This window comes from Brienomyrus brachyistius, chromosome 6, assembly GCF_023856365.1.
Source record: "Brienomyrus brachyistius isolate T26 chromosome 6, BBRACH_0.4, whole genome shotgun sequence".
Taxonomy (NCBI): domain Eukaryota; kingdom Metazoa; phylum Chordata; class Actinopteri; order Osteoglossiformes; family Mormyridae; genus Brienomyrus; species Brienomyrus brachyistius.
Genome location: NC_064538.1, coordinates 29,832,564 through 29,976,742, shown reverse-complemented (window position 1 = coordinate 29,976,742; position 144,179 = coordinate 29,832,564). Strand labels below are relative to the sequence as shown.

Sequence of the window (144,179 nt, the reverse complement as noted above, 5' to 3'; positions counted from 1 at the left end):
ATAGTTTACAAAATAATCAAGCTAAAATAAATAACAGACATATTATACAGCAATTTGCTTGAACTGATTTGTTGTAAAAAATTCTGACAGCTAGTATTTGTCTAAGTAAAGGCAGCGTCATTCTTAGCTGAAAATCTTTTTCCTTATGCTCAGCTACTTCGCCAATAAAATTTATGTTAGTTATAAATACAATGACCTCTACTGAAATGTTTGTTTTATGTGGACCAAACACTGATCAAGGATACCACTCGATGGAGAAAGTGCCCTGTTTCACAAAATGCTGGCTGTTGGGGAGATCTCCATGGAAACTGTACTCACGAGTGCCTGAGCCAAACCGGAGGAACTTGTGGAGCCAACGGCAAGACATCCTGGTTTGACTCATGGACAGTTGCAAACCAGCAGCTGTGCATTACTGGAGTTATTCATCATTGGTTTCTCTGGGTTAATTAAAATAAGAAGTTACTGCTCCATAAAATGAGGGAGAGGATTCTGGGGTAGAAGCCATTTTTCAAAATGCCAAAGTAAGGGGTCCCAAGTTGTAAGCAATACGGTATTGGTTGTGTTGTAGTTAGGAAAAGAAATTTTGTTCCTTGTTTGGAATATAAAAATGCCACACATTCCGTTTTAGTTTTTATGTTCTGATACTCCAACCAGAGCTGCAGAGATCTGGACTACAAGAACAATTTGTTCTGCTCCCAACTACAAGCATGTGCGCACAGGAATGTGCACGCAGCACTGCACAGGCTAACATGGCCTGTGCACTGAAAGACTCATTTTACTATGAGTAGAATCACAGGATGTGACACCAGGCTTAAGAGTGTCCCCATTCCACCATTCCATGACCACTGGGTCTGGTGGCTGGAGCTGTCTGTGACATCTGCTCGATCGTCTTTGCCATCTCTGTCCCCGAGCAACTTGACAACGATGTTTTGGCAGGCCATTTAAGCCCAGTCAGACTTTAATCTCCTGACAGCTTGTGTTCCTCTGCAGATGATACTTTCATATGCAATAAATCATTGATCAAATTGCGAGTTTGTTGTATATACTGTAATGCACACATATAATACATATACAAAAACTGCTTAAGGAGACATTTACCAGGCAAAAATTAAGCCATTGTCAACTTATAAACACAAAACCAATATAGTGATCATTCTGTACAGTTGAATATGTTAATCATGATGTTAAGCAATATCTATAAATGTAGTAGGCATGTCTGTATTTTTGGATATTTAAGCCCAGGCTCAAATACAGTCCAGTCCAAAATTATTGGAATGGCAAGGCTAATTCATTTTTGCTTTGCACTGCAGACATTTGGATTTATAATCAAAAGATGAATATGAGATATGAATATCAGTATATTGGGTTGAAACCTGGTGATTGACTTAGCCAGCCTAAAATCTTCCACATTCCCCCAAATGAAGTCCTTTGTTGAGTTGATAGTGTGTTTTGGATCATTGCCTTGCTGCACGATGAAGTTCCTCCCAATTATTTTGGATGCATTTCTCTGCGAATTCACTTTGCTGCTACCATCATAAGTTGTGTTTTGGAACATAAGCAGATATTTTCTTCCTCCACACTTTGGCATTTGGTTAATCTTGGTTTCTTCAGTCTATACAACTTTGGTCCAGAACTTTTGTGGCTCTCTGTACTTTGTTTTGAAAATTCCAGCTGGCTTTCTGAATTTTACTGCTGAATAGTATTTCTCATCTTGTGGTTGTTGAGGTAGGGGGCTCCAATATTAGGGGGACTGGGAGGGATATGCATGCTTGGTATGTCTTGGACCCTTCCCTCAATGACCAGTTTCACCATGACCCCTCTGGGTTCCTGGATTGCCCACTTGGAGTCAGTCATCGGACAGGGGGTACCTGTCCAAGGAAATGCCATCGACATTACAGCAACCACGCCCCCCCGGGAGATCCCGCCTGTAAGATCTGCCTGCTTGGGGTAGCCCTGTACAGCAAGCTCCTTAATTATACTGGTGAATCTTATTTGGGATCATGCCTCTTCCCAGCTGTGTCCCATTTCCCCTATCTAGTTACCCTATTTCTGTGTGTCTGGCACGTAGGCCAGATGCGAGATCTGCTTATTTTTTTCAGAATTCGAGTGCTCACCCCCTGTGTATTCTTCTCCCCACCTGTGTACCTGTCTTTGCTTCATTTCACAGACTTTGAGCTTTGCTACGCCCACTGACTGCTGTCGTACATTGCCTAACCTCCGTCTGATTCACCGGCTATGAGTACTGCCTCAGCTCTCCGATCGCCGACATCGATTGCGCGACCCTTTGCCCATCCACTGATCTTTGCCCCAGCCTTGCGATTTGGATTACGATTGTTGCTCAGTATCTGATTTGGACTGTCGACTCCTTGCTTTGTGCTTTTCATTAAAACTTGATTACTCAGAGCTGATCTGCGCCAGTGTCCGTCTGGTATTCCTCAGTTTCTGTTACCAGCTGTGGTCATTTTCCATAGCTGACCCATTCTATGTCTGTTGCTTAGTACACTAGTGGTTTCTTTCTTTTTACAAATTCTGTCTATCCCCAATGTTTGTGCAATACCCTTTTCCCTTTTTTCTCAGCTTCAAAATGGCTCACCTTTCCGTCATAGACAGCTCTCTGCTCTACATGTTGGTTTATACTTTTTTTAGCAACAAATACGATCTTCACAGGTGAAACCCAAGGTTAAAACCAATAGTAGACATTCAGAGTAGACTGTTTAAATAATCAATCTAATAGAACACACCTTCTTAACAAGAAACATCTGGCCGTGAACACCTGTTCATTCATAAATGGCAAAATTCCAATATTTGTGCCTTAAAGATATTCTATATTGTTTAACACATTTGGACATAAATAGCTGAAATTCTGAAATCTTGCTCATGTTCATCTTTTGATCTCAAACTCAAATGTCTTCGGTGCACAGCGAAAAGAAACGATGTTTCCTCGCCATTCCAACAGTTTCGGAAGGGACTGTATTTTTGAATGTTTAAATATTGTTCTGATAGATACTCTCTCTTGGTAAAGCATGCATTTAACAGATGCTTTTAAAGCTATAACTTCAAAATAACTCAGAAGACTAATAGATATATATAGAGGCATAAATTACATACATGATTATGTTGGCTCTGGCTGTGTCTAAGCCGCAACTGAACTGCCACATTATTCAGTCTTTATTGATGTGTTTAAAAGTCACAGACTGGATAGAGTGCAGAGCTTTAACATTTCTTATGGAGTCTTGAGAGTTTATCCCCTGCTGTCTAACAAGCTACGTTACCGGCTGTCAGATAACAGTGCAGCCCTTTTCTGTCATGGTCTTGCCTCTAGCACCTTGGAGATATTGAGCATACCAGATAAATTCATGAATAAATAAGCTGTGCATGCATCTGCTACTCTGCTACATAGTCACAAATTACTCAAAATTAGTATACGTTACAAATGGAATGATGGCTCACACCTCCAGGGTTGTCGGTTTGATTGTTGTCCTGGCTGTGAGTGAGTGTGTGTGTTAGTGTGTGTATGTGAGGGGGGGGTGCTTTGTTCCTGCTGTGCTTCTGTGGGTTTCCTCTGGGTTTTTACAGTTTTTCTTTTTTGTGTGCAGAATATAGATGAATAATAATAATACAATATTCACTAACTTTAATGCATTTATATGAATTACATCTTACATTAATTATAGATGATAGTGGGTTATTTTGTTATTGCTGATTAATTATAGTAACATATTGATTTATGGAGAACTGAATCAATGAAATTTTCCCCTGTATCTATTCATATTTTGCTTTAGCATTAAGACATTTTCTTTTAGCGAATTAGTGAATTGAAAGAAATTGTTTTCCCAGATTTGGTTTGGCTGCTCAGAAAGTATAAATGGACTGAATCTCAAAAGTTTCAGGAAAAGATCTCTTACCTATATGACTGGAAACTGGGATGAAGCCAAAGTATGCATCTGTACCAATAAACAACAATTACACCTTCGACATTCCAAGCACCGAGCACCAGACTCAGCCATTTAAACGCATCCATTTTCATTAGCAAAGGCCATCTATCCACTCTTGTTGCCTGAGTTCTTCGTTCTTTGTCCCAGTTTCAGTCTCTTGGCAACTCTTAAATCAAGCTCAGGAGAGACATTTCAATAAAGAAAAATGGTGAGTGAAAATACCGGGCAGTAATTCCAGTTTAGCTCCCTGCCTGTGTCACGTGAGCCTTAATAAATGAGGCTACGACTGAGGCAAAGCACATGTCTACAATAAGTCTCCTCTGCTCAATGGGTGGCATTTCAATGAAGAGCATTCATTAGACTCCCTGGACTTCTCAGATTGGAAATTAGCACGCTCCCGCCAACGGACATTACTCTCCCCTCCGTCCTGTCCCCTAGGGTCACCCCTATTCCCTCTTCTGAGGAGCTCAGAGCTCACAGTGGTGAATGTCCTCTCTTGCATATGGCTATATCACAGAAATAATAACCACTGCAAAACTGCTGTCAGTTTTAGATTTTCTAATACATTGTCAAACAAATAGAATTTTAAAAAACACTCCAGAGGAATTATGGGGATATTAGCATTGAACAGTGCTGTTAAAAGTCTTGCTGCCCTTGCTTTGAATGGCTTCCTTATTCATGCCAGATGCGTAAACACTAGCTGAAGTCCCCAGAGGCTCTGAGATTCATCCTACTGTGATTATACAGGCTCAAAACACAATTTATGCTTAGCACTGTTGATTTTTTCTTAGAACCAAGTTTATCTTTCCTTGCATTTGTAAATGAAATTAAGGGCTTACACACACAGACATATATGTATATGTATATCAATCCATTCATTTTCCAAACTGCTTATCCTACTGGGTCGCGGGGGGTCCAGAGCCTATCCCGGAAGCAATGGGCACGAGGCAGGGAACAACCCAGGATGGGGGGCGAGCCCATTGCAGGACACACTCACACACCATTCACTCATGCATGCACACCTACGGGCAATTTAGCAACTCCAATTAGCCTCTAGTCTTTGGACTGTGGGGGGAAACCGGAGTACCTGGAGGAAACCCCACAATGACATGGGGAGAACATGCAGACTCCATACACATATGACCCAGGCGGAGACTCGAACCTGGGTCTCAGAGGTGTGAGGCAGCAGTGCTAACCACTGCACCACCATGCCGCCCCATATATATATGCGCGTGCACACACACACACACACACACACACACACACACACACACACACACACACACACACACACACACACACACACACACACACACACACACACACACACACACACACACACACACACACACACACACACACACACGTAGGGTATACCTATCCTTATGGGGCCCACTCATTGACTTCTATGGGAAAAATGCTAACGCTAACTATGACAACCTTAACCCCCACCTAACCATAAGTAACCAAGCAAAATACAAGAGTTTGTGCATTTTTAGTTTTTTCATATCAGTCACTGATTTTTATAAAATAGAGTTTTCCCTTATGGGGACCAGTTTCCTGGTCCCCACAAGGGAAAAAAACGGATATTTATCACGTTATGGGGACATTGTGTCCATAAGGATAGGTATACCCGCTCTCACACACACACACACACACACACACACACACACACACACACACACACACACACACACACACACACACACACACACACACACACACACACACACTGTCACGATCGTGGAAGAGAGGAACATCGACACCACACCTAACCACAGTAGATCCACAATGATGGACAACGTGAACAGGTAAGACCAGGACTTAAATAGGACGTGACTAATCAAAATAAGCAGACACAGATGGAGACGATCAGGGAAGTACACGTGGGTAATCAGGGGGCGTGGCACACACGAGGAGCGGACGAGCCGGGCATCACACATATATATATCTTTTTTTTTTCCTTTTTACCTTAAATGTTTGAGCTATGCAGATCACGTATTTGACTTGAGAAAATATCACACCTCCAGGGTCTTTGAGAATTTACATCCTTTCTGGTTTGTTTTCCAGCTTACAGTCTAATTTCTTTAAACTTCCATGCCATCATGCTTGGGTGAGCAGTCATTTAGACATTATATAGTTAATTGCTAGCAAATCATTTGGGTGAAGCACTGCAGTCACGCCGGAGTTGTGATAAATATCGGTTCCTGGCCCTGTGAATGACATTTGGATCCAGGAGTTCCTGTCCAGAGTACCAATGCATTACAGCTTACTGTGATAAAAGGTCATAAGAAATAGATGGACTTATTAACTAAAGACTCATTTTTGAGTAAATACTCACCAAAGTTAGCTATCTTTTTTTTCAGGCAGTATTGTGGGTGTGAACAAAGGTAGCTTAATTATTATTGGCTGGCATACATTCCTACAAAACATGTATGTTACTTTCTGCGAGAAACACAGTGATTTATCTAACACAAATCAAGCTAATCTCTGCATGTCTGTGTGCTCCATAGGGGTGACAGCACCTCCAAGCTGCTTATGCATTTAGATTTATTTATTTAGCAGTTGCTTTTACGCAAAGCAACATGCAATTCAAAAAAGCTGGATCAGTGAGCATCTGGTGCAGCTGGGGTCATGGACCCAATGGTGAAATTGCTCTTTCAGATGGGGGATTTTCACCGGCAACCTTCTGATCACAGACAGAGAGTCATACCTGCAGAGTCACAGGTGCCATGCTGCATACTGGCCATAACAAAACATTTCAACTCTCAGTTATCTGTCCATCCATCTTCTGTAACCACTTGTCCTATCCAGGGTTGAGGAGGGTCTGGAGCCTATGGGTACAAAACAGGGAACAACCCAGGATGAGCATAGTCACACCTATGAGCAATTTGGTAACTCTAGTTAACCTGAGCATGTTTTCTTACCGTGGGGGGAAACTAGGGAAACCCCACAATGCCAAAAATAAAACTCCACACACACGGCAGAGACTTAAACTCTGGCCACTGAGGTCTGAGGCAACAGTATGTGCCACCATACCACCATGGCACCGCCACTTGCGCTTATCTATAGATAATGCATTCACATTCTATTTACCTTTAAAAATTAATTCTCTTTGGAGAGGAGATGACCCTACATGTGCACTCTGCCAAACACCAGCAACATTGAGCCACATCATGACCGGTTGTAAGAGCAGCCTGTCCCAAGGCCGTTACACCTGGGGGCATAACCAGGTCCTGCGCCAGCTGGGTAACATCCTTGAAGAAAGGAGAAACACCACTAATGCCCTCTCACCTCTGATACATGGATTTTCAAACACCACCCGTTTTGTGAGAACAGACAAATGTCCACCAAAAACATTGACAAGAGTGAACACCTCCCTCCTTGACCCAGCCCGGGATTGGAAAATGCAGGTCGACCTTGACCACATGCTCATCTTCCCAACAGAGATAGTGGCAACTACCCTCAGGTCAGACATTATCATGTGCTCGACTTCGCAAAAACATTTGTATATCCTGGAACAAACGGTACCATGGGAAGCTGCTGTTGAAGAGGCATATGAGCGGAAAAGTTTGAAGTACGCTGAATTAGCTGCCCAGACAGAACAACGCAAATGGCGTACTAAAGTGTTCCCAGTAGAAGTTGGGTGCAGAGTGTCCGTTGCCAAAACCACAACCTGGCTCCTGAAGAGGATGGGGGTGAAAGGACTGGCCCTTCGGCAAGCAGTGAAGTCACTCTCAGAGGCTGCTGATCGAAGTAGCAACTGGCTGTGGTTCAAGAGAAAGGACTCAAATTGGGCGATGAGATGACAGCTGACGGGTAAAGACAGAGGGGAGCACACCTGGGAGCAGGGACGGATTATGGCTTGTGTGGGCCCCTGGGCAAAATGTTTGCGAGGGCCCACCACCATCACCACCACCACAATTCAAGGGCCCTTGGCAGCCAAACGCCCTCCCTATAGGGTCAGGGGCCCTTGTAGGCAGAGGATCAAAGAATGTAGGCCCTCTAAAATAGACAAATGAAAATACATTGTTGATAAACGTTGAAAATTGTTTTGGGCTAGGGGCCCCACGGGCCCCCTGCACCCCAAGGGCCCCTGGGCAGCGGCCCCGCTGGCCCGGTCCGTAATGCGTCCCTGCCTGGGAGCCTAGGTGTAGCTGCTGAGCCCTCTGGAGGTGTCGCGGGGCTAAATCAGCGAAACACTGAAGATGGAGGGTGCCCACCTGATGACCCCAATGATGTTGATTTCCCATCTCCCATTCAGGATATAAAGCAAGAAGCTGTGCTGATTATTCAAGAAATTGTTCAATCAAGTCCTAGAAGCTCTAGTAGGACATCTATAAATGTCCCAACACTGAGTGTAAAGGGTACACTAGCCTTGTTTTTAAAATTTCCCCAAGAAGATAAATATGAAATAAAATGATCACAGACATATTGCCTGTCATTCATGATGAATCTATCCCACAACAAAATATAAAAAGGTAAATAATAAATAAAATACATCTATTTTTCGTTAGTGTTCATCCATAGTATAATGCCCATTCGTTCTACAACTTAAATCCCTGTCCATCCATTCATATCCCAGTTCATCCATCCACCCATCCATCAACTGTGGTGGATGGATTACAAAATCTGGCCCATAGATTGATCTTCCACTTCCCCCCCCCCCAGGTGCTGATTAGCTGATTACTAACAATATATTATTTTTTATTGTATTTCACATGTCGTTTTGCTTTTGGCTTAAATAACTCAAGTGGTCTGCTTGGGAGAAAACGTCTTTGCTAGTCGATTCCTGGTTATTTCAGTTTGACACCCACACACATGCAGGTGGTTCATTAATTAAATCAATGTTAAGTTCTGGGAAGAATGGAAAAGAAGCAAAAAGAATTTTTACAGCAAAAAAACAATGCATGCTAGATTTTCTAGAAGGGAAGGCAACTTTACCATTAGAATATTAGTTTAATGACGGCATTGAATCATTTTCTAGAGTAATTGAGAGCTTTGATGACAGAAACAATTAGGCACCATGCTTCAGTTTTGGGGTGGCATGGTGGTGCAGTGGTTAGCACTGTTGCCTCACACTTCTGGAACCTGGGTTTGAGTCTCTGCCTGGGTCACGTGTGTGGAGTTTGCATGTTCTCCCCATGTTGGTTTCTTCTGGGTGCTCTGGTTTCCCCCCACAGTCCAAAGACATGCTGAGACTTATTGGACTTGCTAAATTGTTTGTAGGAGTAAATGGTGTGTGAGTGTGGCCTGTGATGGGCTGGCCCCCTGTCCTGGGTCATTCCCTACCTTGTGCCCGTAGCTTCTGGAATAGGTTACGGACTCCCTGTGACTTGGAAAATGGATAGGTGTGATATTATGAACCTCTCATATTGATGCTAAGGAAAATAGCACACATCTGTGATTGTATCTGTGTCATTATGATTTCATCTTCTGGACTTATTCAATAATTAGGAAGTTTCACACAATCCAATCCACAACTAATATTATATGCATCCACTACTGCTACCTAATTTATAATTTAGCATGATCAATAATATTTAATTATTATTTAAGTCTTTAAGTGTAACAGCAATGTTTTGTGAGGCTGGTTATGTCATATGTATACAAATTAATATGCTGTTATTACTTTGGTAGCCTGATCATCTGAGTAATTGAATGGTTTTCACTAAAATATAACCAGTACTTAAGTGCCTTCATTTTTGGAATAAAGTAGATATATGGTGTATGAATTAATGAAGCAATTTAGCTAGTGAGATAGTTCCTAGTGTAATTAATGCAAACTCATTTATATGCCCACTGCAGTAAAGTGATTTTTCAGTTTAATCTGGGGGGTAATTAATGCTTCACTGCATGTAACGTGATAGTTATGGGACGCTGTTATCTTTCTCAATATCATTATTAAGAATATTATTAATTGGAATTAAATCATTACAGAAAAGGACTAATGTGTAATGACTTCTTGATAAAATATTAACAGTAATTAACATTAACAAATCAAATTCAGTACAATATTAGCCAGATTTAGAGAACTTGTTTGTTAAAAACATCCATTATTAAATATGCCACATCTGGAATAATTTACATCTGTTTGCTAAAGAACAGCATAACATAGAAGAGCACTGGGGCCAGAGTCCACCGCCCTGCAGGTGAGGGATCACAGCTATTTCCACTCAGTTACACGTCTCCTGGGTTAGAACAAGACTGATTCTGTAAAATCTACACAAAATCAATAATGAATTATGGTGACTTTTTGGTATGCAGAGAAGTGTGATGTTCACAATCAGGGCCACATAACATACTGATGACCTCAGGATTTCTGGGCAGTGATATCTATAGCTAACCCTTTGCACAAAATTGCCTCTTATCTGAAAGGAATAAACTGAGAGAAAGGGCTCTACGCATTTTTTATTTCATGCCACAGTCCAATAAATCTCCAAAAAAGCACCTCTTTTAGGTTTTAACCAAATCAAAGGAGGTCCAAAATGGAATATACTTCTTCAACTGAAAGCAAATCAATCTTAATGCAGAGTAGCCCCCCGCAAAGCACAAGGTAGCTACCAGGAACCATACAGTGCTCCAGATGGTCTTATAGTCCATGTTAAAAGGTATGGCTCGTCACAAATCACCAGTTATACCGGCTGACAGAAGGGAGAGATAAATAATATTTGGGAAAGCAATAGAGGTTATTACAGAGGCAGCTTCTCAGTTCTCCGTCACGTGCTGTTATAGATCAGCATGTCAGGCAGGCGCAATGCTACATTTGGAACCAGGTCAGTTGCGCAGCATCACTGCCATGACAGCAGGGCTGTCCAACTCTGAAACAAAACGGCGGCTTTTAATGACTGGCTGAGAGTTTCCACCAACATCTAAAAAGTTTCAAATTCCTTAAAGTAATTGCTCACAAAAAAATGAAAATAAGGTGTCACATTTCACAGATGATATCTTTCAAGCTGGCGTGAAAATTAAGTGGCTGCTCCACAGGAAAAGCCTTCGCTTTTCATATGTCGTTCCCACCAGAAATACATTTGCACTCCAAAATTGTGCTACTGAAATATAGAAGCGAGCTCTCCGAGTGGCTCTCCTCCGTGACAGGCAAGGCTGTGAATGCTGCATCCTGAGCAATATGCATACAGTATACCAGCACTCCCAAAGAACATACTTACCCACTCAGCCACAATGACCTGCATCTTCAATATGGCATATTTGCTTTGCACATGTTTGCGTGTAAAATGTAACGGAGAAGTGCTGAGCAAAGATCACGGTGCAGTATAAAATTAAATCACTTTAAACTCTTTATGAACATCTGAAATAACCAGAGGGCGGCATGCTGGTGCACTGGTTAGCACTGTTGCCTCACACCTCTGGGACCTGGGTATGAGTCTCCGCCTGGGTCACATGTGTGTGGAGTTTGCATGTTCAAAAACATGCTGCGGCTAATTGGAGTTGCTAAATTGCCCGTAGGTGTGCATGTGTGAGTGAATGGTGTGTGTTTGTGCCCTGCGATGAGCTGGCCCCCCATCCTGGGTTGTTCCCTGCCTCGTGCCCATTGCTTCCGGGATAGGCTCCGGACCCCCCGCGACCCAGTAGGATAAGCGGTTTGGAAAATGGATGGATGGATGAAATAACCAGATGTGGCCCAGGACAGGGACTGAGGACACCACAGAGAGGCACTAGTGAGCCCACAGCGAGTGTTCATTGTGCCTTTAAGTTACAGTGTGCATGGGACTGTTCAGAGTGGCATGATTCTTGGAAGGACCAAAGCATAGGTAGGCAGGGTCAGGTCCACAGAGCCTGGACTCCCATGCACATGTGCATGAGTCAGTCTCCTCTCTCTCCCTGAGGGTTTTTCACACTGGTGATTGTTTTAATTGTCCGGCGACATAGTGCTGAACCTTCCCAGGGTGTTTGTTACTCCACAGCATCCCAGAGCTAATCATGGCCAAAAACAGGTCACAATGTACGTGGATGGGATCTGTAGGCAGTGTTGGGCATTTCAGGTTCGTAAGCTATAAATCCTGACTAAGATTCTGTTTATACCAACCAATTGAGCATAAAGAGTCACCTGGTTGGTAGAATCAAAATCTTGGTTTTGGTTTGCAGCTTCTGGACCAGAAATGCTGTATCCAGCAACACTCTCTGGAAGAGAAGATACATGATCGAAAACACAAATGTACGAAAAAGCGACGTCGTTTGAAAAGAAACTAATGCTAGTGTATCACGCTTCCTTGTGTTACAAAGGCGCTGTGTGCATGCAGCTGTAGTCCTGTCATCCATGTCCTCATTCAATTCTCAAAGCAGCATGTTACAAAACCACTAAGACTATAGAGAAAAGCATGAGTAATACAGCACAGCTAAAATTATCTGACATAAGTACCTTTATGTAAACAATGATCTATTTCTGTGTACCTGTAAAATGACTCATAAGTATGCATTTTGTAAGCAGCTATAATGAGGGAAAGCTCAGTCTTACCAGGACAGTCATGCTGCGTATTTTCGAAATTAATATTGTAAGTGAGGTCAATGACATTTACAACAAATTTCTCAGTGTGGTAGATGGTATAATTTCGGTAATTGTGTTCTCAGATTGGCATCCATTTGTTTTTAAATTGAGGGAAGCCACTTGTCCCCACAGCAAAGCAACCATGTGCTGGAGGAGTGCAACGCTTTCATTGCAAACAGGGAGACAATTACAAGAAGTGCGAGCTGCACCATCACTTGTGTTTGTCCCTTGCGCTGGTGACATCGGCATGTTTTATTACTGTGCCATTACTCAGCGACAGGGAATTAATGATTCCATAGCAAGCAGGCATCAATGCTGCCCACCTTTATGGTGTGACAAGCTTGAAGTCTCTCATCTTTTTTATTAAATAAAAATAAACAGTCATTCGGCATTGAAAACACATTGTGTAATAGCGACTGAGAGGACATGCTTATCAGGATCTAATTCATACCTGACATATGGAATCATACTACATTACAAAAAAAATTGCAAGTTTATTTGATACTTGATGGCTTTGGTGGAGGGGCATGTGTGAGTGAATGGTGTCTGAGTGTCCCCTGCGATGGGCTGGCCCCCCGTCCTGGTTTGTTCCCTGCCTCGTGCCCATTGCTTCCAGGATAGGCTCCGGACTCCCCATGACCCAGTAGGATAAGCGGTTTGGAAAATGGATGGATGAAAGGATGCCTTTGGTGGAATGGTGGCTCACTGGACAGCATTGTCGCCTCACATCTCCTCACAGTTGGACGTCTCCTTAGTGCCGCCAGCTTTCTGCGTGTGGAAGTCCTCCACAGTTTCTACAGGATTTCTCCAAGCACTGCTGCTCCTTCCTGCTGCCCAAAAACAAGCAGCTAATGTTCCCATGTTGCCCATAATTTGAAATGTCTCCTACCTGGTGCCTTATATGAGCATGTACTCCATTAAACAGTTATGGAAGACAGATGGGTATATGGATGGATGGATGGATGGATGGATGAATAGATGAAGTGGCGAGTTTAGGGCCCCTTAGCTACAAATGTGGTGCTGTGTCAAACTAGAGATATTACATCAGAAGAACAACAAACCAGCAAGCTTACACTTTCACGTTAACCCTCTGGGGTCTAGGGGCAGGGAAGACACTTTCACTGACTAGGGCATGGTCACACATTTCATACTCAGCCACCAGAAAGAGCACAGCAGAGACCTCATTGAATAAACGCATCACAATAGCAGTAAACTTAAAACATTACACTCTGATCCAGTGCGTGTCAACTGCGTCCACAATGTGTGCTAAAGACACATTTACCAAAGACATAGACCATGGATAACTTGACAGAGAAGAGCAAATTCCAAAAAAATATAACACAACTTCTTACTATTGGAATGTTCTCCTCCATGCTTTCGTGGCAGAAAACTCATTGATCAGGCTGATAAAATCCATTTCATGTAGGAAAAAGACTATGCAAACGCATAGCAGAAAATACACAACAGTATTAAAAAGAGTGCCAAAAAATAAGAACTGGTCTCTTCATTCAGTTCTAATCAATCATCAACTCAGAAACAAAGTAACGACCAATAAATGATCACTCAAGAAAAAATATTAATAAAAAATGAACTAGACGGCCAATTGGGGCCCCCTGATCAATCTGGGCCTCCAGACTGCAGCCTAGGAAAGTCTGCTCATTAATCTACCCCTGGATGGATGGAAAAGAAAGAAGAAATACAAGTTAAACTGGGTGTTGGTATGTTAACCAAGCATGACACCATTGCCTTCTAAGTGACAAGGCAATCTTGAAAGAGACATCAATGTGGTGTCATTTGGGTAATTGTGTTCAGTCATCAGTCTGTTATAGTTAGCGAGTCAACACTCTTCTTGTTGCTCCTCTCACTCTCCTGCAGGATCTTGGAGTGTGACAAATAGAGGTCAATTCTCAGAGTGTAAAATCAACAGTTCCCACCAGGTGTGAAAAGGGCAAAGGGATATATGTTGCATCAGCCAAGTCTGAGATAAAAAAAAATAAATAATGAAGTGGAGTTGCTATACATGAGGAAGAAAATACCTGGTCACAATCGATAACTTGCTACTAGTGGTATTAACAAATAAATTCAGTTGTTTTAGTTGTGCTTTCTACATATTGAGAATTATTTGCATGGCTTACAATGCAGCACATACAGCAACGTTTCTCGGAGACCCCCAGATGGTCCACGTTTTCGTTCACTTCCAGTTCCCTGCCAGTTCCCTGCCAGACAGGCCACATCCCGGTTGGGAGCTGAGAGGGCGCAAAAGCACGGACTGTCAAGGGGCCCCTGAGTACCGGGTTGAAAAACACTGATGTACAGTACATATACTGAACAAAAATATAAACGCAACACTCTTGTTTCTGCTCCCATTTTTCATGAGATGGACTTAAAGACCTACAATTCATTCCAGATACACAATATTACCATTTCTCTCAAACATTTCTCACAAATCAGTCTAAATGTGTGATAGTGAGCACTTCTGCTTTGCTGAGATAATCCATCCCACCTCACAGGTGTGCCACATCAAGATGCTGATCTGACATCATGGGTAGTGCACAGGTGTACCTTATACTGCCCACAATAAAAGGCCACCCTGGAATGTGCAGTTTTTTGCTTTATTGGGGGTCTGGGGACTCAGAACCGGTCAGTATCTGGTGTGACCACCATTTGCCTCATGCAATGCAACACATCTTCTTCGCATAGAGTTTATCAGATTGTCAATTGTGGCCAGTGGAATGTTGGTCCACTCCTCTTCAATGGCTGTGCGAAGTTGTTGGATATTAGTGGGAACTGGTACACGCTGTCGTATACGCCGGTCAAGCACATCCCAAACATGCTCAACGGGTGACATGTCCGGTGAGTATGCTGGCCATGCAAGAACTGGGACATTTTCAGCTTCCAAGAACTGTGTACAGATCCTTGCAGCATGGGGCCGTGCATTATCTGTCTGAGTGGCTGGTCTCAGACGATCTTGGAGGTGAACCTGCTGGATGTGGAGGTCCTGGGCTGGTGTGGTTACACGTGGTCTGCGGTTGTGAGGCCGGTTGGATGTACTGCCATATTCTCTGAAACGCCTTTGGAGACGGCTTATGGTTGAGAAATGAACATTCAATGCACGAGCAACAGATCTGGTTGACATTCCTGCTGTCAGCATGCCAATTGCACGCTCCCTCAATGCTTGTGGCATCTGTGGCATTTTGCTGTGAGACAAAACTGCACATTCCAGGGTGGCCTTTTATTGTGGGCAGTATAAGGTACACCTGTGCACTACCCATGATGTCAGATCAGCATCTTGATGTGGCACACCTGTGAGGTGGGATGGATTATCTCAGCAAAGCAGAAGTGCTCACTATCACACATTTAGACTGATTTGTGAGAAATGTTTGAGAGAAATGGTAATATTGTGTATCTGGAATGAATTGTAGATCTTTAAGTCCATCTCATGAAAAATGGGAGCAAAAACAAAAGTGTTGCGTTTATATTTTTGTTCAGTGTAGCTAGATATTAAATGAAGCTACCAAGGTTAGAAAATCCACAGCAAGACACAATAGGAGCTCCCTTAACCAGATTTGTATGCTGTGGATTTTCCTGCAGTCTTCAGACAGTTGTTTTCACAGTATGTCTTAAGCTGCTCCAGTACAGAGGTAGAAAGTTCATGTCCAAAAAGTACAAATCTAAACTAAGGTTTTGTTGAGTACTCTATGACTGTGACTCTTTAAACTTAACTGGTTCATTGAGTTGGACCTAAACTTTCGACCTCTAGTAGTTTACAGACTAAACACACCATGACAAAGCCAGTTATATTCGCTGTAGCAAGATTTCAGGTGACCATAAAGGATATGATGTCCACTGGTAGCAGCATCGAAAATGTGAGAATGTTTGAATGCACTGAAGCATAGAAGCTTAGGCACAGTCCGTAAATTGTGATCAAATGATTGATGGGAAGAATGCATGACTTGATATGTGATTAAACAACCTTTTTCTGACACACGCTGACGTTCTGTCAAAAATGCAGGCAAAATACATTAGTGGTTCAGCAGAGATGCAAATTGGCACATTATTTAATTTTGTTGCCAACGTGTTGTCTGAAGTCAACCTCGTCTTCAATTTATGGATGGTTCCTTTCTCTTCGAAAAACTGTAAAGAAGAACTTGTCATGGAAGGTAGACACAAATCACAGTTGACATATTAGCATTCATTTTATGGTACGGTAATTAATTAAATTGGAGCTGCATCAAATCTGTCATGTACTGTATCAGCAGTTCCCACAGAAGACTATAAACTGTCTGTTCTTCAGCACAAAAAGGACTGTGAAATATGGTGGACTATGAGCTATCTTCAAATGTGTGATGTTTTCCAGTTTCCTATTGGCTTTGGACAGAAGGATCGCAGCTCATTACGATGACCAGTTCAGTGTCTTCAGATTGGTAGACAGAAATGAATGAATAATAAAGATCGTGTAACCTGCTTGTAATGTGACTTTGATTTCTTTTGCTTTTCTGGATGTCTGCAGTTAAATCGGAGAGGCTGGTTCAGCTACAGCAGTCCTGAATATCCATAGTATCCCAGCAAACCTACTGGGTTGTTCAATAATTTGATGTGATTACCTGTGAAGGTTAATTATAAAAACCCAAAGTAACTAAAGTTATAGAGTTGAAATGTATTAAATTTAGACAACAGGGAGCTGTCTGTGACTCTCATAATTAGTTCTATATTACAATTTAGCTAAGATTTTTTTTCAATTTGCTGAAACAATTTATAGTAATGAATAACTGGGGTTATAGTATTTCTGCAGTGTTTTTACTCAGTACCGTAACATCTGAGATATTATACATTTAATGTATAATTTACGGTATAAAGGTTTTAAAAATATATGATTTGTTCAGTACATTGCATGCTGGCATTCTGTTATAAGGCATAGTAAGCATTTTTTTATTTTGCTATGAAAGACCAGTAATGCAATCTGTGTAATTCTCTCAAAATTATTGAAGTTTTTTAAAATACATTTTCTGTGGGTTTATAATTGATAGGGTTAACATTTACATCAAGTAAAAAGAGGATCTCAGTGTTTGCCCATTTGTAGTGCATCCAATGTTGGGTAATGTCAAAACCTTGATGAGATTGATTTTCTCTCTGAGTTTCAGAAACAGAAATAAAGAGAGAAAGAGAGGAAGGCTGTGGAGGGCGGGGGGCGGGGGGGGGGGGGTAAATGAGGGGGTGGGGTGGCATATCATTGTGATCTGCTAAAGGACTCCTTCTGAAGTGCTAAAAAATAATATATATTCCTGAGAAGGAACATCATATATTTCTCCTTTTTATGGCCAAAGATTCCACCTCAGTCTGGTGGATTTCTTGATGTTCCCAAATGTGTCTCCCCAGGGCCTCCGCCTAGTGGAACATTCTTGGCACGGCACCCTTGGGGGCCACCTAGATGACATCCTTATAACCTCCACAAAACATCTCAGTTGATTTTTCTTAGTGTGAAGCAGCCGTGTTACCTCCGGATCTCCGAAGGCCTCCCTATGGAGAATCCTAATTTCAGCCACTTACACTATACTTGCTACTGTATCTTGTTTCTTGGTCCTGCCAGTGCATGCTCCTAACGACTGCCTTCTGCATTGCCATTTCCAGCTTAGCCTAGCCTACTGCTTTCCAGCTAACGCTGCCCCCAGACCAAGCTCCAGGGGTGGGTCCCGGTACTTTTATTCTTCGAACTTTCTTGCGCCAGCTAACCTGTTTGCTAGTTAATTGTAAAATTAGTACAGTGTCTACACCTCTGCCTGGTTAGGTTCTGTGTTCCCTGTTTGCTAACTGCAACAGACTTGTTGCTTTGCCTTTCGCTGGCCTGCCTGAGTATTTCCAAATGGCTGGGTTGTGAGTGAATGTGTTGATTTTGTCTCGATTTTCTTGAGAAAATCTGATTTATTTGCACAATTTTAGCTGTGCTTTTGTCTAGTGCACAATGAAATAAATGGAAGTTTGACTTTTATCCATTTCCTTCAGAGAGTGGGCTTCTGCTATGCAACTGGGCTCAGTAGGAGAAAAGGTATTTCCAGGGTCCATGTGTCACTCCCTCTCCTGCTGCTGCACACAAAGTGAGCATCACCACAGCTTATCAGGCAGAAAAATCTGGCTGCGGAGGCGACTTCCACAATGTTTTCAATACGATGCTGATCCTTGTCAGCAGCCTTAGAAACGCCTATACCTGCATGTGCTGCGGCTAGCAAGGAGCTGCTTGACCGTCCGAGAGAAAGGCATGTCCCAGTGGGTTTCTTCTGCTGATCAGAAGCGGACCAAGTTGCCTCCGAAGGCTCTGTCTACCCAAGCCGGCAGTTCTCTGGGTCAGCCTTGGAATAATGGGATAGAGCCACACCGGGAGTGACTTGTAAACTGGCTGTTGGTCAGAAAGGTTTCGTACTGGAATACACTGCCTTTTAAACAAGATGACCCTGCCCTACCTCATAACCTCTGTCAGTCACTTGAAGTGAGAGTTACAGTAAATGATGTATTTTGCATGCTAAACGGGGAAGCATGAAAATGTAATATAGCCCACTGCTCCATAACTGAAAGTCTCATGGACAGCATTCAATTTCTGAAATGAGGATTATGTGTGTTTTAAGCATTGGTCCGAGGTTTCTCTTACTCCCAGAACCACAGGACTCATTCCACTCTTCAGACAAGGACATTAGTTGTGATATCCTTACCAGACTCTTTAATTAAGCAAGGACCTCTTTCACATGTGTGCCTTTTTCTGTCTCTGGATGCAGTGACTATTGTAATGCAAATTCCTTTTGATAGCAGCTTCAGGTTTCTTTTATATAGAGTAGGAAATCAGTTTCAATCAGTCTATTGCCTGAATTTTAATTTCATCTGTTTGTATCTATGTGTATAAAAGATGTCTCTAATAATTTGACTAACTTTTGAAATTACTTCTCAAATATTAGAAAAGGGGGGCGGTATGGTGGTGCAGTGGTTAGCACTGTTGCCTCACACCTCTGGGACTCGGGTTCGAGTCTCCGCCTGGGTCACATGTGTGTGGAGTTTGCATGTTCTCCCCATGTCATTGTGGGGTTTCCTCCAGGTACTCTGGTTTCCCCCCACAGTCCAAAAACATGCTGAGGCTAATTGGAGTTGCTAAATTGCCCGTAGGTGTGCATGTGTGAGTGAATGGTGTGTGAGTGTGCCCTGCGATGGGCTGGCTCCCCATCCTGGGTTGTTCCCTGCCTCATGCCCATTGCTTCCGGGATAGGCTCCAAACCCCCCACACCCCAGTAGGATAAGCGGTTTGGAAAATGGATGGATGGATATTAGCACAGTTGACATGCCACATTCATATTGCTGTAGATATGTTCAGAAATGATACAATATTGTTCTTGGGTACAAAGAAGTCATCTATAGATAGCAAAGCTGCATTTGGACATCCTTGATGGTGTGATTGGGCTGCTGGACTAACTGCTGTGTTTGCGCTGGCTGCCTTGCAAGGTGCTCTGCATAATAGCTTCTGCAAAATAAATAAATGTAAATGTAAAACCAATGGGACCTGGGGGTCATGCCATTGAATGCAGAGTAATCGCCCACTTTGGCTGGGGCCTCGTCTCGGCAGTGGAACCTGGAAGTGCAGAAGTGCCAAGACCTGACCCTTTAACCCCATTAAGAGAGATGCCTCGCTCTGTTTTTCAAACTGCATATATAAATATTTTAATCAGTCTTGTACTGCCAGCCAGCATGTGGATATGCGTACCTTTAAAAATGACTTTAAGGGCTGGGGGTGGGGCACTCATAGCTAATTATAGTTTTAATTGATTTGAAGAATGAATAAAATGAGTGTGGGGGCTGCAATTTGTTGTTGTGGTAGCTGCTGTGGGCGCATACACCCTGACTGCGGCTGCATATGTTGCGGGGCACGGAGGCCCAGAGGCAGGAACCTGATTGATGTGTTAATGGGAACCACTCTAGCTCCGACATGGAGTGGGACTCACTTTAAGCATAGGAAAGTTAACAGAGCAGTTCTCTTTCTTTCTCTTCTGAATTTGCTCTCTGCTAATTTTAGCTCCCACAGAATAATGTCAGCACAGCCCCACAGAGTCAGAGTCACTCTGCTCCCAGAGTGAACTGGTTAAACGGACAAAGAAATAGGTACGGCAAGAATTCAGGTCTACAGCTTATATTTCATCCATCCATCCATTTTCCAAACCGCTTATCCTACTGGGTCGCGGGGGGTCCGTAGCCTATCCCGGAAGCAATGGGCACGAGGCAGGGAACAACCCACGGTGGGGGGCCAGCCCATCGCAGGGCACACTCACACACCATGCACTCTCACATGCACACCTACGGGCAATTTAGTAACTCCAATTAGCCTCTGCATATTTTTGGATTGTGGGGGGAAACCGGAGTACTCAGAGGAAACCCCACGACGACATGCTGAGAACATGCAAACTCCACACACATGTAACCCAGGCGGAGACTCGAATGCGGGTCCCACAGGTGTGAGGCAACAGTGCTAACCACTGCACCACTATGCCGCCCGTTACAGCTTGTATTCTTAGTATAAATATTATATTAAATAATATATTATTAATATAAAATTTGCTGGTGATTGTGATTGGAAATACCAGAGGTTCCCGAACTTGGGGGGTGTATCTGGTACGGGGGTGTGAATTCACCTCAGGGGGCATGTCCCTACATGATGAAAATTTTCATTAATGAAATCAAAATAATGAATAAAATACAGTACAAATTCATATATGATGCCATAAAATATGGTATGATGAAATGTATTGAAACTTCTGTCAATGATCAAAAACGAGACAAAACAAACAATGAATTTAATACTGATCCAATCAGAGTAGCATCTTTACTTAGAGTTAATTGTGGTTGTGCATCATTGGATAACGTTGATCCAATTGACTTCAAGTGTGTAAACCATGTGTGTAAACCATGCACCCATCAGACAAGTAGAAACCAAGCAGATCTGTCTATAAAGTCTGTCTGTAAACTGCTTTGTGATTTCTGTCTGTTCTGCAGTCAGCTTTAGGTAGAAAAAGCATACTAATATATGGATACTTTTTACATTTGCTGTGAAAGAAAGCAATACACAGTACAAACCGTGTCGAGTGGAAACCACAGGTAAAAAACACCACTGACAGCAAAATGCTTTTCTAAAATTAACAGAAACAAATAGCTGTTTTTTTTAGTGATCGTTTATCATCTATTAATAAATAAAGTTAAATAGATAAATTTAAATAGTTAAATATAACCATTTTAAACATACTGCAGTGTTTCATATTACAGCCTTTGCAACTGTTAAATCTGTGACCTTAAAGACTCCATGTGCAAAATGAGTGAATTAGAGTTCCACAATAACATTTATGGATGTTTCCTTCAGGAATCTGTAGAGAGGACAGGGGGAGACCAATGCGTGTGTGTGTGTGTGTGTGTGTGTGTTGGGGGGAGTTGTATGCACAAAATGCAGGGCCTAGCAGGATAAGTTTTGGGAGCACAGGGATATACAATTACCAGCAAAGCTGTCCTGCTCAATTACATGGTATATTTCTATTAATTACCGTATTTTTCAGACCATAAGATGAAAAAGTCACAATATTTTATGGTCCGAATATTGCTCTGCTCACATGCCTTAACCCTCTGGAGTCGAGTGCATCGTCAGCAATGCAGCGTACTTTTCGCATTGCAAACCATTGTTGGAGTGTCTCTGTGGGACTCTGCCGATAGGATTGTAATATTGACAAGTTTGATTAAATAAATTAACAGATAGCGATAAACTGCATACTCAATGTGTGAACATTCACAATTTGAAAAAAACTGCAGCCAAAACTGACCAAGCCCTCTTTACCTCCAGGTCAGTCACACCCCCGGTCCGGTCAAAGCAGTGCACTGCCTAATACACATGCCTTCCCGTGATTGGCAGGGAGCAGGGTGATTGACAGCTGCTCTCCTTTCATGGCGTGCACTACAAAGTGAGAACGATGATGCTTTTTTTTTCTTAAATATATTATATACTTTCCTTGGAAGATTTTAAATCAGGTCAGCTTTATATTCGAGGCAGGTGCCCCTCTGTAGGCCTCAGTTACTAACACGCTGCCTGCTGCGGAGTCCTTAATTAATATACTGCAAGGCTATATAAGGGGGTGTTATATTGAAAAATTTCATAAAATCTGTTTTGTTGGATATATTTCTGGAATTAATAAATATGAATCAAATTAACAAGAGAAAGCACAACACAAGGAAGCCAGGGGATTAGTGATACCACGCTACAGCATGGACCCTCATGCTGATTCTGCTCCCATGACTACCTGATGAAGCGCTGCTGCCAAGCCCTGTGCACAGAAACTTCACTGACTTCTTCCTGCCTTTTTGATTTTATTTTTCGTCCATCTACACATCCAGCTTGCAGCCAGCGGTGTGGGGATGGCACATGCAGAATCAGTGGAGAACATGCGAACTCCACACACCCGCTCGCACACACACACGCAGCTAGAGGTGAAAGGTCACTGTGTTACCCACAAAACTGTCACCAGAACAGCAGGTGTGATCTTGTCATGTGCTGTCCATCCCCTCAAAGGGACGATTCACCAAATAAACATCTCATTTCCTTTCATGACCATCTGTCACTAAGTATCCTTGCCCCCTGCATGGTGACCGTGGTGTTGCTCCTCCCCTTCATCCAGACTCATTCCAGGGACAATGGATCAGTGTCTAAATTCACTGCGCGCTCAGCTCCACCCTGGTCCTTCACCTTGCTATTTCAGCTGTTACTCGCCCCAACTACTTATCAGTGCTACTTCCTGCCTCTGCTGGCTGTGTGCGACTGGGATGCATAGCAGAGAGGGCCTCACGCCGGCAGCTTTGCACGGCCACCTTCCTCACAGCTGTGGTGCACAGGAGAAAATCAGAACAAGGGAAGAAATGGCACTCAGCCGTTAGTCATGTGACGTTCCTCTTTGACAAGTGGTAATATGGGGACGTCTCGTTCCCTGAGTCTGAACCTAATCCGCATTCTCAGTGCTTCAGCCTGGAGTTCAGGCCATTGGCGGCAATTCACAGCACAACAGGCGATGGGGAGAAGTCACAGGAACAGCGGAACCAGAGCTGGTGCATTTGCAAGAGAGAAATATATTGGCTCAGAGTCCTTATTGTTTTCCAATCTGCAAAATGTGCTCATGATCCTGCTTCCATCATTTTTATAGCCGTATTTATTTCTCTGATTTTGCTCTGTGATACATAAAAGTATAAATAGGTAATATAATGCAGAGTTCTCATCTGATAGGTCTGTAGCCCCCCAGGGGGCATGAAAATGTGTCATTGGGGAATACATAAGATGAATTTCTAGGAATAAATGGTGTACTTGGGCTACATGTGACAACATATGACATATCTCACCATTAACAGTGAATCTCATGCTGGGCGTCTCACTCCAGTGTGTCCATTCACCATCCCCGAGAGGCTGCAAGTCAGATGTTTACGTGAACAGACAATTGTGCCCTAAAAGTGATTTTGACTGAGTGTAATTTACCAGATGGCATATCTTTTGAAAGAATGAGGGAATTCAGAGTGCCCCGAGGAAGCTCACACCATGCCATGCCCATGCCATGCCATGCTCATACTGTCTCATCATTACACCATCCTGTGCCTACACTGTCTCACGCCCACACTGTCCCATGCCCACACTGTCTCATGCTCACACCGTCTCATGCTCACACTGTTTCATTCTCATACCGCCCCATACCCACGGCATCTCATTCTCACACTGCCCCATGCCCACACTGTCCCATGCCCACACCGTCCCATGCTCACACTGTTTCATTCTCATACCGCCCCATGCCCACGCCTTCTCATTCTCAAACCGTCCCATGCCCACGCCGCCTCATTCCCACACCGTCCCATGCCCACGCCGCCTCATTCTCACACCGTCCCATGCCCACGCCGCCTCATTCTCACACCGCCCCATGCCCACGGCATCTCATTCTCACACCGCCCCATGCCCACGCCTTCTCATTCTCACACCGTCCTATGCCCACGGCATCTCATTCTCACACCGTCCCATGCCCACGCCTTCTCATTCTCACACGGTCCCATGCCCACGCCTTCTCATTCTCACACCGTCCCATGCCCACGCCTTCTCATTCTCACACGGTCCCATGCCCACGCCTTCTCATTCTCACACCGTCCCATACCCACGGCATCTCATTCTCACACTGTCCCATGCCCACGCCTTCTCATTCTCACACCGTCCCATGCCCACGCCGCCTCATTCTCACACCGTCCCATGCCCACGCCGCCTCATTCTCACACCGTCCCATGCCCACGCCGCCTCATTCTCACACTGTCCCATGCCCACACCATGCAATGCCATGCTGCTCCATTCCCAGATCATGCCATGCTCTCATTGTCTCATGCTTACACTGGATTTGAATGACAGAGCATGTGTGGTAACAATGCCTCCTTCTGAGTTACTGTGCTTCTCCTCTCTCCACAGGTAAAATACGTCAAGTACAATAATTGTCATAGTGAATGCACATAATGATAACATACTGCTTACATACAGCAAAGTGCTCAATATTTCAGCAACATCTGCTGAATTGAGGCCAGTTCTTTTGTTTTATGATGTAAGTAACTAACAGAGCTAACCTCATAAGCAGAAATGCTCCTCTGCTTTGATTACATTTAATTTACTTTATCCAAAGTGACATATAATTGCAAAAACAGGGTCAGCCAGTCCATAGAGGAATTGGAGTTAAGTGAACTGCACTACAGTAGGACCCAATGGTGAAATCACTCTGCTGTCCATGGAATTCAAACCCACGACCCACCGAGCACAGGTACATCATGGTAACCTCATGCCACCCCTGTAATGAGCAGTGAGGTGAAATCAGGGCTATTGGTGAAACCGCCCATGGTCTGGCCTACCTGTGCCCGATACAGCGATGCTGGAAAGGTATCTGTTAAAAATCTGTTAAAATGCCAAACTGTGACCTGGGCTTCCTGTCCGCCGTGCATCCAGCATGACCATGCTCGGTGACTCATATCTTGGCCCCATCAAGGCTCAACCCCACATTTTCAGTTCTTCCTGTACATTAATGGCGCCTCAGGCTTCTGACAAACTGTGAGGAGCTGCAAGTAACTGTGTGCTTCCTTCATGCCTTGCACACTTGAGACTAGTGGGATCTCTTATTGTAGACAGAAATACTATTCTGTTTACAATGCATTTCTGTATACAATTAGAATAGACTGTCTTGTGCCACGTGTTTCCTTGGATGGGCTGGTCACAGCAACCCCATTATGGATGGATGGATGGATGTTAGTTTATGAAAGCTTTTTTTCGGTCCAAGACACTATGGAGCCACACCACATCAAATGGGAGCCAGTGTATCCTTCCCTCCCCACAAATGCGCCATGGACCTGTCACCCTTGGGGATTAGTGGCTGATCATCCAGAGACTTCATAAGATGGTTCAAATAATCAATCTACCCCTCCCCCCCCCTGTGGTTCACTGAAAATCAGATTCCATCCCTGCTGACGTCTGGCATATTCCACCTCAGTGTGGAGCAGTCAACCAGTCTAGAATTGGACATAAAAATCAATAGATCATTTAAACAGGTCATCAATAGAGGGACTAAAATTAGACCTTTTCTATCACCACTGTAATAGTAATTGCTGATTACTTGGGCTCGAGGTTTTAATCGATCCTGCTTTTTTATGCCGATGGTTTTGAACCATAAGAAGACTAACGAAGGTCTCAGACTTGAAAGGTGACCCAGAATTCAATGCATGGCTCTCAGAAGGAACATCTGGGCATTATGCTGCCTGGGCCAGCAGGAAACAGACTGTGGCACAGTTCAGAGTAACAGGAAAGCAGGAGAGAGAGAGAGAAAGCATCCGGATGTCTGGTAAGGTTCAGATTCAGCTGGAAAGGGGCCGATACGGGAGAGGCCTTGCGAGGGAATTTAAAAGAATAATTCATGGAGTGAGCAGTTATGAAACGAAAGCGACACCTCGCAGAGGAGCCCGGCATGGTGTGAAGCTGCGTGGCGACAGCGGCTGCACGTCTCTGCAGGCCGTGTGATGTGAGGCCGCAGAACCGGCGTTAAACATTAATGCAACTGCAGCACCTAGCAAAAAACCCTGCATTTCTCCGAGAGGGAAAAAACAGCTGATCAACAGTAGAAAGGATATGCTGCAGGGTGTTAGGGAAAGGGAGTGCACCAGATTTTGCATACAGGAACGAACAAGTGAGAGCTTGGTATTAAGGGAGGACTTATGATATATAGGAGGGAACAGAAAGAGCCTTTTTGAAATGCACTGAGAATCAATATCATGGGTGGAATTTTTAAAAACAAAATTAATATTAATCAGATCCCTCACTAGTTAAGCAACACCATACTTATTGTATCTACTAAACTGCTTTGGGTCATCAGCATTCTGTCCAATAGAAAGCAAACCAACTTTTTCACTATGAGGAAATTGTTATGTATAAAAAACTTAATGCTAGGTTATTGTTGATTTGTCATCATTATTCAGATGCACAACAGCCCTTACTAGGAAAATATGTAATCAAAACTGAAGTCTGTGGCTTCCTCGATGTGTAATCGTCCTCCAAACTCTGGCTGTTCCAGGCATGTCATAAGGGCTCTGCTGGCCAATGGCAGTACTGATTTTCTTAAAACTGTACAGCAATTCTGTTTTTTAGAGAGTGGCAATGCAGATAATCTAAGTCTGCCGAGAGACAGAGGTGTGTGAAGCAGGTCCTGCTCAGGCAATTCTGTATAATGCTTTGTTTGTATAAGCAGAAACAGAATAGTGAATAAAACTAGATGTCTGCTGTCATGGTTGTTAATGGTCTCCCTGGGGAAAATATAGAGTAAAACCAAATATCTTTCAACAGAAGAGATTTAGACAGAGCAAACCAGAGGCACATACAATGTTTTAATATAAGGACGTTACTTCATTAAGCAATATCTGACTTATTGACAGATTTTGGAGTACAATTTACACCAGGGGTGGGTAACCTGTTCCATGCAGAGTCAGTGTGAATTATCTTTTTCTCTTCATTTTATAATGTAATTGTAGGCTTAGCCTAATCATAATTTAATAATAGTATTAATGCACATTGTCACGATCGGTGGCGGACAAACGGCGATTGTGCGGGCAGGCGTGGAATGAGCAGGCAGACAGGCAAATACGGGGCAAAACTAGGGGTTTAATCAAAGGACGGGGAGAAGGAAACATCGGACGCTACTAACATTAATGACAGACAAAGGACTCAGGTAAGACATGGACTGAAATACACAGGTCTGATTGAAAATAATCAGACACAGCTGGGTACAATCAGGGAAGCACACGTGGGTAGGCAGGGGGCGTGGCACACATGAGGAGCGGACGAGCCGGGCATGACAGAGCCCCCCCCTAAAGGCGCGCTTCACCGGGCGCGCCCAGGAGGAGGCGACAGACGGGACGAGGGAAACGGGACCTGGAACAGAAGAACAAAATAAATCAACGAGGGACAGGGAACAGGACCGAGGCACAAAACAGAGCGAGCGACAGGATGTAAGACAGGAGCTGACAAAGGCAGACAAACAGATCAGGAAAGGGGACACAGAGGGAACAGGCGGGACAAAAGGACTGGGAGTGAACAAAGGGAACCCAGGAGGAGGAGGAGTAGAAACAGGAGGAACGAAGGGACGAGGGACAAAGAAAGGAGGAGGAGCAAAGGAAGGAGGGAAAGAGGCAGGGGAGTAGGGAGAGAAGGCGGGGGAACAAAGGGGAGCCCGAGGGAGCCCCAGTGGGCGACGGGAAGCGGCCGGAGGGGCCGCAGGAGGAGGGAGCGAGGCAGGGGGACGAGGCTTCCGAGGGGGACACGCAGGCGACCGCCGACCCGGAGGGCCAGGACCCGTAGGCGCTGACCGAGCCCCAGTGCAGGCGAGGGAGGACGAGCCAGGGGGCAGGGTGGGAGGGACCCCAGTCCTACGTCTGTGCCCCCTCCCCTTGCGGGACACAGACATACCGACCCTTGGTCGGGGTCGATGTCGCCGGGGTGAGGGCGAAGGAGTCATAAACAAGGTCCCCGAGGGGTCCCACTCTAGCTCCTCTACCTCCGAAGAGGGAGGAGCTTCGATGGAGTCCTCTGGGACCACCTCGGGAACTGGGGCCGGAGGGATCGGAGAAGGGTCAGGAATGGGATTGGGGCCAGGGACAGGAGTAAGTCCAGAAACAAGGACCCCGGGGGACCCAGTCCTTGGAGGCGGGGGCGCCTCAGGCGCGGGCGCAGCAGCAGGCAGAGGTGGCCGCTGCACGGGATGCGCAGGCTGAGGCGGCGGCTGCATGGGATGCGCAGGCTGAGGCGGCGGCTGCACGGGATGCGCAGGCTGAGGCGGCGGCTGCACGGGATGCGCAGGCAATTGCTCAGATCCGGAGCTCTCCGGAGCTTGATCAGTTCCCGGAGACCCTCTGCTATCCTCTCCAAGTCCTCCGCCGGAGAGGTGGGAGAGAAAGCGGCGAAGTCTCACCGTAGCTGCGCGGCAAGCCGGTCTTCCTCTGGGGAGCCCCGACTGGCGGGTTCAGTTATCACCCTCCAATATAGTCCCTGGAGGGTGAAGAACTTAGAGGCGAGGGTAGCGGGCATAGCCGGGGCCGCCTGCTGGGATGCAGCGGCTGCGGCAGGTGGAGGCGTACGGCGTGCCTCGGGAAGTGGACCTGCTGGCAGCGGAAGCGACCCCTCGGGCTGCGCGGGGGTCCGGCGTGTTCTCAGGATGGGTGAAGCTGCCCGTGGAGGCAGCTTATCTGCACTGAAGATCTCGGGTACAGCCGGAGAATTCTCCTGTACTTCGGCGGAAACGAGTGCGCACCTCCCCAAAGTGATCGCCGGGACGATCGCATGCTTCTTCCTCTTTTTCCGACCGTTTGTCGGGACACACATACATGTTATGAAGATGAGCTATTAGCATTAAACACTGGACCATAAAGAAATAAATGCTATAAATAAAAATTGCATTTATTTTCCTTTCAAGTTTTGTAATAAAACAAAAACTGCTATGACATAATATGAATAGAATATGATATAGAATATGACATACAGTAAAACATATGCCTTTGATGTAATTCTGTTTAATCATTTTGTTATGGTTTTTATATATACACACACACATATGTATATTTTTTATTTGTCTGGTTATTTATTATTTGTTTTATTTGTTTGTCTGTTTGTTTATTTCCCCATTTTCATTTTGTTTTACAACACCTTTCTGGTGCTTGGATGCTGTCATTGTAAATAAGAAACTGTTATTAATGCTTCCCCTTGTAAAATAAAGGTTAATGAATGAATGAAAAAACAAAGAAGTTAAATGCTTCTGCAATTCCAACAAAATAAACTGGATAATTTGTAAGAATTAAGTCTCTTTAAACGGGGTACTTTAAATCCAAGTTATCCGGATAAGCAAGAGATCCGGCTTAGGGATACAGGACCCTGGAATTAATGATTCCGCTGGTTGAAATAAAATCCATTTTCTTTGTTTGTCATTTTGAGTGTTTACTCACTCCAGTCATCTAGTTCCAATTTTTGGATCAACACGATTATCTAAGTAGTGTTACTTTTGAAATGTAATAGGTTACAGATTACTAGTTAACCTGTCAAAAACGTAGTAACGTAACTATTTTGATTACTTTATCAAAGTAATGTACTGTAACATATTACATTTGATTACTTTTTATTACTTTTCTAACAAATGTTTCAAGCTGAAAGGTCCCACCACATTTGATGACTTGTGTTGTCTGGAACTGCAGCAAAAGAAGGCAAAGTGAAAGACAAGGCAAAAAAATGCAACGCAACAAAATTAATGTTATATTCTACAGTAGGCTGTCACAATATCACATTATCACTACACGATTATCGTGGCCAAAAGAATTGACAATAATGATTTTTTTGTCTATAAATTTTAACAAAATAATTATAATAATGCTACCAGTCAAATTCATTTTTTAATTTATTGTGTGATTTGTCACTTTTTTGGAAATTGAATTAAACTCAAAATACAAGTGTAGTGAGGAGGAGAGTCAGTAAGTGTAACTGTATAAAACAATACGAAAGGAGCAATTACACTTCTTAATGGATGGTGAAAAGATAACCAGTGTTAAAGCCCCCTTTTGCGCTTACTGTTGATTGACACTTCCTGCAAACTGGGGTGTCTAAGGCTATGCTCAGATTATCAGTCTCATTTTTACTCGGATTGGATTTGCCTATCTTAAAGGTTCACAGTCATAATTACAAATGACCTGTACCTGACTGTAATATGAATGCAACTGTCTTCCCAAAGGGTTCACATCTGCACATGAAAGATACATTTTTGACAGAGTCATCTGCATCACCAGCCAAAAAAAACATGCTGACGGACGATGAAAGCGCATGCATATAAGCAAAAAAAAAAAACACATGAATTCCGCTCTGATCATTCACATTCATGTGAGTGTAAACCTCATCTTCATCCCATTAATTGACACTCCTGACTGAGTGTCCTGACTCCTGAACGACCTCTTTAGATGATAATCCACATACTTTTCTAGGTGTTTTCTTCATGTTTTTCTTTTATTGCTTTGTGCACGTTCAAATTTAGCCTCTTTTTTGGACCTGCTAAGGAACTGCATACTGATCTCAAAACTGCAAACGGCGTCTTTCAGTAGCTTCACGTTTCTGTAGGTGGTGTAGGACCTTCCATCTCCTTTAGACATGAACGGGCCCTCTGCAGGGATGGGGGAATGTGACACTGTACACTGCATGTCTTTTAAAGAAATGGGCACTTGGAGTTGGAGTACCATGTGAGGCTAATGAGATTAGAGCGTCACTTGACTTGCTCATCTCGGCTGGACTCTCGGTTTCACTGTGGCTGGCTGTCCACCACTGTCTCTCACTGGAACAGCAACCCCAGTGACCCCAGAGCTTAATTGCTCTCTCTGCATCAGCACAGTGGCATGTTTTGGGCTGCAGAACACCTCGTAAGCAGTTTCGGAAGGCAGATAACAGACAGCATGAAAAGGAGATTCAGTGGTTGCTATGGGTTGCAATAGAGGACCATTTCTTGCCTTGGGGTATAACTCTGCAATTATGATTTTGAGCAGGAAATGTCCTCTGTTAACAAAGCTAGCAGTAAGTCTCTGTGATGATGCTTATTTGTTTAGCAAATTTTTTATCCACCACAGAAAATTTTTTACATATTATTGAGTCATGATTACTTTTCCAATGTGCTTGCGGCCGGTGTCATTTTCCTCTGTGCATTGGCATTCCTTGTCTTGTACTTTCATCATTTCGTTTTTCTGCGCTATATAATATATGCCTGGTTTCTTCAGCTTCAGCTGATTTCCGAAATGGAAATCCGAAGCCGGTGGGATCGGAATGCCCCAGAAGCAATGGCTCCCCATCCATCTAAACTGGTTTCCTTTGCCTTTCATGGTGCTCTATGTTTCCTGCACTGCCAGCATCCCTGGCAACTTCCCAGATGCCACACAAGTCATGCCAAGATTCACCGGCTATCTTTGTTGTTTGCAGCCCAGTTTCTACCATGGAACCCTAACTGACATTGGCAGCTCAGCCCCAGTCCCCCCCTCCCATTTACTTGCTTCTGTATTCCCCATCCTTCAGGCTGGTGCCCGCCTGCAGAAAGTCCTCAAGCACTCACACCAGGAGGCTGGAATGTTGGTGGCTGGAGGCAACAGAATACTCTCATGCTGTCCCCCGATACTGCAAACGTTCTGCACCACCATGCATGGCTACCTGCTGAAGTATATATGTGTGTATGTGTGTGTGTGTGTGTGTGTGTGTGTGTGTGTGTGTGTGTGTGTGTATATATTTTTTTTTTCTCGAGGATTTGCTAGGCGGGTCTATTATTAGCATTGGCCAGTGTTTTGGGGTCCGTACAGCAAGCCTGTGGTTTTGCCATATCTTGTTTGCCTTTCATAAAGGCCGAATTTAGCCACTGACTCACGCGCCATTGTTTGCACCAACTGCTGTCAAGAAGCAGTCGATGCTTGTGGTGCTCCGTGTCCCTGCCCCATGGAGGAGCCAGAGACAATGGCTTGGTGGAGCGTCGAGGAGAAGACAGAGTGCAAAAGCACATGAAGAAAGTGTCAGAGAGCTGGGAACGAGCTGAAAAAGCAATAGAGAAAGGATGAGGATTGATGGTAATAGAAAGCCCCTTTCACCGTGAAAAGCTGTGGAGGATAAAGATTAAAGTAGCTTCTCAATAGATGAGACATTGCACTGTATAAATGAAAAATGGTTTAATGACAGTGTCTTCTTAATATAGCGATTCACATTATTTTATACCTGACTAGAGATAGTATCTTCCTATTTTTTATGCAGCCAAACTAAAAAGATTCTGTATAGCAGGACTGATTTTGAAATATATGTACAAGTTCATTCAGGAGATGAAAATAAATGAATAAAGGGCCCTTATTTTTAACACAAGAAGGACTGACTCTGTCTCATGTGCTGCCAGAATAAAAGATGTTGGATGGGGTAAAATAAACTTGCATACTTCCACACAATTTCATATAAATATTAAAGTGCAATATTAAAGGCGGGCCACCTTAATTGTAAACAGGACAGCCCAGAGCACTTAAAATCAGTAGAATGGCTTTTGCAAATGTGACACTTGCAAGGAAACTACTAAACTGGGCAACAGACTGAACTCTGACCTCTTACTAGGTAAGTGAAATGGGAAATAGGAAGCCACATGGATTGGTAACTGGAGTTTTAGTACGGGTTATGGTATATTGTTACGATTATCACCAGGAAGTAGGCGAGGGGAGCCGTAGATACGGACAAAGGACTTTATTGTGCGCTGGACACAGAACAACGACATTTAACGTTAATGACAGGACTAGGGAAACGTACTTGAACGTGGACTGAAATACACAGGATTAATGACAACAATGAGAAACAGCTGGTGAACATGGGGAATCCACACGAGGTAGATGAGGGGGCGTGGCACATGGGAAGATCGGATGAGCGGGGCACGACATATCTGTGCTTGTATTTGTTCAGGGAAAAATTGCGAGATGGGAAAAAGACTCACAACCATTCACTTTACTAAATAACACTGTAAGAGAACATTTGTAGCAAGCTTACAGCTAACAAGTGGCACTCGGGTCTCATGGGGATTTTCCTGGAACTATAGAGAATCAATATTGCAATTTTATGTTCACTCACCTGTACAAGATCCCTACCCACCTCTTGATGAAAGTTTGGATTGACTGGATGGATAGATGTATGTGTTTTTTTGTAGCATTGAAATGATATTGTGCTATTTAATACTCATTTTCCAAACCTTCAGCGCACAGCTTTGTTAACGGCAGCATTGACCTTCGGATGGGGCTGAAAGGCTTGGGTCGTATGGACTGCTGGAGGAGGTCTGGCCACGTTTCGAAGCTGAAGACCGTCTGCTAGGAGCCATGAGAAGTCTGGCCTTCAGTCGACCGTTTAAACGTGCGGCTGCACAGCCTGTTATGCCAGCTTTTCTTTCTTTGCTTCACATTCCCTGGTATGATTTTCAAATAACTGGTACGGGGGCTTATTGTGAAAGAAAAGGTATGGGCCACATCGGTGATGCTCTTCATATTGGGATTGATGTTTTAGAAATGAAGTCTCATTAAGGGGCCTATTTCATTTCAGTACAAGTGATTGAGTAAAAGTCAAATCGAACTTTATCTGAAGAAAAAAAAAAACGAACTCAGACAAAATAAAAACATAGCAGAGGAACAGAGGGGTGTAACCCTGTGGTGCATTGGGGTTGTTTTCTTTTTGTGTTTATGGAATGCTCCATCTGTTCAGTTAATATTTACCTTTGAAGAGCTTGTTTTGGCAACTCCAGAGATGTGGCAAGTTTTCACTGACCTGAGATAAACCCTGCACTGGACATGATAAGGAAAGATGATAAACAACAAAGAAAACCAGCCTTAAAACAAACTTAAGCCCCATTTATATATCTAAATACTTGCTAAATCAGCTCATGATTAGGAAGCCTCATTTAGCAGTACAAAATGTTCTCTTTATAAAATAAACTTTGTACCTGCATCCATTTTTATGGTCTATTTATTAAGTTCTGCTCACAATCAAGAAATAGTTTCTTTTAAATTGATTTCTAAAAAGGGCTAAAACCACAGTACAGTAGAACCTTAGAACTTGAACGCCTCTTAACTTGACCAACTTGGACGTAGAAGGGATCTGCTGAATTTTTTCGACTTGTAGCTTGACCGAAATCTTGGAACTCGACTGTTCCTGCTAAAACTTGTATGTGTCGAGACGCGTTCAACACTACCAATTCGGACTTCGAAAGTGTCGGTCGAGAAACATCTAGCCACAACTTGACTGAAAACTTGGAACAGGACCAAACCAAACAGACCTGCAAAAACTTGTATGGATTGAGATGCGCCTCTGATGGGCTGAAACAAAGGCAAACAGACATACTGCAATGTTTATGTCTTTGAATTGCTCTTAGTCTTGTGGTTCCCTTCGACCGAGTTCAACGTCTGAAAGCTGTGTTCCTGTCTTCGATGTGATTTTCTTTGTGCTTTATCTACAGTATATTTAGTGATACAGTAATCATGGGCCCTAAGAAAGTGAGCAGTGATGGCAGCAAAAGAAAGAGGAATGTAGTGAAAGTGTGGAACTTATAGGGAGCCTTGAAGGTGGTGCACATGTCTCTGCTCTCGCTTTGGAGTGTGGGATTGTCATTTATTTCATGTGTATTGCTTTTGTATGCCTGCTTTTTCAAGCATGTATTAGTTGTTAATGCTTTTTATTATTAGGTAGGTAGATAAATGTAAATAAGCAATCATATAGCTGTCTGGAATAGATTAAATTCATTCTCATTATATGTTATGGGGAAATTCGACTTCTCGAATTACAACTCTACCAGCCTTCTGGGATGAATTAAGTTCGTGTTCCAAGGTACCATTGTATTATTAACTAAATGATGTGTTCGTATTAACAATTTACCGAAAAAGACTTTTATTTATTCTCCAGGCTACAAACCAAACAGTATATCTTTCTTTTTCAATGTTTTATTGTTTAAAATTTAATTTGATCGATAAGATTATATGATCAAATCACTTGCTTATTCTACAAAGACATTGGCATTAACATAAAAACTGTATTCATTGTAGCAAATAAAAAAACAGTGTTTTTGGCTGCTGTGGCCGTTTTTTGACAAATTGCAGTGTTTTTGACAGAAATCCAGAAACATTCAAATATGCCACCAAGATAAAAACAAAATAGTCCCTAGAGACAAATGCTAAATTTCATGAAACGTGAATCTGAGCCAGAATAAATCATTTTGTTTTCTGTGCTCGTCATCTGTCCCACCTGCCTCAAATTTTCCAAAGTGAAGAGTAACCCCATTTTTTTGCTGAGAAATGCATAACAAATTAATTGTCAAGTGCCAAAAATAGTGATGTTTCACACTTAAGTGGACTTACAGTATTCCTAATTCCTTGTTGTTTCCTAGGAAACTCAATTCCGGCACATAGTGAAATGGCAGTGCCAGGCATGACGGACCATCTCTGTTACTCTAAGAGCTCAATGGAGCGCTGATTAAATCAGGAAACGAATTTCACTCTTCACGAAACCACCACTAGCACTTTATACCAGGGGGTAATGCATACATCTCCAGTGTTTGACAATAATAGCATGTTAAGCTTTGTTTTAAATAATTAAGAGACAAAGGGTCCTAGTTTGCGCTGTTATTTTCAATTCTTTCAGATTAGAGGCGCACTTAAAATCCTGATCGATGTGAATTTCAATAGTTTCCAGGATTTCAGATAACAGGAACTTCTTAATATATATATATATATATATATATATATATATATATATATATATATATATACACACACACACACATATATAAATAAAATAATAATAATAACAACAAATCCAAGCCCCCAAAAGGCTGTTTACGCATTGATGGTAAGCTGTAGCGAACCTGCTAACATCAGCGTATTCCATATATCCATTTTCTGGGCATCATTATCATCTCTCAACAATATGATGGAAGAAGTTTCAGTGGCTTTGTGAGGAGATTGCTGGTGCCAGTAGAGAAGCACTGCAACAGAGGAAGAGACTCACATAACACCTTCCAGATCCTTGAGATTCTTAATACCGGCCATTACCCCGTTCTTCCTTAGTGTGAAATTTCCTGTTTAAACCAACAGCAGCCCACGGACCTACACGCTGTGAACATTATACTCGTATGTCTTTGGGAGATGTTTATTTCCTGTAAGATTTTACCCAGATGTCAGAGAAGCTGGGTATCTCATCCAAGTGTGAATATCACCACATGTCATTTATCTTGAAAGGCTCAATGCCTATTTCCTCTGTATGTATGACAAAATTGCGGGTGAAATTAACAGTGTGGATACACATATGCTTTGTAAATGTCCAAGTGACATATCCAGTTGCGTAATTTCATTTAAAAAAGTTGCTTTGAATAAACCACTAAAAAGGCAACTTAATGAGGATTTGTGTATTGTTCCCCAGCCACGGGCAGGATGCGACAGGGTTTTATGCTTCTTGTTATTTTTTTAATGATTCCATACAGTGTCTGCTCACATATTTTGTGCAATCGTGCTGGTTGTAATTATACTTCCTGAAAATGATGAAATCTCATAAACATGCTAGATTATTTCATTGTGTACCATACGGTCTAGCTGCTGCTTCAGAATATAAATCAAACTGCAAATTAAAAGGCTGTATGTTACAATTACATTGCCGATCTCAGAAAGCATCATATAACGGTAATTCATGTCTAATGAACAGCCAGTGCCCATTTAGCACACACGGAAAATCTGCTGTTTCATTGACATGCAATTCTGCTTTCCCTGTTACCCTGTACTGGATAACCAATCAGAAGATAGACGGCAGGTCAGATTTCTGCTTTTCCTGAGTTTTATCTGCAGAGATATTATTTCCGGGCACCTGTGACATCAATCCCTGCAATGAAAACTCTGTGTTAGATCTAGTGTTTTATAGGGTTAAGCAGAGAAAAGCAGCCTGTTTTTGAGTGAGATGAAATTATGTCTTCCTTGTATTCCAGCACAGAAATGCGAGGAATATCTGCCAAAAGGACTGGGAATAGATCAGCCACCCCATGTGTCTGGGCAGATGTGCCCACGCTCTCATTCCTGTCAGTGTGGGGCGAGGCATCTGGTGCCGAGTCGCTCCAGTTGACCCTGGGTATAGCACCACTGGGGTAGAGAAATGCTGGTCCGCGTGGGAATTTCCCAGTGCTCCCCGCCAGTAGGAGTGTCCACAGCTGAATCAGAGCAGATCCTCATAATCATCGCCAGTGAAGCTCTTAGCTTTAAAAAAAAAACTGGCCATGAGACACGGACCAACTCTGTGTACTCAGGAATCTATGGACAGATGAAACACTTTTATTACACTGACAAAGGCACATTGACCGATAAGCTGATGTTCTGCACTCAGCTTATTTAGCCATTTTGTTCTTTATTTGTCTTTGACACATTACTGTAATTTGTCTTTAAAAATGTCTTTAAAAAAACAGCCGGCTCTATCGTAGCACTTATGCTCAGGTAATTTTATATCTTGAAAGCCGTAATTTTAAAATTATGTTTTGTTATACTGGGAGCATAAAGATAATTACATTAATATTTAAAGTCAACAAAGTTACTTTAATATTGAACTAACAGCAAGTGGATAAAAAAACAGCGTCTTCAATGCTATTGCTTTCTGCATTTTGAAGAAGTCCTTCAGGAAGGAGCACAGCTCAGAACTGAAAAATGACTCTGCTTGAAGGGCGTGAAGAAGCTACACACTTCCTGCATGTTTTGGGTGATTAAATTCATCATAGGGGCCAAACTACTTAACTTACAGTCATTTCTGGTTTAATCACATATTCAGAATCCTGCAGGCTTGGTAAAGCTTAAGACACCTCAGCATGCTTTTCTTGAGTTTTCCCTCTCATCACCTCCTGGCTGAGGGTGTGAAGAGCAGTTTTTTACTTGTGCCAATTTATTGGTTTTGATAAGTGTTTTTTTCAGAGCTGGTCTCTATTGTTTTGCTGTGCATGCAGGCGCGTAATAGGAACAAACATCTTAAGCAGGCATCTGCCCTTCCGCATTATCAAAAACACAATCTGCTGCAAAATTGAACCACTTATGTCAGATGTAAGATTGCTCTTCTTGTATGTTATCACAGCCAACACCATTATTTTGTTGGTTCACAAATAATAGGTTTTTAACCTGTGGGAAGATACTGTATTCACACAAACAGCACAGTTGCTGTACTTACTCTTCATTCACATATCCATTGATAGAAATGTGTCTTACAGTCACACATGGATAGTAAATCACATTTTTTTACCTGAAATGTCTTTGGATACTAGAAATTTTGCTTCTCTGGCTTTTTCACATAAACAAAAGCCTTTTCTCTACAAACACCCATAGTTTAAAAATGCCAATGTTCAACTGAGGTGACTGCACTAATGAAGGTCATCTTTAGTAAGCATAACTCGCTCCAGTGCAAATGAGCAGCAATACTCACGTTCATACAAGAATATGCTGTTACCCTGAATGGCAGGAGACTAAAGGAACCTACTTTTCTACACACTGTGTGTGATCAAAGCCTGAAGCCGGCTGATATTCAGCAATAATACCATTAGGTCACACCTAATTGCTGAATGAGATTAATATTTGCCTATATTTTGTAACATTCACACTGAGATTTATGGTATCTAATTAAAACTTAATAAATAAGAAAGCATGAGGAAAGAATGGTTTAATTATTTTGTGAATATTTTACTAAATCTATATATCATATTCCTCATATTACCCACAGTATTTGAATCAAGGAGAGTGTTAAAAGCATGACCAATAAGTATCTACACTTGTCCAGTGTTTTCAAGAAAAAGAACACCTATCAGCCAGTGCCGGAATGGGATTAAAAATTGACCCTGGACTTTTGCCCAGATTATACCACACAATAAATTACCCACAATAAATTCTGCTGGCCCACAAAGCCATCAAACAACCGGGAAAATGCCCAGTAAGCTGGATGGCCAGTCCAGGCCTGGTATCAGCCCATATATGTGTGTGTGTGTGGGACAGGTTTGTAGAGTCCGGAATAATAAGAACCCATACAGCCGCCCAGTGAATATTAACGGTAGAGGTAGGAGAACATCAGTTGACTGCCTGCAGTATCATGTGGGTTTAATAGCTTTAGCCAGCAAAAGGCTCATTAGGGTATTTCTGCAGGCTAAGACAGTGTTTCCCATTTGGTCCTGTCCTTGGGGACCTCAAGATGGTCCACGTTTCTGCCCCCCTCCAGCTCCCAGGGAACTGCGAGGAAGCAAAAATGTGAACCATCTGGGGGGGTCCCCAAGGATTGGTTTAAGCAACACGCACACACACACACACACACACACACACACACACAGACACAGACACACACACACACACACACACACACAGAGCATTGCTTATTTCTCAGGTCATGGGAATCCGTCTGTGTAAAATATAAATTATTTTGCAAACTCCAGCCTGGCTCTTCCCTGCTTCTCATTGATGACGTCCTTCTTTATGGTTCTACAGTATATAAGGGCATCTAAGAATCCTAGCTGTCCTAACTGTCCTAGCAGTGCACTTCACACCACTTAATGTTTCCCATTGTTTTTGTAGGTCTCTTGATGTCATCCTCCGATTTATGAGGCACTGCCGGATAAGTTGGCGGGCATCTCTGGCATTAGAAAGTTGCTTCTGCCCTCTACCTGGCAGGTTTTTGGTCATTGCCAGTATCTCCTGCTTCACTTTTTTCTTGTGTACTTCTATCTTAGAAATTTTCATCCTGAAATCTCTGCTTAGCCTTCTGCCAGCAAAACCAGGATTAAACCAGGATTTTAGCATGAAGATTTAAAAAAAAAAAAATACTGTCCTCAATTTTTTCTAGAGCTATGTGTGTGTGTGCATGATTTTTTGTGATTTCCATGCTTAAACTAATTTCTATCAACCACATAAAATGTATAGAATCTAACAAACTTTTAGTAAATATGAATCCTGATTATGAAACAAAAGTAAAATTATGGTGTTTTCTGACGGCCTGTTACAATCTTCACCAATTCTAGTTATGAGAGCCTTCTTGACCTTAAAAAGTCAGCTCTTTCGAAACACGCTGTTTAAACCTTTGCTGCACTGGCAAATAAAACTGCACACTCTATTGCACATTTATTGTCTATTTATTTATATCCTGTTAGTTGATCTCCTGCTGGGTGTGGTTGAATGCGTAAGCATTCCAGTGCACTCATTGCATGTGCTAACAAAGCATGTTTAATTTTGACACTCATTATCAATAAGCACAGAGAAGGTTTTGCTGATATCCTGAAATAGCAGTGGTAGTTATGAATCTAATGATATCTTTGCTTACATTTTGCTTTCTTGTCCATGAAGAATAAACTTATTGAAGAACAGACTTTGAAATGTATATATTTATTTTGGAACAAATAATGCTTTTCAAAAGGAGTCATTGTTATGAACAAAAATATTGATATCACAGCAGAAAAAAAAATCACCTTTTTCTGATTACCGGTTCTCTTTGCCACAGGAACTTTTGTAATGAAATTGCAATAAAAAGTATTGATCAAAAACTTGTTGTAGAGACAACTCCTTAAACTTATAGTAGAAGTGCCTAGCTTCTTGTTTTTTAACATGATGGAAACTCTTGCCAGTGAGTTGCTCCGTGCTGAGCAATCTTACACAGTGCTATTCTTACTTTTATCTTGTTGCTGACTTCTTGCTCAAGTACACGGATGTCAAGCAGGATTTGGTTTTAAAAATCTGCTCTGATCTCATTACGACCCCTGCCTGCCTTTCTGATTTTGATTTTTGGACTGTTTTGTGCCTCAGTAAACAGATATGGAACAGAACCAGCACATGGACCCAGATTCAGTTCATCCCACAAATGTCCTCAGCTCCTCAGAGAGTCAAAAAAACGTAGTTGAATAGGAGCTCCATTTATTGCACTGCCAGACTTTAAGTAATAATGTCAAAATGACCAAATGGTATACTACAAATATGATATAATGGTAAATGTCGGTTTCTGAGTATGGGGGGTAGGGGCAATGTCCAAATATCTCTGGATTTGCATTCATTTGATGGATAGAAGAGTAAACAAGTTCAAATATTCAAACAGCAGATCTTTGTGGTTCTCTAAGAAGAGCAAAAAAATTACCCAGATAAAGAACATCTAAACAGTGGAAACAGTTCAATCAGTCAGTTCAATAATTTTTGAATGGCTTGCAGTGTCAATAGACCATAGAGCTTCCCATTAGTCAGGGTACATGCATAACAACAACAACAAGGACAAAAGAAATTACTGTATATTTCCATCCATATATCTATTCATATTGAATAACTGTTTATTGAATGCTGTGTGGCAGTCAGCCTGGCAGTGAATACCGGTACCCATCACTGGGCACACACACATACCAAGGACAATTTAGAGATATCACTACTCCACTTAAGCCATGTCTGTGGGTTGTTGCAGAGCAGCCAGTGAACTTACATAACAACAGCATAAAGGTGCAAAATGCAAGGAGGCTTGAATCAAACCCATGCAGCAGTGGTGTGAGTCCACAGCCAAAGCCACTGGGCCACCCTTCTGTTCATTCATTACTACAATTGAATTATTCAATTGAAGTTCCATCCATCCATTTTCCATAGAGCTTACCCAATATGGTTTTAATGAGCCTGGAGTTCATCCCGAGGGACGTTCTGGATGGGAAGGCAGTCTGACGTAAGCATGCATTCATACACACAATCGCAAACAATGCACAATTTATACATGTCAGTTCAAACACAGAAACAGCACATTCACTGAGCCTGGGCCAGGAGCTGAGCAGTTCGGCTGGGAGGTCACTCAGGTCAGGCTGCAGTGCTACACACTGAAGTTCCCCTCAAGTCAAACAGTGTCAAGTATGGGCAAGATCAATTACTTGCAATTACGCCTTAACAGAGATTTCTGGCATCAGTCCATGCAAACTTCATGGATGTTCTTAAGGAAAAATAGTGTGGTTTTCACATTGATGATGGCAAGCATACAACAAATAACATGCTAGAAATTGACCAATTCCATTGAGTGACTGTGAACTTTTGCTGGTCACTATTTATACCATACTTTTAAATAATATATTTTAACATCACTTGCATACATTTGTATTCTGTGAATTACAATTGACTAAAAAACTGTTCGCTTTGTTTTAAAAATCAAGTAGAATCTTATAATAAGCTATTATTTTCATAAGTAGTACAGTTTAATGCAGTAAGATTCTATTTGCTGCATGCATGTTAATTGATCACATTCATACTTTAATTAAAAAAATATTAAACGAAATACAAAATCTGGCTTTTGTCTGTCTGTCTATCTATAAATTAATTGTTTTCAGCAAATGTACAGTCAGAAAGCATTGCAAGTGTATTAGAAAATATTGATTTTGGATGGTCCCACAAAGCATGTATTTCCAATGATCTGGGGTGAATCTGCTTGTTTGTTATCAAGACAAAACACATTTATACCCTGACAAAGTCAAGATTCAAATTAAAAAAAGGGTCTTTATTATTTGAAATGATAAGGCAAAATGTAATATGCTGAGAGAGACAGTTAAAAATCCTCTGGAAGTCTAATACCACTAAACAAAATTCAAGAAAACTGCAATTGTGGAGGATGCCTCAATGGTTCCCTCGGCTGATCTCCAGCAGGGTCCAATCCATCCATCTGACCCATGGTAATGCCCTAATGAGCTTAGTCCAATCAGGGCTAGATGGGTTTCATTAACACAGGCATCTGGGACTGGTAATGAGTTGCCATGGGAACATGAGTGCTGATACAATTCCTATGCAATTACTTTATCTTAGTGCTGATACACAATGGCTAGAAAGACAATTTAACAGCATTTTCCTTGATTGTACTTGACTTGTGTGGCAAAATGCCAAACGTTTGTGTCAGTTGACGACATTGCTTAACAAATGCAGTCATAAGCTGGCTCATCGATAAATGGCGATTGAATTTAGGAATGCTGAGGAAAAAATGCAGTATTGATTTTGTAAGCTTGGGATCAAATTTTCCTCAGTGGCAACAGATAAGTATATCATCATATTAGTCAGAAAGCAGACAGATCTTCCAGACAAATAGTTTGAGTGATGAACAGTTCATGCAGGTCTAGGCTTGCAAGCAAAACGGGCAAAAACAACTAACAGTAACTATTACAACAATAAGGATGCAAGCCATGAGCCATTTCTGGACGTGAACAAACACAAGAAGATGTAGGCTTGCTTTCAAACTTGATAGTAACTTCTACAGCATTTACAGTGAAGTAATGACAGCATAGTACCTTGCTTGTTTAATACCTTGTACCTATGTGAGTCTTGCTCGTCAGACACAAATTTCATCACGTTAAATATAGCTTTTTATGACAATTTCCTCTCAGGTTTTCCGGACAATGACACTGAAAATCTCATAGATTTTTCATTGCATGCACCATGTATGGAAAGTCAATTAGCTAGAACAAAGTTTTAGATGTAATTAATCACAGAAAAGTTGACCAATGCTTTTATTCAATTGAGAGCTGCACGTTGTGCAAAAAATTGTAAAGTTTTAATTTTGTAAAAATGCAATTTCTGAAAATATATGAAGTATGATGAAGAGACTCCATATAGATTTATGATCTACATACTGTAATTACACTTTGATCTTTTTCCAAATTCAAATCAGCAGATTACAGATACAAAATGTAAAAGATGGGCTTCTGCTGATTTACCAACGTATTGCCCTCAGTTGGACTGGAATCTATTAGATTATAGTATGGCATGAAATCGGATGTTTCTGTTGTTCCCACACCTTTGCCAAATCTGTGTCTGAATAACTAGCCATGTAAATAGCCAGTATTCACTGACTTGACATACTGTAGTATGGTAAATTTCTTAGCTGAAGAAAAAAACTTACATTCGGTGTAAACACTGCTGTAAGAAGTTCTTGGCTAAGAATCTCTTGGCGTAGTTATCACTTCGCAAGTGTTTTGAGAGATCACAACAAGGAATCAAGCTCTTGGAATATAAACAAATCATTGTGGACAATGTTGCCAGCATTGCTTATTTGGCACACTAAGTAAAGACTCCTTGAAAACTATATAAACAGCTGAACTTGATATATAACGAAATCCCAAACATCTTCCTCACAACAAGACAACCCTCCTGAAGACTTTCTACATCTATCTTGTGTTACACCTTGTAATGGAGCTACGTCTGGCTGCATTAGCATCACCCTTCTTGCTGTGTCTTCTCTATCGACAGAGTGCTCCAATGTTACCAGGTTTATAGGATTACTGGTCTGTAAATTCTATTGGCTCACAAATGTTTATGTGACAAGAAGGTCAGTAAAAAGTTACATATTAATTGTGTTAATGATTGTGTGGCGAGTGTAAACTGTGTTGTTTATTTTTGAGGACCTAACCTTACTAATCAATGAATTTGAGTAATCTGGCATTACAATATCACATTTTGTTTTTGAAAACGTTGCTTCTCTGAAACCTAGCAAAACACATATACTGTACCGATGGACAGAGACAGGTAAAAAATACCCAAACATAGCTACGTCATTGTTTTTTTTTTAATATAAAACTTTACACAAATGCACCAAAGAACCTACATGCAGAGCTTCAGAACACAAGATGAGCTCACTGTTTTTCAATATGAAAACTGTACTGTTTTACACAGCCATCTCATTGAGATCACAAAACCATTTAATTAACGCGGTGGTAGTATTAAAGGCAAAGGACAAATGTTGTAAAGAAAAATAGACTCGCGTCTTGCGTGGGTAAACCATGTCTGATCAAAAGAATCTGACAGGCTTTTGGAACTTCGGATAGTACAAAATATATATATTTTACAAATTTTGTGTACACATGATATTCTGTGTGGGTAAAACTGTCTGTGTTTCTGGATGCAAATTTCCGGGCTGACACATGATTAATTAAGCCTTTTCAAATGAGCTCATCAGACTAAACATAAAGCTAAGTCGCTCTTAATAAATGTATTACAGGGATTGCATTATTAAAACACAATATTGAATACTAAAATAAATTACAAAAACAGGCATTATTACAATAAAAAGTGACAGGCACATTCCATTGAAAATAACAAAGTGCTCAAACTACATTCTTCTGTTTTAATAGTCCTACTAACTCCAACATCAAGTCACACTTGTCCTTTAGTTTAAACTGCCCTCAAGAATCTCACTGTACTGTCACTGCCCTAGAAAGACAGAGGGAAAAAATACAACTTTTATGATAAAGAACCAAGGCATGTAAAAGAAATGTGTGTGTATATTATAAAAAAATAATGGTAATAAATAATAATAATAAGTAACATTCATAATTAAAAGAAATATTTTCCTTTAGTACAACATTTGACCTTTCAATATATATATGTAAATATAAAAGTAAATACAAAGACAAGGACCATAATCAGTTAAGGTTTCTGTACTGACAATTTACTAAAAATCTTATCAATTAAATAGTAATAATGTAATTACAATAGCAATGCAGTTAATTTCTTTTATCAATAAAACATTTCGAAAAAGCACTTGTGCAGCCGTCAGCAATCTTACTTTTAAATTAACACCTCAAATGGTTGGACAAAGGTGATTTAAACTTCTGATCACTTGCTTAATGATTCACTACAATGTACCAGCGGGAAGTTTCATATGTTAAAAGAACTGAGGACTAACAGCAGTCAGTCGTGGTCATTCTTAGTTACGACAGCCATTATGCTGTGATGGAAAAATCAATTTGTTATTTATCTGGATACAGCAGAATTTAATGGCTGAACACAGACCTGAAGGCGACACCAAGGGCAGAGAAAATGCAGTGGTTCTCTGGGCTTAAGGCTCTGCTTCCACAGTCTATGCAAAAGGATAGGGAGCTTGACTTGCTTGGTTTGTTTCACTCTTTTAAAATAACCTGTGACCAGTGGTGGTGGTGGTGGTGGGGGTGGTGGGGGTGGGGGGGCGGGGTGTTCTGTAAGACCCTGAAGCAAACCTATCCCTCACTCCTCTCCAGTTCCAAGCAACCAAGTCAGTATAGATAAAATGATTTTTTTTCCTTATACAAAATTTTGTGTCCTTCATGTAAACAAACCACGAGAAACTTCACAAGCAGGCCTGTGGCCTTTAGAATGACAGAGAGATCAAAATAAATAAATTATTATATACAAATAAAAATCTCCGGGCACAGTCGTGGTACAGCTCTGTTTGAGAGTGACAATCCATTAATCATCGGCTGCTGATCTGACAACCATTATTCCAGTTCTCTACTCGTCAGATCCCTTTCAGCAAGCCGTGATTTATTTAAATGTCCGTTTGGCTCCTAAATCACGTCACATATCAGACCACCAGATGGATTTCAAGCAATTCCAATCTGTATTATTCTTGTGCTGAGGTGAAGTGCTCTAAGGGTTGAGAAGAAGCCTCCGTCGTCTCAAAGCCTGCCTGCCAGCTGCTCCACATCTTGCTCGCTGGTCTCCGGCCCTTCAGCAAACTGGGTCCAGTGCGGCAGTCCCACCATACCACTCTGCGCCCAGTATCGCTGCATTCAGGTCGACCCCCCTAGCCCTTTCATTGGATCTTACTTTCTCACTCGACACGCCCTTTCTGTAAACGTGTTTTGCTTGATCGTTAAGCCAAGCAGTTTCTTTACAAACATCCCATCCACAGAAGAAAATCTGTCTTACTCTAATACAAATGTTCACAGGTATTAATTCTGGGTATATGTAAATTAAAAATAGCACAGCATCACATCTACCGTGCCCTAGGGAGCACAGTCCTTTACTAGAGGGTGTGCCAGACTCAAAAGACACATGGACTTTAATGACTGTGGGTAATGGAGCGTGTGTTTTCAGAGAGGCACTGGTGAAAATGCGTAAATCTAGCCCTCTTTCTTTACTTTTTTTCTCAGTTAATGAGCACAACTTCACAGACACACAAGTGCGTATGTTGACACAACCCTTTGACAATGAAAACGTGAACATTTGAGCATTAAAGACAATGAAAGCAAAGCCTTATAAGGTGGGAATGACAGAGAAATGTAATATAGCCCCAGCCTAAAAAAATGTGATATTTCCACCACCCATGTTCATGTAGCAGGCAGCCCGATGTAGCTGGACCCATGATAACAACCCCCACCTGTTTACAACAGTGCTGGCTTCTGGCTTTTTTTTTCAATTAATCAAAAATATATATCACAAAAGCATTTATAATGAGTAATTTAAAAATGGAATTAGAAAAACTGAAACTGTTACTAGCGAGAGCAAATATGATACATTTATCAAGTATGCGTTGACCTACTTTGGTATGTAAATGCAGTTAAGGCATTTCATCATTTTTCAAGGATCGTTGGGGTTAATAACTAAGTAACAGGTACACATGTGCTCCCTCGTGAAAATATGTATAGAAATATCCTGGGACAGCTCCGCAGTCAAATGGCACTTGTGCCCCTCAATGATAAGCAGGAAAAGTACATGCACACAAATCCAAGCTCATAATTCCCTCTTTGCCTCGTGTTTACAGTACGGATTACCCCTCTCGGTCATGCTCGCTGCCAGGTTTTCCAGAAGATTCTGCGGGAACTAGTCACACATCCATACTGATCCCCCTGAAGAGGGAGAAGGGCTCCTCCAGTAAATCTTCGACAGTGCTGTGCTGGACGGAGTTTGTGTCACCATAACGATGAGTAGAAGGTGGACAATGCAAAGGCCACGGCCAGAGACAAGGGGCTGTTATCCGGGCGCTGCGCTCCTGATCCACGAGCACTCATACCTAAAACCACAGTCAACATCATTTAAAAGTTATTTCAAAATAGACAAATACACAAATATTAAATATTTTCTGAAAAAAAATAATAAATTCGAGCCACTAATTGTGCTATTTTTTCCATATTGTCAGTAAAAATGACCTTCATGATTTCATTGGAAGTACTTCATCGAGGAGCCACAAGCTATTGGACACATCCCACAATGCATCCTGTGTTTTTTTATTCCCCTTGGAGTTGCTGTATTCTAGGGTGGGTTGTTCTGCATACTGATTTTCATAGAAGTTCAGGGGTGTAATTTACCAAAGGGAACATAAAACAGTCCCTAAATGTGTGCCTATGAGCCGCCGGTACGCACAGGCAAATGGGTATTTATCACCTGTGTGCATGAAGAGCTGTACTAAGTGAAGGTTAATAAATCCCACACATTCTAAATGTGACTGTATGTACACAGTAAGCCTGTTTTAAATAAAGAAACGCCCACAATAATCCATTTATGAGCATATAACTTCCACATAATACAAATAATGTTGAATAGTACATTGCAATAGTTGAATGTTTTGTAGAAACTTACAGAGGAGGGAAAACCAAACATTATCATGAATGCGGTGGAAGTTCTGCTGGACATAATAGAAAAAAAAAACTAAAAAATATTGTTTGGCAAGTTAAATATGGACAACAAGTCATCGTACGGATGGCAGTGCTGCCCACTGTCCTGCACCTGTTACACTAAACGATACACCTGCTGACCTCTTACTGTCAGACATCAGATATCGTGTATTATTTACTATGGATCTCGGACATAAATGTGATGGGACGTGCCTCAGTCAAGTTTAATTAAGTGCAGTTTCCTGCATATTCTATGTGCCGATTAGTTTGCTTCAGTCATGCTTCTCTGCCACTGGAGGTTTGTGCGTATGCACGTTCGAGAGTGTTCGTAAATATATGCACAGTTCTATGCAAAGGAAGAAATTGATAAATACCGTTCTGTGTTTAAAAATATGCATACAGATGGTATATGGACAAAAGTGTTCATATGCACAGTTGATAAATGAGACCCCAAAATGCCTCAATGACTAATTCCTGGTAATTCATCCCCGTGCAAATAAAAGGTGAAAGGACTTACTCAGTCTGTGAATTCGAATGGGTTCTGTGGCAGCACCCTCCCCTCCTTCGCTCAGCACCCTGACCTGGATGAGATAGTCATCATTGGCTGGCAGGGTCAGCTCTGCTGTAGTCTTGTTTGTCATGAAGGTCTTTACTTCACTGTGTCTGTGTCTTCGATATGACACCTGTTAGCAAGAAAAGGCCCCTTTCTTAGTCGTGACACCCAAAATTGCTCCTCAGTTTACCGTTTTTGTTCCCTAGTAAGCTGGTCAAGGCAATCTGCCAATACTATGCCACATGCATATACAACAGAAGAATATTATAGGGTAATGAACCATACCCTAACTTGGGAGAGAAACGTAAATCTGATGTCTTACCTGGTATCCTGTGACTTCTGACTCTATCTCCATAGCGACCACTGGGTCCCAGTGCAGGGTGAGCTGGGCGCCAATCAGCGTCCACTCCACGTTCATGGGGGGCTGTGCTGGGGCTGAGACAGAGACAGGCAGACAGAGAAAGAGAGACAGGGACAGGCAGACAGAGAGAGTGACAGGCAGACAGAGAAAGAGAGACAGGCAGACAAAGAGAGACAGGGACAGGCAGACAGAGAAAGAGAGACAGAGACAGGCAGACAAAGAGAGACAGTGACAGGCAGACAAAGAGAGACAGGGACAGGCAGACAGAGAAAGAGAGACAGGGACAGGCAGACAAAGAGAGACAGGGACAGGGACAGGCAGACAAAGAGAGACAGAGACAGGCAGACAGAGAAAGAGAGACAGAGACAGGCAGACAAAGAGAGACAGTGACAGGCAGACAGAGACAGTGACAGGCAGACAAAGAGAGACAGGGACAGGCAGACAGAGAGAGTGACAGGCAGACAGAGAAAGAGAGACAGAGACAGGCAGACAAAGAGAGACAGTGACAGGCAGACAGAGAGAGTGACAGAGACAGGCAGACAGACAAAGAGAGACAGGGACAGGCAGACAAAGAGAGACAGGGACAGGCAGACAAAGAGAGACAGGGACAGGCAGACAGAGAAAGAGAGACAGAGACAGGCAGACAGAGAAAGAGAGACAGAGACAGGCAGACAAAGAGAGACAGTGACAGGCAGACAGAGACAGCGACAGGCAGACAAAGAGAGACAGGGACAGGCAGACAGAGAGAGTGACAGGCAGACAGAGAAAGAGAGACAGAGACAGGCAGACAAAGAGAGACAGTGACAGGCAGACAGAGAGAGTGACAGGCAGACAGAGAAAGAGAGACAGAGACAGGCAGACAAAGAGAGACAGTGACAGGCAGACAAAGAGAGACAGGGACAGGCAGACAGAGAAAGAGAGACAGAGACAGGCAGACAGAGAAAGAGAGAGAGAGAGGCAGGCATCCAAAGCCATGTCACTCCACCTCTAGGAATTACATATCCAAACACTGCATGCTACCTGCAACCAAGTTTACTTTCTACATAAACATCTCATGTCCCACATCTCTGACAGGAAACTGCATTGCTAACACTTTTGGGGAATGTGTTTTCCTTTTCATTTGTAGAATTTGTGCAGCCAAGTTGGCATAACTTAGTGATGTGGTGCAGATTAGGACTCACAGGATGGAGAGGTGTCTTTTAATGTAACGCTTCATTAGGAATAATAGGTTTTTGGGACATTAGTCTTCTTTTCTTAAAAACAACTGAGGCAAAGAGTGAAAGGGCTGATGCAGACTTTATGCTAAAGCAGACACTGTGGTTACTGAGCGCGAAATCTCCCCAATTGCTCACTGAAATACAGAAAAATATGCATACAAAATTGACAGGGCTCCAGAAACATGCTTTATATCTGCTTTTGTATGAATTTGTACTCCAGGTAACTGGGATTTCATCACCTCTGCTACAAGAAACCTGACATATAATATTGCCGTCTTATTATCTTGCAGTACAGCGTTGGTTGTGGACCAATGGTTGGATGCATGTCTTAGTCGCTGTGCTTTGATAGGCTCCTGCCACAGGAATACCCAAATTCATATTTTTCTTGGTTTGCTGCAGCAACTGATACATTTGCCAAAACTGCATGACTTATTTTAGCAGCACTGCATAATGGCTTATAGTTGGTTCCATGTTTTAATATTTTGGTGCTTTTTCTCTTTTTTCTTATTTTCCTTTTTGTTTCCTTTTTAAAACATTTTGCTCATTGGGATTTGTGCAGTGGAATTTGTTTTTATAACAGTATCCCAGTGAAATATACAGTCAATAATTAAATAATACAATATTTAAGCGGACAAATTAAAAATACTTTTTAAATTTGGTCTGTTACAGTGTACGAAAAACGATTTCAGATTTTTCATTACTTAGTTCGGTGCCATGGCTCTGAGGATAGATGGCGTAAGGACAGGCTGCTGGGGACACTCACACGCCTTCTTTGTAGTGGCGTTGACAGATGGAGAGGCCGGCCCCGTCCCGGCCGTGTTGAACACGCTCACCGTCAGGAAATATTGACTGTTTCCAGTTAGGGCACTGATGTTAACGGAGCTCTGGTTCCCGAACACCCTCACTTTCCCCACCGTATCGGGCTTGGTGTCGTCTTCCCAGTACGTCACCTGCTCGGCACATCGTGGGGGAAAAATGCACAGAAACAGCCACTGCAGGATGGATTGCTCTGTCATCCCTGTCCATACTGTAGTTATTAATAATCTATGCAAGAAAAAGTCTTTGACATCATTATATATATACAGTTCTTAGCAATCACAAGTGCAATTAAAAACGCGGCGTACAGAAACAAAGGCACTATTTAATCAAACAAGTGACACATCAAAGACACTCTAAGTGCTTTATGCAAAGAATATCTCTGATGCCGCTATTATTCGAGTGCTGTTGCCTTGCCACTGCTACGGCAGTGCGCTGGCTTGGCACTGGCTTTGTGAAGAAATGATTGAATAGTGCTCTTTTCAGTCATAAGATGGATGGGCATGTGTGTCACTCTGTGGCCTTTCAGGGCTGGATGTGGCTCCCGGGGCATTCAGAGAGTAGCGCCATCCTTATGCGCCTGACAATCATTTCAGTGTGCACAGGTGCAGGCTGAAGGAAACTCCTTACGCTCCATCAGAAATCAACTGGAGCCGCAGCCGGGTGAGCCCTCGCCATTCAGCTTTTAAGGCTGCCGTGCACACGGTCCTTGGCTACACAGGTGTAAAAATCAAATCTTCATCATTCCAGTCACTTTCCCAGAACTGATATCAAAAGGGACATGTCACAGAAGGGGGCATGGCTGTGTCTCCGGTTGGAAAAAATAAATGTAACGTGGAACAGAACTTGTAATGGCATTTGATAAATGCATCTAATCTCTATGACTATAAAGTACCTCATTCAGCGCTGAGCTTTTGGTCCTGAGAGGCCTATCTGCCGGCATGCTCTCATTTCCATTGTAATTTTAATTCCTTTTGAGAATTATAAATGTGTACTTTGGCTGCTGTGTGTGTGTGTGTGTGTGTGTGTGTGTCTGTATTCTTATGGAAGAACATGTAACTGTTACTACCTGCCTACAGGACCTGTGATCTTGAGCTTTCCCAGGAAAATAACAAATCATGTATCATGGCCTAATTCTGGATGGGACCTGGAGCCTAAGGGGCTGGAGAGGGCAGCTGCACCTGTCCGCCCGGGAATGGGGGAGGCACTGCGGCCCCCCAGGCTCGGGAGATAAACTTCACCTCCGAACAGCTTGGGTACCTCGTATCCGAGGACTCTCTCGGGGGCAGAGGCAAGTGGCCGCCAGCTGACTTCAATCTGCGATGCGGAAACACTCCTGGCCAGAACTCCCCCGGGCGTCACGCTGGGCTCTGAATGGGGGTGAGAGGGACGGGGGGGGGGGGGGAGCTCTGCTGATTTATCCGGTGTCATCGCGGTGGCAAGCATCAGCCCAGTAAGCCTGAGGCCCCCCCCCCCCACAAACGGTCAGCAAGTCCCTCCATCTCTAATGGGACCCAGGGCTGGCGTGTAACAATGTTATCACGATGACACATTCAATTAAGGCTGCAGCAGACTGAGCACTACGTGCGCAACCCTGGGGGGGGGGCTGACATCCTCACCACGGGATGCGAAAATGCATGTAAATACAGCTGCGTGTTCTTCGCATTTGCGGTCGCGACTGAAACAGCGCTGTCGCCGCAGCCTGCCAGCTCACCTTCCTCTGCCGAGAACACGGTGGTTATGGCACTGAAGGGCCCCTCCCCTCTTTTGTTGAAGGCTCCCACCTTCACGTCAAAGGGGAAGAACGGCGGGATGCTGTCATTCCTGTAGACGTATCTGGCCACCTCTGGCGTGGATACGATGACACGCGTCCAGGTGGCCCCACCCAGTGGGCGGAAGGCGATGATGTAACCAAAACCGTCCCCGTTTTGCAGTTCTTCTGGCACAGGCTGGGAGCGAAACACAAAACTGTAGTGATATTAAAACACATACAAAACAAAGATGCAGAGAACCTGCCCCCCCTTCGTGGACCCTCAGTCCATACCTTACAGTGCAGATCATGCAGAAATATGTGCCACATGAACCTTTTATATACTTTCTACACATGTGCGCAGAACATTAACAAGGAACCCAAACATCCCAGATTAGACTGTAATTAAGGGTACTACAATTATCATGGGACTATTTCACTAAAATGTTTTATATTAAAAATTTCAGTGAAGCGGCTCAAATTGCATTATGTGAGGATAATCAGCAGCACCTATAAGCAGAACAAAAGACAATCCCAGAACATAATTTGGGTGGCTTTTGTCTCTCACCCACAGATAAACAGTGATCCAGATTTGTCCTTTGCCTGAGGTTATATCTAATATTACAGTTCCGGCATTCTCTGTATGAAACCTTTATTTCTCCTTTTTAAAGTTTTGCTCCCCTTGAAAAAGGAACACTTAGATCAACAGACAAAAAAAATCTGACATTGTTAAAGACATCAATGAGTGAAATATGCACGGCACGTGTTGACGGCTAATTGGAATGCACAGATAATGACACAGAAAGTTCTCTGGAAGGTTTCGCTTGTCAAGCTGCGTAAAAGTTGGGGTTCTACTGTATTTCTGCAGGCTGAAGGGGATGCTACTACTCTCTACACCCATTACTGGTCGCTTTGAATTCCTGGCAAACTGATTAGAATCCTGAACTGATGCATCAGAAGCCACAAGGTGCAGAAGAGCAGGAGGAAGTGGGAGGTAACTGTCCACCCTTATTCTAAACTGAAAAATATCACTTGTCACCTTTCAGAAAAAGAGGCTTAAATGCAGAATTGTCAGCTGTGAAGTAATTGCATGTCTCTCTCTTCTTTGAATCTGCTTTTATTCCCATGGCCTGACTTGAAATGGACGCCTTTGTAGGCGTGTGTGAGAAGCAAGCGTGAGGGTCCTGCTGGAGGCTGGTGGCAAAGCTATAGTAGCTATTGACGCCACATCCTGCTTTTAATTGAAACGCTGAATATCCTGATGCTAAATCACGTTCAGGGGACGTTATGGGGCCTAATGGGTTGAGGGGAGAGATTTGCAGTCTTTGGCTGTGATGATAAAACAGCCCATGTCGTTCGACGCCATTAAGCCATGACATTATCCAAGCACTAAGGGATGTGTGACGCATAGCTGACAGCTTACCTCCCAGGTTATCACCAGCTCAGACTTGGTGCCGCCTCCACCTCCGATGTCAGTCGGGGCGGTGTCGGGGACTACGTGCCGTAACCGAGGGGGGAACAGATGTTAGACTGGCCTTCCCCGGCACCCACTCCTTTCATATCAAGCGGCTGTTTGTTTCTTTTTGCCTGACACTCATTTCAAAGCTTAGTAATCTCATTTATCTTGCACAAAACGCAAAAGAAAGCTATTACACATTTTTATCAGAGCAAGTTCCTCATCCAGCTTTGTAATGAAATAAGTAATGAATTAAGAAACAGAAATACACAAAAAAATCAAATTATTTTTAGAATCAATGGAGACTTTGACTTACCGGCATCCTCGGTTCGGGTCTTGGCAGATGAGGGGCTTGGTTCTCCCAACCCCACAGCGTTACTGGCCACCACACGAAACTCATACTCCACCCAGGCATTGAGGCCCACTACGGTGGCTGTCAGGGTGTTGCCAACAATGACCTCAGGTACTAGAGATAAGGTCAGGTGACAGATGAGGTGACTTCCAGCATCTTCCAAATCAACATGGGGCAGGATTTTTAAAATCCATCCATCCATCCATTTTCCAAACTGCTTATCCTTCTGGGTCGCGGGGAATCTGGAGCCGCAGCTATGGGCACAACCCAGGATGGGGGGCCAGCCCATCACAGGGCACACTCACACACCAGTCACTCACACATGCAGTCCTACATGCAATTTAGTAACTCCAATTAGCCTCAGCATGTCTTTGGACTGTGGGGGGAAACCGGAGTACCCAGAGGAAACCCCACGACGACATGGGGAGAACATGCAAACTCCGCACACATGTAACCCAGGTGGAGACTCAAACCTGGGTCCCAGAGGTGTGAGGCAACAGCGCTAAGCGCTAACCACTGCACCACCATGGATTTTTTAAATAAATAATTAAATAAAGTGAGGAAGATGTTTTACTGGCCAAATACAACTAGTTCACTGGAATGCATGCTTAATCAGTACCACCCTGCACAAGAACTAACAGTGTCCCAATGAATTAACAACAGAATAATGAAGAGAGAATAGATTTGTGACAGTTCAGTGAAAACAAGTAACACTTTTACACTACAGTCTACATAAAGAGCTGTTTTGATATTCAATTGTCAGAATCAGAGTTCATTTTGTCGGCTTGGTACAACTGCATGTACTAGGAATTTGTTTTGGCAGTATTGGTGCTTACATTCACAAATAACATAGTAGAACAAGAAAATAAATTTAAATCAACACATGTAGCTGCTAGGTGCTGGTTGGTACATGCTGGAAGTCATTTATATTAGAAGAACCAGGTACTGGATATTTCACATGCATTTGGACATTTCTGGCCCAGAAGCTACAAATGCAGACCCGGATTTTGTTTCTACCAAACAGGCGAGTCCTCTGTAAGTGTGACTCTTTATGTTCAACTGGATGGTAGAAACACAATCATTGTCTGGACCTGAAATGCCCAATGATGCTTACAAGCTATCTATGTATACACATTGGTTATCCTGCTGCATGTTTTGCCCCTGTCATTGTGACCTTAGGGGGTGTTAGCATCGAGAGATTTACCTGTGTCCAAGGCTTGCCATCCCAAAGTAAAGGCAGTCCTCCCTTGGATGACATAGCCTTTGATGGGGCTGTAGTTGTCCCTGCCTGACTTCCAGGAGAGCTGGGCTGTGCTGTCCGTAATCTCCTCCACTGTTACTGCACTTGGCGGCCCGGGGGGACCTAACTCAACCGGGCATTTAGCAAAGTTAGAGCTCGCCTCAACACTGCCTACATAACCAGATCTAAATCCACTACCAAGAATCGAAACCTGTAATTTTTACAATGCTTTGTTCTGTGCAGAGCCGACAAATATACAATACATTCGCAAATGGAACGGTGTGGATCTTGTTTGCATCTTGTTTGCATGTAAGGTGCAGATTTCCTGACAACTAAAACTGCAGCTAAAATACTATTTCCATTCCTGCTGTTTCCTGTTATTTATTGCCAAGATTTGCCTAAAAGTTTTATATTGCATTCTGTGGCAAATGCACCTCTTCCTTGACTTATATTGATTGATCTGTAGCGTGCGTCAGATATGTCAGTTGATGACATTTAGAAAAAAAAACCTAACTGTATTTCCGCAGATTTAAAAACATATCTTGAATGCTTTAAATCCACAGAGAGCAATCTGTTACTTGTTGGTTCTTAATGGTTTGTTGTAAATAAATATGGCATTCTGTCAAGCAAACGTAAGGTGACATCATCTTTAATGAAGACTGAACTATATTTGCTTTTTTATACTGGACTTGTTCACAAATTTGTAAGCCTCTGTCCATAAAAAAAATCCAGGATGAATTGCCAAAAACAAAAAAAAAAAAATGCAATATGATCGAAAATGAGAAAACCCTCTTCTTCTAGTCTATTGCCATGTGTTGGGTTGGTACAACAAAGCATGAGAGTTAAACCAAGAAGAAGCACATGATAAGCATTTCTAAGTGGACTTAGCAATGTAGAGGACGGAGGTGGGGATTGAATTATTAAACAAAGATGGTTGGTCTGGAAAAAATGAAACAGAAGTAGCTTGCATGTTGCACTGACGTAATCATAGGTAAGTAAGGCTTCTTATTGTGATATGCGGGATATGTTCTCCATATGCGGGATTATGCACCGGGTGACCACCTCATTCCAGCTTTAACTTTCTGTCAAACTGTGACTCCCTGAATTTCTTAGAATTACAACAAGCTTCAGAGTCGTGCCTCTGAATATGTTACAGCTCACTTGTACAGGTGCTGCTGCTTCCTTACCTTTCACTATGAGAACGGCGGCAGCTGACAGACTCTCCACATCCGTATCCACGATGCAGATGTACTTCCCAGCGTGACCAAGCTGGATATTCCGGATCATCAAATCCCCCGCAAAAATCTGTAAGGTTCCACAATTAAACATGTCTCAGAGCCGGTGAATGTGACTCTGCGTGTGTTTGTGTGCGTCTGAGGGTTGGTTTCCGTAAAATCGACATCTAACCACTCAGCTACTGCTGGAGCACTAAAAATACTTTTCAGGAAGAGCGCGCCAGCAGCATTTAAAACAGAAAAGCGAAAAGATTCTGCAGGAAAAAAACAATGTTAATAAATCTCTAGCTTGACTTCTGCAAACTGTCCACTTTAAAGGACAACAGAAAAAAGCTCCCAATGAGAGTTTAATATGGTAGATAAAAATTATGAAAAGAAAAAGAATGACAAAGGATAATGACAAAGCTGTGACAGTAGGGCGCTCCAGCTCTGACTTTCCCACTTCCAATATTTGAGGCTCTGCTGTCCCCCATCTGCACCAACTCCATACCCTCACCCCACCCCCCACCGTACCCCCTTGCTATAACAACCAAAAGCAAATGATATTCATGGCAGAAAAAAGGCATATGAGGAACATGCCTCTAATTATGCATGCTATATAAATTAAAAAGGGAAAAAGCTATCACTCTAAATATATCAATGAATAGAGTCAAGAAAATCAATATTAACCAGCAATCCATAGCAACTAGTTATGGAACCAAGACTTGGGAAATATATTCATTTAATTAGCTCATCAGACAGGATGGATGCGATTAGTGCCCAGTGTCAGTAAAGACGTGACTCTGCTATGCAGGCTTCGCTAAAGCCGGCAGGTCTTGGAGTAAGCAGCAGGATATTTCGGCAAGCTAAAGGGGGCCTCCCCCAGCTAGATGGTGAGAACCTGCAAAGTTCAAGCAACTCTTTAACCCTCACTACTTTGTCCACATGCCTGTTAGACTGTTAATGTGTCATTTCCTGTTTTCCAGTAAGGTTCAGAGCAAGCATGGTAGTGAAGGGAAAGTGGTCCAGAGCTTAATAGCTGTTAGAGGAGCCTGACTTCTCAGAATCTTGAAAACACTGAGCCATATCGGATTCAATTAATCATCAGACAAGGCCGCGCTTCCGACATGCTGTCGCTGCTTCCAGGGAAACCCTAGACCTTTAACACGGGCGACGAAGCTTTGATAAACATGCACAGCTGACGTGTCTCTCTAATCGTGGAGTGCTAGCAGAAATATGCAGCTAGCTATTTCCTCTTTCGCCAGCTGAGGTGGTGTGATGCTGGTCTGGTTTTGTCTGTCCAACTGCAGAAGGTTGTGGAACTGAATGTGAAAACTGGATGGTGCTGCGCTTGTGAAAAATCTCATTGATCGCACACAGGTTATTGAGATATGAAGGAATAAGTTAGTTTACAGTGCTGTGAAAAAGTCCCCCCCCACCCCCGATTTCCTGGCAGAATTTCACAAAGAATGACTATATGTCTTAAGACAAAATGCAATATTAAACAAGATGGCCAAGAGTACACACATAGTATAGTCTGAAAATTATTACTTTATTCAATGAACAAAGTTACCCAACACCCAGAGGTGGAAATTTCAGGTCCAGAAAGTAAAAATCCAGACTAGGATTTTGTTTCAACCAACCAGTTGAGTACTATGTGACTGTGACTCTTTATGCTCAACTGGTTGGTTGAAACAAAATCCTGGTCTGGATTTTTATATTCTGTACCTGAAATGTCCACCTCTGCCAATGCCCCAGTCATCCATGAAAAAATTACCCCCATAGATTCATTACTTGGTTGCACCTTTACTCACAATAATCCCAACTAAGTGCATACTTTTTATAACTTCATATATGTCTTTTAAATCGCTGTTCAGATATTTTAGGCTACACTTTATTTCAGACACATTGGTGAGTTTCCATGGGCGAACAGTTTGTTTTAGGTCTTGCCACAGCGTCTCAACTGGGTTCAGGCCATCAGAAACCTTTAATTTAGTTTCTTCTGAGCCATTTAGTTGTACAATGCTTCTGAGTTTTGGGTCATTGTTCTCTGCATAATCCAATTACACATTGGCTTCAGGTTAACAGAAAGATCACCAGGTCATGATTTCTTCAAAAATGACAGAGATCAAGTCACCCAGGTCCTAAGGCGGCAGAACATCCCCACAGCGTTTCACTCCCATACCCACTTATGACTACAGGTATGATATTCTTACAGTGGAACTCTATGTTTGCTTTACGACAGACATTGTGGGACCTGTGTTGTCCATTTTAGTCCTTTTGGTCATTATTCCAGAACGTTATTCAAAAAGGATTTGGGATCATCCAGGTTCTCTGAAATAGCGTTGATGTACTACCTTAATACTTCCCCAAGAAACTAATTTTTGCCCAGTCCCTATCTTATCGTGGAGTTATGAACTGACCTTAGCTGAAGGTAGGCAGGCCTGCAGCTCATTGGAGGTTTTTGTAGGATCTTTAGTGAAGTCCTGAATGAGTCATCACTGAGCTCCTGGAGGAATTTTGGCAGGCTGGGCATTCCTGGGAAGATTTACTACTGTTCCAAATGTTCTCCATTTGGAGATAATCGCTTTCACTGTCATGCAGTGTTGTCCCAGAGAAATCTCTTAGAAAGGGCTCTGTAACACTTTCCTGATTGGCAAGTTTCAACAACTTTTTTCCTGATCTCATAAAATTTCCTTTGATCGTGGCGTAATGTTCTTGCAGAAAAATTTCAGTGACAACACCACTCTTGCCTAGCAAGGACCAATATATGATAAGATTTAGATTTAACAGGGTGGCCTGCATTCAGGTCTGATTGTATTTAATCAACTGAGTCAAATTAATTAATTCATTAGAGATGGTCATCATCATCCAATCAATTATCTAGTATAGAGTCATGTGGAAAGAGCATAGGCAGATTTCAATATATAAATACTTATATATAAATCAAATCTGAACCGTGGCATTGAGGGTGCGAAATCTCATTTAAAATGAGGCACCCCATTTAAATTTCAAAATTTTAATATATTGACCAATTTAATAAATTATCCTGAACCTACAGCTGCATACAGTGACTGACTCATGTCCTCTTTACTAGGTAGAACTGTTTAACAAAGAGTATCATGATTGTTCTTTGTTTAACGCAGATAGCGAATGATCATTTCACAGGTACACCTAAGTGCCCTTGGCCAGACGCAGTCGATCTGTTATCAAAGGGGGGGGGGGGGGGCAAACAATCATTGATATTGATGCCGTTTTCTTTTAAAACAACATTTTGTTGTTGAAGACTTGCAACACTTACATGCCCACTTGGTAAACATTAAAGAAAGTTTGTCCTTGCTCGACTCACCCCTCCTACTCTCTCAAAGTGAGTCTTGTCCTGCTGGAAGTCGACCAGCTGGCCGTTAAACACCCAGGAGAAGGAGACGTCGAGGGCAGGGTCACTGGTCACCTGGCAGGGCAGCACGATGCTTTCACCCACGATAATCTCCATGTTCATAGGTCCCTGGGTAATTCTTGTGGGTTCTACACAGAAGAGTAACGGCACCAAGAAGCTAGTTCATATCAGTGGGAAACTATCTGGAATGCAGAATTCTGCAGAATATAATGAGAGGGAGAATGCTAATTGCAGCCAGCATGGTTTCATATAAATGGGGAAAACAGTGAATGCAGTGGAGTATAGTGGTCTGGTGGGCAAAAGGTCAGACTAATGAAGTCAAATTAGATTACAAATGATACGTACTGATGCTTAGTGAGTGAGTCGAGTAATATATGAGGTGGAAACTGCAAAATATCAGCATCAGACACCCTTTCTCTTTACATATAGAGAACAAAAACCACGGCTATAACGTAAATGGTTATCATAATCATGGATTGGCAATGTGCACCATTATCGTACACAAAACAGTTCTGGGGTACTGGTGGACAAAAGAGCTCGAAGTGGCTTTAGATCGCTTACATGGGATTCAGCTACCATGCAACCTGAGGTCAAGCAGTTTGAGTAGATAGCATCATATGCTCCTAAGATAAACCTTTGGTTTGACTGAACAGATACTGTTAGTTGCAGAACTGTACTGCCGAGCTTTATGGTTCTAAGAAGCTGCATGGGGATACTGGATGGCACCGAGATGTATTTTTCTTAATTATACTTTAATGAACCTAGTTACTGGAATTTCATGGTCTCACCTGTGATCAGCAGTCTCCCAGTGGTGCTTGCAGTCCCAAATTGGTTTCTGGCCATGCACGTATAACTTCCTCCATCTGCTTTGGTCACGTTGATTATTTTCAGTGTGCCACCAGGAAGCAATAAAATCCTGGAGAAAACTGTTATTTTACAATAAGGCTACTGTCTGGATGTTCTGAGAAGGTCAGCATAATCTGATGTTATTATGGCATTTACACACATACTGTACAGTACAGCCCAGTGGTGACGCTGTTTCGTGCTCTCTGGTTATAACGGTGAAAAGGATTTTCGTTCTCCCACTAGCTGAAGATTTTAAGCATGAATCATTTCAGTTCTGTGCCTTCCCTTACAGCTGTAATGGTAGAGGAGATAGAAGCTGAACGACATTGATTTTCAGTCTAAAAAACTAGTTAAGTAATTAGTCCTGTGAGGGTTTCAGCATCACGTCAAGAGCACCTCATACCTGACATATAAACTTCAGACAAAATGTGAACCGACAGCACAATGAAACTGCAGGGAAGCCACAGGCCCTACAGGAATTAATTTCAGCTTTAAGAATCAAGTTGTTTGCTGAAAAATGACCTCATACTCTTCCTGTTCACGCATGGCATCCAGTTCCCAGTGCATTCATTAATATACAGATTTCATATACAGGAATTGTCACTTAATTAGTGTTTTATCTTCATATAATAACTGCCTAATAAACAAGCCAATATTTAGCTTTGGGCTTGCAAGGAATTTAACATCAAAATAACCCACTTATTTCTGCTGGGACATATGTTTGTTCAGCAAAAATCCACCATATCTCCAACTTTCTTTGCATTTTTATGATTCCTTTAAAAAATATTACTGGGCAAACAACACCACAGCTCTCAGAGCTACAGTGCTAATTAGCATATTAATCCAATCCACTGGCTCCATTAGCAGATGGGCAGTTCCCTCCACTCAACATAAACCCTTCATTTGACCATAAGTAATCAAGTTCTTTCTGCATTAAATGAAAGCACCTTGGTCATGACTACATATCTGGACTCTGGAACACGACAACACTCTCTGAAAAGTTCCCCTAGAAAGAAAAACTCTTTCCCTCTAATAAAAAAAATATAACTTTTTCCACCCAGCAACATTCTTTATTTGAGCCCTGTCCAGAAGTGAACAAACAGCTATGTCGTTTTCCCAGTTACTGAAACATCTTCAATCTGCTTAGAAGTAATCTGAAAAAACAAAAGCAAACATACCAAAACAAAACAAAAAAATTAATCCTTCATACGAGAACGAATCTGAGATGTAGCATTAAAATAACTTTCTTTGGTGGTATGGCCTGCTAACACAGGACTGCACCAATTCCTTTCCCAGAATGGAATGAAATCCTTCCTGGATGGCCTGTCCCTCTCTTTTTCATTCCACAGTCTTATTATTTGCTACACAATCCTCTGTTCCTCTCCTGATCAAAGCATTAAGCTAAATCATTCGAAATCTCCACAGCCTAAACTGTTCCAATTCACAGAAAATCTGTCCTGAATATGCCAAATATATTAGGGTGACATAATTACAAAAAGAAAGTTTTATCAGTTGTCATTGGCATCTGCCTCTTGGCACGGCCATTAACTAGACAATACTCCAAATTAATACTGACTGAGTGCTACTATTACTTCTGTATGACATGGATTATGGACATATCTTAGGCAGGAATGGGGTGATTCTAACTGCACCAGTTTATTTCACTTGTTCCTCATACCTCTACCGTTGTATCATTCTATATGCTGGCAAGTTCTTTATTTTGCCAGGAAAAGGTTCTCTTTAGTTAGTCCAACAGGCTTCTTTTTAACCAGCTCAGCCTTTCCTGTACTAAAGAATTTTGCTTAAAAAAATTCTAAGGCCAAGTTTCACATTTAAATGACTGATTAATGGCATTACATGCGTTATACTTATTTCAGCTCAGCAATTGTAAAAAATTATGTTTGTTGCTAGCATACTCAAAATAGCTCAGGATATCTTCCATCCATCCATGCCTTTTCCCTAACAGTGTGTCCAGTGTAGGGTCAGGACCTGCCTGGACGCAGGCCCAGAAAGACCCTGCAATGGGATGTCAGGAAATGCTGCTATGAATGAATTAAAAACACAGTATGTTAACATTATAAAAGATATTATTAATATTTACATATTAATAATAAAATATTCACTCCTTCTTAATAAAAACAGGACAAAAGCCAAGCCTTTTCACATATATGTAATTGTGGTTAGTGATGCTGTATCTATACATGCAGACTGTAATTGTGGTTAGCGGTGCTGAATCTATACATGCAGACTGTAATTGTTATTAGTGATGCTGTACCCATACATGCAGACTGTAATTGTGGTTAGTGATGCTGTATCTATACATGCAGACTGTAATTGCAGTTAGTGGTGCTGAATCTATACATGCAAACTGTAACTGTGGTTAGTGATGCTGTATCTATACATGCAGACTGTAACTGTGGTTAGTGATGCTGTATCTATACACTCAGACTTTAATTGCGGTTAGTGGTGCTGTATCTATACATGCAGACTGTAATTGTGATTGGTGATGCTGTACCCATACATGCAGACTGTAATTGGGGTTAGTGATGCTGTATCTATACATGCAGACTGTAATTGTGGTTAGTGATGCTGTACCCATACATACAGACTGTAATTGTGGTTAGTGATGCTGTATCTATACATGCAGACTGTAACTGTGGTTAGTGATGCTGTATCTATACATGCAAACTGTAACTGTGGTTAGTGATGCTGTATCTATACATGCAGACTGTAACTGTGGTTAGTGATGCTGTATCTATACACTCAGACTTTAATTGCGGTTAGTGGTGCTGTATCTATACATGCAGACTGTAATTGTGATTGGTGATGCTGTACCCATACATGCAGACTGTAATTGGGGTTAGTGATGCTGTATCTATACATGCAGACTGTAATTGTGGTTAGTGATGCTGTACCCATACATACAGACTGTAATTGTGGTTAGTGATGCTATATCTATACACTCAGACTGTGATTGCAGTTAGTGGTGCTGTATCTATACATGCAGACTGTAATTGTGATTAGTGATGCTGTACCCATACATGCAGACTGTAACTGTGGTTAGTGATGCTGTACCCATGCGCCCAGACTGTAATTGTGATTAGTGATGCTGTACCCATACATACAGACTATAATTGTGGTTAGTGATACTATATTTATACATGCAGACTGTAATTGTAGTTAGTGATGCTGTCTCCATACACCCAGACAGCTGGTTATTGTACAGACAAAGCATGAACTCCTCTGAGTGTTTGTCTGTTCCTATTTCAGTGTCATCTCTCTGATAATCAGACACAGGCCTTTAAACCTCTTCACTTGTTAGATGCATTTTTTAAAAATTAACCATTCATTCTTGATTCAGTTTTAATTTTGATTCAATTTTCTTTTTTCTCTGTAATGCTAATGACTGATTTTTGACCATCTGAATTCTCAGTCTCTGGCAGTGAGAACCAGTCCAGTGTGAACAGTGAACAGGATTACTGGGCCAGCGTCTAAAATGACAAAAGAGCTGAGAAGGTAAAATGAAAGAAAACCAAATTGCAGATATGGAAAGCAGAGGGAATTTACTGGCATGTTTATCGGGGTGAGAGGAAAAAAAATACAACTAAATTTTAACACTAACTATACAGGTGGACTGAATCAGCATGAAACGTCTGGTCACTTGAGCCGTGCAAAAAAACAAGGAGGCATCCTAATAAGCTGCTAATCATAAGGGGATCGTTATTTTTGTCTTGTGTAAGCAAATATACAGTTGAAGTCAGAAAACACAGACAAAGTAGAAAAATTAATTCTGTGTAATTGGACTGATGCTGTGTTCCTTTGAGTTACGTTTATAAATTCTCCTGTATCCTTCTCACCGACTGCAAACGTGTAGATAGTGCAAATTTATTGATCGACAACAATATGAATCACCTCTCGGTTCTGTGCAGAATCTCATTGCCCTTCTTCCACAGGGTGACCGCTTGGGGATACGCTTGTGGTCTGCACTCCAGCACAACCTCACTGCCAGCCCTGGCTTTCAACAAGGTCCTCAGCGGTCTCCCAGTGAAGTCAGGAGGTGATGCTGCAAAGAATATACAGTGGTGATGTGCTTCTGCTGTTCTCAAGTCTTCAAGAACTTTTTTCATTATGATCCATTATGTCTTCATCTATCAAAGACTTCATGATGTGTGACAAATTCCTATCCGACTGAGCAACACCTGCATTATGGAGCATGGAAACCACCTTGACCTGTGACATTGTAAAAATTATGTCTTATCTTCACCAGCGGTGCCTGCTTAATGGAGTCCAAACCTTCTGAAAGGCATGACAGGATTATAGCATGAGTTCTTTGGCTCTGGGGTGGAAACAACTCGGTGTTTAAGAACAATAAATTGACCCATCCCTGTGAAGCTCTGGCACCATATGAATTTTAATATGATCACATGAGTGACAAAACCTATAGCATAGCAGTTCTAGAAAAATAATACTTGACTTTAAGAAGTTATGGAGACATCATTGATAGTGTGAATCCTACAATACCAGAAAAAAAGACATCCAGTTTAATATATTTGTCTCTGTCATGGATTTTAACCAGCCTAATCTAACCAGCAATATAATAAAAAATATCTCATTGTTTGTAACATTTGTAATCTTCAGATTCAGCTCATACTGTCACGAGGAAGACAAACTGCTTCAGTCTTTTCAGACAATCGATATGGGATTTATAGCAGCAGGAAGCCCAATGCAGCCCTTTCAAAAGTCGCATGATCCATTTAAAGAAAGTCTTGGAAAAAAAAATGGAAAAAAAACCTTCACACCCACTCCTATTTCCCACAGAGTGGTGTATTGTGACTTTTCCACTGCTTATAGATTACATGGAGGAGGCAGGACTGTCTAAACCATTAACCTCAAAGCCTCTGTTGTACATAGAAAGGAACCAAAAAATTGAGGGGGGGGGGGGCTTACCCAACACCAGCAGCTCAGCACTGGAATAGAGGACGCCATGTTTGTTCTCGGCTATACACTGATACATCCCGGCATCGGAAAGGTTCACTGCTGCTATAGATAGAGCTCCGTTTTCCACCTGGACCCTTCCTCCCTGATGATGACAAATGGAGACAATGTTATGTTGACCATTCAGGTGCTATAATAAAGAGCAAGACAGGATATTGCCATCAGTAATATGGCAGGTCACACACACCGATGTAGAACTCCGGGCAAGAAAAAAAAGGTTAATACATAAGTATTACAGGGGTTTATTTTCCATGCCTTCTTATTCATGATCGCAAAATTTAGTTGACTAGTTATTACTAATGTTTTTTGTTTTTTTTTTTAAATCTATACAAAAGTATAGAACCCTTTTCCAGTGTACCATGCTTGACAGTGAACAGAGAGACTGCTGGGAAATAGAATCTTACCTCTGCAGAGAGGGTCTCTCCATTTTTGAGCCAACTGTAGGATGGCTTGGGTTTCCCGTTGGCTTTGCACTCCCAGAGCAGCTTCTCTCCAATGGCCAGAGCTGTGTCTGTCGGAGTTTGGATCCACTGGGGCTTTGCTGTGAAGACAGACACTTTTTGTTTAAAAAAACGCAGAAATTCTAATTTCTGAATAAAAGTGATTCACGCTCACAGAGAATTGCAACGCAATTTTCCTGAAGACCCAGGACAGAACAAACACTTGCGCCATAGAGTGTTGTTCACTATCCAGCCATGTGCAATTATCGTAATATTAATATATTTCTCAGCAAAATGCAGAATATAATCGCTACTCTTCACCTCCATAAGTAACCACAGCCTTTTCAAGAAACTCTCAAAGGAAGTAATTTAGTTCTCTTGTCACTTGGATATATACACAGTGCCGTTCCTGTCGGCATGCTTGTCAACTCACATTTCACATTGTGCATTCCCACGTGCAACTGCAGAAGCACATGCAGACTTGCAGAGGCTAGCTGGCCACTGAATAGGTAATGATTAATGGCATGCTACTGTGAAAGCATTTAAAATGTTAATACGGCCAGAATCCCTCAGCCGTTGTAAAACGTCAGGCTTCGGTAATGAGGAGTGACGCCTCTTTGGCACTGATAATCTCCCTTTGAGTAAAGCAGCTTTTGCACAAGTTAATTGTGATGCATCAGAGAACGCTTGTTTTTACCTATTATAGGCAAGAGCTGCTTTCACATACAGAAACATTCGTTAAATGCACTGCATTTCCCGCTATCTAGTCACACCCCCAGTATCTGCAGTCCACGCTATCCCTCCTCGTCCAACTGATAATCTCTAACACACTGGAGTTCCCAGAATGTTACACACACCATGGAAAGACAGACGCCCCCGTGCCACGTTCTTGCCCCTGGTGTTTTCAGCAACGCACTCATAGCCCCCAGCGTCTTCCTGCTGGAAGTCAGGGATTTCGAGGACCGCACTTGACTTCTGCACCTTCACTTTGCTCGGAAATGGGACACCATTGGCTCTCCTCCATGTGATTTCGGGAGCTGGACTGCAAGGACCAGTGGAAGGAAAAAACTGAACAGTTATCTGGAGTGTTCATGTTATTAATATACCTCTTCTGAGTTACAGTTAAATGTATCATCATTTATTGGCCAACTCACTTTCATTTCTTTAAAGGTATTAAGTGTTAAAAATGCCAACTCAAAATTCAGGGTGACAAGCTGAAATATCTTTCATGTCACAAGGTATGTATACAAAAAAATGGTAACTGTTATTAATTTTGTTCGCATTGCAGGGAAGTTAAGATAGTCAGACTTACGGATAACTCTTATTTATGAACGAACTGCCATGAATTTCAGGCTAAATACAATCATGATGATATCAGCATGATATAAAATACATGCGTTATTTGTAATGCAAAACATTGATCGGCTTTAGCGGTTCGTCAGCTAGACATACAGTACAATACCGTACGCAGTTGCTTTTATTATTACTGCATAATTACTATTGTATTTATGTATTGTTTTATTTTTCTGGCTTAAAAACAGACTTAGGGAAAAGATGTCATTCATAACCTGGGCACTGCCTGTATTACACTGCATAATGCATTTGCTTTGCTCAAGTCAGAGGCATTTAGTTAAATGCCATGAATTAAGGTGGTAAGCCATTTATACAAATTAATTTCTTTTCCTGAAGTGATGTAAAGTGTCTTGCTCATGGGCACAGTTATAACATCTTAACCAAAATCTGAAAGCCAGCTTCTAAACGAAATGATTTCACAGCAGTGAAAGTAGATTTCTTCTTTTCTTTTGCAAATTCTTTCATTTTGCAAAGCTTTACTTTCCAAGACATTTTGCTGAGAGTATGTGACCATGCAGCTGGCCTCATCTGAGAAACATTCTACTGCTCTTTGCAGAGCTGTTGATGCTGAAATCCCCTGATCTACTGTAAGACTGGGAGGAGTCAGACATTGATCTTTTTGTGAAATGTTTCGCGTTTTATGACTTGGCCAATTGCAAATGAGTGCTGAGAAATCCATCAAAAGTGCCACCACATGATAGGCATACAATAAAGGAAAACATATACAAATTACACTTTCTTATTTAAAGTATATCTAAAAATACACCAATCCATCCATCTTCCACACTGTTTATCTAGTGCATAATTGTAAATACAGACCTTACAATTAAAAAAAAAGATTAAAAGAGAGAAAAGAAATACATTCAAATACAGAGGAAGGTCTCCTCATCCTCCCCAGATTAAATCAAGGCCTTTTCTTCGACGAAAAATATTTTCGACAAAAAGTACATTTAACAAAACACTGCTTACTTTCCGAGGGCAAAGCATTCCAGCATAACAGCTGACCCCTTTGCAGCTGGGACAGTCTCTGGAAAATTAACTTCTATTTTGGGCTCATATTCACCCATTGCTCCTGCGATAGATAGGCAATACACAAATTACTTTTCCGCATCCATAATTCATGACATAATTCATCAAGATATATGCCTAAGAGTATAGCAAAAAAATGCTAGAACAGCAAAACAATATTTCTGGAATTTGCATCCAATCTGTACAAAGCAGCCATGGTGGCTATATTAGCAGTCAATGAAGGACAGTGAAGTCACGTAAAATGGAACATCTCAATTTGGCACTTTAAGCTACAGGATAGGAATTTTTCCCCACTAAAACAGGTATGAAATACTTCTATTAAGACATTATTAGTAATAACTTATAATGAAAAGTTTACCAGACATAGAAGGTTTGTGGTTAAATCTACAAGAAGGCTATAGCTCAAGCTTCTGGCCAAATGTGTTTGTTTTTAAAAAGTAAGAAGAAGTCATACCTACAAAAAACTGTTCAAGGGACTAAGAAGAAGTGAACAGATCTTACCATCAGTTCTCAGCACAAGTGGTGTGGGTGAGCTGAGAACTTTGCCTTTGGTGACACTGTTGATCACCACACAGGTGTAGTTGCCAACGTCTGACGGCTCCACTTTGGCGATGTACAGGTTTCCAGTCACCTGGGACACAAAGCGACGCGAGTCTTGCTGGATGAAGTTTGGGTACTCATTGAAGACCCATGTGAAAGTAAGTTCTATAAACAGAAAGAAAATTATTTTGTTGATGTCAAAATGCGTGGGAGTTTTACTTACACAAAATGTTATGCTTTCAGAACATGTTTGTGTAAATAAATCTCCCATGAGCTGACAACCCTCCACCACAAAAAAATGAGGTGAAAACTAAAAGATGTCCACCAAAATGTTCAGCCATGAGCCCCACCAAAGCCTTGTAGAATTTGTATTTCATATTTCAACCTTTACATTTGATTAATTCATCAGATCAACAGGGTTATGAACTTAATCAATACAGCAGAGCTTTCCTGGACCAGCTTTGCTCCATGTGTATGTACACGGCTGGGTTCTGATCAACATCCCAGCATTTTGGGTGGACGACACTGGTTCTTGACTGAACAAGAAGCAGACGAGCGGACTGCCAGTGGACGAGCGGGCTGCCAGGGGAGTCTGCAAAGCAGCCCACACCTATGGTTTCTTAGCAAGAAGAAATCCCATGGCTCATCCTAGCAGGACCATATGGTAAGCATTTCACACTACACTATGGTCCGTTTTTAACGATGATTTTAATTAAAATAAAGTTGTTCCATTCTTATGCAATAACACAAGCTGTCAAATTTTAAGTTCCCGACTTGTGACTCTCCATACTTTTGTATTTCATAAACAGGAAAAACATTAAGAAAAAGTAGTAAATGAAAAAAAAAAACATATACGCACACATATATACACAGATTCACTGAAAGTTATATATATTTGCTGAAAATGAAAAATCAAAAATATTTACTAAAAGGTTTTCCGCATTGTCCTTAGGCATGGGCAATCTATGCTGATTTAAAAATTTCTCTTTCTGATAAATGTAGTCTGAGCACAATGAGTAGCTAATGACTGTTGACTTGCCCCCAGAATGAGAAGGTGGGCCACACAACAGGACGACCCCTTGTCCTTCCCGAACAGAGACGGCGCTTCTCGTCTGACTCTTAAACATCTCCAAATCTGCAACGGGAGACAGAAACAGACTTATTTTTCTTAACACTCCATGCAAAACAATGCTAGTCATTTTGATATGGAGTGACAGTCTTAGTCACAATAGGCAGATAGCGCTCAGAACTCAAAGGCAACAAAAACAACCAGGTTGGTGTGTCAACAAGTTAGACAACTCTCTTAGAAAAGACCTCAAAGGGTGCAGAGCAGAGCAGGAAGTTAATGCAGGAGCTGGCAGTGTTTCAGGAGAAACTCTAAACAGTTCAGTTATTCTAGGCAGTGCAGTGGTGAAGGGTTATTCACCGTTTGACAATAACAATGGAAATAACTAGGAAATCTAAAATGGACTAAGAATTTGAAAAAATAAACGTGAGGCAAAATGGGACAAAATGAACATTTCCTTGCAGGCTGCCAGGTAAAAAAAAAAAAGAAAAAAAAAGCAAACTCTGGGAAAGAGAAAAATACAACATTGTTACTCCACAGGGGGTGGGTTGTGAGATGATTTCGAATTTCTAGTATGTTCTGCTGAAAACAGTGATCCAGACCGATAGGTTCAATTGGGAGGCAAGAAATGGCACTTTTCCTGCCACCGGGAACCATACAGCTGGCTGCATCATCACCATCAGATTTGTTAGAATGCAGGGTGATACCGTTAATCTAAATCAATATGCATGTGTTTTCTGAAGAAGAAAAGGTCATGTTCTCTGTATTATTTATTATTACACAACAGTGTTGGTTAAGTACTATTTTCTTATTGGTGCAGAGATGTCACATTGGTGTTTATTGTTTTCCTATAACTGCACATGTAGTTTTAGCTGCCTAAGATTTATTAATGTGTTTGCAGAATCATTATCTGTTTTATGACTTAAAATGTTGAGATTATGACTTATTTTTCTTGTGATCTCAAAATAACCAAAAGGAAAACAAGAATTGTAGAAACTCAAACAGCATTTCATTGCATTCTCACCGAATATCTATAATTGCCCCTCTATGTGTTACACATAAGGGGGGAAATTCTCCCCAGTTGTGAAAAATTAATTTCAAGCCCTCTGTGGAATTACATGCCATTGAGATTTAGCGGATTATTTCTGTAAAAAAACAACAGTGGCAGTAAAACTGTATTTCACATTATTATGGTTAAACTTTGCAATTAATCCGTGGTTCACATGTGTATCGAACCATAGGGAGATTCGTATGGATCATGGATCAACTATGATCCGCTTTACCACCAATAAATAAGCAGTTGTTTTTATCAGCATCATTCTCCATGGTTTCATAATGCTAGCGTCTGTCTGTTAACAGTTTCTTTGGTAACTTAATGGTTACCAATGGTTCCAGTGAGTAGCCTGACCAAACATTCTATCCTTATTGGGACTATATTTTTAAGAGCACATTGGATCATTATTAAATGCTAATTGAAACAATTTTCTTCTGAAAAATTAACTGTGACTAGTTTATTCTATCATTATTTTTTCTTCGTTAGCCATGGTACCTGGTAAACCTCACAGTGGTTTTTCCTTTACTTATTATTATAGCACATTCTGATCTATTGATGTATTTTCAATAACTTGGAACTTGAAAATTACCAACCTCCTACTTAAAGAAGTACTAGAGAATGACTGAATGGAATAGATTCGTATGTAAATTTATGCAAGCTAATGCAAATTCAGCTTACAACTGATGCTAACATAACATGTGATTCTCACAGACGTGCTAACAGAAGTTATCACAAATGCTGTGTCCTAATTCAGGGGCTGCATCCTTCAAAGGATGTGGTCTAGGAAGGTCAAACCGAAAGCATTGTCCAATGGGACAGTCTGTGAATAATTTCCTATTTGTGTCAACAGCTGATCCCACCCTTACTCTTGAGTCATGAAGAGCTGCTCCTATTCCCTAGGTGAAAAACACCCACTTTACCTCGCTGCAATGAATCTTGCAATATGTTGGTCTGCAAAGGATCCATCGAGTGGATTCCTTGCAACTCGGCAAAAGAAGAACACATTTCTAGACTACATTTGAAGGAGTCTGGCATTGTCGTACCACTGTGATGAATTTGGACTTCGAATACAGCCTTGTAAGAATACAGCCCCTGAATTAAAGCCATTGTCTACCACAGCATTTCCCAAATTGTGGACCACAGCTCCCTGGGGGGTCATTAGGGTATTGATGGGCCATCAAATGTAGCTGCACACCAAATGCGACACAATGGTGTGACGACCCATTCCGAAAGCTCCTTCAAATGCAGACTACAAATGCGGCCTTCTTTTTTGCACCTGATGGATCCTTTGCAGCCCAACATATTATGACTGATTATGCCTAATTTGCTTTTTACACAGCCAGAGTATCCTGGAACTTTCAGAAGTAAGTTAGCAGTTTGAAGGTTCCTTGTCACTCCCATGAGCGCCCAGCCAATGATAGCACAAAAAACTTCAGTGCCTGAGGATGTAAGAACCTGCCTAAGGAAAAGTGAATATAAAACTGTATAGCTACTTAATGTCAAATGTAATAAGGGCAAATCAGATATTTTGCAGTCCTTGCCATTGCAAGCAACCACAAAAGGAACCACTTGCCGTTTACACATTGCGACAAAAGCAACAAAGCACTATCAGACACCGGTCTAAGCACTTCAGGGCCACGTGTGTTTTGAAAGGCAAGACTACACTGACATTCACTGTAAGTGCAAGCAAATCAAATGATATAACTGCAATAAAATTGAAACAACTCACAAATATGTGGAATGTTTTTGTACAGATCTAAGACCTGTTATTGCAAACATTGTTCAGGGTGAAATATGCCTATGTGAATAACTAGCTTACTATTATGCAAAAAGAGCCTGTTTTAATTGTTAACTGTTAAAATTTGTTAAGGCTACAGGCTTGACTTAGTTTTTTACCTGAAAATAATCATAGTCAAGCAAACACCTGTAACAAAGCCATACAACAAATGAATCATAAGTCATGCAGCTCCGCTGGCATCCAGAGACTAAACACTATGACATTGATTTCTTAAAATATTTTAATGAACACATTAAAGATCTTTCATATTGTAATCTTTTTATTTTTAATCTTTTGCATATTTGTGCGCTGCTGTGCGTATAACAAGCAGCGCACATGCTCCGTACATGGGCCTATGTGGGTGCGTGTTACTGTTTTGATAATGCGCTCTTAAAATGACAGTGAAATACTGCACCTTTGACTCAAGATCATGGGGGTGTTCCATGAATTAAGATTTCTCATTCAGCTGGGTTAACTTAAGCTAGTATTATAGAGAAGTTATGATTGTCTAAAGGGAATGCTCCTTACCTATACTCTTATTGGACAATCATGACTTCTAGCTAACTGAGAAATCCTGGCGGGGTTCCACGAAAATGACAACTATGTCAGGCTCATTACAGCAAAGACACTGGCATTTTGCCGGGCGCCGCTCTGTGCAGGATACTAAATAGGGCCCTACGAATTTAAAGAAATGCTCTGGTTTGATTCTTTTGGCATCAAACTGCCGTTGCCAAGGTTTCAGTTTCGGGTTCCTCTTGCGTCCCCCTACAAAGGCAAAACTGTGGGGGCCGAGCTCGGCCGTGATGAAGTGGCAGCTCACATGCAAACCACAAGGTCGCTCTGCTGCTGAGGATTGTTCCCACTGAATTAGTAGCTCTGCACTGGTACGTCCCGGCGTCCCGGGTCCGATCTGGATGTCCAATAATGAGATTCCCCGCGGAGAGGCGGCGCCGGCCGTCGGTGCTGAAATCGACTGGCGTCCCATTCACGGACCACCTGCAAGACACAGATGTGATCAGGTAATGAGTATATCACAAGCTACTCTCAGTGTTCTCGAGCGTGAAAATTTAATCATGAGGCAAGAATTTCTTAATTATTTTACGTGAATGTACAATGTAATGATGTTTATTAAGAAGGTTTGCTTTTGTTATCATTTAAATAAATATGTAGTGCTACAAAAGTACAATATGTCAACAATACCATCTGAAAAAAAATGTCACTGTCAACAGTATCGTTTATTAAGTACAGTACAGGCATACATATCTCCTACCCTAACTGACCCAAAGAACATTAATCTGAGGTCTACAACTTTTCTAAATAATAAATATAATAATTTTAAAAATATCTGTATGACCGCTTGAATTTTCAATGGTGTTCTATCTCTGAAGAATAATTCAAACCTCAGGAACACTTAAAATGATCTAACTGGCTGATCCCGAAAGAATCCCAGTAGTCCTGCGTTTCTCGGAATTCCTATTGGCCAACTCTCTGAACCATATCATCCATCCCAAAGCTCCTTCTAAATAGAAAAACAACAAAAGAGCGAGAACTAATTTCCTAGTCTCAAAACAAGCCACCAGGTCCCCCCAGACACCTGCCAGCAAGACAACAAAAGGTAAGGCTGCCTTTCATCTCATCTCCTGCATAATTCATCTATCGTGATGAGCACTTGTCACTATCACACCCATATATATAAACAAAATTTTAACAAGATATGACGCAATTTCTGTTATTCTAGATATTATGGAGCTAAAAATATACAGATGTCAGCAGAAAGCACTAAATTCTTATATGAATCTAGTTTTCTGCTGTAGAATGTTTTGAATGATTATGAATGCGCACATTTTTTAAGCAACTGACTGAAATGAAACGCTCACTGAATAAATTTTTATAGACACTCAGAAGTGCATCTTAGCGTGTGGTTATTTCATCACTTGGCTGTATGTCTTGAATTGCATGGCGGCTAATTTTATAGCCTTTATCTGAAATGGGAGAAGCAAAAGTGAGAGAGAGTGAGAGATGCACGTAGTTACGCTGATATGCTGATGTATTACTCTGTGCATAGGAGGAGAAATACTTCTTGGCATATACAAGAACCATTAAATAAACATCAATATATCCATGTGAACAATGTCTTTGTGATGGGAAAATTGCACTAGAACCCCCCCCCCCCCCTCTGCAGACTGCGTGACCTCGCTCTCCCTGACCCAGAGGGTGGTACCCCCCCTCATTGCTGTGGGAGCACACCTAGCTTGCTTTTTCTTGTTAAATCCTTCTCACCCACCATGTTTAAATCCTCCACCTTCATGGCAGCAGCCGCCTTCTCCAGTCCAGTGCTTTTTGGCTCATCCTTTCTGCTGAGCCCTACACTTGCTTTTATCAATTTTGCATGAGCTCCACCTTGGTAGTGTTCGGTGGTGATGACGGTCATGCTTGTGGGAGGACTGTCGGGAGGTTTGGTGATGGGTGGGGCACCGCTACCAGCTGGCCACACTAACCGTTCAAACACGCGAAATCTTTGTAGCGTACCGCTTAGCGGTCTTGCTGCTGTCACTGGTAATGCCCTTAAAATTCAATTTCCCATACAAGCGTTATGTGGGTATGGCTGCCAAATTGTTCATCTCCTACTGGGTCAGCAATGCATGCAGATAGCATCAGTGGTGTAAAGGCCGGTGGTTCCCTGCCGAGCGCATAAGTGTGTTTTCCCATAGAAACGTACACAAAACTGCTTCGATTCCATTTCAAACTCACACTGTGACGACCTGCTGACTAAATTTGAAAAAGGAGTTTCAATTTCATCAACACTTTTTTTCATTGACACATTTTGGCTTTTCAGCTGCCAAATTTTTACATAGTCTGTCATTAATGCTTAAGGAATTTTGCAGCTTAATTCAATGAAATACCTACAGTATACTTGAAATTTGCAAGAGTATCCAAACACAATTTTTAACCAGTAAGCAACTAATCAATTTGTAGTATAATACTCTAAGTAGCTGCAAGCAAACCTTCTTTCACACTAGTGGGTAGCATGTGAGCTGTTTACACGGCAAACTGCTATTTGTTTCAGAAGATTTTTACTTTACTGTTAAAGTAAAATGGTGGCCTGATAATTAGGGAAGCACACTTATAACTGAAAGATCGCTGGTTTGAATCCCTGAGCACCAAGTACCACTAAGGTGCCGCCCCCAAGCACTGCTCCCCAGGCGCTGAGTTAGCTGACCCCTGCTATGTCACATACAAGTTAAATGCAAAGGACACATTTCATTGTTGTAAACTATGATATGTCAACACTGATCACGAAATTCTTTACAATTATTATTTTTTTAAACAATTCAAAAGCATGATCGAGATCAACATCAAGTGGCAGAATATAGTACCTAAGGGGGCGGTGAGCGGCTCAGTCTAAGTCTGTGGCTCAGCAGGCTCAGTCTCTGTGACTGTGACTGGAAGACTGCTGGCGTGAGCCCTGGCCTCAGCAGAATAACCACATGTCCCTGGGCCCTTCAGCAAGGCCCCCAACCCCCAGCTGGTGGGTGCTACTCACTGGCTGATCCTGCACTGTGACCCCTCCAAGCACGGTGAGCAGGATGGGGTCGGCAAAGAAAAGCATTTCAATGCACCTGCACTCACCCTTGTGCAAATGGCATATTTATGGTCCCTGCATAAGCAGGGCATGGAATTGGTAAGCAAGGTTTGGTGCAGTAACGGGAAACAGGGGCCACACGGTTTTCACTCTGTCACATGAATGCGACTCCATCATGTGGTGGGTCTGCTTGACATCAGTGAAATACTTGCTATCTGCTGTGCATCCTAAATAAGAAGTGGATTTGTCTAATAAAACTGAGGCCCACAGAGGAGTGGTCTATTTAAATCCCTTTTAACAGTTCATAAACATCTGTAGATAATTCAAATGCATTTAGTCCCAAACCATTCGCTACACGCATCACGAGCTTCTCACTGGATCAGACAAAAATACGCTCCGCATTCTTTTTAAAAATCTTCCTTTGAATAAGAATGGGGGAATCAGCCTGCTTTGTCAATGCATGGCAGGCAGTGAGTTGCTGGAAGCGGGGGCCGAAAAAAGACTCCTCACAAAGCAACTCTTACGAAATGACACGCAGCACCGTAGTTTACATCATCTAAACAGATTTAAGTCGTCTGCTTCATTACAGTGTTTCTAGCAGCCAGTGTCAACTAGTCACTATAATTCTGTGCTTCAAGTAATCGAAAAACACCAGCCGGCCTGTGAGGTGAGCTTCCTGTTACTGTTCTCATCACTGGCAGTTCAGAATCAAAGTATCAATAAGAATTAAGGACGCAGATCAGATTTCATCCATGAGTCTTCTTACGAGCCCCTTCTTCCAAATATAAGTGGGAAGTCTTTGTGGCTCAGCACAACATATCCAGTACAGGAATAGTAGGTTTGACAGGCAATCTATTTATAAAAGAAAAGTGCATATCGGAATCGGAATCCTTTTATTTGTCCTGCACAAAAAAGTAAAAGGAATTTGTCTTGGTGGTGGTGTGGGTGTACGATTTAAACATACTGTCAAGACAAAAAATACACAAATACACAGATAAAACAATAATATTACACACACACATGTGCACACACAAATACATGTGCATGTGTACAGTACATGTATATATATAAGTCAATAAATGAATATAAATATACTCATGCACTCTTGCTTTCTCTCCCAAGAACTAATAGGAATACATGATTTTTAAAAAGTCATAGGTTATTTTTCTCTGCAGTGCCGCCTCTCCCCCCATCCTGGGATGTTCCCCGCTTCATGTCCATAGCTTCCGGGACAGGCTCTGGAGTCCAGAGAAGCGGGTATGAAAAATGGATGGATGGATGGATGGATGGATTATTACTCTTTCTGGTCAGGAATGTTGGCTGTCTGAAACACGCGGAACACACATAGCCAAAGAGAGACGCGCCTGGCCACCTCGCCTAATGACACTGAAACAGCGCTGAGCACAGCTGGCGCCGTCACTGGCGGCCTCTCCAGTCATCAGCCTCCCACAGACAAATGGCCTGCAGATAACAGTGGCAGGGCTGGGAGGCCGCCCCCCCGCCGCTACCACCAACCACGCGCTTCACCCTGTTACAGTAGTGAACAGCCAGAGCTCGCACCGCTGCAGCAGCACGACCCCCATGCCATTCTTAGGTGTTACATAAACAGAAGAACCCCCTGGCAGAACTGAGACATGTGATCCGGACTCAAGCCAATCAGGGGCCAGGGAAATGTGACCTTAGGCAGTGCCTGATTGCAATGAGCCCTACTATAGCGTAACAAATTGTGTTGCCTTTTTCATTCTATAAACACCATGACATTATTGATGTGTGAATTTAATAAGATGCTCATGCTTGCCCTCTCTCTGAATGATGACCTTATATGTAAACATATTTTTGCCAATCCAGTATTACTGTATTAGTATTAGTGTATTAGTTAAACTACTGTTTAACTAAAATAAAGTGCCCTTTCCCAGTCGTATGCTTGTACACAAGTACTGACATTTAAAATTCTGTGTGGCTGGGGGGGGTCTAAAGAGCAAAAGACCACAGCTTCCATATATGTACTTTTCCTTTACAGCTTATGTAGCTTGGGATCCCTGAGTAGCACATGAGGCAATGGGAGCCCCTGGACGGGTAACAGGCTGTCCACTGATCCCCTTCACTGTCCCAGTCCACTGGCAGCTAACGACAGCATCTCTACAGTCCTAACGCAATGCTCTTCCCCTCCTCCCCCACACTTAGACTGAGCCGCCCTCCCTGACACTCTAACACCTAGCTGCGACATACAAGCCGCACGAGGACGTGGCTCGCCGCCAGTGCGTTAGTGCTTACATGCCATTCCCTCTGAGCGCCGATGCAAGGAACAGCGTTTCACACCTCGTTCATCATCACGCCTTAACTTCATCATTCCGTCTTCTGAGAGCATCAGTTATAGACTCGCCTGTCAGGCAGGGCGATTAATCAGTTGAAACTGATTTCCTGGGACGCATCCTTTGGGGAATCACACCCCCACTTAGATCATCTCCTCATTGCCTCCAAGGGGCTTGTAGCTTGGCGTCTCTTCCCAGTGGAGAAGGTCCCATTTCATGAGCACAAGCAATGAATTCATCACCATAAAATGGATAAGAAATACAAATAAGGATTTTTCCTTTTTTCCCTCAGCAGGGATGAATGCCATATTACAAGTGAAATATTCTCACAGATCAACTCCAGTGGTTTATCCAGGATCTTGGCTGGCCATGTTACATTTCTCATAAAAGACAAGATCACAATAGGCTACACAATGAATACTGCTTAAGGCAAGTTCACAGAAAATTCTGAAAGTGTGCTTGTTTGCTGCAAACTTATTTTTACTTATACTCTGGATGTGCTAATCGGATTCAGTCATGTTGCCATCTACCCACGGCGGAACGTGAATCTCCAGAAGGAGGAAAACGTGCTGCTTCTGCTGCTCTGGCCGCTGCCAGAGAACAAGGAGACACGGGTTTTAAATTGTCTGTTAGGGTTTTATGTGCCCTGCGGCTGTATCCAGGTAATTTATTCTGCGGCTGCGACACTGGGCTCTCTGGGCCACACTGGGGGTGGGGTGCTGTATCATAAAGAGATGCAGAACATGCACAGTGAGTACTGGCTGCCTGAAACACACTCACTCACTCACTCACTCACTCACACACACTCTCTCTCTCTCACTCACACACACACATACACACACATTAACCTTAGCCATAAGTAACCAAACAAAATACAAGACTTTTGGAATTTTTACTTTGTTGATTACATTCACAGATCTCTGTGGGAACCTGAAAAACGGTTCCAACAACATCAAAACAACAGTTTTTTATCACATTGCGGAGGACATTTGGGACATTTGGTCCCCACAATGTAATGTAAACATAAGCCACACACACAGACACACACATGCACGCACGCACACAGGCTCTGTGATGTTTCCATCAGTTTACCCTAAAGCAACTCACTCCTGTCCAAGCCACTAGAGAGCTCATAATCTATCCCTGACAACTTCAATCCCTGTGCCTTGTACCTTTCTTACCCTTTGCCATCTACGCCATATAGGTCCTGGGGCGACACACCTTTACTTCACTGCAATGGGCAATTACACAGCTGCATGCTTGTTTGGACAATATAAGTGATACTGAAGGCCACAACTGAGGTGACCTGTATGGAACCAAAACTGCACTATCACACGTGCAACTCAGCTAACTATAACTGTGAAAGGCTCTGCGGTACACCATGAAGACTGCGTTTCTACACCTACTCAGAGTGCCTTTTGAAACAACTGTCAACATACTGAGAGCCGTGGCATTTTAATGACATAGATCTGGGCCCAGAACACCCAATACTCAGAATCACTTAATGTAGCTTATGAAATGCCAACCCTTTCTTGCAACCTTTTCCACCAGCTCACTTAATTAATTTAATTAACTAAATAATTTGATGAGATATTGATTAGGTGAACATGGTATGCCAATGGGTTGGTGAATAAATTCATAGCTATTTTGGATGGTTACTGCATCTGACTGGTTAATTCTGACTTATGAGAAGTTTTGAAAGGGTTAAGATGACACACTTTGACAGACATCGGTTTTACACCAACATGAGATGATTTAAACATATTTTTCCTTGGCAGACTAAGATCTTTGGACACCACTGTATCTGCCTTGTGTGGGATGACTTCAGCTTTATGAACAACGTGCACGTTTTTGCATGTGCTGTTTCTTTCTTTCTTTTTTTTTTTTTACTAGATATATCTGAGAGTTTCATTTACAAAAGTCTAGTATCCCCCCACTTCCTGAGTCTTGGGAAGCTTTCTGGTTGATTCCACGCCCTCAGCACTGATGGAGAGAAGCTCTCCATTTAGGTATCGATTGCCTCAGTCTCAGAGACAGGATCACAATGGCTACGAGGCGTGATTTAAATTTAATGTCCAATTACAACACTTTCAAAGAAATCCGTTATTTTCTTCCATTTCTCCCGTTGGAATGCTGGTTTCGGTTATACATGACCAATTGTGAGATGAGGTAATTCAGATATCCATTTTGCTGTGAATGTCAGATTGTAGTTTTAGTGGGGAGTCATTAGAGAAAAGGCAACATGCTTAACGGGCTATCAATCGAAGGGTAATACCCGACTCAGCTGCTGCCTTTGACCTGTCGACACAACGCTGACCAAACCCAGTAATACAATCTTCTGCAAACAATGGCGGGCTTTGTTCTGAGGCTTTCCGCACAGCAGGGAGTATTGAATTATATTTGTTCATGTAGCACATCCAGGCAGTGTAATTTGGTTACCTAAAATTTCGGAAAGCACTCACAATCAGTTGTACACAGCTAAAAATATCACTGCCTCATTTTTAGGTTACTTCAGTGTGTCATTTCTCCACGGAATTTTTTTTCTTCTTTTCTTCTGAGAGACATAAAATTAAGGGTATTTGACATTCAAAGGATAAGTAGGTTAAGAATTGACGCAGTGATTTAAGCTTTTTATTGAACATAATTATGCAGCGTGGTGCTAAAACCCATCCACAGCAATTTAAAACCTCAAATTTATATTCCACATTCCAAGTGTCCTCTAAATGGCCAGAATTGTAAATATTTCAACATTTACACAGAGAGCAACAGTGTGCCACTTACAAATCCGAAGCAAAACCATTTGCATCTATATTTGATTTGCTCAGCCATCACCCCGTGAAGCTTCATGCTAAATAAAGGGGCCGAGCACATTTGTCAGAGTAAGCGAAAGGGCCCGCGATGTACCTGTACTGGAGAGAAGGCAGTCCCTCGGCCTGGCACGGCAGTACAGCCTCATGCTCGGGGTCGTCCACAGGAAGCGTCACATCGCTGGGCTGCAGTCGCCATCTGGGCCCATGGAACTCACTGTTATCCAAAAAGGCTGAAAGAGACAGAAGCACTCGACATAATTTTTGACCTGCGTCCCTTAACTAAAAAGGTGCCCCTTAACTAAAACATGCGTCTCTGGTATTAGCGTCCTTCGGGGCTGTAACAGATGGAGCACTGCTAACATCATATTTTCAAAGGATATGTATTTGTGTGTTGTTTCAATGAACTGATTCATGTGATTAGGAATGTGCTTAGAAAACAGCATTTAGTAGTTAGATGCTCCTTGTGTCTCTGGTCCTTGTCTTTAAGGTATCACACTTACATTTCTCTCTTACTACATCAAGTTACCTTGATCATAACCAGAGGTGTATTCTAGGGACTCTGGGGGCCCTATGCATAAAAAACTCCCCCTCCCCCAGCATGATAATCCAATCCAATCCAATCCAATCCATCTTTATTTGTAAAGCATTTTAAATAACATTATGGACCAAAGTGGTGCAGAGAGGAATAAATAAAAGAGGATAGTTGCATAATAAGTAAAATACATTAAAACATTCATATACTTAAAAACACAAAGGAAGTATAATAAATTACATATAAACATTAAATGTGAGTAAAAAGCCATCAATAAAATAAATTAATAAAGAAAAGGTTAAGATTAAGATAAAATTTACTATTAAAATCAACATCCCACAAAGTGTCACAGGCCAACGAGAAGAGATGGGTTTTAAGAAGAGATTTTAAAACGGACAGAAAAGAGGTCTCTCTAATGTGAAAAGGCAGGTCATTCCACATTTTATGAGCTGCGACTGCAAAAGCTCGATCCCCTCTAAGCTTACGCTGAGTCTTAGGAACCCTCAGGAACAGCTGATCAGCTGACCGGAGAGAGTGGGTGGGGGTGTAAGGGTGAAGCAGCTCAGAGAGGCAGGGTGCAGCAAAACTTATTACTTTTTTTTCACTAGGAAGTGAAAATTAATAATATCAATAAAAAGAATTTAATCAACACAAGACCTTTATTTTCACTTTTGTGATAAACAGAATACACAAATAAAGAAGATTTTTCATTGCAATATACTATGTCATCAGTGGCCCCCGGGGGCCCCCCTCCTGTCCTGCCTGTCCTGTCACTGCAACTCTGATCGCAACCAAAATATATCACCTAGAACAACAACCATGGTTTTTTCGGTTGATCATTCTCTCTCTGCCTAGTTGACTCTTTGGCAGCTGCATGTTTGCTATATACTATCTGCTTCACTTTTATGTTGCTTAGGACAAAAGCATCTGCTAAATAAATAAATGTAAATATGGCAAACTCTGACCAGCATAAAAAGAGCAGCATAATGAGGAAGCCAAAGTGTGATATCCAGCATGTCGTATATGGAGAACATGTAGGAGAAGCTATCGCAGGAGGAAAACACCAGCTGTCCTGCAAGGTTTCACATGGTGAAATCGTGTGCAGAGAGGAGGCTCTTTCTTCAGAATCTGCACAGGTCTGGGCTCTTCCTTTGCATCACAAAGATTAGTTTTTTTTTTTCATTTTAGCAACAGAATAACGGTAGTGCTTTTAATTCGGCAAAAAAAGAGAAAAAGAAACAATTGCAAAAACATACAGACCAAGCTTTGCACTAATTATTGTGATTTATTATTGTTTCCCTGCATCCTGTGCACCTGGCAATAGAAACATTTCAAACAGGAGAATGAGTAACAGAAAAGAAATTAGAATAAATTCAAAATCTATACTGTTGAATCATAGTTGTGCGGCAACTAGAGGTGCACCGATCCGAATCGACACTGATCCATATCTATTAGACGGATCGGGTATCGGCCATATGTGACTGATCCATGTCCGATACTTACTTATTTAGCTTTCGGCACTCTATAAAAAGAGAGCTCCTATTTCTTGCTAAATTGATTTTGTACAATCAGTCGCATGACAGCTCTTTCCCTTGTGTTTTTGCGGCATTCAAGCTGAGCGCTAAAATGCCAATCAGTTTTTTGCCACTCAGTGGGTGTCAGTGCAGTGACTTCCACCTGCTGTGACGTCATGCGCATTCCCTACGCAGCTGGAGGAGCGTAAGAACGTCAGATACGAGGGTAATGATCTGTGTTTTACGCTTTTAACAGCAACTAGTGGCACAGCGATTTGCAAAGTTTTGAGAGTTTAAAGCAGCGTTTATTGGAAATACCACTAAACAAAACACATGCAATTTAATGAGACAACGCGAGGAATATGAGAAAAGCGATGGATGATTTGGGAGTAGCTAACTTGGGTTGTTTTGCGCACTTGATACAGATTTTAGGGGCTGCGATCACAGCGAAATGTAAGTGACGCTGTTGCCAGTGGGAGAAAATTGTGGGACATTTTTAGCATTCGCCACTTGCGTATACTTGAAACATTCAGATTGATCTGCAAATGATGCCGCAAAAATGATTAAAACAAGATGTATAAACGAGGTGGAACAGTACGTTATGTATGTTTCTAGTAGCCTAATACATTTTTTTGTTATGGTTTTTTAAATTTGTATTTACTAGTTAAAAATTAATACATGAAGTATAAATATATTTATATTATATATTAATTATATTCAGATATTTCAAATATTATATTCAGAAAAGAGCTCATAGGAATTTGTATCGGTATCGGCATCGCAATAGTATCATAATCCCATCACTAGCACTGCAAACGCTTGACCTGTATCGTTAAACTGAAAGGATACAGAGGCTGACTTTGACTGCAGTTAGAACGATCTGCTCAGGTTCACAGCAGCCTTCCAAACTCTACAGAAGAGAATTCTGAATTCTGAAAGGGCTCAGCTGATTTCCCCTCTGCCATTTATCAGTATTACTGCAAGCTCTAAAACTGGGATTATAGAGTGAAACCCCCATATACCCACCTTATATATATATATATATATATATATATATATATATATATATATATATATATATATATATATATATATATATATATATATGGGTGTTCTTAATGTATTGTACCAGTAGGGTTCCTGTAGTTCATAAACATGCAGGTCCCTCCATTGCCCGTTGTATGACAGTATGCCCTGTGTTAGACTGGCATCCTATGCAGGGTGTCGCTTGCCTAGTACCCTGTCCTCACATAAACCCTGTACTGAATAACTGGGTACAGAAGATGGACGCATGGATGAAATGAGTCTTTTATGAAGATGAATGAGTTTCCCATTGAAAACTACAGATTGCCAAATTAAATAATTTACTATTTCATTGAAACAAAGCTCTATAGTGCTCATGTAACATACAGAAAAAAAGAGTTTGAGAGATAGCCAGAACTCAGTTGGCAGATTCTTCAGTCCATAATAGTAGCCTGTTCTTGGCTGCAAAACAAGTAAGTCCATTATTTATTTATTTTTCATAAAATTAATTATGAGCTACACAGTTTAATGTCTACAGATGTAAGGCTGGAATGTAAAATTTTGAAATTTTGGAGGAAGAAATGACCTTGTGTCGTATCTGGAATCTTGTATATCTTATATTATCTGTTCTGGACTGGTCCAAGTAAGCCTCATCTATGTCACAACAGCCACGCCCTTCCGGGAGATCCTGCTGGCAAGATCCACTTAATCAGGGTACCTAAGCTGCTTAATTATACCAGCAGATCTCACTGGTGGGATCTCCCAGAAGGGCGTGGTTGCTGTGATGTAGATGGGGCTTCCTTGGACTGGTATATGACAGTTGCCTTCATCGCTGCTGTCCAATTTACCAGTAGAACAGGGCAATTTAGTCTAATAAAAATCTTGGGCTAAATATTTTGCACCTGTTTTCATGATCATCTGATACAAAAATGATGCACAATTTATTTTCCATTAAACCTTTCTAGAGCTGAACAAAAGCTTTTCTTAGGGTTAGGGTTAGGGTTGTGACTATAGTTGCAGCAGTATACCGATTTCATGATATTTCATTGCAAGAAAATTGATGCTTATCACGCAAAATACTTTACTTATTATCACTATTGAAAAAAATAACGCAGCTAAATGGAGAATCTCACCTGCGCGTGTGCATCTCCTCATCGGCTGCATGTCATGCAAAATCTCTTGCACCGTGTCACTACCCGATCTGTATCACCTGGCTGATTGCACATCTGCACATGCACAATTCGAGACACCCTGGTTTATTGTAATAGCAAACTACAGTGTTCGATTTATTGTTTAGTGAGAACTTATGTTAATGATTCCCCTGACTGAAAAAAAATCTGCTTTCCTTGCTTGTCATTTTAAGTGTTCTACTTTGGTTTCAGGACTCATTCCTATAGTTTATTAATTTATATTTCCATCAGCTGAAATTGCTGCTATGCAGTAGCATGGTATTTTGGTATACTTTGTTTAAGAAATATAAATTTTGCCATATTTCGTGTTTGTTGTAACCATATTTATATCACTGCAAATCAATGGGATCAGAGAAAATGGAGAATTTAAATAATGTACATTTCTCTAGTTGTTTGCCCTATTGGCATAATCTACTGAATTTACTGTTCGGTGATAGTGGCCGTCATCGGGGACGCTGTGACTGGGATACCAAATGAGACCCATAAACGCAAACTTCCATATGCAGTCTATGCAGAACACAAAGAACCTCACCTCAATGTTGAAAAAGTTGACGCAAGCAGCACCAAAAGTCTCTTGATAGGAAAATATGCTCTAATTCATGTACAAATAACAGGACAGGGTCGGTTTATTCCTATTATGAACAATGTAGACTAAACTTACATCCTCGGCATTACACAGTCCAACTAATTAATCAGATTTGCTAGTTTAATAACACTTTGATGTGACAAATTATGTGTCTGTGTGTGCATATGTGTGTGTATATATATGTGTATGTGTAATTTTTTCCACGTAATACATGTAATTTGATTTATATATGTTATATATTTTAAAAAATGCTGGTTGGATTTGCTGCCATTAAGGTTAGATATTGGTTTAATTTTAAGTTTGTTTGGCCAGTCACTTCACAACTGAAGTAGATCCCAGATGATTCCATTTCACAATCGCTTCACTGCTGTGGTTGACCAGGATAACACTACCAGGACAAAAATATGGCAATCTGACTAACTGGAAATACGGTATCCTATGATTGTTGGTGTTCCTATTATATGTGACCATCGATTTTTTTTTGTAAATATTTGTCACTGAAGATTGCATGGAATTCGGCCATATGGTGATACATACAATTTTAGTAATTATTGGCATCTCTAAATTTGATGTATATCATGTACGATATCTCCTGACAAAAATGTATTGAAACAGCTTAGGTCTAAATACACTGATATATTCAGGATAAAACAATAAAAATTCTAAAAATGAATGGGAGGAAAAGCAGAAAACCAGAAACACTACCATGACACAATTATTGGCACCCTTTTGAGGAATTCAAATCGGCTTGACAAAAGAACTAGATTTTTATTGCAGTGAAATTTGACTCGCTTGTGATAAAGTTCATTGCTCACATGCCATGAACTGATGGCTTTAATGCTTAAAAGGGCCACTTTTAGTCCCTGCTACTTTTTCATAATGGTAAACACAAGACAGCTATCTGAGAGCATCATAAATGCTATTATCACAAAGCATAAGAGGTTCAGAGGGCACAAGGCTATCTCCAAAACCCCGGGCATCAGTGTTTCAACAACCTGCAATGTTATTAAGAAGTTTGCTGCTCGTAAAACTGTCAAGAAGCTTGTGGGAAGAGGAGCATTGATAAGAGAAGTCTTGGAAGTCTGGTGTAAGTTGTGTAGAAAACAGCATAAAACATCCACAGAGCTTAAGGCTGAGCTGGTAAAATTTGCAGTTTTGATTTCAACCCTCCAAACCCACTAACCCAAGATGCTAGGGCTTTATGAGCAAAGGCTAAGCAGTAGACCATAGCTGAAATGAAAGCAAGAAACACAAGACTGACTGACCTGGAGAAACCACAACCCTTCTGGGAAAATGTTCTATGGAGAGATGAAACCAAAGTAGAGCTCTGGCAATGCAGAGCAGCGGATAGTTTATAGTCGATGAAATAAAGCTTGTATGGGATAGAACCCTCTACCTTATGGTGGAGGATCTGAGATTCTAGGGCTGCTTTACTGCCTCTAGTACTGGAGGTCTAGAACATATTAAAGGAAGTGTGAACTAAGGGGATTACTGAGGCATTTTACAGTGAAATGTGCTAACCACTGTCAGAAAGGTTTGGGTCAAAGATGTAGTGTTCACCAGCAGTAGAATGCAAAGCACACATACAAAAGCATAAAAGAACGGCTGTGAAAGAGAAAAACAGACTTTTAAACTGGCTTGCACCGAGATCTGATCTCGATCCAACTGAAAATCTGCCATTGGGAAAATGAATCTTGCAAATATTCAAGAGCTGGAACAAATTGCACTTGAAGAGTGGGAGAAACTATGAACGGACAAGTGCAGGAAGCTTACAGACAGCTGCAAGATATGTTTGGCGGCTGTCATTGTGACCAAGGCTTCTGCAATCAAATATTAGTTCTTCTACTGCTGCCAGGTCGTATTTCATTACATTATAAACCATAAAAAGTTTGATGCTTTCTGAAGATATTGTACATGATATACAAATACTAAAGGGTCCCAATAATGTTGAACGGTATATAAGTATATTCGTAAATTACATTTTGAGTGGTCTCAATATAATTAAATACATTTCTGAAGTCATGGAACTTTATTATTTATTTTAAATACTGATGTGTAGTTATTGCTTTTACCGTTATCAAGTCATTTAATTACAACAATAACAGGCAAAAATTCATGTTCTTTATTTTTTGTGTATCAGAAACCAGTGCATTTAAAAATCAAACTCACATCCCATGCCTGGTAGCTGTCTGACATTTAAAAAGGAATAACACATTAGCATTTTGAGAGGGCATGCTGTTCACAAAAGATAAATGTATTGCAATGCAATGCAAATATTCAAAAGTTTATTTACAGTCATTTGAAGACAAGATACAATTGGGCAGAAAGGTTTTTTTTTACCCAGACCGTTTTCAAACTCACTGAACATTTTAACTGAATTCCAAAAAAACAGGGAGGATGATAACAGTGACATTACGTACATAACCATCTGCCTCTTGGAACAAAGATTGCATTCTGCATAACACAGGAATTTACCAAGGCAGTGTCATTCTCTGTTTGTTTGTTATGCACTTCTAGTCAACCTAATTCTGATTATTGTATTGAATTGTCTTTTTGCACATTGTACATTTTCTTCTTCTGCTAGATGACACAAAGTATTTAAAGCGAAGATTCTTCTTCATAATGAACATTTTAAATTTCACTGGGTCTGGCCCTGACAGCCAATTACCATAATTATTGCCATTTCAGAAAATAAGCAACGACATTCTTTTAGAAATTCAAGTGCCATGGAGTATTCTGGCCACGTGTATTGATAAGTGGTGTAATGCAGTTTCTCTCAGCCGAATCTGAACAAGGAAGGCTTCAATAAAGTCTTTTGTTGGTATGACTCTATTACCAACTATCGAATAGTCTGCATTAAAAAAAGAACAAAAATATAAAGACAAAGGAAGACATTGCATAAGGGGACTGATAAGCGGTCATCGAAAAGGGCATAAAATAAGTATTAAAGCTGCCAGTCATTTTATTGTTGTCGTGTGTATACATATTCAAAACACCCTGTACCAGAAACAGCATCTCCTGTTTAATCAACTTCTACAGATCTTTCAAGAGCTTTCTCAAAGAAATCCACCTACACGATGATGCATCAGACACAGCTTCCATTGTCATGCAACTGAAAAGTAATGCGTTATTACCGTACCATGGCACATAGTGAAAGTAGGTTATGTGGCGGTTAGAAAACCAGGCTCTCAAAAATGGAAGCCTTATGTATAGTTAAATACTGGACTGTTTTTAAATTAAACTGTGACAGTATAGAATGGCAGAAGCATAACAGTTTTTTTACGAATAATTTTGGATAAAGGGTGTTGGTTACTTAAGAATTGGAGCACGTATGCATTTTTGTCAAAGCGATTTGCTCTGCCATGGAGCTGCAACTCTGCATCTCTTATAATTAACAGTCAAGTCATGTTCTGAGCATTGTTAATTGCCACATGTTGAAAGTTGCTAATGTGGGTGCCTCGAAAAATATATCCCCTCTGGACTCAGAACCAAAGTTCAGAAACAAATATCGAAATTGCATGTTTAGTGCACTTGCAGTTGTCACATCACAAGGACCACGTTAGTCATCTGAGATCAGGGTTGGACGGTATCTAATTTACAATCATACCGGTCGGGCATTATGCCGTGGTATATGGTATTTCCGAAAGCAATGCCATTTTACAATACATTTCCGGAATTTTGAAATCTTGGTGATACAATTCAACGAGCAGAGAGATGGGGGATGGGGTGTCCCCCACGACAAGTTTCACCGAACAGAGACCATCAACAGGTTTCCCTAAAAGAATTTTACTTGTCGCAGGACACAAAGCTTAGTATATATAGGTATCCTCGCTTAAATTTTCACTTTATGCCTCTGAGACCTACATTACTATCTGTTTTCACTAACCAAAAGAAATCCGAAGAGAATTTTTGCTGTTATGAAAGTGTTGGTTTTACTGCGAGTTTTATACAGTAGAGGAAGCGCACATCTTGAGCAGCGAGAGTGGCGCCACCAAGCTCCTTCCCCAGGAACTACACTCAACATCTCAGCATCAAGCTACTATAGCTTTGAACTGTGTCTGTGAGAATCTGTGCTTTATCTTGAAAACCTCTTCAAGTTTCTTTTAGCTAGCGAAACTACACAGTACACACATTATTCCTACTTCACATAGGTTGCATATTTTTCAAGTCATTCCTGCTTTTACCATATGTTAGTATTATTATAGGTTTTACGTGTTATTTGGATTTGAATAGGTTTTATTTGATTTGAAAGGCTATTCTTTGGGTCTGGGGACGCTCAGATTTTTTCCCATATTAATTAATGGTAATTCATTCACTTTATGTCATTTTGACTTTCATAGAAACGCTCTACTGTCAGATTGAGAGGAAACCTATATAACACAAAATCAGTGAAACGTTTTCTGCTGCTTTTGCATAAACACTGCCTGCGCTCTCCCAGCCAATCATCATCATTTTTATCCTTGTCAGATTCATTTAAAGACAGTGTAGCATGTTTGTAAGAGATTTAACAAAAATGAGTCAGGAGAGCAAATTAGAACTGTCATGACCTGCGCGTCCAGTCCTCGTGTGTGCCACGCCCCCTGATCAATGACCTGCGTGTCCAGTCCTCGTGTGTGCCACGCCCCCTGATCAATGACCTGCGTGTCCAGTCCTCGTGTGTGCCACGCCCCCTGATCATCCACGTGTGCTTCCCCGATTGTGATCACCTGTTTCCTGTTATTTTCAGCTTGTCTTGTGTATTTCAGCCCGCGTCCGAGTTAGTTTCCCCAGATCCATCATTAATGTTCTTCTCCGTCTGCCCTGTCTTCCCTCAATAAATCTCGTTTTCCTGCATACTGCCTACCTGCCTCGTCCTTTCCCGCTTCCTGCCTGCCCGACTGGCCGCGGACGTTACAAACTGGTCATTAAGGGACATTTACCTTCTGCTGTATGCAAATATTTTGAATTAAGCAAAAGCAAGTGAATTGTTGGCACAACTGACAGCAACACCACCAAAATATCTCTAAATAGTCTTTATTGGTAAATGGTAACAAGATTTGTTTGCCTATATAAATATAAATGTATAAATATCGTAATATTTATTGCAAAAAAAATACACCAATATTTGAAATTTCTGCAGTACCTTGCAGCCCTAGGCCCTAGGTCATAGTCGCTAGTTGTTTTACTTCTATACTTCTTGTTCAATGCAGTTTTACTGTATGATAATGCAATTTTTCATAGGAATCGTAAATGACTCAAAATGAAATGTACAAAGGCTATGAAGTGTGACATTCACAAAAGCCAACATTGCTCAAAATTAATACTATCACTGTAATCCAAAGCCATTAGCTTTTTATTCATCAGTGAATAACAATAATTCATGGAATTTTCATTTTATTCCGTGTCCCCACATATAAATTGCTATGAAACCACTTAAGTAAACCTGAACTCCATCTGTAAGATGGAGAGAACTTTGAAAACAACTGATATGTAACATGTAAAAGAAACAACTAAATTATCTAAGTGCGATTGTTGATGCTGGAATGTTCTCACACAGCAATTCTTACACATATTTAACATGTTTACATTAATTTCCATTTTATTACTTAATTTGAGTGAGTATTATGAATCAATTTCTTCTATATTAATTTTTATGTTTATGGGAAACATTGGAGAAATACTTCAGACTTTATGATTACACTGTATAAATGTCATTTTTTTGCTCTTTTCGCTCACTTTTTTTGGCACTAATGACCTCTGAATGGTAACAGTACATCTATACGATATAATACCACAGGTGCCTACAAAAAAGCATAACTGCAGATAATCATTTGTGAATACAGTATGCACAAAACTTTTTTTACCTGCCAGACAGCCCATGATTGATTGCAGAAGTAGTTGTTTCCATAGTAACATCATCTTCGGTTGCCAGGGGTAAACAAGACTTTCATTCAGTGGCTTGAAAATGGAACGTCTTTTCTCATAAATACTAGATCCTCAGCCTGTTAAAAAAAAATAAAAAATGTTAAGAATAATATACAGCATTTTGTAAATTATAGCTGTTAATTTCTTTCATGTACTATGCAAAACATCAAACAGAGAAGAGCCTCACATGTATGTAAGTTACCAGCCAAATACCAACATTACTTGTAATTTCATTCGCCATTAAGTGTTTTGACACCTCTAGATCAACACCCAGGGAAGTTTTTCCCACTTTTGTACACTGCTGTTCCAGATATCTTCAACCAACATATTGACAATAATGGTATGTAGGTGACAAAACAAATCTGAGACATACAGGTAGTTTGCCTGACAACTCCACTCACTTCTGTGGCTGATTTGCACACTGAAGACCTAAAAAGCCCAACAACCAGGCAACCATTCAATCAGTCAAAGTCCCAAGGAAGAACACATGAGAAGAGGTACCATTTTTAGCAGAATTGTCAACAGCATTATTATTTGGGTTGCCATGAATTTAGCATATTTAAAACAACTTGCATGTCACCATCTGCAGGTCCATCAAAAGGTTTTATTCAAAATCCCAGTACAAAGCTTCATTGTCTCTGGCCATTGGGGGGCAAAGGCAAGTGCTGAGGTAACGCAGTTAAGCCGGGAGGGTGACTCTGCAACAGCGGCTTCGGTACTGTGGAAAGCGCACTGAATTATACATGCCACATCAATCCAAGGAGCTGGAACAAAGTGCAGCATGAGGGTATTGACCTCAAAAGCTAATATGCCTTCCACCTGATTAAAAGGGCCATTCTGCTAACCTGAATACACCTGGTGAGCAGCTTTCAAAGCACTCCACCGTGCAGCATGTGCCGTTTCTCTTCTTTTATTTATTAATCATTATTTTTGTAAGGAAAACAGCAAAGCTCTTTACATGAGAACATGGCATGTGACTAAATAAAAAAGAATGTCATGTGTGTCACTCACATCAATAAAAGGTTAATTATTGATTCTTGAGTACTGAAGTGCCAAGATTCCCAATTCATTGTCTCAGTATTGTCTTCCATTTTGAATAAATTACATAAGTGGGCAAGGTGAAGATCATTGCTCATTGTCATGATATCAGATTATTTACTAATGGAATTGCACAAATGGATGTTAAATACAAAATATTTGATGCCAGAAACCTGGGGTTTCCTTGACAGGGTAAGCTGGACATGCGATAGAGAAGGCTGCAGTGTACAAATGATGTATGACTTTCTAAGAAAATTATATTATCTCAGGACCAGTAATGCAATACAACATAATATGATGAAGATTAATAAAACATTGCGGTAACACCTTACTTAAGGTCTTTTTATAAGCATATTCATAACAAATAATAATGCATTCATAATGGATTATAAACATAAATATCACGAATCATTATGAAACTCATGTATAATGCACTATAGATACCTTTATTATCCATTATAATGGTTAGTATAAACATTAAGGCTGTTTTGTACTACATACTGCCTCGTAGAGCATTCATAATGCATAATAATCATTGCTGTAATGTGTTATGCCTTTTATTCATATGTATAGTCATGTATATGAATGCATTATAATGCATTAGGAATGTGTTTATAAATTATTAAAAATATGGCCTTAAGTAAAGTGTTACCAACATCTCTAATGGGACTGTGGTAACTCAAGACTGTATAGGGTGCTGGTCTATGTCAGGAAGCCTGTTTCATCAGGGGTTGATTCTCGCATCACGTACTAAAGTTGAGTTACGCGTATTCTCACCTCATCAGCATGGTCACCCTCACCATGCGTAACCCGAAAAAGAAGGTGCGCCAAGTATATGCAAGAAGTATAATTAATTCATCAAGCAAGGAAAGGGGGTTACGCCTTCAGCGATTTTGGCAAAAAGCGAAACGTGGAACGTGGACTACTTCATTTACATTGTGAACCTAATGGAAATCCACATAAAGCATTTTATTTTGAAAGTAAAAGCATGGTCTTGGTCTGCTGTGCTTTTATCTGGTCATTCTCACAAACCTGAATCCTTCGACAAAAACAAAATGTTACAGTGTTTGAATTTTGTGCAGAGCCGTATTAGCTATATTAAAATTATGTCCAGGTATGTTGTAGTTCTGATTTAATGATCCCACCATTTTCCTCAAATAGGTACTACCATGACAGTTTTTAAATCAAATAACACAAAACTAGATAAAATGTTTTATGTCTTACAGCTTTATTGTACGTAACCCACAATACACAATGAATTAGTATAATAAGATGTATGTTCATTTCTTAAATTGTTTTACTACGCAACTGATTAACCACCTCAGAGGCAAAATCGACATTTTAGACAACAATATGATGTGAGTCTGTCATCAAACTAATTTTAAAAATTATGGAAAATTGATTTGTTACACTGATGGGTTTGTGAGATTGACCCATATTGCTAAGAATGAATCCTTATCCTTCATCCCCCCCCCTTTTCATTCATGAAAATTCAGTAAGCCAGCAAATATGGCTGACCAACAGATGGTTACAGTGGTGTAAATGGTAGTATGTTAGTTAGTAGGAAGTTAGTAGGAAGATCGTACTACTGCGAGGACACACTACTCCCTTTGGACCTATTTCTTACTCAGTAGAAAAAACAGATTCTTGTTATTGGAAATTAAGGACAGAGGAGGGATATACTGGTGTACTTGGAATCAGTGTCTCTGAAGACTCCTGGGAGTCCATTTCAATGGTGACCTTAGCTTAGCAGCCATATCAGCAATGTCTGCAAAACAGCAGACTGTCACACTCATAATATCGCCATAGTCTGGGGTGTGTTATCATATGTTGCATATCTAGACTACCTAAGAAATCTATTTCAAACCTACACCGGGTCCAGAATGCCGCTGTTAGAATGCAAACACTCATCAGACACAGGGATCACATCACACCTACTCTTAAATCCCTGCACTGGCTTCTGTGTCTTTTAGGACTGATTTTAAAGTCCTTTTGCTAATTTTTAAATGTTTACATAGACGTCTTATCTGTAGATACGACATGACTGTAAGTTACGTCCCAGGCAGATGTCTCAGATCATCTGAGGGAGACTAACTGATTATTCCTAAAACGCCGCTGAGGAGGGAGGGGGCAGCTTTTAGTCACTATGGTCACAAAGTCTGGAAAACCTGAGAGCTACTGATCTCTTAGTACTTCCAAAACCTGGCCGAAAGCGCATCTGTTCACCACTGCATATATTAATCTACCATAATTAGATATTTTATGTAATTTTATTTATTTTGGAAAAATATATGTATTTTAAAACTCATTCTTTTTTTAAATATGTTTTCTGTGCATGCTTATTTTATTTCCTTTCTTTTAAATGTTTGTAAAGCACTTTGTAAACCCTGGGGTTAAAGTGTAGAATGGTTACCCATTAGGCGAATGTCCTGGTCAGAGAGTTCCATTGGGGACCCCGATCTAGTGAATATAGTGTATGTAAGCCTATGAAGAGAATATATGAGTAGGAAAATATGGGACAAGTGGCATCCTGTATTGTTTCAAAACAGCACCCAGAAACATGCGATGCATTCAGGGGCGCAAGTACACGCACTGCAGCTCAAGACACACTACTGCTTTTGACCTATTTTTTTACAAATTTTAAGTGAAAGAAATATTTTTTTAATCAACCAATCATTAAACCTATGTGATTCGCTTGCTAGGTGTGTTGAGAAGGCAGATGACAATTGAATCCTGCCTAATGGCAATATACTTGTTTACTTCTACATTTCTATATGCTGTTGTGTTATATAATTTTTATACAATTACATGAGTTATTCACATGCGTTTTGGATTGTAACATTTACTTCTTAATGTATAATAAATGTAAAAAGTTTCCTGTTGTTACATATTGGGCTTTCTGAAAACTGCAATATTGCATTTGCTCTTGTAGCGGCATGTAACTTAATGCAGACCTCCAGAGCGCTTAGTGGAAAACATAATTAAAATGTGCTTAAAAATGCAATTAAAAATCTGCTGCAGAACGCACGCAAGGTTCACTTACAGTACATGCAACACCCCCATATTTTGGTGTTTCTGCGCCGTAAATGCATACATGGCCTTTAACACCAAACTTGAGCGGATGGGAGAATATGCTTTAGCGGAAAAGGCACACAGCTATGTGATTTTTTGACTTGCATGGGAAAATAGACCTCTGCGAGAAAAAGAAAATCATACATTCTAGAAAGTTATTAAAGAAAATGGAGACCAAATCAGCTGTTCATTACGCATACAGTACACCATGCTTATCTGCCAGCAAAAAAAAAAAACATAACAGAGTCAAGTACATCCAGTACTGTAGAATAATATGGTCATAACTTTAAACAAGATTGTCTTATCAGTTGGGAGAAAGAGACCCCTCCCCTTTCCAACATTTGCATTTCACATTCTAAAACCTTTTTAATTATGGGTGTTCGACACATGCGTACTCGCCCTAGTCCACAGAAATCTCACGTTACCATCAGAGACTAATGAAATAAATTTAGGGCATAGAGCCATGCTGTCCAGATTCACCAAAATCCTCCAACCAAGTTACCCCTCCCTTTGAAAGAAATCCTATTGGGTGAAATCTGGGAGGGGGAGCGGGGACACTCTGAGAGCACCAGCTCCGCGTTATCAGATTCTCTGACGCTAACTCTCTGCTGCAATTTTTCGAGCAGCTCCTCAGAGGGCAGATAACATCAGCTATTGCAGGGTCCTGGCAGGAGCCCGGTGGTCGGTCCAGGTTGGTGCAGAGCTAGCTGGCCTTCTCCAAGCCGCATTCCCTGCACCCCCTCCCTCTGCTCCCTCCACAGCACTTTGGGCCTGCGGTACTGGGACCTCACACATACCCGTTGCAGGGATCAGTGCCTAATCTCGAGGCCAGCTGGCTTAGCATCCCGCTCCTGAAGGGAGCAATTATTTGCCAGCTGCTATAATTGCAGATACACGGGGTCTCAGAGAGGATTTCCCTCGGCCTTTAAAGTTTTAGGGTGTCTCTGCTGCTGTGAGTCAGGCACAATTGGATTTGCATGCTCTGGCTTTTCCTCTGAGAAACAATGAAAATCACATGAAGCCAGGACTCCGGAGTTGCCAGGCCCATGCCGCACACCGTTGCCATGCCTGCTGTGTGTTCATTCAGCCACCATGCCAGCTCCACTGATTAAAAAGTGCTGTTTGCTGACATACCTACATTTAAAGCAATTCAATGTAATCATGAGCCAGGTACGATGTCAAAGTGCCCATTGTAGTACAACGGGCGTAAAAGTGGTTTTGATAAGCAGTCTTCAGATAATATAATGATGCTAAGCCTGTCATGTTCCATGATATTTCTACATCATACTGTTGACCAGAAAACTCACTAAAATAATTGTATTCAATTAACAACTAATAATTGTATTTTTCAGATCTCTTCCAACCTTTGCCAACGCTTTGCATGGGTGAGCATATGGACTTGAGGCAAACTGCACCAAAACTGAGCACTGCTTAGTGGCAGCAAAGGCAAGGGTGACATTGTGAACAGGATAACTCCATTTGATCTTATTACTGTATTTTCTGTTTAATCTTTGATGGATCTTATTACCACTTCACAAACCATTATATGGATGAAAATCTACACCTGAAACACCCAAAAGCCACAGCTAGCTGGTAGCACAGGGCGGCTACAGAGGACACTGTGTACATTGTATCATGTGAACACAGTAAGTCTAAACATTTCCCGTGGACTTCTGAGGAAAAATGTACAGGTCCATGGTTCTCAAACTGCAGGCACAAGATGGATTTTCTGAATGTTCTACCATAAAGGTTATTTAATTAAATTGTTAACAGGCCCCCCACTCTGCAAATTTTATTGCTGGCAGTCCGGTAGCTAGTCGGCAAAATTTATTGTGGGAAACTCAGGGAAATTTATTATGAGGAGAATTTAATCGTTTTACTTAGCCCTAGTCCAAGTCAGAGGTGGCACATGAAAGAACATTGTGCAGATATGAGGCTTGTATCACGAAGCAGGATTTCTTGCTAGATAATTTGTTGGATTTAAGGTAGTCTGGGCTAAATGTAAGTGAAGAAAGATAAAGAAAGATAAAGTCCATTTAAACTGGGGTACCTTAAATCTGGCAAGTTATCTGGTTAACCAACAAATCTTGCTTTGTGACACAGGCCCCTGGTGAACTTGATTACATGGAGACAAGTCACTCAAAGGTGGTCTTTTAATAATCATTTAGTGTTACACTAATATTTTTGGTATTTTCGTTCAGTGAAGACGCCCATCTTTTCTCTGAATTTTATCATGGGGGATCTCCCTCGCCTGCATCAAATACCAGAATTGTGTTGCTTCTGAAAGTGCCATCCAAATACCGTGATATAATATATTGATGATATAACAGTATAAGAAATTTAGATAATGCCCAAGCATATTATAGGGGGTGCTAGAGATTGCAAAGGTTAGGGGTGTGGGAGGAGTAAGGATGAGATGGGGGAGGGGGTGACAGGGCCATCCAGGGAATACATTGTTGTCATGCCAACAGCATCTAATTTAAACAAAAATCATGATGAGTAGTACAACGTTAATTACAAGGGCCAGCCAACTGTTGTACTGCAAATATACCAAAAAAAGGTAGAAAACATCAGTGAAATGCAAACAAACCTCATCATCAGCAGGAATATTTAAAAATTCAAGGTTTTGCGGTCTTGTAGATTCATTCACACTGAGCCTCAGCAAACTGTTACACAGAATTCTGTTCAGCACTCAGGCCCTGTTAAGTTGAGCTGAAATCCACCAGGCAATATTCAGCTCATAATCATCAGCTCACACTGTGTATTAAAAATGCATGTCGCTAACACAAGTATGCCGCTATTGATAATAACGCAGGTTTGGACATCAGTAGCAGCCTTCCCAAATAGAGCCATAGAATGCAATTATCCGGTGGGAAATTACAATGGCTATGGGCATCAATGGAACATTCATGTGGCCTGCGGTTCAAAGGGATTGTTAGAGTGCCCCCCCAGGCCAAAAGAGGGGCAGCATGGAAACAAATCAAAGTTGGCTTTGTAAAGGAGGGGCTGCAAAGACCCCAGAAACAACTAAACAGCATTATTTTTTAAAGTACCAAATACTAGGATGGTTAACACTGTACGAAATAACAATGATGGTGGAAAAAATACCAGCCCAGAATTACAATAGGGCGACATTATAATACAGTGATTTGTTCTGGCAGTGATAAATAAAACAGATGCTTTAAAAGTTGGTGTCATTAAGCATTGACAGTAATGTCACCTAGTCTAATTCAATATGAGATCAAGGCAGAGCTGAAATCTTTTTCCATGACCTACAAAAGAATGTAAGCACCCACAGCAGGGCTCAGGGTCTCTAGTGAACACAAGGGTGTAAATAGGTCCTGTGGACACCTCTGAAGTTTGCTGCACTACTGAACAGAATACACACCCCAATGCTGTGTGAAGAGAAAATTAGACCAACAGGGAATAACACAATCAATGATGTCATCAATAGTATGTTGGTTTAATGACAATTCATGTGGTTCCTGCGAAAACCTGCTCCTCCTTGTAATTTCTTACTGTCTCCAAGTTCAATAAAATGTCTTCCTGTGACCTGCACAGACAGAATATATGAGGGCGCACAGTCGGATGTCTGGTGAAAGGATCATAGTTGTTTCTCTTATTTGGTTACACAGCAGCAACAATAACATTTTGACCTGAGGAAATTCCCATTCTGTATTTTAAATCTTCCATCCATTTTCTATACCTGCTTGTCCTATGCAGGATCATAGGAGTCCTGCAGCCTATCCTGGAAGCTATCGGCACAAGGCAGAGAATAACCATGGATAGGGCGCCAAGCCATCGCAGGCATCTCCAGTTAACCTTAGCATGTTCTTGGGTTGGGAAACCAGTGAACCTGGAGGCATGTACAGTATGTAGAGCTGGGGCAGAGACACAAACCCTGGTCTCAGAGGTGTGAAGCAACAGAGTTAATCACTGTCCTGCCATGCGGCCTGTTTTAAACTGACCAAAAATAAATCTTCGATTTAAAGGAATTCCATCAACTTTCGTGCCATAATTTAGTCATAATTTCTGCCATTACAAGTTTATTCTAAGGGAGCAAGAAAAGTCAACTGACTGCCTGAATTTCTTGTTCAAATTAAGAAAACAATGCTGTTTTGAATGAACAGAGTGTAGATATTTTTGCTAAGCAGGATAACAATAGTCTATAAGTGAATTTCAGTATTCCTATTTGATATAGAATATCTTACTCAGCTCACATGCATTATTTTGTTTTTGACTGCCTGTATATCTTAGTCATCCTCATAAGGCAGAATGCACGTGCTTGGTTGATGAGTAGACCTCTTTTCATGTGTGCTAAGTTCAAAGTGAGACCGGCGCTCAAAGCACGGCGGAGACTGAATGGTTGCTCACAAAGACTAGCTTAGAGTTGTCACATGTGCTTTTAATGAGAGAGGAGGTTGAACAGAGATTAGTAAGTTCTAGTGGAAAGTTTGATCAGGAGTAAATCAGACATGTGAAATCATTTTAGTCCACTTTTAAAAAGCACATAAATGTGTAGTTTTTTCTCTCTCTAGATTTTGCGTTTTTCTTCGCTTCTTAAGGAGTCACTAATTCATGATCACCACAATCACAGACCAAAAGTAACAGGATACTGATAAATTAGGATACACATATAGCCATACAAGCAGCTGTTGGAGTTTTACTTACTCAAAACTGATGTGAGGGAAGACAGAACAATGATTGGTTCAGAGACATAACCAATTAGATTATGGAGAAGGTGGGTCCAAACAACTAGAGAAGGCTGGACCAAGACATCGGATTGGTTAGTCCTGCCTGCTCTAGTTGCTTGGACCCACCTCCTCCACAATCTGAATGATTAACTCTCTGAACCAGTCACTGTTCTTTCAGCCCTCTGAACATTTTTATATAAATAAAACTCCCATGAGCGATACAAGCGATGCTTCATACTCATCTTCATTGAAGAGTGACTTGTTTACACAGTAGACAATCAGCTCCTAAAACCATAACGATAGAATAAACTCAGTATTTATTGACTCATGAAATCAGAAGGCATAATAAGCATTATTTAAACTTTTTTTTTAAATAAAAAAGAAAATGATTTGAATTAGCAGGGTTCAGCAAAAAATGGCCATCTGATAAAAATGAGATTAGTTTTTAATTTTACAGAGTCCTTACTGAGAATTGCAAGCCCAATTTGTGGTGTGTGTTTTGTGCAAGTCATCCATGCGACCGCAGTGGCAGCTGAGAGAAAATGCAGTATAATGTGCATGTAATTCATTCATAAGCAAGAAGAATTGTGGAAAAAAAATATGTTGGAAAATGTTGTTTAAATGGTTCTTGCACTAGGTGGGTAAAATAGGTCAGAAAATAACATCTCAGAGTATTTAAGTAAAATATAAAACTATTTATGAAATAAGTGACTTTTTTATGGTTTATTAATTGCTGATATGCACCAAATCCTTGTGCATAACATTATTAGTTTGGGCAGGATTAAGGAAGATGCTCATTTTATTGTCACTCTGGGGGTTTGGTAGAGGTTTTTTCAGTGGTTCATACTGGTTTGGTTTCATACACCTGAAAATCTGCGGAGGTAATTTATCTTAAAGACAGATCCTTCCGGAAACTGCCTGTGATCACCCATTATTTAGCTTCTCATAATTAATGAACGGACCAGTCCTGAAAAAAATATGAAAGATGAAACAGAAGCAAGAAAAACAATAATGTAAGACAAAAATTAAAAATAGCAAGGTAGCCATTGTGGTTCCCAAGTACCTGACTCAGATTTGACAGAAAGTATGACACCTTCACTATTGTGTCGATATAACGATGATTGGAGTTTACTTAAGAACCAGAAAGAGAATAATGATTTATTACAAATAAAACATTATTCCCCCCAACAGGCAGCCAATACTCTAAGTATGTGTTTCTGAGAAGAGGTTCCAGCAATTCCCTTTAACAATGAAAGTTACTGTAACAGCAGATGGATGAAAATAACAAGATATATGTAAGGTGTCCTGAACAGGGGTGTCCACAAAAAAGTAGATAATCCTCTGACTGCCTATCAACTGACGAACTTCAGTAAAAAAAGGATACCAGCTCTATAGTGTGGAGCAGACTGACGTGAGGACTCCCTGTAAACGTCTGATTATAAATGGTCTCCTGAAATCAGTTTTCTAGGCATCCAAGTGAATGTAAGAAATACAGGAGAACCCACGGGACGAAAGGAAAGACAGACCATGGACCCCATCGCAGCACATTCTCCTCCTTCGCTTCCCACGACTGAAGTCCCAGACGGGCCTCCTTTCGGAAAGATGCTTTCGATTCCTGCAGTAACTTTCAGCTAGAGCTCATTTCCCAGCCAGGCAGATAATGGTGAGGAGCGAAAGATATCACACATCTGGCTCCCAACACCCAAAGGCATGACTGCCTGACGCTATTTCCTTTTTGCAGCATCGTATCCCTTTCTGGCAGAAACGTATTGTTTGTAACATACTCCTGGCGGTTGTTAGCCCAAATAATAGACTAGCCAGTGATGTCATCCACAAATAAACATTAATGGTAAGTAAAAGGAAACAATCGCACACTGCCTGCTGAGTAGCACATTGTTTACTAAGTCACATACTGACCAGACTGTTTTATCGTGTACAACCTCCTCAATCTTCATACTTTATACCCAAGGCATACTAATACCCAATTACACTCATTAACATACATTTTGTAGATTTGTGGACGATTTATCTAAATTAAGGAGAGCTGCTTTTTGTCACTGGAGAGAATAGGCAGAGGGAGTATGCCATAACACTTTTTATCCACCTAAGAAGACTGAATTAGTCTCTTTGCATGTTTTTGACAGGAACTATCATCTGCGGCTATATCGCTGCCTGTACCTGAGATTGGCATTACGTGAGGAAAACCAATGGCCAGCATTTCCTTCGCCATCTGAGTCCTGTTTAGTAAAATCTAAAAATGCTGGGCAGACTCTCCAGTGAAAGTGACCTTGAATACAAAAAAGGTAGCAGACCTCTGCTGGATCTTAAATGAGTATATCTGCATTTGAGTCTAACTATAAAGAGCAAATGGAAAGTTCTGTTTTTTCTCTCTTTAAGTTCTAATCTAATACAACTCTGAAGTGTATCATTGCACATTACCATTGCAGCCTTTATTGCTTTGCTGCCTGCAAACTATCCAATTATGTCCAACACTGCCTGTTACAATTATATTTCCTGCCAACGTACTGTTTCATCCGTTTGCCTATATATTTATTTCTTTTCATTCTCGAGTATTTATCAGGACATTCGCCTAAAAGAAAAATGCAAGAATTTAAAAGTACTATAAATATGCTTCACGCGCAGTATGTGAAGTGAATCAATTTAATTTTAAAATATGCAAATGTTAGCCTAAATTGACCTAATCTTTAACCCAAATTTAGTCACGAAAAAAATATTTTCGTTATTCCTGCTATACACTCCTCAGTATACAATCAACTAGCCTAAACTCCAAAGTTTAAAACGCTTAGTAAAATTGGGTCACCTATACCATAAAACTATTGATGCTCAGAACCAATACACACGCGCGGACTTAATGGTATATTCATACAGAAATAATGGTAAAGATAAGTTGCATTTGTTTTAGAATACAATCAATCCAAATAGATAGATAGATAGATAGATAGATAGATAGATAGATAGATAGATAGATAGATAGATAGATAGATAGATAGAACGCTGCATGCCTATTTGCACTCTAGCTATAGATAACCCATGAACGAAGGAGCTGGACGTAGTTTTAGGGGACCAAATGAAGCGGTTTCATGAACAGTTGCCTGATGCACATTTATGTATGACAATCTTTTCATAATTAATATATGATAGCTTGCTTTGTGTCCATACCTGCAATAGGAAGTTACCTGATTGCGCAAAGTAATTCTGCCTTGCACATTGCATCTATAGAGGTGTACAATAAAAATCCCCTTCGGTTTTCCGAAAATGCCCCCACTCCCCTTCAAATATAAAGGTGTGAAACATAGCCTACACATGGAAAAAAGTGCAGCCGTGACTAGGATGACTAATTAAACTACCAATAAGTCACACGCTGCACTCGCCAGTTTTATAAGGAAAGAAGAACGGGACTGCATTGGAAGGTGACCTAAAAGGAAAATGAAACATGAAAAAATATAAAGCATTCAAAGTCGGTCGTGTACGGATGTGTGATAAAAGAGAATAACCTGAAGGAAAAAAATCCCTGCAACCTGAATGGGAGGGAAGCCTGGTCATTCCAGAGAGGCAGGTCTCTTAGGTTCAAGTCAAGCTTTTAAATCTCCCGAATTTTCTAGCTGTCCTGTTATAAAGCACAATTGTCTTTTCTTCAGGTAATTCCCCAAATTGATATAGTACGAATCTGGAAATGATTTATTTTATCCCGTGCCTCGTTTCATGTATTAGCGATACTAATGCTCTGCAATATTCACGTCATGGTTTCTACCCAACTTTACAATGCCCCTCTTTCTACAGTTTTAATAATTAATAATAATATTAAAAACCAAAATCGAAACCTAATTCTATCATATTTCAATTAATAGCACTTCAAGTAATAAATTATTCTGTCCAGTAAGACCTGAAGAATTATTAATGAAAAATCGTTTTATTAAACGCAGTACTTCTGAAGATAAATCGCTGCTGACTACCTAAAAGCAACCGTAAATTGCAGAAAAAATAGGTGTTTCGCTTACCAAACTGTGTTGCTTCTCAGGAGATTTAAACACCAAAAACCTTATGTCATTGATTCCACGGTCTGCCTGGATGGTGCAATAACTGTTGTAACCTGCCGTGCAGAAGACTGACTATAAGAGCATTTTCGCGTCTCTCCTCAGTCAGGTTTCCACGCTGAGCCTGTGACAAAGAAGCGGAGGGCGAGCGCGGAGAACACGGCAGCGTCCATAGATGGTTAGTAAGCGCGCCGGTATCCCGGAGTCAGTGTCGTGGATGCATCTCCCTGGGTTCAGCTCCTCCGTTATTCCACAACAGCGCCCACGCAAATCTGCCCACGAATGACGGCGGCCAGTGTCCGATCGAGCCGCAGGCGACAGCCTCTCCGCGGCCGCACACCGGCGACGTCGTTGCCAGCTGATGCGGGAGGGAGACACACACCAGATTCCTACCTCGCTCAGTCCAGGCAGGCTGCAAGACTAGCATGCGTGCAGAAGTGGAGCATCCTTATATTTAATTGCACCATCGATCACATGCGCAACTTTAAAGTTATGTTTAACGAAACTATATATGATTTAATAAATACACAAACTGGCGCCTGAGACACCAGTTATCCATACTGATGTAATTACTGCGATTCTCTTAACACGTGCCGTCTTGAGTCGGGTGTCTTTGCAATTTTTCACACGTATTACAATATACATTACCACCGCCTGTACTTGCATAAACAAAACATACCTTTAATTGCAGTTCACACAGTTTAGTTGTGAAAATATTCCCCGACGCAATCAAACTCGCCGTCCAGTGATTTTTAAAGCATAAAACCACTACGTGATAAAAACAGCAAATGCATGTTAGGTGCCATGCAGAGAGGTTGCTTGTCAGTAGCAAAAACTGCCTGTGTGACTCGTTAGGCATGTGGAGGTGTATACCCCTGATGTTCGCCACTCCTTGTTCCCCGTTTCCCTCCACCAAAAAATGGTTAAGATAGTCAAACACATGTTTTTTTCCCCCTGATGTCTAGATTATATTTGTGACAGGTAAATATTACAACAGTTCAGGAGTTTTACATGAAATAGATGATTTTCATCAACCCAAAGGAGAAAACAAGCCTATAAATAGGTATGTGCCTTCAAATAACCAAATAGTATATAAGATGAATAACTATGCACGACTATTCATGACCAGCCTGGTTCAACGGCCATTCTGTGGTTTTCAGTGATCCATTCGTAATCTATAACCGATTATCCAGTGCAGAATCTTGGTGAACATATAGTGCACGACCCCTGATGGGATGAAATATTATTATTATCATTATTATTATCATTATTATTACTATTATTATTATTGTTGTGGCTGTTGTTTTTGTTGTTGTTTTGTTCTTGTTATTCTTGTTTTGTTGCTTTGTTTTGGTTAATAAAAACAGTAACTTTAAAATGCAATAATCAATTACTGTATAGCAAGGAATTACTTTTGCGTTCAGAAGCCTATGACATTGTCAGAACAATGTGGCAATCACGTTTCTTTGGGATTCCTTCAGATGGCACTGTAATCTCACATAAAATCCAAAGGCACCTGTCAACATCTCTGCAGTTCTATGTCAACACTGAGTTTTATGTCAATAAAGAGCTGAAAATGCTTGATTTATTATTAATTGACATTAAAAGCCACTGGTTTTACTAAATGGGATTCACGGTTTTTTATTTTAAAAAATGTTCCTCTTTTCTTTCCTTCTTCTTTCTTGTTTGTTTTAGTAATTATCCAACACTGGACTACATTTGCAGTAAATATTATTTGTTTAATTAATTAATATTAGATTTTAGAATGGTATTTCCTTTTAGAACTTAATTTGAATGTTATAAGCCATATAAGTTTGTGTTGTTACTTGTATAACCTATGTTTTTTTTACTGTTTAAATCTTAATAGAAACAGGAAAAAGTACACAGAATGAAAAATGTCCATCACTAAATCCTGCTGGCAGTTTAGCAAGCTGTAGAGCCTTTTGCCCAATATCAGCAGATACTGAATTCATGTACTTCCAAAAAGGATGTTCCCCAAAGTTTAGTTCTTGGGCAATTAATCAGGGTGGGCTGTGTGCCTCAGTAGGTTAGAATACTGTGCATATATGATCAGAAGGTTGCTAGTTAAAATCATGGGGTCATTAGTGTGATTTTACCATTGGGCCCCTAAGGAGGGTCTCAGAGACTGGCCGACCCTGCTTTCTCTATTGTATGTTGCTTTGGATACAAGCATCTGCTAAATAAATGAAATATAACGTAAAGATGTGATATGGAAAGAGTAGATTTTACAAACATATTAGATTCCTGAGGCACTGAAGTTAAAACAAAAACTCAACAAGGTTTAATTTGCCAAAGCTGATTTTTACTTATGTTTCCATACTATACTGTATCCACGCAGTGTTCATTCCACTTTGAAGGTGGATATATTTTCTCTTTCTAAGAAACCTTATATATATATATATATATATATATATATATATATATATATATATATATATATATATATATATATATATATATACACTTTCAGCGTATCCTTAATTTCCCAAAACATGTCTCTAATAGCTTTATTGCTGAAGCGGCTCCATTTGTTTGCCTTTCTTATTAGCTAATCGAGTCTGACTGCAGGAATTGATAGGGCCGGCTCTGGAGTTGCTTAGCAACCAGGCCACTGCAGATGACCATAGCTGTTTTTTAGTCAGCTATGGAGAGTGGGTGCGAAATTTTATGGCATTAAACCTGTGTTGTGCATTTCCTGGCAAGGTATTTGCTGATTAAGTTTAGTGCATTTAACTTTCCGTGGCATTTCATTTTGGATCATTTGGTTACTTTTATAGCTATTTATCATGATTAAGTTCTGGTATATGAATGGGTAAACTAAAGCCTGAGAAGATACTTCTACAGAGACATTATGCTACAAGTATCTGAAGCTGAGCTGAAGAAACATTTCCTCATGAGGTGCAATGAAGTAAACATCAGATAAACTTCTACTTGCGAGTTAAAGGTGTTCTTTGCCTTGGACTGAGTCTGTAGGATGTCAGCACAGAGAAGGGCAAGCCTGCATTCTGTCAAGTGCCTTGGGGCGACTGTGTTGTGAAAGGAGCTATATAAAATAAACTGAATTGAATACATTAAACCAGTAGTCAGATTATTAACTCCTCAAAGGGATACAGTTTTCCAGTATATTGTTTCTGAAGAAACCTGTATCGTAGACATTTAGCTTCTGTCAACAAAGTGCAAATTCTGAAGAAAGATAAGGTTAATATACAAATAACAAAATATAATAATGTAAAATGGGGAAAGCTGGAGATAATATGAATATTTACCATAATGGGATCTATAGTCACGCCAAGGCTGAGGTCACCTTTGGCGTGTTGTATTCTGTTCTTCCCCTATGGTGGAGATATGAACAGAAGAAAGGCAATAGTGTAAGGCAAAGCGATACTAAACATGCAAGTTTAGCACAAACTGTGTACTCCCAAGTTTTGATATTGTTCCAAGTGCCCACACACAAGTTTTTGAGAATTTCGATGTGCTGGACACAGAATTTGGGAAGCTACACTGACTGATAAACAGGGATAAAGCATAACAGTAATCAGTGGTAGGCAACTGAAAAAGATACAGTATTCAAAAGTTGATGTTGGCATTGAGTTGGACTAGAGCTCACCACCCGAATCATGTAAATGAACATTAAACATATCCATACGAAGTGAGTGCTGGGTAATATCATTGAAGATTGTTCAAAAAACACTTCATCTATTTATAGAAGACATACTAAATATGTCAGTTGTAACATTATGCAACAGGAATTAACACCAATATATTTTCAATGATTCAGTCGCCAAGTCGCTCTTTCATTGTCATTAGCACAACTTTTTTTTTGCTCGAAAAGCCTTTTACGTCTGAATCTGGTTTAATGACGATAAGGCGAGACATTTTCAGGGGCATCCTGATGTTTCAGCCAATAATGACACTCATCCCAGGTGCAGACTGAGCCGTAAAGCTCAGACAACAGCCTACAAGGTGAACTGTGTAATCTGCTGATGGTGGGGCTTGGGATCAGGAAGCTGTAATGGGCATCCCTCCACTGGAGGGAGTGAGCTTAACCCGGACGACTGCAGCTCTAAGCTCCTCCGCCATACATGCTGGGTTCAGCTGCCTGCAAGACTCCCAATGCCTGAGCTACAACACACAATTACAATGTGTCACGGTGTTAAGGGATGGTTTGAACAGCTCCGGTTTGTACTGGGGTAGCGTGCATACACTGTCTGCTGTCTCGGCATGTGGGGGAGCGTATTGTCAACAAGTCTAAGGCACCACTGGAGAAAACTAATTAGAGAAAAAATGGTGGCAGGAAAAGATCTGGCAAATAACCAACTAAACAATAAAATACCGGTCTTAAGATTTCATACATAGTACATCCATTGATATAATTAGAATTATGAAATGTTTATTATGGATACTAATTTAATACATATATATTTTTTTGTACACAGGAAGTATAAGCTGGATTTATGATTATGTTGATTAAAGTTTTAGTTGCTCACCAATTATGTTTTATAACATTGAGTTGCAATGACATTGAACTTGCCAAAGTTTCGAGGAAAGTTTGTGGATGTTTATAAAGTAAATCTTTAAGCTGGTGCATTCCTGAGCTTGGCAAGGGTCTTCAAGAAGAATTCACTGCAGCAGAAATTAATGGTGGTCTGGAGATGTTTAACAAGCACTGTAGCTCTCACTCTATTTTCAGTCAAAATGAGTGGTTAGACCCAAAACAACGTAGTAATCAAAGCAGATGCAAGAAGGGTAAGAATTGTAGCACTGCCAGATGTTCAGATTGTTTTTGTTTTCTTTATTTGTAATCCAGGTAGATACCACATGTTATTTCATAAGTTTACTTAGGAGTTAGATAGATGTAACTGAATCCCAGCCTTTTGAGTAAGAAATGCTGTGTGGCCCCTGTGGCCCCTGTGGCTTCCAGGTTTCATGTCAAATGAGACTTTCTGCAACCCTGTGAAATGGTGTATTTTCCATTATTGTGATTCAATCTCGGGGGAGGCATGGTGGTGCAGTGGTTAGCACTGTTGCCTCACACCTCTGGTACCCGGGTTCGAGTCTCCGCCTGAGTTACATGTGTGTGGAGTTTGTATGTTCTCAGCATGTCGTCATGGGGTTTCCTCCGGGTACTCCGGTTTCCCCCCTCAGTCTAAAAACATGCTGAGGCTGATTGGACTTGCTAAATTGCGCATAGGTGTGAGTGAATGGTGTGTGAGTGTGCCCTGTGATGGGCTGGCCCCCCCATCCTGGGTTGTTCCCTAGCCCTGCCCATTGCTTCCGGGATAGGCTCCGGACCCTCCACGACCTAGTAGGATAAGCGGTTTGGAAAATGGATGGATCATTCAATCTCCCTAAAGTGCAATATGACTTTTATCAAGATACAGTAGGTATATGAGGAGGTATAGGGAGATGCAAAACAATGTACTGAACATATGCCGATATTAAATGTCTTACATTTACAGCTTCACAATGAGGGGCAACAATCTTTTTCTGATCCTGCTCCAACGTGTATTACACATTTTAGCTTGTACAACACTTCCTTTTTTCCTTTAAATTATGGACAGATGTTATCTGAGACTAGTGAGCCTGGATGAAGAAAAGTGAATGGTAGGGTCGTTTAATATAGAGGTATGTGCAGAAAAACAATGTCACTTTTTAGCTTGCTATGTTTTTACAGACATATGCATGTAAAGCTAAAGGTAAAAATAATGCTCTGGTGTTGTGGTTTTAGGTACTAGCTAAAACTATTCTGCAAAATAGTGTTTTTAAGAACGTCAGCAGGCAGTTCTTTTCTAGGTAACATCGCTTGCTTTCAGCAGCTTTCACGTCAATGATGGAGAACAACAACAAAGACTGTTTGAGCTGGAAGAAAACATGCAGTTACTTACTATTTGGATATCTACCACCTGGCATATCTTTGCCAGCCACACTGCATGCCATCAGGAATGTCGAGGACTTTGATGTCCCGGTACAGCTCTGGAAGCAACTGAAAAAAATGTTAGGGATCACTGTTGCCTGAGGCCTGGTGTCTTTCAGGTCTAACTGCCTTTCGCTTTCAGATGGGTTTTCACCAGCAACCTGCTATTTCAATGAAAACTTAGATCAAATATATCCTTGTTCTGACCTCAATTGAAGAACACATTTCCAAAACTCGCTGAGTCCATTTCTGGTTATGTTTGAGATGAGACCGCCAATAACTTAAAGTCAAGCTTCTTCATCATATATTACAATATTGGGAACCAAACTCATTCAGTTCTCATGTAATACTACAAAAAACTTTCATTACATTTCCAAAACTCACTAAATCCGCAGACATGGTGTCAAAGGCATATCCTGTAGACTGAGTTTTGGAAATTCGCTTTTCAGTCGAGGTCCGAGGAAGAGCAAAAGCCTGGACATCAGGGGGACCATCCGCCTTTACAGTTCATTGCCAATGCATGAACTGTTTTAGAATATTTTCAGAAATGCAACCCACATGCACCAAACTCAAGATTGAGCACTGAGAGCTGGTCTGAGACAAGTTCCAGAAGCAGGTGTCTCCCCGGGGAGCCCAGCCAGTGGAGATGATGTTTCTCATAAATCACACAGTGGTAGAAAATATGAAGTCTATTCAGCCCTCCTCCAGAACACATGCTGAGAGCACTGTGGCAGGATTGTACTGTATGATCCTACAGCTTGGCCTCTGAACATCTGTTACCGCTGGAATCATTTCACATTGAATCCTGATTCTGTGTTGCACAGCGTGAACAGCACGTGTGTCCTACTTGAGCCACCTACACGAAATTACACCAAGCAAGGGAAAATGTTGTGAGGCCATTGTTTTATTTTTTTTTGTTCTGTTACTCATACATAAATCAGTAACACCGATATCAGCCTATTGTTTTGCAGATTTTTTTTTTACTTATTAAAACTCAAATCTCACAAAGCTCAGCGGGATATAAGAAAGAGCCTATGTGTAGGATTAGTGTTCTGTTTAAAGCAGTAAAACAGTCAAGTACATCTTCAAAAATATAGTGCTGTAACAGGCAAACTATTTCTTCAATTTTAAAATTTGTTTTGGACTTTTTAAAACATAAGAATCAGAAAAACACTTTATTGTTCCCAGAGGAACAATACATAGGTAGAGAGAGACACCTTTGGACACCATGGACACTGTGTGATAAGATGAAAAAAGAAATATATGACAAACAAAAATTAAATAAGATTAAATAAATAAAATTAAATTAAATATAACATAGAATATATGTAGAATAAAGTACAATATAAAATCTTTAGGAGAAAAGATACTATTTTCTATAAGCTACTATATATAGTTCCATTCACTATTGAATATTTTTGATCATGCAGTATCTTCAGATAATGACAATGTTCCATCCATCCATCCATCCATCCATCCATCCATCCATCCATCCATCCATCCATTAACTGCTTATCCTGATGAAGGCCATGGGGACAATGGCAATGTTTTCACATCTAAAACAAACAACAAATGATTCTTCTTCAACACTTATAGCCACCTAAGATGATTGCTGTCATTATATGAATAATCAGTTTCAGTTTCATGTTAAAGATCCAGACAAGCACATTCAGGATGTGAAAATGCAGTGGGGGTGGGGTAGGGTGTGGAAGGGGGGGGGGGTTGATTAATGAGTTTGCTGAGTGTTACATAGCTGGTCAATAATAAAAGACGGGAAAAATCTGAGTGTTGTCTGCATCTCCTCGGTTACCAATGCTGTTGTCTTCAGCCTAGCTAGAGCATCATTAATCATGTTTCCTCCATGATTCTTGTGGCATTCGTTTAATTACCCCAGTGGCTTATTAATGTCCTGTGACAGAGAGCTAATGGCAAAGAGGTGCCCTTAGGAGTATTCTGTCCAAGCTGTCAGATCAGCCAGGTTAATAGTTTTATTATCATGTGAAACCATGTACTTTTTCCCTTCCACACTGCGGTGTGATGTAATGGGGTATTTCACTGGATGTGTGACTGTAGACATGTTGCACAGTTGCCAGTGACATAGTGGAAATGTTGGGACTATTATGGTAGAACTATGTGATGTTCACTACCGCTCTGTATATACACATGTAAATCATCTTAGCATACAGTCTGAAAAGTAAGTAAGGTGCCTGTGTTTTGCATGGCAGGTGTCCCACTAGACATACTGTACAGTACATTGCACATTAAAAAGCCCTACGTTACATTTATGAATGGGTCTTACATTTGTGTCGTGCTTTTCAAGACACCCAAAGCACTTTCCAGAAATGCTAGGGAGCCACTTCAAACACCACCACTGTGTAGCACCCACCAGGATGATGCAACGGCTACCTTTCGGCACTAGTAGACTCACCACACAGTAACTAAGGTAGGGAAGGGGCAGGAGAGAATTCACCTAGATATAGATGAGGCCAGATTTGATATGGCAAATACGGGATGCTTCTCGCCTCCTGCCCTCTCCTTCCTGGGACATGCTCCAGGTTTCCCACAATTTTGTATTTGATAAGCAGTTATGGAAAGTTGATGAAAGAGATGAATGGATTACATTACATGTATGCCCTGCATGGCACTGGCATTCCGTCAGAGCGTCGCCTACCTTGGTTCCTGTTCTTCCTGAGACAGGCTCCAGACTCACCACAACCCTGTATTGGGTAAGCTCTTATGAAATAGGTGGATGGATTACACTACATTTAGCTGAAACTTCTATCCAAAGTAATTTAGTTCATGAAAGTACAGAATGTGTGTTTTGGTAAACAGATTTACATGTGCTTCCACAAGATAACACTGTCTAAGGATCTGCAGAAGAATATGAATTTATTGACTGCTACTTTTCAGGTGGTAGAATGGAGCACCTTCCCAGTGTCATTGGTGTAAATATTAATATAACAGCTTGGATTTCAATTGTTGGATGAAGTGGGAAAGTGAGTTAGCAGTACTGGCACCACTGACATCACACCCAAGTGGTACCACTAATGCAACTACTAAGGGGCTAAAATTGAAGGGGGAAGGTGTTGCGGTATGCAGCCTTTTAATTAGGGACGTGTTAGATTTGTTCATAGTGTAACAACCTCTTGATCCTATACCTGCCAGTCAGTGTTAAGGTTATGAATGTGATAGGGTACCTTGATTCTAACCAGTGGCATGATGTAGCTTTAAGTTAGTCTGCCTAGACTAGCAGTTGAGTATACAATATTTTGAGGTGGGGGATTTTGTTCTGGGTGATCAATAGAAGAATAATGCAGGATAAGGTAATCGAGATTTTGCATAGATTTTCGTCAATGGTGACTCCAAGTGTGTAGGCAGCTTTTAACGACACAACAGTTGCATCATGCAATGTCTATTCATGGAGAGAGACACAGAAGAAGACGAGTAGTATCTGTGTCTTGGAATCTTACGTTTCCAGTAGCTGTTGGTCATCTCATTGAAGAGATCAGCAAGACAGGAGCTAGCCATTGTGTCAATGTAGCAAAAAGGAATGTAATTCATTGTTATTGGCACAACAGTAATATGAAACCTGAGACAGGATATTTTTAAGGATAACTGTTGTTTGAAGAGCATTATGGTGGTACGGATAATTCTTCTCATTGTAGCTGTTTGGATATGGTAAATAAAAAGCTCCAGCTAAGTAATGGCACTGTTTCAAACCATAACAGGGCAGAATGTGAGACTGTACTTCTTTACTAATACACAGACCACCTCTTCCAACCGGCAATGTTGCTGGTCTCCGGGACCGGCATATCAGCATCGTCATATTAAAGAAAGCACATACCCAATTAGGATTAAGAGTTAAATCCCTGAAGCAAAGGGTCCCCACAGTGTGACACACTGGTCTGTTGCAAGACATTCAGGCATATGGTCACACACTAGGGGCGATTTAGAGTCACTAATTTAATTTAACCAGATAGCATGTCTTTTGTCTGCTAGAGCACAATAGTGAGACTGGTGGAAGCCAAAATATACATATATATTCCTCACAGTGACAAGAGCACAATTTAAAGCAGAGAACAACTTGCTTCCCAAATGAACAGAAGCTATAGTTTTCCTATTATCTTCCATGTACACATACATATACATATTTCCTTTGAATTTATGAATATTTTTGTCCTTTGTTCTAATGTTTGTAAAGTCATCCTTTGTTTAACTGAGGGCCTTAGTTCAGAAACAAGAGTTTAGAAAAACATATTTTGATGACTTTGAAAGACACATAGTGAACGCCCCCATCTCTCCGCAGAAGAAATAATGAGTAGTAAATAACTGATATATTACTCTGTAGACCTAGAATTGCTGTTGTACCTTTTTCAAAAGTTTTTCTCTTCATAGATGTTCAGCAAGGTCATTTCTGATTAAACTCAGTTTGATGGAGCAATTTTTGATATCTTTTATTATTTTGTCCACAAAATATAATTAGGAACAACAATTTTAAACAAATTGTTTGATTGATTGATTGATTGATTGACTGATTGATTGATTGAATAAAATAAAGTATTTTCCCCGGATGATATTTGTGTTTTATAACAAATTCTATCAGGTCAATTCTGCTCGTTTATGAATTAGAAAATAGCCAAGAGGGAGAGAGGGACGTTGGAGGGGCAAGGATACCTTAACACAGCGTTTCTCAAACTATGGGCCGCGGACCGGTGCCGGGCCGTGAGAGGGTTCCTGCCGGTTTGCGGAGCCTCGCTTCTGCACCAATAAAAATTCAGTCAGATCAGGTCAGGTATTAGGTATAATAATAATAATAATAATAATAATAATAATAATAATGATAATGATAATGATAATGATAAGATATCTATAGTCATAATATCTATCTATAGTCAGAATATCTATCTATAGTAATAATATCTATATATCTATCTATGCGGATACGCATCCGCGAGGGGTTGGGGAGGGCGGTCGTTTATGCAACGCCCTGCAGCCCCAAAGCCTGACATGACTGGTCCCCAGGACAAATGAGTTTGAGAAACGTTGCCTTGACAGATTCAGGGGCCCTATAAAGTAAATTTGACTGGGGTAGGGGAACCATAATTCCTAGACATGCACTTTGTATATCAAGTCACGGCTGTTACACATGTGACACATATGTGTGAAGTGAAATCTGTAAATGATGTCAGACCACTGTCAATAACTTGCTGTTCCCCAGAAATGCAATCTGTTCTACTCTGGGCCACTTTTGAAGGTTATTGGAAGGAATCAGATCTCTTATAAATACTAAAATGTAATATAAATATAACATTACATAATGTAATATAATCATGACCCTGACCAGGATAAGTGGTTGGAAAATGGATGCATGTAAAATGTAAAATTAATCATGTAAAATTAAGATTATTAAAACAGTACTTTTAATTAAATTAGTTTAATTTGTTTAGACTTTTCCCCAAACTTTTTATGTATTCTTATAAATGTGCATAATTTATGCATAACAGCATGGATTTAGGAGAGGTAGATCCTGTTTAACAAATCTGTTGGAGTTTTTTGAGGAAGCTACTCAGGAAGTTGATGATAAGAAGGCCTATGGTGTCATCTACTTAGATTTCCAAAAGGCTTTTGATGTTGTCCCCCACAAGAGGCTCCTACTTAAACTCAAAGCGACTGGTATTTTAGGTACCGTAGCGACCTGGATTGATAACTGGTTAACAGATAGGAAACAGCGAGTAGTTATAAGAGGCACAATGTCACAGTGGGCTTGCGTTCATAGTGGGGTACCGCAGGGTTCGATTTTAGGACCACTATTGTTCCTAATTTACATAAATGATATGGATACCAATATATACAGTAAACTGGTGAAATTTGCAGATGACACCAAGGTGGGTGGTGTAGCAGATACTGAATTAGTGGCTCAGCAGCTACAGCGGGATCTTGATTTAATTAGTGACTGGGCCGATACCTGGCAGATGAAATTTAACGTCGATAAATGTAAGGTACTCCATCTAGGGAGCAGAAATATAAAGTACAGGTATTTCATGGGTGTCACTGAAATAAAGGTAGCTGATCATGAGAAAGACCTTGGTGTGTATGTTGATGCTTCCATGTCCCATTCTCGCCAGTGTGGGGAAGCAATAAAAAAGGCCAATAGGATGTTGGGGTATATCTCCAGGTGTGTGGAGTTTAAGTCAAGGGAGGTAATGCTAAGATTATACAATTCCTTGGTGAGACCTCACCTAGAATATTGTGTGCAGGTTTGGTCACCATATCTTAAAAAGGACATTGTGGCCTTAGAAAAGGTGCAGCGTAGGGCCACAAAAATGATTCCTGGTCTTAGAGGAATGTCATACGAGGAACGGTTACTTGAGCTAAATCTGTTCAGTCTCAAGCAAAGGAGATTGAGGGGGGACATGATCCAGGTATATAAGATTCTAACAGGTTTGGATGCTGTTCAACCAAATAGTTACTTCAGCATTAGTTTAAATACACGAACTCGTGGCCATAGGTGGAAATTAGCGGGAGAACATTTCAAGCTGGATTTAAGGAAGCACTTCTTTACGCAGCGTGTAGTCAGAGTATGGAATAGCCTTCCTGATAATGTAGTGCAAGCTGAATCCTTGGGTTCCTTTAAATCAGAGCTAGATAAGATTTTAACAACTCTGAGCTATTAGTTAAGTTCTCCCCAAGCGAGCTTGATGGGCCGAATGGCCTCCTCTCGTTTGTATAGTTCTTATGTTCTTATGTTCTTAACACTGTGAAGCGTATTTCATGCCGAGTACATTTTGTTTGGTTTTCAGGTTGTAGGTCTGGCCATTCTGGCATCTCCAACAACATTTCCTATCACACATGGACACCATTATGAGGGAAAAAATGTGAAGTTTATTATTGTGTGAACTTGGGGCAGGACATCATATAATATTATGTGACATGAGCATCAGAGGAAGTAATGACGACTTAATTTGGGTTCAGAAATGGTGACAGGTTAAGTCAGCACAAAAAAGAGGCCACTGTCCTGGCTTCAGTACAACACAGGGAAAGAAAACAGATGCTGGGTCTTTTAATGGGCACCACCAGGGTGCAGGATGGGACATCATCATCTGGGTGTGTATTCTGTGATAGGAACACAAATCTCAGTCGTCTGGGGTGGGAAATAACATGCACTTAGCAGGCTTCAGCCCAGCCCTCACCCAAGTTAATGGACTGATTCTCAGAGCCCCGTGTTTTATGTTGCTCTTTTTTTCATAAGCAAAGTTGCTGTGCTATTAGTGCCATTAATTGATGGGCAGGACACCACAAAGCTGATCGTTCTGAACACGGGCAATCAGCTGAATGAAAAATTTGTATATTATTAATTTTTATGTTTGGCAAATTACTTTTCCTGTGAAGTCCTAAAACGCATATTGATGTTGCTCATGGGAGAACAAAAATGTTCTGAGGGCAGAAGGAAAGATTATTGGCTCAGAGAGATAACCAATCAGGTTGTAGAGGAGGTGGGTCCAAGCATCTAGAGGAGGCAGGACCAAGACATACGACATCCACTTCCTTTACTGAGCAATGAGCAATGTCTTCATACTGAAGTATCAGTTGTTTTAATTCTTGTACTGTTTATAAATGGCCCTTTGGGGTGGGGGAGGGGGCATTTTGCTTTCTCCAAACTGCTGTCAGCTCATCGATCAGGGAGGACGACAGCTTCCTAAATGGACTGTGTTCCCTCAGGGAAGGCCAGAGTGGTAATCAGTTCTTTAATGAATCAATGAGATCAATAGTTATGGTGACCAGAAGCCATTCGGTCAGTGCATTCAGACAATGACATTTAGGATTCGCTCTCCTTTTGTCCCCTCACTCAGGAACGCCTTCAGAAGACCTCATTGTCGGAAGACCTCATTAAAGTGTCCGTGGAACAGGTGGCTGCCACCTGCGTAACACAGCATGGCAACAGGCTGTGGTGAGGGACACACATGATGCGCTGACAAACCCTCTGCTGGCAATGTAGCTGCAGCAGGAAGCTGTGCATAGATTGAGCCTGAGCTTGTTTCTGGAGGCAGGCTTGCCTGTGAGGATACACGAGGTTCATCCATAATCACCCTGTGTGTTCGTCAAGGAATCTCATTTTTGCAGTTAAACCAAAATGATATTTTTTCTTACTTTGTTTATTTATTCTGAATTGGGTTTTCTACAATCAAATCAGGAACAATGGGATGTCTTGTTTTCTGTAGGGTTTGTATTGCAGCAAAAATATTTAAAATGTTCAAGTGTTTTTTTATTTCTGCCCTGATTTTATGGTGTTTTGTGTGGTTACTGGAGTCCCGACCAGGGTCATGCTAAGCAATGCGTAAATCTTCTGAAATCCTCCCTTGATTACCGCCTCCTCCCCACCCCACCCCCAAAACAAGTCAGCCATGAAGGAAATGAAAGGAATCAGTCTCTGTTTTTTAGCCCCCAGCCAACTGTCTCCTGATTGGAGGCTCCCCGTGGCCTATAGCATCCCTGGCAGGTTCCTGGGAGACTGCATGCAAAAAGTCAGGAAGCAACAGTCGGCCCAAGTCTAGCCTATAGGAAGCCGGCTGAGAGCTGAGCATCAGCTCCTTCTGCTTGATTTTTTCGTTCATTCCGCTGTTCTACTTATACTAACATTGCTATCGGGCCACCTGTTATTATTGACATATTTTGTTTCATGCGTGTTTTATAAACAAAGACAAAAAAGGGATACTAAATGCTTCTTGAGGTAAATTTTTTAATCGGATGCATGTTAAATAAATAACAATGAAAACCCATTCTCCCTACGTGCATTCAATAGCTAATCGGTCACAAAATCAAACATTAAAATGCGATTGCCCTGAACTAAATTGTATTGATTGGGCTTATTTAATTTAAAGGTTGTGGATGGGGATACTGTGTTTGAATAAAAGCTTTGAGCTCTGGCATTAAAATAACGGGCTCCATTAGTACAAGATTGAGGGTTAAACGCAAACAGTGCGAACTAGCTCCTATTTTATTATTTGTTGGTCTGTTTATTATCTTATTGATTTTGGCTTTTTATTTGTTGGCTCAAAGCAACATCAATAGCTTGTAATTTTATGTATTTTATCACAAAATATGCACATACTGTGCCTTGTCCCCAGTGCAATAATAGTTGACTAACAAAAATTAGAATCTGAAATAATGGCTAATTTACTTCTTTATTTCCCAGAGCACCACTGGAAACCTTTATGTTGCTAAATACTGTATAACCAAAGCATGCTTGAGAAAATGTAATGTTGCTGGTCTCCCGGACCCATAGTTTGCAAGTGTTGCATTATTCAAAGAATGGGATATTTACTGATAGCACTTCGCAGAGTACAGCCACATGGATCGATCCAGATGGTACAGGGATTCAGATCTGGGTATGCATGTGTGTCCGAGCTCATCAGCTCATCTGTCTTTCACAACCTGCTGAGCCTCAGTTGGGTCACATCATAGTCAGTAGTACAGATAACAAATTACTGGCATGGTTTATCTCAAAGATGGACCCTTAACTGATGCATTTCTACCTGTTGCTTGGACCCACCTCCTCTACAGTCTGATTGGTCATCTCACTGATCCAATCATTTTACCTTCTGCGCTCTGAACATTTTTTTGTAAGTTAAACTCCCATGAGCCACAGGTAGAGATTGATATTTTATCCCGGTCAGGCAACTCCTGAGCAATCACAGCATAGGGATTGAATGATTACGCAAGCAACATGAAACCATTCTTAAAATGTTAATTATCCAGTTCTTTTTTCCTTTTGTGTGGGTATGTAGGTGGCATTTTTAAGTAACATTGATACCTTACTGAAAGTGTGGTAAGTTAGAGCTTTACAGGAACACAGAATACTTGAATGAAAGTGCTGCATGTTTGAAATGGTCACTCAGTGTGGCTTCACACCTCTGGGGTTGTGAGTTTAAATCCTGTCCCTTTGTTTGTGTGGATGTTTTCCCAGTACAAAAGCAAGTGGGCAGGTGATATGCTGTCTTAGAAATTACCCTTTGTCTGTGAGTGTGTATTCTGAGATGGACTGCTCTCTGGTCTTGTCTGCTTTGACTCCTGTACTGTATATGTGATTGTGAAAGAGAAAGGCAAGTGCACAATTTTCCCATCCTGAATTTCAGTGTCCTTGTCTTTATATTCCTCAAAAAAATATCGACCATTCTTATCAATTTTATTCTCAGGCATCATTCATGAACTATATGGGGACAATTCCCCAAAACCATTAGGCTATGCAGTTGACAGTTACATGCAACCAGTCCTTCAGTTACCAGTTCTAGGTTAAGAGCATGCCTCATGTTCAGCTTCTTCCATAGGTGTAACGGTATTCCATTGATATGCTAGGCTGCTAGGCTATTTATCAGTTCCTCTGAAAATCCCCATAACAGAAGTGCAGATGACCGACTCAGCCCAGCCTCCATGGACTGCACACCATCAAGCCAGAAAGCATGGAGCTCTGTGCACCTTTAATCGTGGAAACGGTAAAGCTCCTCAGAGCCCAGTGTTGGCCTGTTTATTTAGAGAATTATAAATATTTAGCTGGCGAGCACATTGACGCAGATCACATCAGCACCACAAAGGACTTGGCTGAATATGCAAAACTTTGATAAATATTTCATCCCCATCATCTCCACCTTCCCTGCTCCCTCCACCCCCTCCTGACTCAACTCCTACCTCACAATAGTCCTTTCAGGAATTAAATGATTCAGTGTTGTGGTAGATTTTCGCTTCCCTCCTTTGCACGTACTGTCTCCGACATGAACCTACATGAACTAAAGAACATATAATTCTATGTGTGAATTCATATTGAACACTTGGGGTATAAAGCTTCAACAACTAAACAAGCATATTTCACAGTTTCTCAACAATGAAAGACTTAGTGGTCCAATGGTCTGCCTTTACCTAAAGCTACACCCATGCTCTGCACAGACCAAAGCAATGAATATAAAAGCGGTAAGCTCTCGAAGCCCTAGGTGTGCATGCTGTTGTACACTAGGAGAAGACAGTAAACATCAATAGATTTTGGAAAAATATTCTGCTGTGTACCAGATTTTTTTAGAGGATAGTGTCGACAAAGTTATTATATAGAGTAAAAACAGTATTCCTCAGTTCCCAAATCCAGCATATAGTTTTATTCTGGAAACTGAATAGTTTCTCTTTCTGATTAAAAACAAGCAGAAACAGAAAAAAACACTCTTGGTCCATATCTTTTTTAGTTGTTATAATAAATGTATTATGGGTAATATATTTTATCTCTTATACATCACGGGATGTAACTCATTATAAACATGAACCATCTGCAATTCATTTTATGCATTCAACCTGGAACGATTACATTGTAAATTCTGTTTGATTGTGAATTCCTCTTTTATACAGCAGGCAAAATGTCAAGATTTGACTCTTTATGAGAGGGGAAATTCTTTTGCCTGCTTATCACCAAAGAGAAGTGAGTTTAGCATGGGGTGGACAGGGTGGTAGGGATATAACTTTAGATTAGTCGGGGATCAGATGAACTGGGAAAGAGCTTTACAAATGCAGTGCTCAATGATTTTTTTTTGTGTGCGTTAGTAACCACACATCTGTTTTTAATAGTTGCTTATATAATTTGCGTCAATATTATTGCAGGAAGCCCTGAACTTAAGGCACTCTGTGGTCAGAATGACAGCATATTACATAGGGGCTACATAGCTATACATAGGGATACATAGCTGGGACCCCCCCCCCCCCCCCGGTAGGGTTGGCACTTTCAATCTGAAGAAATTCAGGTCCTGCAGTAGATTTTGACGAACGAGGGGCCTGAGTATTCAGTGCTGGGTCCCCTGAAACATATCCATGCCCTTTGGATTGAATACAAAGCAGTCACACTCCAAGGAAACCATTTGGAATTGACCTGAATTTCTCATCTTTGGTAGAGGAAGACAGAGAATCCTAAAGAAGGTCACAGGAACACAGGAAGAGCATGCAAACCCAACAAAGAGATGCAGAGTTGGACTCAAGCCGCCTCCCCTGAGTTGCTGTTATTGTTTTTGTGCTGGTATTCATGGGTGAGGTGTGGAGTATAGTGGAAATTTCAGATATAGTGGTTGCTTTACTGGAACCATACAATCCACTTTCAACAGAGGTGGACATTTCAGGTCCAGAAAGTAAAAATCCAAATCAGGATTTTGTTTCAACCAACCAGTTGAGTACTCTGTGACTGTGGCTCTTTATACTCAACCGGTTAGTTGAAACAAAATCCTGGTTTGGATATTTACTTTCTGGACCTGAAATGTACACCTCTGACTTTCAACAATCCTCATATTAATCTTTGCAGATCTGTGCTGCAGAAGACCGCAACCTTTGCATTTTGTTCTCTAATGGAACCAAACAGTTTTTTAGTTAAAACTTATAAAATATATAAATGTAATAACTCTGTAATAACTGTGGCAAAAGAAATAGTAAAAAAGAATTACTTACCCGGAAAAATAATAATAAAGATTTTATAAATATCTTTGCACTTTAGCAGACATTCTTACCAATGTGTGTTAAATACATAAATTACAATCCCTGGAACACATAGGGATAATGCACTTACTCAAAGGATCAAGAGTGACATCAGGTAGATAGATAGATAGATAGATAGATAGATAGATAGATAGATAGATAGATAGATAGATAGATAGATAGATAGATAGATAGATAGATAGATAGATAGATAGATAGATAGATAGATAGAAGTGAAAGACACAGCAAAGGCACTATTTCTATATCTGCATCCTACCAGTGTACAAGATTGCATAATGTCCTTTTGTTCACATGGTTAGTTATTTTGTGTTATTATTTTTAAGAACCTTTGACAATAACCATAGCCTTTGAAGGCCCATGACAGTTCTGGAATACCAGAATGGATCATTTAGGTGGTCAAATCATTTTGTAACCATGGCAAACGCACCATGGGGAATAAAGGCAAATAATATCCAAAAAGAAAGACACCCTTTAATACAATCCTTTCTTGTAATGATAAAAGAAGGTACACAAAAGGGAAAAAAACAGGAACATTTCAGCCTGTAAGCTTGGGATCATAGTGGCTTTGTAAATGCCTTGTCTACAAACACCGATAAAGACACATCTAGCAAACAAAGAAGAAATTTTAAATTGGACTTGTAGGGAAAATTAGCCTGGAATAGAGCGAACAAAGGGAAAAGGAGCATAGCAATTAAGTACTCAAACCATGTGATAAAGGGTTTTGAAGGGAGGCAAACTATTGGAAATTAAACAGCTTTAACATCCTTTGGTAAAATGGTGTAATGAGTATGTGGAGAAAAGGAAGGCATTTATAGTAACACTGCTACACTGAAAATATTTATTGAAGAAAACAAAGGTTGCTTAACTTTTATTATTGAGTTACACAGGCTGTGTCAACCCCCAAACTGACGCTGAGGGCCAATGGCTATATAGCACAAGCACATCTGAGCTCAGGACCAGAATGAGGCACAATATGACTGTATTACACCAGATACACTCCAATGTCCATCATGCCAGATAAACAATAATGCAGGGAGAAAAATCATTTAAATTTCATAAAAACTGAAATCATCCAAAAAAAATACAAATTTAAACACGCACTGCCACAGCAATTTTAGTAATGAAAATATCTGCATTGCGCAGTGCGTTGCATAGGGTAGAACCATAATTTGAAGTACAATACTGTAAATATCCTCATTAGGCTGATGGATCTGGAGAACGAGAGTTACAGTATACTCTCCAAAAAGTTAATTATCTTCAGTCTGCAATATTCTCAAAGTACCAAACAATACACAGTTTTAAATATCTGCTCCCACATCTGGTCGTTTTGATTTCTACAATCCTTAAACTGTAATATAATCCATATGCAGTACCAGCCAAACGTTTGGATACGCCTACCCTTAGAAATGCTTATTTGTACTATTCACTATATTTTACAATAATGATAAAGACACAGAAGTCATGTAGGTCCACTGAGCAAGATGGTGGCACATTAGCAAGGTCCCCGGAATCAACCCTTAAATTTGACTTATACAGTGTATAGTTACATTTAGTCCATATTGTTAAGAAAAACCCACACTACTGTTCATATCTGCGATAACTCTCCGTGTCAATTCGGTTACAAATAAAAGCATGTCGATGAGGCCACCGAAATCTTTCAAAGCCGCGCCAACACCCAAGAAAGTCTGCCACCAGATAGGGATTCCACTATGACAAATCTTCTAGATCAGTGGCATAAACTCCACATTATGCAGTGTGGTGGCTGATGTGACCACAATAACAGAAACTATGCTCGAGCTGAGAAATTCACTGAGTGCCACCCAGATCAGGCTATCAGAGGTCAAAGTCCATATTTCAAAGGTGGATGACAACACTGAGCAGCTTGCGGGTATAGAAGAGAAACATGAAAAACTGATTGAAAATCTCTGGAATCATACTGAAGATCTTGAGAACAGGAGCCAGAGAAATAATCTCAGGATTGTGGACCTGAAAGAAGGTTTGGAACCAGGCGGGTTGATAAATTGTGTGAAAAAGGTCCTGTCTAAGGGACTTGGCATTGACTCGACCACAAAATTTGAGATTGAGAGAGCACATTGAGATGCCATTCCCACATTGAGCTGCCAGCGGAGAACGAGCCTGCTTAGATTGCCCAGAGAGAAAAGGGGGATTGTGTAGGGGAACTGCAAGATCTCGATATTCCCTGACTTGTCGAGAATATTAGCTCAGAAGCACAAATCATTCACCGCTTCAGGAAGCTGAAAAGTTTATCAGGGAACACTGTGGTACAAAGGACTAAAAAGATAAACATATTTGTGGAGAAATAATTTCAGTGATGGAGGTTATTGTACAGGTTGGTTGGGGGTGGGGAACTGACCACTATGTGGCTGCCTATACTAAAGGGTAGTTGGTGCTTTTCCATTTCCACCAGCAGCCAAGCCTTAGGTAATCTATACCACAAACTGACAATTTTCCATTACAAAGCATGCAACCTGTGTTCTGCCCCGATCGTCCAGCCCTCATGTGTGCCACGCCCACCCCCGATCGACCACGTGTGCTTCCCCGATTGTGCCCAGCTGTTTTTCATTAGTCTGATGTCATGTCCTGTATTTAGTCCGCGTTCAAGTCTGTTTCCCGAGTCCAGTCATTGATGTTGCCTGTGTGTCTTGCGTTCTTGATCCATTAAACCCTTGTATTCACCCTGGTCCTGTTCCCCGTGCCTGCTTCCCTGCTCTGCACCGCTACGGATGTGACAGAAAGACCAGACTCCCCAGCCAGACACTTCGCCTCCCAGGGGAAGAATACCTCAGTGCCACGGATGAGGTGATGTACTGGCTAGAGCAACCCCGAAGTCCGGGACGATCCTGTGCTTCGGGCAATAGCTCAACGGAGCCAGGACATCCTGGAGGATGTCCTTGCCTGGGAATGAGCGCCTCACGGCTGAGGTGCGCGAAGACTAGTGGCGGCTGAAATGCGGGGTCGCTGAAGCCAATATGCGGAAGGTAGCCCTGGGCAGCGGACTGCCATATGGTCCTTGTCTGAGCTGCCAGCAGTGCCCCAGAACCCGCAGTAAGCTACCCGGAAAAAGAAGCGGAGAAATCGAAAGCAGGAACACGAGCAGGAGATCTTCCTGGGGGCTGTCTCACTCTCCCCTTCCGATTCTGAACCCGGCAGTGTTCATGCTGGATGCCACTGCACCTGCTTCACAGAAGCCGGCAGCCGTTTTGCTGCCTCGATCAGCAGCTTGCACATTTATTGGGATGTGCCTGGCCCTTAAAGGAGCCAGGTCCATTTGGGATGCTATCCCGCGGGTTCCCCAGTTCCTAAACCGGGGAACGGCCGCTACCAGGACGCCTGTGCCTGCAGCTTCTCCGGCCCCCGTAGTTCCTGTGCTGCCTGCAGCTTCTCCGCCCCCCGTGGTTCCTGTGCTGGCTGCAGTTTCACCTCCCCCTGTGGTTCCTGTGCTGCCTGCTCTGCTGCCTGAGGTTCTTGCTCCGGTGCTGCCTCTGCCTGCTGCACCACCACCTCCAGTCCTCCCTGTTCCTGACCCTCCACCGCCAGTCCTCCCGGCGCCTGACCTGCCTGTCCCACCTGATCCCGAGCTGCCCAGAGCTTCTTTCTGGGCTTTGGCTCCTGCAGCACCCCCTACTAGTCCAGAGTCGGTGGTTCCTGGGGCGCCCCCTGCTGGTCCAGAGTCGGCGGCTCCTGCTGCGCTGCCTGTGGCTCCACCCATGCCCGAGGCTCCTGCTGCAACGCCTGAGGCCCCGTCTCCAGCTGCTGCTCTGCCCCCTGCTGCACCCGAGGTCCCAGCGCCCCCAGTTACTCCTGCCCCTGTGACCCCTGTCCCCTAGGAGATCCCTGACTGCCGGACCACCGATCCTCCTTCCATAGTGGAGTTGGAGGAGGAGCTTGAGTGGGACCCCTTGGATCTCCCTGACATCCCTGACTTCCCTATTGTCTGGCCCACCACCACCATCACAGCAGGGTAGATCCCGGCCAGGCCCCCACGAGGCAGTCTCCCAGAAGGGGAGAGGACACCGGCGCCGTGGTCAGGTCCCACCCACCCTGCTCCCTGGCTTGCCTTTGGTCCCCCTGGCTGCGGCTCAGCGGTTGCCTGTGGGTCCTCTGGCTCGGCAGTCGCCCTCGGTCCCGCCTGCGGCACCTCATCATCCGGCTGCAGTCCCGCCTCCGATGCCTTGCTAGGCGACTGCAGGTCCTCCGTCTTTAACTCGTCAGTCACCTACGCGTTGGCTGGACCGGCTACACCTTCGCCTGCCACGGCTCCTGCTCCCTCCTCCCCTTCGCCTATGTCCCCTTCGCCTTCCTCCTCGCCCCCGTCATTGGTCCCTCCGCCTTCCTCCTCGCCCCCGTCATTGGTCCCTCCGCCTTTCTCCTCGCCACCTTTTGCATTCCCTCCTGCTGCCTCCCCTTGCCTGCGGGGTGCCCTCCGGCTCCTTGTTTCTCCCCATCCTTTGCCTCCTTGCCCTTGGCTTTTGTACCCTCTGTGTCTGCTCCCCATCCCTCTGTGCCTTTGTTCACTCCTGACCCCTTTGTTCATCCCGTTGGTGTTTCCCCTGTGTCTCTGTTTTTGGTGCCCTTGTCTCTGTTTGCCTCCCCTGTTCCTTGTCAGTGGTTGTCTGGCTTGTTGTCTCTGTGTCTGTTCTGTGTGTCTGTTTTGTTCCTGGTACCCCTTGATGTCTTGCTTTTGTTTTCCAGGTCTTGTATCCCGGTCCCGTTCCTTGCTCCCCTTGGGCGTACCCAGAGTGTGTGCCTTTGGGGGGGGTCCCATCCTGCCTTGATTGTCCAGCCCTTGTGTGTGCCACGCCCCCCCGATTGACCATGTGTGCTTCCCCGTGGCTGCTTCCCCGCTCCGCACCAATACGGACGTGACAACCTGTAACTGACCCGCACCCATGTTGACATATAACTGTGACTAGAGCCGCATAGAAAGAGTTGCCTGAACTCTGTTCACTCCAATAGACTATTTTTTTAAAGCAATGGTGGATCAATAGCCCCAAGAAGTTAGTATCAAATACTAGAAGTTCAATGGAGTTCTATAATACACCTTTATCCAACATCTATCCTTCAATGCACAATTGACGCACTTTGAAAGGGTAAGAAGATTAAAAATTTTGTCTATTATCAGCACCTCAGTATCAGATTAACATCTGTTTAAAGCATTTTAGCAGATTACCAGCCCCCCACTGAATAACTATAGTAATGGGATGTTAACTGAGGCTAAAATGCTAGATAAAATTAGTGACATGTGACATTAAAAACAAACAACCTATTAATTGTAAAATCCATTCTCTCAATGCTATTTTACCCAATGTTGTACAATTAGAGAATTTTTCTAAACATGTTTTTTACAGGGTAGCAGGAGTTAAATAATAGTTCAACATAATATTGGATTGTGTGATCTCAACTCCCTGAGTTTTCCAAGCTTTTCCTTGTTACTTATTTTTAATAAACCAAACATTAAGTGTCCCAGTGGTGAAAATGTGTAAATGCAGTTTGAATATGATTACGTCACTTTTTTTGCAATCTTTTCCTAGTGAGATTTCTCCTGCTTTGAGACAAAAGACAAGTGTTTTTATCTCCATTCCATGTCACTGGGAAAATTGTACGTCTGTACCCCTTTATCTGAGTGATTGGAGCATCCCCATGCAGCACAGCAAAAGATGGTGGAGGCTATACAGTATGCAAGAACAACATGGAGGAAAGGGTGCAGACAGCTGGGCATACTATTTATGTTTGAGTTTATTAGTGATTAAGTCATTAAGATTATTTAGGTCCTCAGTTAACATGGGATTACTGAAACCGCCATGAATGAAAGAAATGTTAGAACATTTAATCTGATATAAATTTTGAAACATTTCTTCCCTTCTCAAAAATTAGGATATGATTGCTCAACTACCATACAAGTTTAAGAACATAATAATTAAAAATAAAGAATTCAAAGCGATGAACAGCAGCCACATGCTTTTTAACCCAGGTAAGCCTAAAATATGTCAACAACGCAGGTAACCCTAGGCATTAATAATACATAACTTTACTTTTTAATAAGCATATTAATGTAACTACATACACATGCCAATGTGCTACATAAATATTGTAAATCAATGCATTTATTGGCTATATTAATTACCAAAAATGTTCGATCTCACTATATTTAATGCATTCAAATAATCCAGAACTTCCTGGAACTATCTGAAGGCTATATGAACCGCTTTGAATGATGATAATGAACCATTTTTAACTTCCGTTGATGCAACTCTCTCTCTACTGTATATGGCTCTGAGCGTGATGAAACCCAGCTGGCTGCATCGCCACCATCTGATTGGTTGAAAGATCATAGATCAGTGATCAGCATTAATAAGCATGGAAAATCTGAAAGAAAGAAACAGCATATTTTATATATGAATTATTAGTAGTCCCTCACATTGCGATATATTAATGCATTTACCGATAAGTTGAAAATTTCCAATCTCCTGTAATGCAAATTAGCGAATGCTAATTCTGCAAGGGTTTGGTACTAACATAACACAGAGATTCTCACAGAAATGCTAGGAAAATTTATGCAAAGCCAAGTGTCAAGCGCTCATTTTGTTTAATAATGAAATCAAGCGATATCTTGCTGCATTCTGTCCACTAAAGCATGACTTAACGTTGTTTTGTGCACAGAAATCAAAAGGAATATTTCATTTTGTACACAGAATAAATATTAACACTTTGCATTTCGTGGACAGAAGAAAGTCATTTTGTAGTCAAAATGAATGTTGTGAATTAAACTCATTTTGTGGATGAAAAGCATTTTGTGAATTAAAGAAACTCAATTTTTGAACAAAACGTGTTTCGTGAATGTTACACAGTCATTCCGTGTACAAAATTGATTCTGAGTAATTACGAAATGCATTTCGTCCTTTGCTGAGTCAGGAAAAGCACCATGAAATGTATTTAGTCTTTTGCTAAGATTTCATGACTCAGCAAAAGACTTTTGATTTCTGTGCACAGAAGAAAGTGAAGTCTTATGCTTTAGTGGACGGAATACAGGAAGGCATTGCTTGATTTCATCATTAAATAATGCTTTTTGTGGCACAGAATGTATTTTGTGCACGAAAATGAGATCTTGACCCTTGGCACCCCGTAAAAAATAGTATAAAGTAGCAAAACAAACAAGATAGAAAAAAAACTGCACATCGTAAATCATGATGTACACCTTGTGGAAGCATATATGCATCTTATCAATTTTACGCCACTGTCGCTCTCCAAACCCGGCGACACCCTTACTGAGCCAAACCTTCTGCAGTGGAAAACCAAAGCGAGCTGGAACTGTGTTGTAACTAGTCCCTCTTTGTGGTATGACTCGAGTATGGGTTGGTTCTTGTATACCAGTGGAAAAAATTACAGAATTGTGTTACTTTTGTCTTACTGAATATTATTAAAATGATGACGGTCCTACAATTAAATTACATATTCATAATGCTTCCGATAAGTATCCTAGAACAGATCTTTAAACAATATGATAGCAGTAAGGATTTTCTTTGGGAAGGGAGGAATCCAAGGATTAAAATGAGTAAGATGTGTTCCGCTAGGGATAAGGGTGGCCTAGGGCTACTGGATGTTAGATTATACAACTTATCATTTGAAATTGCCAAATTTTCTAATCATTGGTGTGATTTTGACTTGGCTTTTGATTGCGTGGCCATTGAGAGGAATTTGTCATCACCCTTTTGCCCCATTGATATTCATTCACAGCAGATTAGGAATTTGGGGACTCTGAATCCTATTAAATCTTACTCTAGGAATAATATCCATAAAAATTAAGGATGCCATTATATGCACAACCATTTGCATCACTTTGGCACAACCCTGAAGTTTGCATAGGCAAAAAAAACTCTGTTCTGGAAACAATGACAATCCAAAGAGGGGGGGGGGGAGAGACTGATGACTTGTTTGACAATAGGGTTTTCATGTGATATTCAGACATAATAGGGAAGTATCACTTTGGAGGGGAAATGAATTTCTGGAAGCATTTTCAAGCAAGTCACTGTATTAATAGCAAACCACATTTACTATCAGGAATTGTCTGTAATTGAAAGATACTTGGGATCATTTCTGGTGTCATATGTTGTCGATAGGGCATGCCATATTTTCTTGCCTTATTCGATGTCTCGTGTTTTTCAGTTTCACTTTGTATGGTGCATTTTTATAAGTTGTATGTGTTATGAATTGCTGATGGGTAGAATGCTATATACCTTTGTAAAGAGCACTCATTGGCTGCTTTTCCTTCATTCTCTCATCAGACTCCTTCAAAACCATCTCTGTTGGGTTTAGGGCAGATGGCCACGTCATATGATGAGATACTCTATCACTCCTTTGTAGGAAGCCTGGTGTGTCCAAACTTATGACTGGTTCTGTGCATTTGTATATGGACCAGGGATGGGCAACCTAATCTGCCAAAAGGCTGCTGTGTATGCGGGTTTCCGCTGAAACTCCCTAATTAGATTACTAATTAGAGGATTGATTGGCTGAAGAGTCCTCACACCTGGGTTTGAACAGCTGCCCTAAAGGTTATCCCAAAAACCTGCAAACTCACCAGCCCTTTGTGAATAAAGTTAACCATCCCTGATATAGACTATGGCTTAAATATCAGAACCACACATTATCGCCTGTGACCATTTTTAATTCTGACATGAAACAGAGCGAAAAAACGATAGTCTCTTTAGTATAATATGTTGTTCGATGTGTAGAAGTATTTCGATAAAGGTATTGTTGTCATTCCCAGCAGAGCAAAGTTGTTTGTAACATTTCTGAGTAGCATAAGAAGCCGATGGTAGACAGATCGAAGTGGTTCCCAGGGGCCGGATGGAGAGACCGGTTTTCTTTAACAACATAATCCATCTCATCTCCCTGGTGCCAGCTGGCACCAGGACCCAGTGCCACAGCAATCCCCAGATGCACATGTGAGAAGTTTTGTGTGGCAGCCCATGGCATTGGGGTTAGGGCACAAGCTGAAGCTACACTTTATAGCCTTAAGGGGCATCTTATGCTTATGTATTCTGTGGTGGTAAATTAATTCAGTAAACATTCTGCTGTATTAAGAGGAGCATGAAAAGCTCTTGTCGAGTCAGTGAATAGAACCACAGGACATGTGGTAGGAGCCTGGGGTGGAGTTTGAAACTGAGTCACTTATTGATGGGGATCTGCTTTTCAGACATTGGCTTTGACAGAGATGGAGTCAAGACAACATAGCAGGGAAACACAGACAACTAGAAGAGCTGTTTCAGCGAGAAGGAGAAGTAAAAATAGAATAGCCAGTGTGTGTTGGGGAATAATGGAATGAAACAGGAGTCAAGATAGAAACAAGAAAAATTGATCAATTTATACCAGCAGACATTAATGAGGGACAGGTGGAGCAAATCAGAAAGAGCAACCTGAGTCACCTGACTCTGTCCCCTGAGATAGCAGAAACCCCCTCATCTCACCATCATACAGTAAATGCTTGCATCTAGAATAAATTATTCTGCCCAGGAGTGTCTGGCATTTTTAGCCAGGTGTGTTCAGTATCAAAACCTATAAAGTCACCACTCAATGTTGGCATGGTGCATGCCTTTAGCACAAAGGGAATTCTGGGCCTAGATAATCTTTTTTTATCATCAGCTCTAACTAAGCAGGATTCAGTGGTACCCTCTGAGAGAGAGAGAGAGAGAGAGAGAGAGAAGACCCATTTTTCTTGATTTATCTATGTGTTTCAAATTAATCATTTGCCAGCTTTAACATAAAATTAGGCTGCTTCTTTCCTGTTTAAACACATTACGGCAGATGTTTAGTGATCCATACTTTAGTGCGAAACCATAAACAATAACATGGCCCAGAGTAACAAAGCACCTTCACAGTATGTTTCAGTCCAACTTGCGAATTAGTGTGGCAGAACCACACATTCCACTACTCTTGTTTTCCTATTATAATTTCAAAATACCATTTTTGACATTTAAACAAGGGCTTTTAAAGGCCTCAATAGGCATCGGGCATCATTAGAACCAACAAAATTGACCTAAAATCGATAAAAAGAAATAGAGAAAATTACATTATATTTTTTTAATGGCTGTGAATCAGAATGTAAAGAGGGATGCTATTCATGTGCAGCTGGTTGATTGTAATGTTCTTGGATTGATTGACTGACATCAGGGTCTAATGTGAGTGGGAGGAATTCATACATTTGTTTGCTGTTGCCAACATCATATGCATGCCAATTACGCAGATGCTCTGGACTGATACTTAAACTCTTCTATATCTCCTGCATAGACGAGGCATCTTCACAACCAGGCAGATCCTGCAGTGCCTTTAGGTCAGTAGCAATATACAGGTCAGATGGCCTTCTTTAAAGTTTGATTCTTAATTTTAAATTAGTATTGTGCGCCTAGCCATAGATATGTTTTTATTCTTGTCAGAAGGCAAAGTGCACAGGGTTTATGATGAACAATATTATATGAACGTATTTGTCGGAATATTATAGAGGGAAGGGAATAAAACGAGAGAAAGGCTGACACACTGCGATTGGCCTGTTGGGTTCAAACCTGCACCAACCACCCAGCAGAATTGATTTTATGACGCTGAATGACCAGCTTCATGTTATGACTGTGATTCTATGTCACGTTTAACATCCTCTCCTTTGATGACATCTTAAATGAAAGCTGGGCCATGTGTGGCTGGATGGTAACCAGGTACAGGACACCATCGGAGATTTTACACTTTCAGGACACTTTTCCCCTGCACGAGGGACCATACTTTTGATACTTCAAGGAAGTACTGGAAGTATAGTACTTCAAAGTTTTAAATGACATCACAAAGCGAGTTGGGGGAATTTTGTACTGAATACAAAAAATGGCTAATATTATATTATAGAACTGGTGAACGTGAGATATTAATTCCAACGTTGCATGTTATGCACATGCAATTATTACATTGCTAGTCAGCTAGATTAAGATCAGGCTTTCCAAATAGGTTTTACATTGTCACTTAGAAAGTACAATTTTAATAATTGTTCCTTTTCAAGATTATCTAGTATATGTTATAAAAATCAGTTTATATTTCATTGCAACTGCTTTTGTATGAACACTGCATGCATTCTCTGATCGTAATCATTTTCATCCTTGCTGTTTAAAAAATCCCTAGACAGATTTGTGAGAAATTTACAGTATGTTGAACTCTTTTTTGCTTCCTAAATTCCTTCTCCCTATCTTATAATGAAATTATAAATTACATTTGAAAATCTTACAATACCATGCTGCCCTATAGTATATTATACAAAATACTTTTTTATTTCTTGCCATGCCATTCTGATCTTCTTGTATCTGTTCTTCTGACCAGATTGCAATTAGAGCTTGTATCTCTTCCTTTGTCCACGCATCCATTATTATTACATTTTTACTTCATTTGTCATTGTTTTCTGAATTCAAACTTATTTTCAAGATAGCAGTTGTATTGCATTGCAGTGTCAGGTTATTTGCATAACCAATCGAAAAAAGAAATAGTTTGCAAATCCCACCCCAAAGTACCAAAGAAGTACCCCGGCTGATTTGGTATTTTACGTACTGGAACTTTTGGTACTGGTCCTCTACCACAAGTCAGTGTAAAAAGGAATGTGCTGTACCAAAAGTACCTGGTGCGGTGGAATAGCACCTTTATACATTTGCTAGATGGTTCAGATAACCCAGAGGCATAGCCCCGAGATGCTGAAGAGAAAGGCTCCTTCCTGCCTGTTTGCCTGACCCAGACCTGCACTCTCTCCATTGCATTTACTTATTTAGCAGATGCTTTAAGTGACGTGCAAGTGAGGATCACAGAGCAGGGTCAGCCAGTGTACATAGAGTAATTGGGGTTAAAGGCCTTGCTCAAATGCCCAATGGTGAAATCACTCTGTCAGCCAAAGGATTTGAACTGGTGATCTCCTGAGTTGTAACCTTCAAAGCAACATACCGCTCTGCCAGAGCCATCCAACTGTTTGATTACAGGACATGGCGACCTCTGAGATGGTAAATGACCTCTGACAAGACTTACATGTGCTACACCCCCAAGGCAAACCCCCCCAGTGCCCAATGAGTTGTGTTGGTCCCCTGCTTACTTCCTCTTAACTGATCCCATTACACTGCATCGGATGTCAGTGTAGGCCTTAGGGGAACCTCCTGTTTACCCTTAAGAAATCGCATTATTGTTCTGGGTTACTTTAAGACTCCAGATTGCTGCTCTCTGTTTCGTTTGCCAGTCTGCTAAAGAGACAGCCTATGTAAGCTTGAATGTCAAACCATTGAAACAGATGGCCTCTGTGTCACCACTCAATGTTCATCTTTCTCTCCCCCACATCTCCGATAGTGGTGGATCGTACCTGAGCATGTCCCCATCACCTGAGATGCGTATCTCTGGGGTTAACCGAGGCAGTCTGTGGGCCACATGTCTCCCACACCTAGAGGGTGCTTCTCAGTTATAACCGGTGATTACACATGCAGTTCTGGAAAAAAATTAAGAGACCACTCCATATTTTTGAAGAATTCGCATTGTTCAATTTGGGTTTAATCGTGGCTCTGCTGGCAGAAGGCTGCACTGTGAGGTGGGCTGCTTCCAGGCTCAAAACTTCTAAGGCCACAGTGTAGAACAACAATGTGAAGCAGAAAACACTGGAAATCCCAAAAACTAGCCAGGTAGAGGGCAGAAGAGACTTTCTAATGCCAGAGATCACCGTTAACATATCCAACAGAGCTTCATGAATCGGAGGATGACCTTAAGTGACCTTCAAAATAATCCATCCATCCATCCATCCATCCATCCATCCATCATCTTCCGCTTAATCCGGGGTCGGGTCGTGGGGGCAGCAGTCTCAGCAGAGAAGCCCAGACCTCCCTCTCCCCGGCCACTTCATCCAGCTCCTCTGGGGGGATCCAGAGGCGTTCCCAGGCCAGCCGGGAGACATAGTCTCTCCAGCATGTCCTGGGTCTTCCCCGGGGGCTCCTCCCAGTGGGACATGCCCGGAACACCTCCCCAGGGAGGCGTCCCGGAGGCATCCTAATCAGATGCCCGAGCCACCTCATCTGGCTCCTCTCGATGCTACTCTGAGTCCCTCCCGAATGAATGAGCTCCTCACCCTATCTCTAAGGGAGAGCCCAGCCACCCTGCGAAGGAAACTCATTTCGGCTGCTTGCACCCGTGATCTCGTTCTTTCGGTCACTACCCATAGCTCATGACCATAGGTGAGGGTAGGAACGTAGATCGACTGGTAAATCGAGAGCTTCGCCTTTTGGCTCAGCTCTCTCTTCACCATGACAGACCGATGCAGCGCCCGCATGACTGCTGACACCGCAACGATCCGCCTGTCGGCCTCCTGTTCCATTGTTCCCCCACTCGTGAACAAGATCCCGAGATACTTAAACTCCTCCACTTGGGGGAGGACCCCATCCCCAACCCGGAGAGAGCATTCTACCCTTTTCCAGCTGAGAACCATGGTCTCGGATTTGGAGGTGCTGATTCTCATCCCAGCCGCTTCACACTCGGCTGCGAACTGCTCCAGTGAGAGCTGAAGGTCACCTTCCGATGAGGCCAACAGAACCACATCATCTGCAAAAAGCAGAGACCTAATCCTGAGGTCACCGAACCGGACACCCTGAACGCCCTGGCTGCGCCTAGAAATTCTGTCCATTAAAGCTATGAACAGAATCGGTGACAAAGGGCAGCCCTGACGGAGTCCAACCCTCACCGGAAACAAGTCTGACTTATTGCCGCCCATGCGGACCAGGCTCTGGCACCGGTCATACAGGGACCGAACTGCCTTTAAAAGGAAGCCCGGTACCGTATACTCCTGGAGCACTTCCCACAGGACTCCCCAAGGGACACGGTCGAATGCCTTCTCCAAGTCCACAAAACACATGTAGACTGGTCGGGCAAACTCCCATGAACCCTCCAAAGCCCTACTGAGAGTATAGAGCTGGTCCACTGTTCCACGACCAGGGTTTAAACCACACTGCTCTTCCTGAATCCGAGGTTCGACAATCCGGCGGACCCTCCTCTCCAGAACCCCCAAATAGACCTTACCAGGAAGGTTGAGGAGTGTGATCCCCCTATTCTTAAAGAGGGGGACCACCACCCCGGTCTGCCAGTCCAGAGGCAGTGCCCCCGATGTCTATACGATGTCGCAGATGCATGTCAACCAAGACAGCCCCGCAACATCCAAAGCCTTGAGGAACTCCGGGGGAATCTCATCCATCCCCGGGGCCCGGCCACCGAGGAGCTTTTTAACCACCTCAGCAACCTCCGGCCCAGAGATAGGCGAGTCCATCCCCAAGTCCCCATACTCTGCTTCCATGTTGGAAGGTGTGTCAGTGGGATTGAGGAGGTCTTCAAAGTACTCCCTCCACTGACCCAAAACGTCCCGAGTTGAGGTCAGCAGCACCCCATCCCCACCATAAACATTGTTGATGTTGTACCGCTTTCTCACCCTGAGCCACCGGATGGTCGATCAGAATCTCCTTGAAGACGTCTGGAAGTCGTTTTCCATGGCCTCGCCAAACTCCTCCCACACCCGAGTTTTTGCCTCAGCAACCGCTGAAGCTGCATCCCGCTTGGCCCGCCGGTACCTATCAGCTGCCTGCAGAGTCCCAGAGGCCAAAAAGGCCTGATAGGACTCCTTCTTCAGCTTGACGGCATCCCTTACCACCTGCTTCCACCTGCGGGCTCGGGGATTTCTGCCCCGACAGGCACCGACCACCTTACGGCCGAAGCTCCGGTCAGCTGCCTCCACAATGGAGGCGCGGAACATGGCCCATTCGGACTCAATGTCCCCCGCCTCCCCCGGGATATGGGAGAAGTTCTGCCGGAGGTAGGAGTTGAAACTCTCCCTGACAGGGGATTCCGCCAGACGTTCCCAGCAGACCCTCACTATACGCTTGGGCCTGCCAGGCCTAGCCGGCTTCCTCCCCCACCAGCGGAACCAACCCACCACCAGGTAGTGATCGGTTGACAGCTCCGCCCCTCTCTTCACCCGCGTGTCCAAGGCATGCGGCCGCAAGTCCGACGACACGACTACAAAGTCAATCATCGAACTGCAGCCTAGGGTGTCCTGGTGCCAAGTGCACATATGGACACCCTTATGCCTGAACATGGTGTTCATTATGGACAATCCGTGACGAGCACAGAAGTCCAATAACAAAACACCACTCGGTTTCAGATCTGGGGGGCCGTTCCTCCCAATCACGCCCCTCCAGGTCTCACTGTCATTGCCCACGTGAGCATTGAAGTCCCCCAACAGAACAAGAGAGTCCCCAGGAGGAGCGCTCTCCAACACCCCTTCCAAGGACTCCAAAAAGGGTGGGTATTCTGAACTGCCGTTTGACGCATAAGCGCAAACAACAGTCAGAACCCGTCCCCCCACCCGAAGGCGAAGGGAGGCTACCCTCTCGTCCACTGCGGTAAACCCCAATGTACAGGCACCCAGCCTGGGGGCAATAAGTATGCCCACGCCCGCTCGGCGCCTTTCCCCGTGGGCAACTCCAGAGTGGAAAAGGGTCCAACCCCCCTCAAGGAGACTGGTTCCAGAGTCCAAGCTGTGCGTCGAGGTGAGTCCGACTATATCTAGCCGGAACTTCACAACCTCGCGCACCAGCTCAGGCTCCTTCCCCATCAGAGAGGTGACATTCCATGTCCCTAGAGCTAGGTTCTGTAGCCGAGGATCGGACCGCCAAGTTCCCTGACTTTGGCCGCCGCCCAGATCACATCGCACCCGACCCCTATGGCCCCTCCCATGGGTGGTGAGCCCATTGGAGGGGGGACCCACGTGCCTTGTTCGGGCTGTGCCCGACCAGGCCCCATGGATGTAGGCCTGGCCACCAGGCGCTCGCCATCGAGCCCCACCCCCAGGCCTGGCTCTATGGGGGGGGGGCCCGGTGACCCACGTCCGGGGAAGGGAAAACCTTCAAAATAATGGGAAACATTAAGTGGTGTGAAGTGCACTGCTAGGAGAAGTTCATAACAGGCTCCTAGAAGCAGGACTGAAGTCCCATAAAGCCAAGAAGAAGCCCTTCATTAATGATAAACAGACTACAGCTTGCAAAAATATATATATATTATTCACAGATAAACATCCATAAATTAAGAAATGAATAAAACTAAAAATTGTTTTGTGATCTCTTTATCATGGCTGCGTATATGTACAAAAGGGCTTTAGTCCCATAAAGCAAGGAAGAAGCCCTTCATCAATGAGAAGCAGAGAAGAGCCAAGTTGGAGTTTGCAAAAAAAAAAGTATATTTTACATAGAGGCACACTCATTAATTGAGAAATGAGTAAAACTAAAAATGTTACTGTGGTCTCTTAACCTTTGTCCTATGTTAGTTTTCTGTTCCTATTTGTTTCTTACCTCTTGGTTACCTTGTTAGGTTTCCTCCTCCATGAAAAGATTGGTTGTAGTTTAGGTGTGGCTTTCTGGATCTTTCATTTGACAGCATACCTCTCGTTTTCAATAAAAAATAATGGTAAAATAAACCTCAAGGGAATTATATAAATACATTGAATTGGTCTTATCTTGCCTTGACTAGTAAAAAAAAATTTATTTTGTTTAAATAGAGGTTCCTGACAAAGTCAAAAAGCCTTGATTCAGTACACAAATTTATGTGGTGTTTTTATGCATTTTTTTCCTGGAGCTGAATATAAGTGAAGAACTTTTAAAAAGAAGCAGAAATTGGATTTCAGGAATTGAGAGCTTTTGACTAATTGGCATAAAATTATGAATATTAATCAATGAACATTTTAATGTTTGTTTAGATCTTAAGTATCTCAGCTCATCCTATCTATCTATCTATCTATCTATCTATCTATCTATCTATCTATCTATCTATCTATCTATCGTTTCTGTACTCGCTCCAGTGATGTTACTCAGTATGCATCCTGGCGCCACAGACACATACCAGGGAGCTGCAGAGCCAATAAGTGCAGTGAATATGAGACGACACGGTGCACTTTGAAGAGACGAATCAAAGCAGAGATGCAGCATATTGAAGTGCGCAGTAATGTGGGTCTGTAATCTGCCATGTTTGGCTAAACATCTGTCGCAGCAACGATCTCTGCTGTCCAAGCCAGTTGTTAATCTCTCACCTCTGAATTACACCGCCCTAAGCCCAGGAAATCGAGGGCAGCACAAGGTTATTTGAAAATTCTCTCTCGCTGCCTCTCTCTCTCTGTCACTCTCGCACACACACACACGCGCGCAGACCTGTACTGATATCTTTGTGGGGACCATCCATTCATTTCTATGGGCAAAACCCTAATCCCACCAATGACAACCTTAACCCCTACTCAGCCTTAACCATATGTAACCAAACAGAATATAAAACTTCTGACAATTTTTGTTTTTTGATTGCGATCACAGATTTTTATAAAAATTGGACGCCACAACATAAGGTATACCTGGATTACACACACACACTGTCATGCAGTGGCAATGAGAAAACCAGGATGTCGCGCTGATCAATCAAATGTAGTCTGATTAAGTTAAAGGAGAGAAAAGTGCTGAGTAGCCAAGGGGAGGGCAGTGTGTTGTTTAAATAAGTGTTACCATAAAACTATCAGGCCCTAGCTGTTATGACCAAGATGCTAAATTATGCATTCAAATTTGGAGGACATTGTCGATGCTTCACTCTGATTGCTTTACTGTCTAACTCTTACTATGACCAGTGTGACTATATCATTTTCATTATTTATACCCCATTTTTCAAATTGACTCTGTGGTTAGCTGTTTTTTTTTCAGTTATATTTGTATTATAAATGCCCATTCATCACCCAACTGCTTATCCTTGGTAGGGTTGTGGCAGAAGAGGGCAGGGGGAACCTTGGGTAGGACGGTAGTCTGTCACAGGGTACACTTTAACACACACTATTAGCAACTCAGAGACACTACTTCACCTAAATGTAGGCCATTGGACAGCAGGAGGGACCGGACGGGATGAGGCGGATATGTTTTTCAGCATACTCATATTTAAGTTAACTGTTAAACCCACAAACTGGGTTACATATTGTTCTGTCATTCAGATTTATTACAGAAGCAGCATAATAATAATAATCCTTCCATGCCTTCATATGTTTTGTATGTGGTCTTAAACACATGGAAATTTCAACATTCCCCTTCACTGGAACCAGCAGCGTAATTCGAGGTGAATGGATAGGAGGGCTGAGTCTTTACCCTGGGGGGGGGGGGGGGTTGATGGCAAATTTATATATAATATAATAAAGCAATTCATGGTGCAGCATTAGAGAGAGAGAAAGCAGCGAGGGATACAGAAATGGAGACCCGACTATGGCACTCTGGGAAATTCACCCAGAGAATTAAGTCCAGGAGTGTGCAACCCACTCCAATATAAAAGGGCACAGATTCGTAATCACCGCCTGCGAGACATGAAGACCATGAACATTCCCTTTATTATTCTATTTTCAGTTAACAGACTCCAAAGTAAAAAACCAAACAATAAATAAATCACTTTAAAAATTAACCACAAATGGTACAAATCAAATCATGTTAAAATAATACTCCAATCACACACACAAAAAAAAAACTCAAACCCGGCAGCTATTACCTTGGGTGGGGATGGGGGCAACTGTCAGAATGTACTCTACGGGGTCACCACGTCACATGGCATAGATACACCCACCAGGGGAGTGGGCTAAGGCAGAGACGACCACGCCGTGTTATATCACCATGACCTACCCCCCTAAACAGATCCTCACCACCCAACAGCACACCACTGTTTACGTACACCAAGCTAAACAAAACACATAACAAATACTTAATACAAGAAAAAACTAATTAAACAGGAAACCCCCCAAAAAAAAACTAAACAAACAAAACGAAACACAGCAGGACAAAACAGCAGCAATTGTAGTGGCTTAGTATCCCGCCGGTTGCCTGGCTCACGTCGGTCCGGGAACACTCCGACAAATCGCGATTCACTACAAATACAACACATTATTAGGCATGCCCCTGCTACCCAAACATTCCGTTAAAAGAGAGGA

The 144,179-nt window shown here is 41.5% G+C and overlaps 1 protein-coding gene across 3 annotated transcripts; it reads right to left on the bottom strand.

Moving 5' to 3' along the window:
- Positions 1 to 46,548: 46,548 nt before the first annotated feature.
- On the bottom strand, positions 46,549 to 107,510 carry LOC125744407 (contactin-3-like). Of its 3 annotated transcripts, none has more exons than XM_049016176.1 (23): positions 107,366 to 107,510; positions 93,767 to 93,904; positions 83,173 to 83,308; positions 75,194 to 75,369; positions 71,516 to 71,611; positions 70,438 to 70,641; positions 69,877 to 69,979; positions 68,412 to 68,596; positions 67,519 to 67,655; positions 67,067 to 67,199; positions 66,032 to 66,182; positions 62,062 to 62,189; positions 61,226 to 61,401; positions 57,850 to 57,967; positions 56,627 to 56,785; positions 55,387 to 55,536; positions 55,038 to 55,108; positions 53,579 to 53,813; positions 53,125 to 53,234; positions 51,812 to 51,998; positions 49,793 to 49,905; positions 49,435 to 49,600; positions 46,549 to 48,316 (listed from the first exon to the last, which is right to left on the bottom strand). In XM_049016176.1, the coding sequence occupies exons 2-23, from the start codon at positions 93,819 to 93,821 to the stop codon at positions 48,216 to 48,218; spliced, it is 3,090 nt and encodes a 1,029-aa protein (XP_048872133.1). In that variant the 5' UTR covers positions 93,822 to 93,904; positions 107,366 to 107,510; the 3' UTR covers positions 46,549 to 48,215. The 3 variants fall into 3 exon arrangements, with proteins under 3 accessions (XP_048872133.1, XP_048872132.1, XP_048872135.1); XM_049016175.1 differs by lacking the exon at positions 107,366 to 107,510 and adding an exon at positions 106,651 to 107,114; XM_049016178.1 differs by lacking the exons at positions 71,516 to 71,611; positions 75,194 to 75,369; positions 83,173 to 83,308; positions 93,767 to 93,904; positions 107,366 to 107,510 and having other exon boundaries at positions 68,412 to 68,622; positions 70,438 to 70,568.
- Between the last annotated feature and the right edge of the window lie 36,669 nt (positions 107,511 to 144,179).

Excerpts from the sequence above, each read along its gene's own strand:
- LOC125744407 (XM_049016176.1), bottom strand. The coding sequence starts at position 93,821 with ATGATGTTACTATGGAAACAACTACTTCTGCAATCAATCATGGGCTGT. Across the intron at positions 49,601-49,792 it reads CAGAAGTCACAGGATACCAG|GTGTCATATCGAAGACACAG; the intron begins GTAAGACATCAG and ends TCTTGCTAACAG. Across the intron at positions 48,317-49,434 it reads CATTCGAATTCACAGACTGA|GTATGAGTGCTCGTGGATCA; the intron begins GTAAGTCCTTTC and ends CTGTGGTTTTAG.